General features: G+C 47.2%; 1 protein-coding gene across 3 annotated transcripts; it reads left to right on the top strand.

Moving 5' to 3' along the window:
- The first annotated feature begins 6,817 nt into the window (after positions 1 to 6,817).
- On the top strand, positions 6,818 to 107,857 carry DENND2A (DENN domain containing 2A). Of its 3 annotated transcripts, none has more exons than XM_040260000.1 (19): positions 6,818 to 6,968; positions 41,922 to 43,079; positions 58,544 to 58,671; positions 60,222 to 60,343; positions 67,383 to 67,583; positions 72,442 to 72,535; positions 72,924 to 72,974; positions 74,088 to 74,275; positions 79,241 to 79,350; positions 80,556 to 80,625; positions 81,755 to 81,832; positions 85,188 to 85,328; positions 86,662 to 86,810; positions 99,709 to 99,886; positions 101,619 to 101,660; positions 104,406 to 104,523; positions 104,905 to 105,156; positions 106,540 to 106,626; positions 107,514 to 107,857. In XM_040260000.1, exons 2-19 carry the CDS (start codon positions 42,052 to 42,054, stop codon positions 107,543 to 107,545), a joined length of 3,069 nt encoding a protein of 1,022 aa, XP_040115934.1. In that variant the 5' UTR covers positions 6,818 to 6,968; positions 41,922 to 42,051; the 3' UTR covers positions 107,546 to 107,857. The 3 variants fall into 3 exon arrangements, with proteins under 3 accessions (XP_040115934.1, XP_040115933.1, XP_040115932.1); XM_040259999.1 differs by lacking the exon at positions 6,818 to 6,968 and adding an exon at positions 38,364 to 38,490 and having other exon boundaries at positions 67,386 to 67,583; XM_040259998.1 differs by lacking the exon at positions 6,818 to 6,968 and adding an exon at positions 38,365 to 38,490.
- The last annotated feature ends 14,039 nt before the right edge of the window (positions 107,858 to 121,896 follow it).

Raw genomic sequence — 121,896 nt, 5'->3', positions numbered from 1 at the left:
AAAAGCAGGCAGGGGTTGTCTGGGGTCACACTGCTGGGCTCTGGCGCTCATTCATGGGAGCCCTGGGCAAGGTACCTGGCTCTTCTCGGCAGTGGCTTCATTGGTAAATGAGGCTGCTGTTAGAACCCACCTCCTAGGTGATCTGCGGGAAGCCTCAGCGCTCCCTGGCACCCATCCAGTCACCCAGGACAGAGCCAGATGAGGATGAAAACAGGCAGCTGCTTTGTGCTCTTCCTGCCCACCTGAGGTGGTATGGGCTGGAAGAGACCTGAGGGCCATCTGGCCCCATCTCCCCAGGAACCTGAGACCCACAAACAGAAGTCACCTTGCTCAAGGTCGCACTGCTGTCCGTGGTAGTCAGAAGTCACCGGGCTTGGGGACTTGCCTGGCAGTCCAGTGGTTAACACTTCAACTTCCAATGCATGAAGTGTGGGTTAAATCCCTGGTCAGGGACCTAGGATCCCACATGCCTCATGTCAAAAAAAGAAAAAAGAAACGTAAAACAGAAGTAATATTGTAATAAATTCAATAAAGGCTTTAAAAGATGGTCCATATTAAAAAAATTTTTTTAAGTCTCCTGACTTGCCTTTTATTTTTTAGATTGAAGTATACTTGATTCACAATCTTGTGTCTCTGGCTTTGCTAGTGGTAAAGAACCCACCACCAATGCAGGAGACTTAAGAGACTTGGGTTTGATCCCTGAGTGGGGAAGATCCCCTAGAGTAGAAAATGGCAAACCACTGCAGCATTCTTGCCTGGAGAATCCCGTGGACAGAGGAGCCTGGTGGGCTACAGTTCATGGGGGGGTCTCAAAGAGTTGGACACAGCTGAAGCAACTTAGCACACACGCAAAGAGTTGATTCACAATTTTGTATCTCTGGCTAGTATTTTGATTTTCATCTTATCTGACCTGAGAGATACAGGGAGTGGATCAGATTTTAGGGCCTTCCAGAAATGTGTGCCCCTAAAGTGCGGCCTCCAAGAGGCAGCACAGTGACTTATCACCATTTGGAGGTCTGAAGGCTGAGATCAGTGCCTGGGTGGGTATTAGCAGGGAAGATGAGCTGGCAGGCTTTAATCCCAGAGGTATGCTGCCCAGATCCTAATGTCTTGTGACAAAAGTGTTTGAGGGGGATTCTCGACTCTCCCTCATGTCAGAGGAGATCGTCTAGTTGGCCAGGAAATAGATGCGAAGCCTTGTGTCTTAAGTACGATCCAGAGTCGGTCCGACTACCCTACTGTGATCTGGAATCACAGTGCCCAGGAAGACCAGGACCTGCTTAAACACAGAAATCTGTGCCTCTTTTTAAAAGAGTATCTCAACCGCCATCCTCTTGTTCCTTTCCCGGAAGTCTCCTGGGTCTTTCAAAAGGAACAGAGAAGGGCAGAAGCACAGAGGGTACTGGGCATCACAAGTATGACACTGGAGACTGCCTAACGGTGAGAGATGCAGGCCCTCTGTGGCTTGGTTCTCTGCTTTTTGTCAAAGACACATTCATCCTTGTAAAGTTAGGAATGCTTTAATTCTTTGTGGAAAAAAAAAAATGACGCTTCAAAGTAAGCTAGCGGCATAGGAATAAAACAGATGGTGCTTATGCAGAAATGACAGAGTATCATGATATTTGCCGATTTGGTGATTCTTTGAGATTTCCAGGGGTGTCCTGACAAACGTCCATGGTCCCTGTGTGTGTCGTGTGTGTGAGTTGCTTCTGCCGTGTTTGACTTTGTGCAACCCCATGGACTGTCGCTCGGCAGGCTCCTTTGTCCATGGGACTCTCCAAGCAAGAATACTGGAGTGGGTAGCCATTCCCTTCTCCAGGGGATCTTCCTGACCCAGGGAGGGAACCCAGGTCTCCTGCATTGCAGGCAGATTCTTTACTGTCTGAGCCACCAGGGAGTGATAAACAAATGCCACTTACTCCACCGCGCCCCCTACAGGGTCCCCACAGCTTCCAATCCCCCAGCCCTAGTACAAGAAATAGAGAACGGGAGAGCATGAACCAGGGGGGTGTGTGTGGGGGTGGCGCCAAAGAGACAGGTCCCTCGAAGCCAGGGGGTGATATAGGAGGCCCAGGGTCCTCGGTCCGGGCTCCTCTCACCCCTTGCCCTGGGTGGCCTCCACTTCCCCAGCCCCATACTTCCCCTCCCATCCCATACCTCCTGGACGACATTTGATTCCGGACCGAGAACAAACCAAGCCTGGTTCTGAGGTTTGGGTGGGATGCTTGACTTGGTTTTATTTTCTTAGAGGGAGGCAGCCAGGGGTTGTGGTGGGCTGGGCAGGAGCTCGCATCTAGCCGTCTCCAGGCTCAGGAGAAAGGGCCACAAATGCGATGAGAGCCCAGAACAGTAGGCAGGAGACAGCTTCCTGGGGAGGCAAGGAGTAGGGTGCCTGCAGAAGAGGCAGTCCGGCTGCCAGCCCAGATGGCTCCACAGGCTCAGGTAGAGAGATAAAGAGAATCCTCACCCAGGTCGTGTCAAGGTGAGGCTGTGCACTTTGTCTGCCCCGAAGACAGCCTCCTTCCTTGCTCGACCTCATCCAAATGTCACAATGGCCCGGAACACAGATAAACGATTCCCCTCTCCATGCCAGCTCTCTAGATAAAATAATAGAAATTTTTAAAAAACAACCAAACTTCTCATTTATCATCTACACTGTGTATGACTTTCAAGTACGCCACTGGCAGGCCACTGGGACTGAGAGAGAAGTTCATGTCTGGCAAGAAGTTGGAAAGGAATGGGTCACAGTGACCCACCAGATTTCTCTGGTAGTTCAGATGGTAAAGAATCTGCCTGCAGTGCAGGAGACCCAGGTTTGATCTCTGGGTCAGGAAGATCCCCTGGAGAAGGGAATGGCTACCCATTCCAATAGTCTTGCCAGAGGAGCCTGGTGGGCTACAGTCCATGGGGTCACAAAGAGTCGGACGTGACTCAGCGACTTAAAAAACAACAACAAACCCAAGCAGGGTTATCTCTAGGGAGGGGTGTCAGAGATGCCTGTGGCTTCCAGAGTGGGACGAGGGTTAAATGCTTATCCAGAATCCCCCCTCCAGAGTGACTGACACTGGGGATAGCTTCTGCTCTCAGGCAACCTGGTTTGACAAAAAGGCTGGGACCCGTGTGACCTCGAATAAGTCACATCACCTCTTAGAACTTGGTTTTCCACCCAGAAAATGGTAGGGATGATCTCTAATTACCCAGGAGCGTGGAATGGATCAGGTGCCCTGACAGAGGTGAAGTGGCTGGGACTGAAGAGATGTTGCTCAGGAAGAGTTTAGCATCTCAAGGGAAGGGAAGTGGACATTCAGCAATTTGGGGGAGGAGAGTAGAGGTTCAAAGGCTGCTTCTCAGGTTCTCGCCCTGTCTTATTCAGACTAGCCTCCCTCCCCAGGTCCCACGGTTCTCCTTCACTTGGCTTATACTGAGGGGAGGTCGGCTCTGGGCTAATGGCCATGCCCAGGCTGAAGGCCCTGGACCTATAAGGGGTTGGGGGAGGCAGAAACTCAACTCAGTGGGGAAGAAACATGGCCTGCTGCCCTCCTCCCTCCTTGACCCCTGAGTGCCACTATGCTCCTGAAAAGAAATGAGAGATTAGGAAAAGAATAACAAACAGGCATCCGGTCCCATCACTTCATGGCAAACAGAAGGGGAAAAAGAGGAAGCAGTGGCAGACTTTATTTTCTTGGGCTCCAAAATCACTGCGGATGGTGACCGAAGCCATGAAATCAACAATGCTCCTTGGAAAGAAAGCTATGACAAACCTAGACAGTGTATTAAAAAGCAGAGACATCAGTTTGCTAACAAAGGCCCGAATAGTCAAAACTATGGTTTTACAGATGTGGGTACAGTTGGACCATAAAGAGAGCTGAGCACTAAAGAATTGAACTGTGGTGTTGGAGACAACTCTTGAGAGTCCCTGGGCCTGCAAGGAGATCCAGTCAGTCGATCCTAAAGAAAATCAACCCTGAATATTCATTGGAAGGACTGATGTTGAAGCTCCAATACACTGGCCACTTGATGCAAAGAGCCGACTCACTGGCAAAGACCCTGCTGCTGGGAAAGATTGAGGACAGCAGGAGGCAACAGAGGATGAGATGGTTGGATGGCATCACCGACTCAATGGACGTGAGTCTGAGTAAACTCCAGGAGACAGTGGAGGACAGAGAAGCCTGGCGTGCTGCAGTCCATGAGGTCGCAAAAAATCGGACACCACTTAGCCGCAGAACAACCACCACCAACAAACAGGAGCTGAGGGAGAGTGCCCCCCATGGGCCAGGCCTGGTACTACAACCTTTACTTGAAGATCTGCTTTAATTCCCACAATACCCTGCGGTGGGTACGCATGCTATTTCCAGAGCACAGTTGAAGAGGCTGCCAGTTAGGCGAAGCAACCTGCTCCAGAGCCAAATTTGGCCGTCTGTCCCAGAGCCCGTACTCTTCAACAGGATGTTGAAGGAAGAGGAGGGCAGGGATAAGAGATGGTCTGCTGTAACTTGTGGCTGCTCTAGGTGGAGAAAGCAGGATTCAAGAAAAATGAATGCCATCCCCCTTCCTCCCATCAGCACCTTTCCAGACTGAAGCCAGACACTACCTCCAGCTCCAAGCCTATTTTCCAATGTGGGGAAAATTTGAGGACAGTCAGGGCAACCAGGGAGAAGAGAGGACTGCTGAGAGGGTCTTCCAAGTTCTAAGGCACACCTCCCTGTCAATCCCTTGAAGGGCTACCCTGCCCCCTGGAGCTGGAGAGCCAGGACTGGGGAGGGACCAGGGGGAACATCGAACTGGGGAAAGCTCCAGGGAGCCAGCTGGGACGGGAGCACATAGGAAAGGAGGGCTATGGTGTCAGGGTTAACCATGGGATGGCCGAGGGATGCGAGCAGCCAGCCCTAGGGAGCCGTGGGGTTAGGGGATGTGACAGGCAGGCAGGGATAGAAACTTGCAACACATAGGCCCCAACATAGCCCATAAGAGTCTGACCTGATGAGCTAAGGCAGGGAAATTTTTCTAAAACAAGTTAGTGTCCAGAATTCAATGATGAAGGGGCAGGCCAAGGAGTGGTGGCCTGCCATCAGGGGACACCATAAGGGGCTCCCTGGCCTCCTCTCTGATTGCCCCCTTGAAATGTGACTGGCAGTTTGAAAGCCACAACCCTGAAGGTGACTGACCTGTTCTGTGCAGTGGTTTGGGGGAGCCCCCTGGGGGACCTCTCAGATCAATTATTCTCCATTTGCTCTTTTCTCCACTTTGCCAGTTTGCCTCATGATATCCCAGAACTGGGGAGTCAAGAAGCCAAGTCTCTGATCTTTTTTTGTGAAGTGAAAACTTACTGAATGATGCTTTAGCAAACAAAACAATAAATGCTTACACTTAAAAAAAAAATACTGCTTACACCTTGCAAATTTGTATTCGGAAAGTTAACCATGTTTAGGACTTCCTGGTAGTCCAGTGGTTAAGACTCCACACCTTCCACTGCAAGGGGCCTGGGTTCGATCCCTGGTCAAGGAAGTTCTGCATCAAGGAAGTTCCACATTCCATACAGGCATGTTTAACGTGTTTAGTTGAAATGGGTATGGTATGGTGGAGTTTGGGGAGATTTAAGGAAGTCTACAAAAGCTTCAAAGATCTTGTAGAATGAGCAAACCTCTCAGCAAAGGAGGAGACAACTTTTCCATCTTTGTAACTGTGATATCTGAATAAGCCCCTCAGACCTCAGGTCCTCTGTCTGTAGGAACTACCTGGGAGGTATGTAATGTTCCCCACTTTCTACAATCCTTTATTTTCTCTTCCCCCCTCTCTTGCACACCTCTTTTCTGAATTCATAGACTAAGCCTCTCTTTCCCTTCTCTTGCCTTGCTTAAGCTTTAGTCCCGCCTTTTAGGAACCCGTGGACTGAAGACAAGAATGACTTTCCTGGGAGATAGAGATGGGAGTGGAGCCTTCCCCCACACCCACAAGTCACACTGTCAGCTCCATCTCCCTTTCAGCAGGGAACTCCTGCTCATCAACTTTCCGCTGTCCTGCCACGGCCCGCAGCATCAACTGCCCACAGCATTTTCACGTGGACTTCTTCTTTGGCCGTTCTAAATCAAAATCAAAAGATCAAGCTTTGTCCCTGATCTTTTGTCCTCTGCGAGCGGTGGCAGCAGGCGCCATAAAGTCGCTTTTCCTCTAGGAAGCTTTTCCTGACACCCACCCCACCCCCTACCCGCTACGCGCGCCCGGTTCGGAGTCTCGTGCCCCGCACACAGGGGCCCTGGGCTTTCTCGGTCAGCGTCTCGGTGCAGACGGACTTGGAGCTGCAGAGCCAAGGGTGGCGGCTGACTCTGCCTCGGACGTCCCACCCCGAGTCCTGCGCCCGAACCCCAGTCGGAGCTCCCACCAACGCGTTACAACGACTGGAGTGAACTGAGGGCAGGGAGTGTCGCGGCCACTCCGCAGCATCTGTCTCAAGGGCTCAGGGCCCGGCTGAGCGCTGAGCGCGAATAAACCCCCCGGCCGAGTGGAGACGCAGCCGGCCACTCGGTGGTCTCCAGCAAAGAAAGGGTTAAGCCGCCATCTCCTCCCCCCACCCCACCCCCACCCCCACCTCCAAAAAAAGGGCGAGGGGAAGAGTCCAGCAGAAGGTCCTGTTTACGGGAGCCGCTCTAGGGTCCGCGCTGCCCTGGGAGAGGCGTTGCCGTGGCAACGGGCCGGGCGCCCGCCAGCTGCGGGTGAGCTCACCGAGCGCCGGCGGGCGGGGGGCGGCCGGGCTCAGAGCCGCCGCCGCCAGAGGAAGGGGCCGCCCTCCACTCGCCCACGGCGGCCAGGCGGCGGGCACGCGAGCGCGAGGCGCGGGGAGAGGCCCGGCCGACAAGAGCGCGGGGGACTGCGGGCCATGGCGCCCCGGGCCCCCGCCGCGCGCCGCCCCCGCCCGCCAGAGCGCCCCCGAGCTGCGCCTCGGAGCCCGCGGAGCCGCGGCCAGCCAGGAGGTAGGGCCGGGCCGGGGGACGCTGGAGGGGACGCGGGGGGACCGAGGAGGGGACGCGCGGGGAAGGGGTTTTCGGCGGGGGAGAAAGACTACGGCCGGAGCTGCCTCGACCCGGAGCCGTGAAGTGGCTCTCTGCAGACCAAAGACGGGGTTTCCCGCGTGCGGACGTGGGGACAGAGGCGCTGCAGCCGGATCTGCGGGACTAGAGCAAAGTGTGTCCTTCGTCCTTCCGGGAGCTCCCGAGGCCGTGGTCCCGCGCCCGGGAAACCAGCAGAAACCGGGCAGAGCCCCCGCCCTCCGCCGAGCTGAGTCCCAGGGGCGTTGAGTGTGTGTGTGTGTGTGTGTGTGTGTTTAGCAAGAACCGGGAAAAGCTGAGCAGCCAGACCTCTCCCCGCTCCCTGTGGTCAGACTTTTTGCAGTGTTGAGAAAGCAGAAAGGTGAAGATGATTGCATGATCTTATTTCTCCCGCTTTCCCCCTCAGGATGGGGTTGGCAGCAGATGGAATCCAGGGGGAGTCTCTTAACACAGGATAGAAGGATATTTAGAAGGGTCATAGGGAACTAGATTCAAACCATAGGCGAGAGCCAGACCTCAGCAGAGGAATCCTGTCCTGGAGGGCATCGGGTGGGGAATCTGGACGTTGCCCTCCAGGGGCAGAGATTGGGGCAGGGGTAGGGCACTGTCTTTGTTTTTAACCAGCTGCTTCCCAATGGCTCAGTGGTAAGGAATCCGCCTGCCAATTCAGGAGACTCGGGTTCGATCCCTGGGTGGGGAAGATCCCCTGGAGAAGGAAATGGCAAACTATTGCAGTATTCTTGCCGGGGAAATCCCATGGACAGAGGAGCCTGGCGGGCCACGGTCCATGCGGTCACAGAGTCAGACAGGCCCGAGCGACTAAAACAGCAAGTTGGGGAAGGAGCCTGGGGACTTTTAGCTGGTGTTGAGATACACTTAGGACTATGACTTCTCTAAGGTTCTAGATGTCCCAGTGCAATAATGGCCCCAGAGTTGTAATAGGCACTACAGTAATTTTGTTATTAAACTTACACCTGCAGTGGTTACTACATAAGAGAAAAGAACAATATCCTTTCTGCTTGCCAGTCATCAAGTATCAAACACACCAGGGGAGTGAAGCAGAAGCGTCTTTGGGGTGGGCTGCCTACAATGAGCAGAATTCTACAAGAAGTCAAGGGCAGAGAGTAACTGTTCTTAGGAAAGGCAGTGAAAAGGCTGGCCTTCTTTCAGTCCTTTCATTCTGGAAGATTTGAACCCTGCTTCCCTGGTGGCTCAGATGGTAAAGAATCTACCTGCAATATGGGTGACCCGGATTTATTCCCTGGGTCAGGAAGATCCCTGAGAAAAGGGAATGGCTACCCATTCCAGTATTCTTGCCTGGGGAATCCCGTGGACAGAGAAGCCTGGTGGGCTACAGTCCCTGGGGTCACAAAGAGTCGGACAGGACTGAGCGACTAACACTTTCCCTTCTTTTCCCTTTCCCTGTATTGTGTATTCATTCACTTAGCAACTCTAAGCGCTAGGCTAAGGGCATAAGGTATCTGCCTTCCTTCCAGGCGCTTACCATCCTAGCTGGGTAGTCAGACAAAAAACTAAATCCAGTTGGCATCTGGCCTCGCCATAAGTGCTGTGTTCTCGGGGAACCCAGAGCAGGGATGTCCACAGAGTAGGTGAGGCCAGGCTGAGCCCTGAAAACCTCTTCACCAACAAAGCAAAAGCAGAGAGGGTTTTTTCAGGCTGAGGGAACAGCCTGTGCAGTGTCACCAAGGGGGAGGACGAGGAAGAGGCAAATGTGGGGAGAATTCATGGTTGTAATTCCCAGAGGGAAGAAGGATCTCCCTGAAGCAGGAGCCAGGAGATCACTCTGTATTCTAGAAAGTTCAATCTGCTTACTGGGTGGAGGCTCAGAGAGGAGGAGACGGAGGCCTTGCAGCACCCAAGCTGCAGTTACTGACCCGCAGGGTGACGGCAGTGGTGACGTGGATGGAAAGAGCCAAGAGATAAAGAGGTGGGACCTGGTGGCAGACGTGGGGACACAGTCAGATGACTTAGACGAGAACTAAATGCAGAGACGCTCAGGAGAAAACAGAGCAAAGCAAAAGGAATGGAGATTTTGAATGGCCTGTATTTAGCAGATTACAACACTTGGACAATGAATTTGGCTCGGAATTCTCTGGCAGCTTAGAGACAAACAAAAATACTCTGGATTGCACAGTTTGGGATTTTGGACAAGAGAAAGCATACAAATTCATTTTCAGGACAAATTTTTTCCTGGAATTGAACTCAACTGGGAATTTGTCATGTGGGAGTTTGTGTAAAGACTAAAGAGTAACAGAGGGGAAAAAAAAAAACCTTCACTGTCAGTGTGACAAAAGATGGGAAGATAAATCTCCACATGACCATTTTCCTATACCATCTTCCTGTTATGACTTGAGGACATACTGCATTTCTGTGGTGGGGGGGGTCGAATGCAGCTAGCTCAGGCCTGTGGGCAGTGGTGACATAGGGCAGTGCGGGCCCAGGGAATCCTATGGAGGAGCCGTGGGCTCTCCAATGGAGGAAGAGATGATACCTACTCTGATGAATGTGGCGAGTACAGCATCCCAGTGCCCAGCTATGAAGGGGGAAGCAGGAAAATCCTGGTATAGCCCATAGGCAGGTGGGCTGAGACTGGTCTGGAGAAGGAACCTGGTAAGGCAGAGTGTTGGGAAGATTGGCATCGGAAATCCTAACCAAAGAGAAGCAGTGAAAGGAGCATTGGGGATCCCGTTCAGCTGGGTAAGTCCGGTTCCCCCAGTTATCCAGGCCTTTGTGCCCTCCGACCTAATGTTAAGGCTGCTCCTAGGAGTGGGGGAAAGAGTGGGGCTCAAGACACCAGAGATCCACTCTGCTGAGGTCAGGGAGGGCAGGAAAACTGTTCACTGCAACGTAAGGAATGTTGCAGAGGAACGGGGGTGTGAGCTGGGTAGTTCTGCACTCAGCCGCTCATCTGGCCAGGCCCTTCCTATTGGTTTCTGCAGAAGGGTGAATCTGCAGAATCTATGTCAATGCATTCTTAACGTGCCCGCCAAAGTTTAAAGCACTGCTTGCCCACTGTAGAAGTCTTAAGTTGAGTAGGTAATTTAACAACAGGGTAATGATAATCTACCCCATCTACCCTCCCATCACAATTCTTAGCATTTTAAACTCAGGGTACACATTAGAATACACGTTTAAATGCTGAGGGGAGACGTTTTTTAAACAACTGATGCCCAGGTCCCGCTCCAGACCAAGTCAATAAAAATTTCTAAGAACAGGCCCTGGGTATCAGTATTTTTAAAAGGTCCCAGGTGATTTTAAGGTACTTCCACGGTTGAGCGAGGTTGCTTTTAGCCATCACCCAGAGGGCTCGTCACCAGAGGGGACTGAAATCACAGATTCCAAAAGAAAAGACCTTGTAGAATTTAAAATTTGGAAGCCTGTTGCTTACAATGAAATCAGCTGGCTCGTCAGCCTTCACCATCAAGATCTAAAGCCACCTTGAACAGATACAGGTAAGAAGGCTAGTATGTATATGTGTATAAAGTACTTTTTAACAAAAAGTCTAAAAACATAATCACAGGCCTTCTACAGTTAGGTCTGCTTGGTCTAATACTATTGGATGCAGTGCCTCACCTTAGCCAAAACTGAAAAGCCTTAGTACTTTTCTCTCTCTGCCTGGGACCCATATAGGTCTGTCTGTCTTGATTTCTGAGCCTCTAAGCTGTGGATTCTTTCTACTTCCCTCCTGATATTCAAGTATATGTGTTCTCCGACCTCTGTCTTCTAGACTGGAGAGAAGCTGGGAGAAGTAGCTTGCCATTTAACATGTATAAAGTCTCAGTCAAAAGGAAAGAATCTCTAAGAGCTGAATTTCAGTAACTATCATAGGATAATAGGAGTAGTATTTTGAGGCTCAATGGCTTTCCCCCAAACCCTCAAGTATAGCTTGCAAGCAGTTGCTTCTTTGGCTGAGGGCAAAGTTGACTCAGCCTCCCCGACGCTCCCTGGAACCTGCCCCCTTTATTTTGCTTCTCGGGGGTCCATGGAATGTCTGACAGTTACTCGAGAGTGCCAGAGACTCCTGCTTGGGCCTGTGTCATGCCCAGTATCCTGGGTCCCAGGCGTGGTCCCTTCTTCCTCCGCTGGAACCAGACAGCTGCCACAGGCACCTGGGCTCTCTGAAACCCCTGCACTGGCCTCCCAGCTGAGGGACTCAGACACAACTGCCCCTTTAATGATGAGAGGTGAGTGAGTGACTCCGTTCTTTGACTCAGTTCTCTATATTTGGCCCCCAAAGAAGGGAAGCCAGAGTCAGAGCATCCTTGACCCTTGTGTTAAAATCATTGTCCGATTTGGGCAAAAATTAATCCCAGCTCAGTTTGCCTAGAAGTTAAGCCCTTTGCCAATGGGAGCCCAGAATTGGCTTCCCTTTGACACATTCATCCTTGGCCTGTGGTCAGCTGAAAGAGGGGTGAGTCTGAGACCCCATTTTCCAACTGGCTGAACTACTAACAGTCAGGTTATGGTTCCTTCCCAATGCTCCCCCCTCCCCCAGCCTTAGAGAAGGAAGGGGTGAGTCACCCTTGCAGCAAGCTTAGGGAAGAGGATCTGTATTGTATTGGGGAACCTGAGGATCCATGCTTCGCTTCAGCAGGAGAGGAGGGCAGGACGATGGTAAAAGCTTGCATATCTTATCAGGAGGGCTGTCAGACCAGTTCAAGCAGAGTAGCAAACACATTTCCTTTTTTATTTTCTTTAAAAGTGTACTTTAAAACTTTCAGATTGAGGATTTCCCGGGGGGTCCAGTGGCTGGGACTCTGTGCTTCCAATGCAGGGACATGGGTTGGATCCCTGGTCAGGGAACTGGGATCCCACCTGCCGCAGGGTGTGGCCAAATTTTTTTTTTTTAAAGAAGTAAAACGTTAAGATTACTTTTATATACACATGTATGTGTATATATGTAAACTATAAAAACTATCCTTATTATAAAATATTTAAGTGCTGGTCACTCAGTCGTGTCCGACTCTTTGGGACACCATGGACTAAAGCCTGCGAGGGTCTTCTGTCCGTGGGATTTCCCAGGCAAAAATATTGAAGTGGGTTGCCATTTCCTTCTCCAGGGGATCTTCCCCATCCAGGGATCGAACGCAGGTCTCCTGCATTGCAGGTGGATTGTTTACCAGCTTCCCTGGTGGCTCAGCGGTTAAAGCGTCTGCCTCCAGTACGGGAGACCCAGATTCAGTCCCTGGGTCGGGAAGATCCCCTGGAGAAGGAAATGGCAATCCACTCCAGTATTCTTGCCTGGAGAATCCCATGGATGGAGAAGCCTAGTAGGTTACAGTCCACGGGGTCGCAAAGAGTCGGACACGACTGAGCGACTTCACCTCACCTCACCTCACCTGAGCCATCAGGGAAGCCCCAAGCAATACATAAAAAGGACAGCTGCTGTCCATGGGGTTGCAAAGAGTTGGACATGACTTAGCAACTGAACAACAAAAAGAACACGGTGAAAATTTTCCCCATCCTTACTCCCTTCTCAGAGGTGATCATTGTTTGGTATGTATATTAAATCCTCCTAGACTTCTTTTCTTTACATGTAATGTATTATGTTTGTTTGTTAGAAAAGTGGAATAACTAAACAGTATTATGTGAAAATAATTCCATGTGGGACATAACATAGTCCTTTCCTTTCTAACAGCTACCTAGTCTTCTTTTGTATGAATTGACTTTATTTCTTTAACCCATTGTCTATTGATGAGTAGTTAGTTGCTTCTGATTTTAGCCACTGTAAGTACTTTACAGCACTTGTTCCAACATTTCTGTATATAAATTCCCAGAGGTGGAATTGCTAAATTAAAAGATTTCAAAGCCAAATGTATATTGAATGTATCCATGCCCAGTGATGGATATTTTAATGAAATGAGATTCTTTTTTTTTTATTTTTTTTTATTTTTTAAGTGAAAGTTGTTCAGTTGTGTCCAACTCTTTGCGACCCCATGGACTATTCAGTCCATGGATTTCTCCAGGCCAGAATACAGGAGTGGATAGCCTTTCCCTTCTCCAGAGGGTCTTCCCAACCCAGAGATTGAACCCAGATCTCCTGCATTACAGGCGGATTCTTTACCAGCTGAGCCACCAGGGAAGCCCAATTTATTTTTTAATTGAAGGATAATTGCTTTACAGAATTGTGTTGTTTTCTATCAAACATCCACATGAATCAGCTATAGGTATACATGTATCCCCTCCCTCTTGAACCTCCCTCCCATCTCACCCCTCTAGGTTGATACAGAGCCCCTGTATGAGTTTCCTGAGACATACAACAAATTCCCGTTGGCTATCTATTTAACGTATGATAATGTAAGTTTCCATGTTACTCTCTCCATATGTCTCACCCTCTCCTCCCCTCTCCCTATGTCCATAGGTCTGTTCTCTATGTCTGTTTCTCCATTGCTGCCCTACAGATAAATTCTTTGGTGCCATCTTTCTAGAGTCCATATATGTATGTTCAGTTCAGTTCTTAGCATATAATATTTATTTTTCTCTTTATGACTTACTTCACTCTGTATAATAGGCTCTAGGTTCATCCACCTCATTAGAAATGACTCAAATGCATTCCTTTTTATGGCTGAGTAATATTCCATTGTGTATATGTATACAATGAGATTTTGATACTCAGTTTTTCAAAAATTGTAAAAGAGTATTACCTCTCTCACCGTCATTCCCCACTGAATTTACTATGAATTTCTATTTAAGTTAGAAATTGTGTGGTACATTCATAGAGGCAATCTATTATTTTGAGCTTTGTTAAAATTTTCAAGGCAACATATTGAAACTAGAGTTTCTAAGAATTTTTCCATGGCTTATAGCTCGTTATCCAACAAATTGTCCCAAAATGGTCTCTTGCTGTTGGTTTGTGTTCTGAAAATCTTGATCTCGTATAACCACGAGTTCACATAATTGTGTAGGCTGAAACCTAGAATGGGCAGAGTGGGTTCCACATAAGAGCCAGCCCAGGGAAATAATTCTCTATCATGTTGTCATTGTTCAGTCACTAAGTCATGTCTGATTCTTTGTGACCCCATGGACTGCAGCACACCAGGTTCCCTTGTCCTTCACTGTCTCCTGGAATTTGCTCAAATTCATGTCCACTGACTTAGTGATGCCATCCAACCACCTCATCCTCTGCCAACCCCTTCTCCTCCTGTCCTCAATCTTTCCCAGCATCAGGGTCTTTACCAGTGGGTCGGCTCTTCACATCAGGTGGCCAAAGTATTGGAGCTTCAGCATCAGTCCTTCCAGTGAATATTCAGGGTTGGTTTCCTTTAGGATTGACTGGTTTGATCTCCTGTAGTCCAGGGGACTCTCAAGAGTCTTCTCCAGCACCACAGTTTGAAAGCATCAGTTCTTTGGTGCTTCAGCCTTCTTTATGGCTCAACTTTCACATCCACACATGACTACTGGAAAAAAACATAGCTTTGACTATATGGAACTTTATTGGCCAAGTGATGTCTCTGCTTTTTAATCCTGTCTATCTATGTCATAAGGGTTGGACTTCATTTAGCCCTAAGTTCTTTGCAAATCCACTTTGTACAACAGATAGGGTAACTACATGTACAAGGTGGGACACTTGGAAAGTAAAAAAGGAGCAACTAAAGATAAATTGTTTGTTTGTTTTATTTAAACACACTTCTCTTCATTTTTTCTTAAAGTACTTGTGAAAGTATTTACTTGAAAGGGAAAAGGACAGTATCAAATTTTAAATATAAAAATAATTCTTATAGTAGAATTGGTAATATCTAAGGATATGATCTACCACATTGGCTGGATTGGTATATATTGTTTTCTACTTGTTTCTTGCTATTTTGCCATTAACAAACAAACAAAAAAATAAATTGTTAATTGCTATACAACCAGCCAGTCTGTCCTGGGAACGTCCCTGCAAACTGCCAGCTGGCAAAGGGCTGGACATGCCCATCCATTCTTCCTGCAGGCCTAAGTGTACTGACCCAGGGACATGATTTTGTGTCATCCCTCTGCCCCCCAGCTTTTCTTAACTCCCACCTAGAGTAGAGACCTGAGTGCAGGGAAGGAGGAGGGGTCCAGTGGCTCACCCAGTGCTGCGTGTTAACTCCTTCCCACTAACCGAGTCAGAGAAGATGGGTACCACTGTCCCTACTTCCCACAGCTCACTGTGGAAGAAAATACAGCTGCCTTTTCCCAGCAGATTGGAACCATTAAAGCAGAACATTCTATAATTTTATGTGCGCTTCTCACATCCCTGGGAAATACAGACTCAACCTCCCAGATGACCAAGCAGAGGTATTTGTGGGAAATTGTGCCACAAATCAGGATTAAAACTGGCTTTGCATGGTCAGGAGAGAAGTTAGCTGGGGGAGAAACCACAGAGCACTGATTTGGTCACTGGGCAGGAGCGTTGGGGCAGCCTGAGATGTAGAACCTGCTTCCCTGTAGCTGGAGTGGGACCAGTTCTCAGGCACAGACTTGGTCAGGGCGGCAGCTGGGAAGACACGGACCACCAAAGCAGCATGCCCAGGGCGCTGGGCTTCTCCCAGCGCAATGTCTCTAGCTCGCTGCAGGTCCAGAGGGATTTCTCCACTCGCTGCTCTGAGCTGGAGGTGGGAGTCATTCAGATGTGAAATGAAGTGTGTGGTCAGCCAGCCCCACATACAAATCCCTGGCCGCCTGACATCCCTTTCCATCTGGTCCGTTTCATCGTCTGTGTCTGTGACAATCAATAAACACACACAGCTCCCAGGACATCAAACAGGGACCAGTGCTCTGTTTACCCACCAGCTGAACTGATGCATCTAACAGGATAGAAAAACATCAGAGAGGAGGGCCTCCTTGATGGTTCCCCAAGTGATGAGACTTGGCGATTCCAGCACTGCAGAGGCAGAGTCAAGAGAGGTTCCTGTTCCAGGCTCTCGTTTCACCTGCAGTCAGGGAATCCAAGATCCTTGACCTGGGACAGAGGGAAGAGTGACAGGGAAAAGAGTCAGAGAGTGCTTCTAAACACATGCATAGTCTGGGTTCAGGCTGCCTGCTGACTGGAGAACAAGAGAGGAAGAAGGCTGCTTTCAGGATGGGGAGACACAGCACCTGCCTGAGCCTCCAGGGCAGGACCGCAAGCTCCTCCTCACGTCCCTGAGATCTGGCCTCCATCCCCAACTGTCTGTGGAGACTTCATCCCGGTACTGATTGTGCAGCCACTGTACAGCTGGTTCATTGTTCTCGGTTTCTGAGCTTCCTAACATGACTTCCTAACGTGACTTGCCTGACCCAGGTCACGGTCGATATAACATTGCTATGGTGACATGTCTGCACCGCTTGTCAAAAGGCTGAAATGCTTCTCTGAATAGTCACTCCTGGTGTCCCACCGTTTTGGGACCCCCACGACCAGATCCAGCCATGAAAGGGTCAACATAAGGCCCTGGTGACTGGCCAGGGCCCAAGCCCCTTTTGTGAAGCATTTTGAATAATGCCTCCTCCCCTGAGACACCACACCATCTGGGTTATGCTAATTGTCTCTGGAGATGATCTGATCTCCTTCACTGATTCCTTTTCTTCTCATTCAACAAGCATTCACGCCGCACCCACAGAACACCAAGATCTGGTCCAAATAGACATTGTGGAGGAATAAAAAGAAGCCCAAGGCAGGTGTTGCGCCATCAGACCTCTCTGTCCAGTCGGAAGACCCAGATGAAGAAACATGGTAAAGAGCTCAGTCAAGAGAGAGTCACCCCCACACCTCCGTTCCTCACTCTCTTCTTTGGCCTCACTTTCCCCCCGGGGAGAGCTTGTCCACGCTCACTGGTTCTTCGGCTGCATCCCCAGTTCTTCTCCACCCCCGGCCCCCAGGGTTGTTCTCTCACCAGACTCTTAGATCTCTACCTCTGGCTGCTTGATCTGTATGTTCCTCCTGAATATATCCGTTCATATCTCCCATCATCTGCCTGCCTGCTCACTCAGTTGTGTCTGACTCTGTGTGACCCTGTGGACTGCAGTCTTCTAGGCTGCCCTGTCCGTGGGATTCTCCAGGCAAGAATACTGGAGTGGATTGCCATTGCCTTCTCCAGGGGATCTTCCCCACCCAGGGATTGAACCCGCATCTCCTGCACTGGCAGGCAGATTCTTGATCACTGAGCCACCTGGGAAACCCCTTCTATCATGTATCCTGTTTATATTCTGTGGAAAGCAAACCGTACCTCTGCTTTCTGATTCCAGAATGTCTCCAAGTCTGTCTGCCAGTCCTTCCATCCTCCTCTCTGTGTTTCCACATGTCCGAGAGCGGCCGTCCCACGTACTGTCCCCTTTCTTCATGCTCTTGCCTCGCCTGAAAGACTCTCCCAGCTAGGCCAAATGGCCACCAGATTCTACGTCTTCTCTGAAGCAGTCCGTGACCCCTCTGACTCTCATTGCCTGCCCACTTCTAAATTCCTCCAGTTATATTTCTTTCATAACATTTACCACGGTGGTTTGAATTTAGTCCCTAAACCCCTCTCACATTGTGGCTTTTGTTAAACATGTTGTCAGGCATCCCCTAGACTTTTAAACTAATCTTTTGGTGTTGAAAGGTTGTAATCTTTCATTGCCACTGGTTGATTGGGTTTACATCTTTTATCCTTAGCTCTAGGGCAGGGACCATTCCTACCAATACCTGCTGTATTTCCCAGCAGCACCTCATTGCTCAGCTCCTTGATTGATCTTGTGGATTAATTTCAAACCCATCCATGCTGGCTCAGATTAGTTAAATAAAAATTGCCCATATCTCAAAACTTAGCTAAATAAAACAGAGCACATTCCCCGGCATTACACAACTTCTGAGTACAAAACACCACACATAGATAGTAAACAAACAGAACTGGAGCCTTAGGTTACAGGGAGCCAGAAAACGGAGGGACCGGAGCGGAGTCCAGGCGAGCAGGCCATGCTAACGGAGTGGGTTCCTCCTAACTTTCACTTCTGGCTTCGAGGCTGAGCCTTGGCTTTAATGAATAGGGAAGGGGGTCAGCTCCTTTTCCAATTTCAAAACCAGTTTTTGCAGATTACACTGTAACGGTAAGGTATGTTTGAGAGGTTTTACAGCTTTACCACATTTGCAAACAATTGAGGCTGGTCTGCAGGCAACTCAGATGGTATAGAAACTGCCTGCAATGCAGGAGACCCGGGTTCAATTCCTAGGTTGTGGAACATCCCCTGGAGAAGGGAATGGCTCCCCACTCCAGTATTCTTGCCTGGAGAATTCCATGGACAGAGGAGCCTGATGAACTACAGTCCATGGGGTCTCGGAGAGTCAGACACAACTGAGTGACTAACACTTTCTGCAGCCCTGCAGATAAGTTGAGGAGGTTGTATTAGTATTGTCATTATTAATATCAATATCATAACAAAGTCCTATATTTTTACTTGTATTATTTGGCAGGATTAAGTTCCGTTCATAACAACAGAAGCTGTGTTGAGCTTCTTACAGGACACGCGCTGTGCCCACTGTTTTCCAGGTGCCATCTTGGGTAAGCCTTTCAAAGCAGGAGCTGTTCCTGTCACTTTATAGCAGAGAGAACCAAGGCTGAGCAAAATAACTGGCCCGAGTCCCATGACTCTCAAGCAGCAGAGCTGGAGTTTGAATCTGGGGCTGTGTGCTTCCAAACCCTTTGCTTTTAACCCCCACAATACACCATCTTTCAAGCTCCTTCCCAGAACCGGGAGTGGGATGGGAGCGGTCCCAGCCCCCAGCTCCCTGGGCTCGAGGAGCCACGGTGCCGGCCCCAGCAAAGGGGATGGGAGATGACGTCTCCCTCCAAGATTGCTGCCTTTTGTCCAAATGTGCTGGCCAGGAGCCAGGCTGGAAACTCTCTGCTCATGGAAAGAAAGAGAACAGAAGCCAGCAAAAAGAGGGTGGGAAAGGGTCTGAGGGGGGAGGAAGGGAAGAGGAGGGCCGGAAGGCCAGAGGGAGAGGAGGTGGGGAGTGAGGCGTTTGGGGCAGCACAGCTGGAGCTGGGGAGGGCTGCCAGAAGGAAATAAAGCATGGCCTTCTGTGCATCCCCTCCAAGTGGCTACTTCTGGTGTGGTGTGAGCGGCCAGGTACTCAGGGGCCACGACAAAGGACAGGTCCCACCAAGGGCCCTCCTCCCCACCTCAGTACCACTATTGATCAATGCATGAGTGATAGTCGCTCAGTCATGTCCAACTCTTTGCGACCCCATGGACTGCATCCCGCCCAGGCAAGAATACTGGAGTGGGTTGCCACGCCCTCCAGGAGATCTTCCCCACCCAGGGATCAAACCCAGGTCTCCCACATTGCAGGTGATTTCTGTACTGTCTGAGCCACCGGGGAGGACGCCCCAGTATCAGTGAGGCCAGATTAAAATGAACATGAGGAAACCCTTCAGAGGGAAAAATAAATCCCAAAATGGCAGCCCAAGGGCTGCCTCTGGAAATGGACAGGATGGCCAGGCGGTGCCCTGGGGCCAGGGTGTGCTGGGAGAGGAGGAGGGGTTGAATAAAACCCAATCAAAACAATTCCCTGAGTAGCTAGTCTGTATCCAGGAAGGGAAGGCCTGTAACCTGCCCCCAAAGCTCTTGACTTGGTATTAGGCACCGGACTTGAATCTTTCAACCTGGATTCACTTGGTATCCATGTGGCCTTGGGGAAAGTTCATCTCTCCAGGCCTTGCTGACCACATCTGTGAAGGCGAGGCAACTGTAGGTGTGAGTAGCCGGTGAAACAATCTGTGTGGACTCTTGCCTAGAAAATAGTCAGTGTTCAATAAGTGGTGTTGTTCATTCATTGTTGCAGTTTAATCTGAGGTGTCAAACATAAGTACTTGAAATCCTAAATCAAACATATAAATAACAATTGGAGGCAACCATGAAAGAGATACCACATGGTTATGCACATTTATTAGGGTTACCAAGTGTAGATAAATTAAAAAAATATCCAGAGAAATTCAGAGGACAGGGGGAAGAACTTCAGTTTGGGGTTTGGCCAGGGCTAACCCCAGAAAGAAGAAAAGAAGGGTATGTAATTAGTAGACCCTGATTCCCCTGGAATAACTTCTCTATAGAAATGTGTGTGAGCTAAAATCGCTTAGTCATGTCCAATTCTTTGTGACCCCATGGACTGTAGTCCACCAGGCTCTTCAACCATGGGATTCTCCAGGCAAGAATACTAGAATGGGTTGCCATGCCCTCCTCCAGGGGATCTTCCTGACCCAGGGACGGAACCCATGTCTCTTAAGTCTCCTGCATTGGCAGGCTGGTTCTTTACCAGTAGCACCACCTGGGATTTGGGGCTTCCCTTATAGCTCAGTCGGTAAAGAATCTGCCTGCAGTGCAGGATTCGGTTCCTGGGTTAGGAATATCCCCTGGAGAAGGAAATGGCACCCCACTCCAGGTTCGATTCCTGGGTTGGGAAGATCCCTTAGAGAAGGAACCCACTGTAGTATATTTGCCTGGAGAATCCCATGGATAGGAGCCTGGCAGACTACAGTCCATGGAGTCACAAGAGTTGGATACAACTTAGCGACTAAACCACCACCACCACCTGGGAAGCCCCCTTATAGAAACATGAGTCTATACATTTTTCTGGGGGAGAGAAAGGAGCATGGAGGAGGTGAATGAGTCCCACATGGGAAGACAGGAGCCTTGAGTCCTGTTCTTGCCTCTGCCATCCCCCAGACAGGTGACTGAGGCTAGATGAGCCACAAAATCCTGGCCCACGTTGTGGTCATTTCTAGCCCTTCTTACCTGCTACCATCCTCTGTTCACATTAAGGAGCTTCTCCATCCAGGGGCTTTTCTAGCCACATTATGTATCTTTATCCCTCCTTTCCTCTTTGAATTTCCACACTAGACTGAGGACTGTAAGAAGCACTGTCATTTGCAGGCTGGGTTCCCAGTGACTGATGGGGGTCACGAGGGGAGAGCTGCTGAGGCCAGGAGGAGGATGTGGAAGGCTGGGTCAACCAGTGCAGGCGTCATTCCCAACAGGGTCCTGGGAGAGGGGCTCAGCATTTCCTGAAGGGAAATGACTCCCATAAATAGACAGAGGGATGGGAAAAGGACTCGTCCATCCCTTTCCTACTGTCAACTCAGCTCTTCTTCTGGTGTGCAGACAATGCAACCTCTCTAAATGTTTTTCATTCAGATGTGTCCCTGCCAGTGTGTGGGAGCGATGTAGATCCAAAATAAGAACTGAAGAAGGCACACATTCCTTTATTTGTTCATTTACCCACAGTGACCTCTCATTGGTCCACTCCAATGTAAGGCCAGAGTTTTTTCAGTGAGGTTTTATTAGGAAGAAGGAAACTGTAGGCCTTCTGATACCATGTCCAATTTAAAACTTCATCCTAGAGTCCAGCAGATGCTCTTGTATCAATGCTTATAATATGTTGTTCAGGTCCTTAGAAAGATTAGTTCTCATGACATGGCCTTACTAAGGCTTTGATTCCATTATATTAATTATATCGTTACTGTTTTTAATTTGTTTAAAAGTTATTTTACCCATCTGATTTTAAAAAGATGAACGAAGGCTTCGGATGTTCCCAGTACCTTCAGTGACGCATGCCTCCAGGAAGAGGAAGGAACTTCTTGACTCTCCATAGTGTAACAGGAATGATAAGATCGCCGGCAACTTCTGTGCCAGGCTGGAGGCAAACCTAATGGGGGTTTGGTTTCCTTGGTAGCTGCAGTTGGCTCAGCTTCAGCCATATGGGTGCAGATTCATGTTTAAAACTCACATGCACACTAGCTTTCTTTTTTCGTTTTGGGAAAGTACTTGAACACAGTTTGAACATGACACTCTCAGGGGGATTCTTTTGGTTGCTTGAGCAAACAAGGGTATAAAGATATCTTGTGGAACCTGTGGGCAGGAATGCAGCTTGACCCCAAGAGCGTATTGGACTGAGGGAGCGCAGAGCCCTCTTTCTGCGGGTATCATGCTTCTCCTCAACAGCCCAGCTCCCTCTGCTCCTTGGTCTGCAGGGTGAAGATGGCTGCCTCACAGCGCCATGTTTCCGTCTTCTGGCCACACATATTGACGTAACTCCCCGGCAGCGGAACCTGATTGGCCCGACTTTCAGTGAGGCCTCCTCTAGAGCCAATCAGCTGTGGCTGGGGGGTGGGATCATCATTCAAACATGGCTGCCCGGGTCCCTGTGGCCTCCGTGGAGGAGGAAAGGGGCGGTTTGCAGGAGAGGGGCTGCTTTGTGAGGTAGGCAAGCACCAATGAGTGCTTGTGAGATCTACTATCCAGTTATATTTCTGTAACCCTAATGTGTTCATTTGTCTTAACCATTGTACTCATAAGAATCCTGGTTCCTCAGATTCACATGCTACTTTGCTAGAGCTAGGGCTTGTGAAGGAGGTAATGGTGTACTAGAGTGAGGGTTTGGGGGCCACACACCTCTCTTAAAATCCCGGGGATACTACTGCAGCTTCCTAGTATGTACCTGGTACACGCTTGCCAGATGCTTAGTGTCTCTCTCCACCCCCTACCCACTCCTCTACCCTTCCCCACTCCTCTTCCCTCCCTCCCTCCCTTCCTTCCTCCTGTCTCTTTTTATAATAACAGTCTTATTGAAGAATAATTCACATACCATAAAATTAATCCATTTATAGTATATAATTTAATGATTTTTTAGCATATTCACAGGTTGTGCAACCATCACCAATCAGTCTTAGAACATTTTTGTCACTTGGACAAAGAAACCCAATACCCCTTAGCCACCACTCCCCACCCTAGCTCCATCTGCCTCAGCCCTAAGCAACCACTAATTTGCTTTCTGTTTCTGTAGATACCTCTGTTCTGCTGCTGCTAAGTCACTTCAGTCGTGTCTGACTCTGTGCCACCCCATAGATGGCAGCCCATCAGGCTCCCCCCTCTCTGGGATTCTCCAGGCAAGAACACTGGAGTGGGTTGCCATTGCCTTCTCTGACTTCTGTTCTAGATATCTTATATAAATGGACTTATACAATATGTGGCCGTTTGTGATTGGCTTCTATTCCTTTAGCTTAGTGTCTCCTTATCCATGTTGTTGCATATGTCAGTACTTCATTCCTTTGATTGATGGATATTATTTCATTGTATGGGTGTACCACATTTTGTTTATTCATCAGTTGATGGCACTTGGACTGTATCCAAGTGCATAGACTTTATGGCTATCAAAAATAATGTGCTCCGAATATTAATATACAAGGACATATGTGGATGTGTTTTTTCATTTATGTGTGTGTGTGTTTGTGTATGTGCGCATGCACGCACTCAGACAAAGTCCAACTCTTTGCGACCCCACTGGCTGTAGCCTGCTGTGCTCCTCCGTCCATGGAATTCTCCAGGCAGGAATGCTGGAATGAGTTGCTATTTCCTTCTCCAGGGGATCTTCCCAATCCAGGGATCAAACCTGCGTCTCCAGCATTGGCAAGATAATTCTTTACCACTAGTGCCACCTCAGTTCATGGGAAATAGATGGGGAAACAGTGGAAAGTGTCAGACTTTATTTTGGGGAGCTCCAAAATCACTGCAGATGGTGATCACAGCCATGAAATTAAAAGACACTTATTCCTTGGAAGAAAAGTTATGACCAACCTAGATAACATATTCAAAAGCAGAGATATTACTTTGCTGACTAAGGTCCGTCTAGTCAAGGCTATGGTTTTTCCAGTAGTCATGTATGGCTGTGAGAGTTGGACTGTGAAGAAAACTGAGCGCTGAAGAATTGATGCTTTTGAACTGTGGTGTTGGAGAAGACTCTTGAGAGTCCCTTGGACTGCAAGGAGATCCAAGCAGTCCATTCTGAAGATCAACCCTGGGATTTCTTTGGAAGGAATGATGCTAAAGCTGAAGCTCCAGTACTTTGGCCACCTCGTGCGAAGAGTTGACTCATTGGAAAAAACTCTGATGCTGGGAGGGATTGGGGGCAGGAGGAGAAGGGGATGACAGAGGATGAGATGGCTGGGTGGCATCACTGACTCGATGGACGTGAGTCTGAGTGAACTCCGGGATTTGGTGATGGAGTCCCAGCCTGGCATGCTGCGGTTCATGGGGTCGCCAAGAGTTGGACATGACTGAGCGACTGAACTGAGTGCCACCTGGGAAGCCCTCATTTCTCTTGGGAGATGCGTTATTTCTATGATTATGTTGGTTATGTACTTAATGCAGTGCCTGACAGATCACAGGACAAAACAGCATTCATCTCCTGAACCCTGACCTTCCCAAAGGTTATGAATGAAAGCTATTTCCTGCTTGCCGCCCTTGAAAGAAGAGGGGTCAGTCCTTCAGGTTACTGTCCCCAAGGGTACTGGCACCACTGAGTAGCAGATTCTTGGATCAGACTTGTGAGAGATGTTGATGGGTAGTTCCGGTTGAAGGTACTAAGAGAGCAGATAACAAGGTTTGCAGGAGAAATATAAAATTTGGAGTAGAAAGATACAAATCATAAGATTCTCTGTTCTGCTACTTAAACACTGTGATCCTAGGCCAGTCACTGAAGCTTAGTCTTCTCTTCAAAATAAGCCTAACAAGAATTATACCTGAAAATTGGGAGGAGAGCAGGGGCTTATATATGTTATAATGTGCATATGATGTGAAAATCAGGTGCTGTATGAATGTATGATAAACTCTAGGGGGGGGGAGTAAGAATTTTGAAACTGCATTCAAATCATAGCAGGTTCAGAGGGCATTTGGAGATTTTGAGGGATTAAGGCAGGCAGTGGTCAGATCCTTCAGGGACTGCTGTCAACCCCTCAGGGCTGCAGCCCCTCTGTGGAACTAGCTCTTGCCTGCAGCTGGATTTCTGGCTCTGAGAAAGACCCGGGTCATCCTCAGTTTACCAGGACCACAGGCACATCAGATCTGCATTGTGATCTTACTTGAACACTTTGGGCTGGTCAGTTATTCCCCCATTTATGAGAAAGTCCATCTTTGCTCTAGTGATTTAAAATATCCCCTTGATCATATATTAAGTACTATGAGTACTTGGAGGACTTCCCTGTAGCTCAAACGGTAAAGAATCTGCTTGTGTTGCAGGAGACCAGGGTTCTATCCCTGGGTTGGGAAGATCCTCTGGAGAAGAGAATGGCAATCCACTCCAGTATTCTTGCCTGGACAATTCCATGGACAGAGAAGCCTGGCGGGCTATGGTTCGTGGGGTCGCAAAGAGTCGGACACGACTGAGTGACTAACACGCACACACAAGTACTTAGGTCTATGTCTAGACTGTCTATTATGTCAGTCGATTTATCTATTCTTCTGGCAGTACCATCCTGTTTTAATTGTAGAGGCTTTATAGTATGTGTGAATATCTGGTAGGGCCAGTCACCTCTGCTCCTCAGTTTTTTTATTTTCCTATGTTTTCCTAGCTCTTCTTGCATATTTGGTAATCTGGTTTTGAAGAGTTCAGTGTCCTCCTGAGAGGTCCTGTTGGAGGGTCAGGAGTGAGTTGTGGTTGAGCTGTCTTTTGGACCTGGGTGTGCTGACTTACTTCAGTAAACTGGTTTTGTAAGATTCTGTTTTCTTTTATTCATAAGCACTGAAGGCTTCTAGTGGCTGGATAGCACTCATATTCCCTGAAGATCCAAAAGAGCAATTCAGAACACTTTAATTGAAGGAGAATATTAAATTTTGGTGAATTTAGATAAAAGAGTACGTGAGTTTTCTGTGCTGTTCTTGCAGCTGTTCTGTAAACTTGAAATGCTTTTGAAAAAAAAAATTTAATGTCGTCCTGCTTCTGGTAACATTTGGTAAACATTTTCAGAAACCTGTACAAGTTGTGTTCAGGTTCTGCCTTAGTTCCCATCTCAACTGACTCCTGCGAGGAAATCTAGCAAATGAGTTAGGTGTCATTCCTTAAAGAATCAGTGCTGCTTTTCATTTAGTGGCTTGTCCTTCCTTAAACATTTAGCCATTTGAAGATTATGCAAACATCTGTGCTTTTCATCCATACACCCCAAAGGAAATTCAGCCCACCCTCTAAGCCCAGATACACAAAGGAACCTGCTGTCACCTGTTTTGTTTATCATATCATGTTTTGTATTAGAGACATTTGTTTTCATCTTTTTTCTATCAGCTTTTTTTGAGATTTAATTGACATTTAACATTGTGTACTAGGGGCTTTCCTAGTAGCTCAGATGGTAAAGCATCCGCCTGCAATGCAGGAGACCTGGGTTCAATCCCTGGGTCAGGAAAATCCCCTGGAGAAGGAAATGGCAACCTGCTCCAGTATGCTTGCCTGGAGAATTCCATGGATAGAAGAGCCTGGTGGGCTGCCGTCCATGAGGTTGCAAAGAGTTGGACACAGCTGAGCAGCTAACACACACATTGTTTAAAGTATATACTCGATGATTCGATATATGTGTATGTTGTGAAATGATTGCCATATTTGATTAGTTAACACATCCATGACCTCACATGGGTAACTTTTTTTGTTTGTGTTGCGAAAACATTTAAGATCTACTCCTCTCTTGGTATCTTCCAAATATATAATACAGTATTGTCATGTGAATGATATGACATTCACAGGATGAGGATGAAAGCTCTCAGAGGGCAAGAAAAATGATTTATTTCACATTTCCCCTAGTTTCACTTAGTTCCCTGTGGGAAGTAAACACTAATAATTGGAAGAATGAATTACATGAGTAATTTCCCTAGTAGCCATAGGTCCCCATATAATCTCTTTGAACCCACTGAAAGAATGGGAATAACTAGGAATAACTAGGAAGTGGTTATTGGAGACCAGGATCCAAGTCTTGGTGGTCACTAAGGGAAAGGAGGTAATGAGAATAAAGTACCACTTATCCTTCTGTTCAGAAGATATTGTGGCAAAGCCAAACAAGTAATGAAGTGATGGGCTCAGCTGAGACCCATGCCCTGCAGTTGCGGTTGTGGCTGAAAAGCAACTGTGTGGCCTATTGGGAGCACCAGGGCAGACCAGACACCCGCAGATAACAGCAAAGTTTACATTTTTCCCCTGTTATTTACAGTAGTGATAATGTTGTTTAGTCACTAATTCGAGTCTGATTTTTGCGACCCCATTGACTGTAGCCCACCAGGCTCCTCTGTCCATGGGATTTCCCAGGCAAGAATACTGGCGTGGGTTGCCATTGAATTCTCCAGGGCATCTTCCCAACCCAGGGATTGAACCCACATCTCCTGCATTGGCAGGCAGTTTCTTTACCACTGAGCTACCAGGGAAGCCAATAGTGACGATAACGCGTGTGTGAGCTCAGTTACTCTGTCTTATCCAGCTCTGTGCGACCCCATGGACTGTAGTCTGCCAGGCTCCTCTATCCGTGGAATTTTCCAGGCAAGAATGCTGGAGTGGGTTGCCATTTCTTCCTCCAGGGGATCTTCCTGACCCAGGGATCAAACCTGCAGCTCCTGAGATTCCTGCATTGCAGGTGGATTCATTACTTCTTGAGCCATCTGGGAACCCCCATGATAATATATGTTTATTACCAAAACACTGGAAATATGTATATATTTTGAAAATATAGATAAGTGAACAGAAAAAAAAATTATTCAAAGTTCCTTCACTGATGACAGCTACTGTTAATCCTTTGTTATATTTCCTTCCAGTCATATTCTTATGTGTGAGATTTTAAATAGGAATTGATTTCTTTTCCCCTCACCACCCCCTTTAAAAACATGTTTTATTCATATTGTATGCAAACTTTTGGATCTTGTTCCTTTTGGCTAACATCACAACATGAACATTTTTTCCATTTAGTAATAGTCTTTTTTTTCTTTAGCTTCTTAATTTTCTTTTTAAAAATAACAGCTTTATTGAGATATAATCCACATATAGTTCAATTTACCCATTTAAAGTGTACACTTTAATGGTTTTTAGTGTGTTCACAGAGTTATGCAACCATTATCACAGTCGATTTTAGAATATTTTCATCAGTCCAGAAAGAAACTCCAAAGTCGTTAGCAGTCACTCCCCTTTTTTCTCACCCACCCACTTTGGGCCTAGGCAACCACTAATCTACTTTCTATTTCTATAGAATTATAGTAGTCTTAAGCACAATTTAATTTGCTTCATAATATTTCATTGAATATATTATAGTTTATCATTACATTGCTTGACACTTGAGTTATTTGTAGTTTTCAGTATTTTAAATAAGATACTCATGAACATTTCTGTGTATATTTTTCCATATACAGGATTATTCTTTAGGTAGACTCCCAAAGTACAGAAATGTAGAATCACAGAACCGTGAAAACAGAGGCCCACAGAAAAACCTTCAGTCTCCCTCCCAGCTCACTCAGAAAGTATTTACTAAATTCAGCATGATGTAAAACGATAAAGCAATTGCTGATCTCGAAAAGCTTAACAGCACCCAGAATAATGAGCTAGAGTCTAACTCGCATCTGGTTTAGATAATGTAATTTGAGGCCACAGAGATACTGTCTAAGGAGCACCAGACTTGGGCTCAAAACATAGACTCATTCCTGGTTCTGTCACCTAAGAGCTGTTGTAGGAACTTAAACAAATGACAGCTTCCCTCAGCTTGATTTCCTCCTCAGAAAAATGGTAGGAGCAGTGACCTTGACTTCTGTAGAGGTTAGAAATAAGAAGTGGCTTCTGGCCTAGCCAAACACAGAAGGAAAAACAAGTTTAATTGTTTGGGAGCTGAAAGAAGTTAGAACCTGACTCTTCCCAGTTTGGTGACCTGTAATACCTAAAAGCAAAAAGAAGTGTACTTTTTTATTTAAAAAAAAAAACTACATACCTGAATCCAGATTTTAAACTGTATTTTGGCAGTATTAACATATTTTATAACCCTCATAATTCCTACTGTTATGGTTTATGGCAAACTCACACTTTTTCTAGACAGGTGACATGAGTAGTAATGAAGCCTTGATTCGGGAGGACTGATGCTACTAAAATCTTATACGACAGTAGTTTAGTGTTCATAGGCAAAATGGCCACCTAATTGTACTTTTTTGCTTTTTATCCCCCACAAAATGGTGAAGCCAAAGGCAACATATGGAAGTATTTCCACATTGTAAGTGAGTGAGGGGAAATGCATGATTTGCAAATATTGTCAAGTGAAAAATGTGTTTCCATCCTACTAAGGTGGCCAAATACATCTCTCTATGTAAGAATGTTCTGCAGATGTGAAAAACTCCTTCCCAGGTTTACTAAAAATGAGAACAGTAAACATCTTTTGCTATCTCTGGTCTCAAGAGCATCACAAAGTGTGGTCCAGTCTACAGGCTCAAGCCCATAAATCCCCATTGGTTTCATTTGTCACAAAACGGACAGGTGTGGGTCAAGAAAATACTGATCAAGTTGTTCAAAATAAACATTATTGTCAGTAACTGGGTATTCATACCCATAGAAAGTCTTAAATTACTCAGATCTTGCTCTTGGTCTTGAGGCCACCCCTTAGAGTGAAAACAAACCTTGTTGTTGATGCCTGCCTGTATAGGGAGGATCTATGAAAGAGCATCTTGGAGCATTTACACCTGGGCTCGAGGGACAGGAGCAACTTTCTGTATGCTGATAATGCCTCCATCAGATTTCAGAGATGCTCTGAAAAACAAGGGCAAACAGGCACAGTGGAGTAAAATGCTGCCTTACAAAGGAGAGGGCAAAGGAGAGTAGATCTGTTGCTGACTGACAGTGCCAGTGACCGGAAAATAAACTCCAGGGTTCAACTCTAAGCCTGTGAATTCCCCGGGAACCTTACAAATGCAGACTCCTAGGCCCTGTTCTAGCAGTCTGATTCAATCAGTCTGGGTGGGGCCAGGACTCCTCACTTCTAGCAGCTGTCTCTGCTGATTAAAAAAATAATAATAACAGCCTCATTGAGATATAATTCACTTACCATAAAATTCACCCCTTTAAAATACACAGTTGTGTTTTTAGCATATTAACTATTGCAACCATCACTGTCTAATTTTAGAACATTTTCATCACTCTCCTCCCCCTGAAAATCCATACCTATTAGCAGTCATTACCCACTCCCCCCTCACACAGCCCCTGGCAACACTAATCTGCTTTCCATCTCGATGGATTTATCTGTTCTGCACACTTCATGTAGATGCAATCATACATTTCTTTTGTGGCTGGCTTTTTCCCACTTAGTATGCTTTTAAGGTTCATCCATGTTGTAGCATGTAATAGTCCTTCATTTTTTTAATGGCTGAATAATACTCCATTGGAGGAGGAAATGGCAACCCACTTCAGTATTTTTGCCTGGAAAATCCCATGGAGCCTAGTGGGCTACGGTCCATAGGGTCACAAAGAGTCAGACAGGACTGAAGCAACTGAGCAATACTCCATTGTATGGCTTGACCACATTTTGTTTATCCAGTCTTCTGTTAAGTATAAGAAGATATGGTATATGTGTTCGCTCATTCAACAAACATTCCTTGAATACTCTTACTTGATTTGGGGGAATCTTCGGGGCTCAAAGCAGAACTCCTAGAAACAGGAAGCCTTTGGTTCATAGGAAAGCCATTACCTTGGCTTTACCTGGTGTGTGTGCTGAGGACCTGGTGTCTGGTCATGGTGTGAGGCACAGTTTAAGCATTTGGTCCAAGAATGCAGACTGTGATTTTCCCAGATAATGGTCCCTGGGTGTGGTTTTGAGGCAGCATGTAGGCTTTGGTTTCGGCTATTCCTCATCTATTTCAGAATCCCCCATCTTCTTCCAAATGTGAAAAAAAAAAAATTTGCTTTTTTGTGTGTGTGAAAATACTCCCCCCAAAAGCTGTCATGTAAAGAACCAGAGCAGCCTGTTTTAATTTTAAAAATTATTTTTGTTTGTTTGAAGATAATGAAAATGCAGCATCAAGAGGCTCAGGAATGAGCTTCACTAAGCAGTTAGATGCAGCAAGAGTTGTATTGTGTGATTGTGTGTGTGTGTTTTCCCTTCTCAACATATTTTCTGAAAGCAGACACCTTCTGGGTATGTTGGCTAATAAGAAAAATGCTCAGGGAGTTCCCTGGTGGCCCAGTGGTTAGGATTCTGGGCTTTCTGCTGTGGTCTGGGATCAATCTCTGGTCAGGGAATTGAAATTCCACAAACTGCTTGGTTTAAAAAAAAAAAAAACACTCAGTTGAGAAAATAACTATTTTTGTTCTGCTGTAATTGTTATAGTTTCTTCTCAGTTCTGTTGCCTGCTTTTTATAAGCTGATAAAACTAAGTTATTAGGATCATTAAAGCTGAAGAGCTTGTTTTATTTGCAACAGAAATAAAAACCACTGAAAATTTAGTTTTATTAGCATGATATCATTTATGATATAAACTGTATTTTTCACTCAGTATCTCAAGTCTATTTTATGAATCAAGTTATATATCTATATGTTTACCTATATTTTGGAATCGACATACTAGCCTTACAACGTTGAAGGCACGGGAACATTATGGTTATATATATTTTATTCCTCACTTCACCTCTTCCGCTGCCCAAATTTATTTTTTTCCTTTGAATATCCCTATACTGTGTCTTCAGTTGAGATATAATTCACATAAAGTTCACCATTTAAAAGTGCACAATTTAGGGACTTCTCTGGCGGTACAGTGATTAGGACTCCACACTTCCGCTAGTGTGGGGGAAGGTTTGATCCCTGATTAGGGAACTAAGGTCTTATATGCTGCCTGGCGTAGCCAAAAAATTTAAAAGGTAAAAGTGCACAGTTTAGTGATTTGTGATGTATTCATAGTGTTCTGCAGCTATCATTACTATCTCTTTGCAGATCACTTCCATCAGCCCCAGAAGAAACCTTTACCTATTAGCAATCATCCCAATTCCCCCTTCCCTTCATGGATTTACCTATTCTGGTCTTTCATATAAATAAAGTCATGCAATATTCCTTTTGTATCTGGCTTTTTTCACTTAGTGTGTTTTCAAGGTTCAGCCATGCTGTAGCATGTAGCATGTAATGACCCTTTATTCCTTTTAACACTGAACTGAATACACGGAAGAACTATACAAAAAAGATCTTCATGACCCAGATAGTCATGATGATGTGATCACTAATCTAGAACCAGACATCTTGGAATGTGAAGTCAAGTGGGCCTTAGAAAGCATCACTACGAACAAAGCTAGTGGAGGTGATGGAATTCCAGTTGAGCTCTTTCAAATCCTGAAAGATGATGCTGTGAAAGTGCTGCACTCAATATGCCAGCAAATTTGGAAAACTCAGCAGTGGCCACAGGACTGGAAAAGGTCAGTTTTCATTCCAATCCCAAAGAAAGGCAATGCCAAAGAATGCTCAAACTACCACACAATTGCACTCATCTCACATGCTAGTAAAGTAATGCTCAAAATTCTCCAAGCCAGGCTTCAGCAATACGTGAACTGTGAACTCCCTGACGTTCAAGCTGGTTTTAGAAAAGGCAGAGGAAGCAGAGATCAAATTGCCAACATCCACTGGATCATGGAAAAAGCAAGAGAGTTCCAGAAAAACATCTCTTTCTGCTTTATTGACTATGCCAAAGCCTTTGACTGTGTGGATCCCAATAAACTGTGGAAAATTCTGAAAGAGATGGGAATACCAGACCACCTGACCTGCTTCTTGAGAAATCTGTATGCAGGTCAGGAAGCAACAGTTAGAACTGGACATGGAACAACAGGCTGGTTCCAAATAGGAAAAGGAGTACGTCAAGGCTGTACATTGTCACCCTGCTTATTTAACTTCTATGCAGAGTACATTATGAGAAACGCTGGACTGGAAGAAACACAAGCTGGAATCAAGATTGCCGGGAGAAATTATTAATAACCTCAGATATGCAGATGACACTGCCCTTATGGCAGAAAGTGAAGAGGAGCTAAAAAGCCTCTTGATGAAAGTGAAAGAGGAGAGCGAAAAAGTTGGCTTAAAGCTCAACATTCAGAAAACGAGGATCATGGCATCTCGTCCTATCACTTCATGGGAAATAGATGGGGAAACAGTGGAAACAGTGTCAGACTTTATTTTGGGGGGCTCCAGAATCACTGCAGATAGTGATCACAGCCATGAAATTAAAAGACGCTTATTCCTTGGAAGAAAAGTTATGACCAACCTAGATAGCATATTCAAAAGCAGAAGCATTAATTTGCCGACTAAGGTCCGTCTAGTCAAGGCTATGGTTTTTCCAGTGGTCATGTATGGATGTGAGAGTTGGACTGTGAAGAAAGCTGAGCGCCAAAGAATTGATGCTTTTGAACTGTGGTGTTGGAGAAGACTCTTGAGAGTCCCTTGGACTGCAAGGAGATCCAACCAGTCCATTCTGAAGCAGATCAGCCCTGGGATTTCTTTGGAAGGAATGATGCTAAAGCTGAAACTCCAGTACTTTGGCCACCTCATGAGAAGAGTTGACTCACTGGAAAAGACTCTGATGCTGGGAGGGATTGGGGGCAGGAGGAGAAGGGGACGACCGAGGATGAGATGGCTGGATGGCATCACGGACTCAATGGATGTGAGTCTGAGTGAACTCCGGGAGTTGGTGATGAACAGGGAGGCCTGGCGTGCTGCGATTCATGGGGTCGCAAAGAGTCGAACACGACTGAGCCACTGAACTGAACTGAACTGAATAACATACTGTGTGGCTAGACCACATTCTGTTTGTTTATCCATTCATCGGTTGATTGACATTTCCAGATTTCAATATGTATTTAAATCACTGTTTCTGTAAGATTTGGGGAGGGGACTTCCCTGGTGGTCCAGGGGCTAAGAGTCTGAGCTCCCACTTCAAGAGGTCTGGATTTGATCCCTGGTCAGGGAACTAGATCTCTCATGCCACAACTAAAGACCAAAGATCCCACACAACTAAGACCCAGTGCAGCCAAAGAAATTAAATATTTTTTAAAAAGAAAGATTTAGAGAGAATCAGTTTTTCCTCCCTTCATCCCCACCCCATCTCCCTGTGACTTAAACATGTCCAGATTTTTTTTCATTGCAGTCACTGAACCAGTACTATCCAAACTTCTTTTCTTAAGTGACTTTGATAGCAAAATTTCTATTGGCCATATATTACTATCATCTCCCTGTTCCCAACATCAAAACCCCACCAGAGCTAAAAGGAAGAAGGTTATTACTGTTGGGTGATATCAACAATCAGTAGCATCCTATTTAATTTTAAAATATCACAAATGGATAATTAATTAATGCCCAGAACAAAATACGAGCAGTGCTTCATTGGAAGAGGCCAGGCCTCAGACCATGAGCAGCGGTCTTCCTGGGCTCCTGGTACTGAAGACAGTGCTGGCTCCAGCAGGTGGATTTGCCACCTGTCTTTGCTGCTCCTTCAGTGGCAGTGAACCAGGGAGAGCAGCAGGTGCGGGCCGGGCTCTAAAGGAGTTATCGTCTGCCAGCTGGGGACTCCTTACTTCTTTTCATACAGAGCTGCTCCTCTCCTTCCTCAGGCACCCTCCGGTTCTCCCGTAAGAACTGCTCTCAGGGAAAGATCTGATAAGTCGACTGCCTCCCTCCTGTTTGTGGAAAAACACTTTACATCTCTTTGAAAATCTTGATCCTTTTTGAGGGAAATACTTGTTTTTAAATTAATGATCTCACAGTTAGTACTCCAAACCCCCTTCAAAAAAGTGTTTTCAGGGATCAGGCTGAAATTTTAAGCCTTAGTGGGTAAACTTAAAGGGGTCACAAAATAATATCTACTTTGTGATCTACTAACGTCAGTCTGGAGCAGCTAACATTTTCTGTGGGCTTTTGAGAAATGGCACCCCACTCCAGTACTCTTGCCTGGAAAATCCCATGGACGGAGGAGCCTGGTAGGCTACAGTCCCTAGAGTTGCAAAGAGTTGGACATGACTGAGCGACTTCACATCACAGAAACATCTCACTATAATCTCTTTCTCTTGAAAAAGTGAAGGTAATTCAGAGAAGTAATTAGGAGTAACAGGCTGAGACATTTGAAGGGAGTCCCTAACAGATTAAAAGCTTAGAAGACTCTCCCACCGCCTTTTAACTTCACCTGAGCCCTCCAATCAACTTGACATTGAGCCCAAAGAGAAACAGGAGTCAAGAACAGATTTAATAGTATTCACTTTAACAAGGAGAAAAACAGGATTCAGTAATTGACTAGATTGATAAATGTAATTAGGTATAGATATTGGCATTTTAAAAAATATCCTCTTCGATTTGTAAAACAATTTAAAAACTTGGGGAAATGTTCTTATGTACAAAACACATGAACCTTCATGTGCCCACCACCTAGCTTTAAAATTTTGTGTGACATTTTATTCTAATTAAGTTTATTGGTACTAATTAAGCTCATCTAGTGAATGAGAAGTTCTATATTTTTGTGGCAGTTGAATGAGAAAATGTATTACTAGCCATGCATTCATAATACCTCCTGCAAACCAGCCTGTTTAGATCACAAGGCCAAATTACCTAGCAAGAAATAAAAGAAACTTTGGATTGTGTAAAAATCACCCGAGGCCTTTGATTTGCCATATTTATGGTTTTGTTGTTCGTTTGTTTTGGCTGTGCTGGGAGGCTTGTGGGATCTTACTAATAGTTCCTCCAACCGGGGATCAAACTCGGGCCTCAGCAGTGAAAGCTCCAAGTCCTAACCACTGGACCACCAGGGAATTCCTTGATTTACCATATTTAAATACAGGTTCCAGGCCAGCCCCAGACAGTTGATTTTGGTACACTGGGTTGGTGCCCAGGAATCTACATGTCTGACAAGTTTCCCAGTTTGACTAGATCAGATCCTCAGTGGACCACACTTTGGAAAACAGCACCATCTTGCAATCCCAGACCTATAAAGTGATAGAAAAGTTTGTCTTGGTAACGTTAAGTCACAGAGTACTCCCACCTAGCAAATTAGGCTAGGCTTGTCACCTAATTAATGACCTTGAAACATCAGAAACAAAAGGCACGTGTCAAAGTTTTGCTCAAGCAGTGTTTTCCGTTCTCCTATGAATTCAGAAATGTTGGTGAGCTGATAGCTGAGTGTGCTCCGGGGTCCGTGCCCTGCTCAGTTCCAGCCCCTTAAGCCCACTTGAACTTGCTTTTCAGATGAGGGTATCAGCTGTGTCTCTAGAGACTGCGGTTTTCGGACTGGAAGTTATTATTGCCTGATGGGAATCAAGTTCACTTAAGTCCCGTGTTTCTTAAGTGTGTCTCTGGATCTTTAACCTCAAAGTTCACCCATGGTTCTCTGTGCATTAGACACAGTGGGCTTTGTGCTTTTTGAAAAAGCTGTGGCTTCCTGGGAACTTCACAGAAACCGTTCCCTTTGGGGAGAAGGGGGGTTGTAGGGCTGATGGTGACCTGGCACAGTCCTGGTGCTCTCTCCCCGCGGGCAGATGCCATGCCTTACTCATCTGTGAATCCCCACGGCTTCTGGCACAGGGCCTGGCATCTATTCCTAGTGCCACTGAGAGGGTGCCAGCCTGAAAGAAGAGGGTGGGCGGCAAGAGTTGTTAGCTCACGGGAACAAGGCTCCGTCGCTGGGGGCTTGGTCTGTGCGGAGGCAGAGTGCTGACACGTGGAGGGCGGTGGGGAGTGGCTGTTATCCTGAGTCCAATGGGGCCTCTGCCAGGATCAGGACAGGAGAGCAGTGTCTGTCTGCCCAGCAGAGTGGAGAGGCTCCAGAAGCTTCTCAGAGCATCATGAGGGGGTACTGAGTTCCTTTCTGTCCCCCAAAGGCCTCTCAGGACTCTCCTTTATAACGGGAGGGGAGCCCTGGGGCCCAGCTTCTTTCAAGAACCAAGCTTGCTTTCAGCACTGACAGATCCCAAAATGCATGGTGCCACTCTCTGGGAAAGGGGGCAGCTGGGTTCCCTGCGCACCCAGGCCCCAGCTCCGTCCTCCTCCCCAAACACATGGTTTCTCTTGCTGTTTTCTCAGCTCACCATTTCATAACCTCCCTCTTTTTAATTTGTTGCCCATGTGCATTCTTCTTTTTCTCTTTCTCCTTCTAGACTTCCTCTCCTCATTCCTAAGAGTTATATGCATGTCTTAAAGCCTGCCCCTTTGGTTTCTTGGGGGAAGGGGATGCCTAGGCTGGGCCCTGGGGAGCCATGCTGTCACCTGGCAGGTAAACCATCCTGGGAGAGGGGATAGGAGTCTTGGAAATGTGAGAAGGAGCTGGGAGCAGGATTCCTGGGAGGTTCAGTTAGGTTCCTGATAGCTCAGTTGGTAAGGAATCCTCCTGCAATGCAGGAGACCCTGGGTCGGGAAGATCCCTTGGAGAAGGGCTAGGCTACCCACTCCAGTATTCTTGGGCTTCCCTTGTGGCTCAGCTGGTAAAGAATGCGCCGTACTGCAGGAGACCTGGGTCCGATCCCTGGGTTGGGAAGATCCCCTGGAGAAGAGAAAGCCTACCCACTCCAGTATTCTGGAGAATACCATGGACTGTGTAGTCCATGAGGTCGCAAAGAGTTGGACATGACTGAGCAACTTTCACTTTCAGTGGAGAAGACGTGTAAATCTCCAGAGTCTGAGTATTCTCCAAACCTCTAGTCAAGGAGTCACGCTCTCTCCATCAAGTGGGGCCTCAGTCCCTCGTGTTCATGCTTTACAGAATTGCAGGGCGGATCCTGTTGGCATTTGCCGATGGGTCTCATCTTCCTAGACACGTCCACCTAAGCCATGCTCGTTTGTCCAGAGTTCTGTAGGGACTTGCTATTGAAGTAGTACATTTAATCAGTTACTTCAGTTCATTTGGATGTCAGTCCCTGAAGTTTTATAAAACTGCTGCTTCTCAAAAACAAACAAACCCTGCTGCTTCTTCACTGAGATGGCTCCTTTGGTACCCACGTGGTCCTTAGCATCTTGCAGGTTCGAGATGTTCTGTGGGAAGCCTGGGTCTGCTAGGACCATCTCCTAGTTTTCATAGACCAGACAGATGACCTAGTGGCTGAGCATTTGTTGCTCCTGGATTCTGAGCCTCTGAAAGTGTGTCTCCACGCAGGGCTCTAAAGCCAAAGACAGTATAGGCTTATACCCAGCGTCAGGGCAGGGGAAGAGTAGAATAGCTCTGTGTAGGCATTGCCACTTGAGCAGGTTGTTTATTTTTTGTTTCAAATTAAGTAACAACTCTTCTCTTCTTTGGGGTCTGTTAGCACATCACTAGTTCTTACAGAGCCTTGAAAGAGTGTCAAGTTGTGCTGGTATTTGTTTTACTTTCTTAGGTTACATGTTTTCTAAAAATTTTTGGTTCCTTTTATCTAAAAGACACACACACATGCTTGCACATATGAGAAGCATTGGCATGGGGGCTGAATCTGGGTGGACCTCGGATTCTGTGCCTCTGACCCCACCGGTCTCTGCATCGGGAATTCTATACGGTGCAACCCTGTCACCCCCTATTCTGAGGTGGAAGCCTCCAGGGATAGGTTGGGGTGTGGGCCCTGGATTTGCTGCCATGCTCACTGAGTGTGCCCCCCTGTTCCCCCAGGCAACTTGGAGCTCCTCTTGGTGTTGGCATGATGACTGTGCAGGCCAGCCAAGGGCAGCCACAGCTGGACTGAAAACCTGGGCTACGAATTGGCTGACAAGTGAGAACTTTTCTCCCCCATGACTGCAGAAGTTGGCCCAGATTCTCAGTCTCCTTCCTTTTTCCACTGCCTTTCCCTCCTCACGAACCCCACCTCCCTGAACTAAGGAAGCTTTCTGGTCTAAGTAGTTGTGATGAGGCCCCTCCCCTGTAAACCATCTCCATGCCCTGTGCTCAGTCAACAGCACAGGACCACAGTGGTCAAGGGAAGGTCTGGCTGACGCCCAGTCCACTTTGGGCCTTATCCCCATGTATGCCTTCCAGTCCAGGGTTTATTTTTCTTTTTTAAAAACTTCATTTTCTTTATTTATTTTTAGCTTTTTATTTTGTATTGGGGTATAACCAGTGAATAATGTTGTGATAATTTCAGGTGAACAGCAAAGGAACTCAGCCATACATACACATGTATCCATTCTCCTCCAAACTCCCCCCACCCATCCAGGCTGCCACATAACACTGAGCAGAGTTCCCTGTGCTTGTACAGTAGGTCGTTGTTGGTTATCTGTTTTGTACAGGTGTTTTAATTATTGTTGAGCCCTAAAGCTTTGCAGCTGCACCTGTCCACATAGCCTTTTTACGCATCTTATATTAGCAGGGTTGTTTTCTCCCCAGATGGAGCCCTTTCCTCCGGTACCCTGTCTCACATTCTGCAGTAGACTTGGCAGTCACTGAGCTGCTCACAGACCACTGAGCTGCTCACAGCTGTGCACCCCAGTCCAGAGCCCCTTCAAGGGCCACAGAATCCGGGAAACAGGAACCAGAGCAGTTCTTGGGTCCAGCAAACATGTGCAGAAGGCGCTCTACCCCTGGTTTCATCATCCTTCCTGTTGCTGCTTGAGCTTTGTAATTCCAGGGTAGTTTTCTAACAGACTAGCCTTTTTTCGTCTTCAGTTTTTAGATGGACCTTCAGTGATTGTAAAGTCACTCCAGATGCTTGGGATCTTAGACAATAACTATAACTATTACAATAACACTAGGTACCATTTATTGCTATCAAGACTTACAATGTATGCTGTGTTGTGGGTACTTCACATATATTAATGCATCCTTTCACTCATTTAACTTACTGACTACCTGCTATGTATTGAGCATACCAAACAAAATAAATTTGGCCTCTGCACCAATAAAATTTCAGTATTCTCATTGTAAGGTGAAAAAAATGAAACCAAGGTCCAAACCCAGGTCCCTTTAACTCCAAAGTCATATATTCATCTACTGTCAATATTATTTAATAGTACCTATGATGTGAATGATCATATATTATATCATCAGTTCTCACTAATCGTGAACTAACTTGAATTGTGTTTTTATGTGTCCTATCTCTTTATCTTGCCTCTAGACAGTAAGAGCAAGAAGTTAAATTTCTGGCTTTTGAATTCTCAGTAGAATAACTAACTGATTCTAACTCTGATTCTGACTAAAATTTGAATTCATGCTAATGTCCTCAGTGGTGACAGAACTGTTAAAAAAGTGTTTGTTTTTTGTAAGCACTCTGTTATGAATGGTAATTGATTATTTAAATAAGGAAATCTGCTTTGATACCCATATTTAACATATGAAAATTTGTTTGCAATTTCACAAGTTTCTGATTTATGCTAAGCAACCAAGAACAACAACATAATTTACATGTTAATATCTCAAGCCAGGAAGAAGTCTTTATATAAACAACCATTAGTCTCTGGACTAGAAAGCTAGATAGTAACAGGATGCGTGAAATTGCTAGTTACTCATCCCTCATGTGAACCTTAGCTGGAGTTTCCAAGAGCCTGTGTATTTTGAAAACATGCGCCATGAAGCCGGTCCATGCACGTTTGCTCTTCATGGCACATTTAAGGTCACTGTGCTCAGTCATGACCTTTGCTGGTGGAAGAAATGCTTTGCATTTCAAAACACCGATACTCTCACGCTCATTGTTGTTGTTCAGTCACTAAATCGTGTCTGACTCTTTGCAGTGCCGTAGACTGCAACACACCAGGTTTCTCTCTCCTTCACTATCTCCCAGAGCTTGCTCAAACTCATGCTCATTGAGTCGGTGATGCCATCCAGCCATCTCATCCTCTGTCACCCGCTTCTCCTCCTGCCTTCAATCGTTCCTAGCATCAGGGTCTTTTCCAATGAGTCGCCTCTTCACATCAGATGGCCAAAGTTTTGGAGCTTCTATTTTTCTTTCTAAATAATTTTTAACATCTTCATGGCACTAACTCATCTTCTAAAATCACATTTGGAGGCCTGTATCCCCATACATTTGTGTTGAGTGAGACCTTTTTGCAGTGATGGAAATTGTTTTCTATTCCATCCAGTATAGTAACTGTTAACCACACGTGGCTACTGAGTTCTTGACATGTGGCTGCTGCAACTGAGGAACCAAAGCTTTGATTTTAGTTTAAATAGCCACATGTGGCTAGTGACTGCCATACCAGACAGTGCAGTTCTAGGCCATGCAGGAAATCAGAATCTGTTCGTTTACTCGCCTATTCATGCAACAAGTATTATTGACCACCTACTCTGCCGGGTGTTGTTAGGGGTGCTAGGGTTGAAGCGATAGACAAAACAAAACGATCCCTGTCCTCCCAGAGAAACCAGTCTAGTGGGGTTCACATTCTAGAGGAGGTTCCAGTCAAATGCAGCCAATCATGGTGGCTTTACCCACTCAAATCAGGACAATTTATCAAGCCCAGAATTAGGGAAAACTTCATGACTTATGACATTTGTTTTAATTTTTAAATAGTCATTCCAAAGGATCTTCTGTTGGTATAATCTTCTATCTCATGAAACTTCTATTTTCATTGGGAAAAAGCCAACAATAATGATAACTGCCATTATTGTACACTCGCACCATTCTAGATACTTAATATGAGCTAGCTTACTAAGTGTTTATAGCCACCTTGGTAGGTATGTTTATTGTTATTCCCATTTCACAGATGAGGAAACTGAGATTTAGAGAAGTTAAACAGCTCAGCCAAGGTCACACAACTGTTCAGTGGTTGAATTAGGATTGACACCCACATCTATTGAATGCCACAGTCCAATAGCTCCTTTCATTCCGTTTTGCTGTCCCCCCCCAGGAGAAAAGCATAAAGTGATTTTTTAAATGGTGGTTTCAATGTTTGTGGCTTACAACTAGTATCTAACATTTATATCTGAAAGTGAAAGTGAAAGTCACTCAGTCATATCCGACTCTTTTCAACCCCATGGACTGACTATACAGACCATGGAATTCTTCAAGCCAGAATACTGGAGTGGGTAGCCTTTCCCTTCTCTAGGGGATCTTCCCAACCCAGGGATCAAACCCAGGTCTCCCACCCTGCAGGTGGATTCTTTACCAGCTGAGCCACAAGGGAAGCCCAACAATTTACATCTAAGTTTTAGCAAATTGCTATGATGTGTCAGACAATAACCAAGAACGCCTCACTCTGTGTTTTTCCTGTTTAGGGTCAAAGTGGATGGTCCAAAGACTGGGGAAGACCCTCAAAGGCAGCCATTTAGTTCCTCCATACCTTTCCTAGAGACTGATCAGGATCCAGCCTTCCAAAGAAGCCCCCTGGAGAGCCTCCATAACCTGATGCTGGAGCCAAGAGTGGACTGTTCTCAACAGAACATGTTCAGCTCAGATATGATCATCAGTGACTCAGCTTCAGATCTCAGCGCTAAAGGAACCAGCAGGGCCAGCAAGAGGCAGCTGGGCAGTGTTCAGGACCCGTGCCCTCCCGCCCAAGGCAGGGCCCGGCACACGTCCCTCAGCATAAAGGACAAGATATCAGAATGGGAAGGGAAAAGGGAGTTGCCCACTCCTGCCCCTGGCAGGAAGGCAGATGGCCAGGAGGGTTACCTGATGTCCTGTGTGACAGAGAGGAGAAGCAGTGATGGTTCGAGGGCTCGGGTCACCGAGGCTCAGAATGGAACGAGGCTGGACATGGAAAGTAGAGAGGATGAGCGGAATAAAGTGAAGGTCAGAGCACAGGATGCCGAGCAGAGGCCGGACCTGAGCCAGCCAGCCCGGGATCCGGCTCCCAGCTTGGGCAGAGGCCGGGAGCCCAGGCTTGGCAAACAGCGCTTTCAGAATGATAGCCTTTCTGTGCTGAAGCAGGTCAAGAAACTCGAGCAGGCTCTGAAGGATGGGTCTGCCGGGTTGGATCCCCAGTTACCAGGCACGTGTTATTCCCCACACTGCCTGCCAGACAAGGCCGAGGAGGCGCCCACCTTTCCTGAGCACCGCGGGGGTGGGGGCAGCTCAGAGTTCAGAGCCCACCGCTTGGACCTGGAAACCAGGGAACCTGCCCTTGAGGCTGCCGAGGAAAGGAAAGGCTTGTGCAGGAGGCCGTGTGACCAGAGCCTGGAGAGTGTGTACAGAGGCTTGGAGGACCCCCCGACAAAACCCTTCATCAACCCCTTGCCCAAACCCCGGAGAACTTTCAAACACGATGGAGAAGAGGACAAGGATGGGAACCCAGGCACGAGCTTCCGGAAAGACAGAAGGAACCTGCCTCCTCTGCCCTCTCTACCTCCCCCACCCCTGCCCTCCTCTCCCCCGCCCCCCTCGGTGAACAGAAGGCTGTGGAGTGGGAGACCAAAAGCCAGTGCTGACCACAGGTAGGTGACCCGTGACTTTATGCCCCACAGCAACTGTCTGTTCTCAGCCTGTTTACTAAACCATCAGATCTCATAGTTAGTCGAGACCATCTGTAGCAAGATGGTTCACTGATTAAACCTGAAGACGTGGTAACTGATGTAGAAGTGTCTTGAGCTTGTTCCTTGTCCTGAAAAAAAGAGTATTCGCTTCGAAATATCACCCTGTATATGTGCCTGAGTGCTTGTAATTCAGACAGTAACCAGGGGTTAAATGAAAACGAGTGTTAACGCTGGCAGTCTACTAACTGACGCTCATTCTGTCTCTACCACCCCCACCTTGCACGTGGTGCTCCAAGTCTCTCCTCCCTCTTGCTTTCGTGATTTTTCTTGGTTTGGACTCTAGAAACACACTGCCTGGCCTATCCTGGCCCTCTCACGGTCTGTCTAACTTGGAACAAGTTACTTAACATCTCAAGGCCTCAATTTTCTCATTTACATGTGTAGATGCTCACATGGTAAATATTTGGTAATATTAAAATACCTTTACATAATAAAAACTGTGAATGCTTAAAGGTAAAATCTGTGCTTTGGAGACAATTTTTTTCCATTCCGAAACCTGATCTCTAATCTGTTTCTGTAATGTGCTAATTGGTTTGATACCTCCTAATCTGGAAACCCTCTACTGAGGAAAAACTCCTCCAAATAGCTGTCTGTCCCTGCTGTCACCACTGCTTCCCGCCTGGGTTTAGCCTGACTCCCTACAGTACGGCTTTTGCTACTAATCCTAGAAATTCTGTTGGCCAAGTCCACCTACGACCTCCGTCTTTGCTAAATCCAATTTGTCAGTTCTCTGTGCTTTTCTTGATTGACCTCACTTAGCCTCTGTGGACGGAGAAGGCAATGGCAGCCCACTCCAATACTCTTGCCTGGAAAATCCCATGGATGGAGGAGCCTGGTAGGTTGCAGTCCACGGGGTCGCTAAGAGTTGGACACAACTGAGCGACTTCACTTTCACTTTTCACTTTCATGCATTGGAGAAGGAAATGGCAACCCACTCCAGTGTTCTTGCCTGGAGAATCCCAGGGACGGGGGAGCCTGGTGGGCTGCCGTCTATGGGGTCGCACAGAGTCAGACACGACTGAAGCGACTTAGCAGCAGCCTTTGTGGACCAGCTTGACTCACACCCCCTTGAAATCCTATGTTCACTGTAGGCTTCTAGACCTCCTGCTTCCCTGATAGTCACACTTCACTGGCTGCTCCTCCTCTCCTTCTGCCTGTTGAGTAACATCCCCCCTCAACCCATCTACACCCCATCCCAGGATCAGGTCTCCCCTCCTCCATCTACATGCACTCCCTTAAACTGGTTGCCCCCACTCTCATGGTTTTAAATGTCAGTTACATGCTTATGATTCCCAAACGTATGTCTCCGGCCCTGATCCTCTGCTAGCTTTTGGTTTGTACAGTCATCTCCTGCTTGGGTCCCCATTTGGTTATCTAATAGCTTGGACTTAATATGTCTAAACCTAAATTCTCAAACCGGGCCACTACTAAAATGATCTCCCCAGACAGATGCTCTCTGATTGAATGGTATCACCCTTCATTTTGCTTCTGCCCTAAACCCTAGGAGTCATGTATGATTTCTCCTCTTTTCGCACAGCGCCAATCAGGTTCATCAGCAAGTCCTTTGGATCTAGTGTTAAAGCATTTTCTTCAGCCTGACCGCATCTCCTCCACCGCCGCCACCCTAGTCACGTTGTATCTGCCTGCCCCTCACCCCAGTATTTTCCTTCCCAGCAGCCAGAGGAGGCTTTTGGAAACACAGATTCAATCATATCAGTTTCCTACTCAACATGGTCTGTCAGGAAGGATTCTTCAGGTGCCAAAAGTGTAATTTCTTATGTTCTCTTTTAGGGGGAGAAAAGGTTGGCTATTCTAGAATTTCTAGAAATACACACATATGTATTATATCCTTTCAAAAATGAAATCATGCTGTATACCAGCCATATTTTACTGAAGATATCATTGAGATATTTCCATGTTGCCACCTTTTTCTTTTCAACTTCCTTTTTTAACTGCCATTTTTATTTACATCATGTGGCTAAACCGTATTTTAGTTAACCATTTCCCTGCTGATTTACACTTTGGTTGTCTCCAGTTTACAAATAATGCTGTGATGAGCAGAATATAGCATTAGAGAAGACTCTAGAGCCGGAGAACTTACTAACTCTGCTACATGCTAGCTGTATGACTTTGGACAAGCTACTGAATTTGTCTGAGCCTCATTTTACTTATCTGTAAAATGGAGATAATTACAGTAACTACTTCATAGCTTTGTTGTGAAGATTGGACCAATAGATATTTGTAAACATAAGTTAAAACCAAGTCTGGCATATAGTGAATGATTAATAAATATTAGCTGTTATTTTTTTCTGGCTGTATTCTGTTTAATTAATCAGGGTATGTATTTCTTTTCTAGGACCAAACAGTTGTAAATATTTTAACCTCATAATCTGTTTTACTACCTAGTAGAGCTTAACAAAAATTTCTTATTGTTGCTAATAATTAATCAGTGGATCCTTTTGGACATTCTACATATTCTATCATGTAAGATACACACAAGTGATCATTTGGTCTCCTTTTTAATAATTATAAAGCTCTTATTTCCTGATTATTCTCCTTATTCAAAAATGTCTTGAATATTCTTAGATGTATTTTTCTAAGTATTCTATATATCACTGTGAAATTTCACACATAGTAATATGTCAGCTTTTAATTGGGATTCCATCCATTTGCTAAGTATATGGCATTTTATCTTTTTGTTGCCATTGTTAATGGAATCTTTTTTTTTCTCATTATATGATCTTTGTATTTAAGAAAACTATTTTTATATATTACTCAGGACTTCCCTGGTGGCTCAGACGGTAAAGCATCTGTCTACAATGCAGGAGACCCGGGTTCGATCCCTGGGTTGGGAAGATCCCCTGGAGAAGGAAATGGCAATCCACTCCAGTACTATTGCCTGGAAAATCCCAAGGACAGAGGAGCCTGGTGGGCTGTAGTCCATGGGGTTGCAAAGAGTTGGACACGACTGAGTGACTTCACTTTCATTTAAAAGAGAGCTTAAAGAATTTTTTAATGTTTCTAATTATCAGTTGTTTCTCGTGGACTTTCCATGTATATAATAATATTGTTTGCAAAGAATTATCATTTTAAGTTTTTTCTTTTTGATTCATATCTCCAAATTTTCTCTTATACTCAATTGCACTAGTACATTCCTAACAGTGTGAAATAACGGTGCTGATAGCGCTGGGCGGCCTTGCTGCGCCCTGGCTTTAAAGGTAATTCTTCTGGTGTTCTGCTTTCAAGCACTCCTGCTGGATTTACATTTTCATCCTATCAAGGTAGTGTCCACTGGTAATCCTTTTTTTTTTTAAACTAAGAGTTTTAAAAATTAGGATTGGGATTTGTCAAATTACTTTTCAGAAACTTTATATGATCATATGGTTCTCCTTCTTTGACCTATTAATGCTAATATTCTATTTAAGATTTTTGTATAAGTATTCTGTAAATGGGACTAGTCTATACTTGGATTTTATTGTACTAACTTTACCAGCTTTGGTATTAGTGTCTTGTGATGTCTATAAAAGAATTTGATGGCTTCCCAGGTGGCTCAGGGGTAAAGAATCCGCCTGCCAGTGCAGGAGGCATAAGAGACATGGACTTGGTGCCTGGGTCAGGAAGACCCCCTGGAGGAGGGCATGGCAGCCCACTCCAGTATTCTTGCCTGGAGCATCCCATGGACAGGGGAGCCTGGCGGGCTACAGTCCATGGGGTCACAAAAAGTCGGACATGACTGAGCATCCAGGAGGAGAAGAATAAAAGAATTCATAGGCTTCCTTCTTTATGTGCTGAGAAAGTCTGACTCCATCTCTAATTCTAAATTCTTTCCCAAACCAGCGCCAACCTGAGAGCCCTGGGTGCTCTCGTGACTTTTCTGCCTCTGTCCCCCATGCTTCTCCAGAGAAGCCCTTCTGTGCCCTTTCTGGGCTATTCCTCCAAAGACGGCCTCTTTCCCAGGGGCAGGTTCGTTCTGGGAAATTGAAGTCTTTGAACTGTGTCCTCTGTGGGTAGACAGATCAACCTGGTGAACAGTTATTCCCATTATCTTTTCTCTCTTAGCTACCATCTGCTCTTTTCAGTCCTCTAGCATTTTCTCTAAAACCAGCTAAAGTTACTTCGTTTCAGTCCAAAGATGAAATTTTTTTTTGGCCAATTTGGATATGGTTGCATCAGCTGTGTTTAAAGAACTTTTGGCTTTGGAGTTCTCGTTTTGTTTGAAATTGTACAATGGAGGTGATGAGGGCAAGATGTTCGCTTTCTACTCTTAAAAAACAAAATATGCTCTTTATTGTGGTCCTGTCGCTTAAAAAAAAAGAAAAGAAAAGGCTTAACTCTGAATTTGGCAGACTTACTGTCCTCTCTGAGGCAGGAAAGCCAAGCCAAGTTGAAGAAAGAAATGATTAAGGATTTTGAGGTTATGAGGGTTTAGAATTACACGGCCAGGCTGTGCACTGCCGAGAATGTATCCAGCTTATTTTCATACGCCGATTAGTCCACCTCAGCAAGAGCCAAACCAATGGATTCCGATTCTGGGTTTGAGAAAATGTCTTTTTCTTTTTCTTCTCTTTCTCTCTTCCTATTTTTCCTTCTCTTTTTTTTCCCCTCTTTTCTCTCCTTTCCCTCCTTCCCCTTCTCTCTTCTTTCTTCATTTCTCCAAAGCCCCAGGAAATTAAATGCAAGGACTTACGCCTTCAATCCTAAAATGGAACACGAGAAACCCTCACATGTCAGGAAATTCCAAAGATAAGGTTCCTACAGCAGCATTAACTTGGTTATGTATGTTTTATGGCATACGTTTAATAACATTGGCAGGAATGCCTTGAGGCTGACGTTTAACAAGAAAAGTTATTATTTTTTAAGTGTAAGCAGCATCCCGAATTCACATGTGTCTGTATCCCCAAAATGTTTTAATTTGAATTCAGATTTTTAAATTTTATTTTAATTTGATCACATGACAGAGTTTTTGGATCTTTTTGAAACCGAATAGCCATGATGACCAAAATTTCAACTTTTCAACCGATTATCTTGGCATCACATAGATTCAGCCTTTCCTTGGGGCTTTAGTGTAAGACTTTGAGAACTTTTTGAGGACATGAAACCTCGGTCATTAAATGGCTGCCAAATCATATGGTACTGTTATCGATTCTATAATTTCCATCTCCTCTAGGACTGATGGGGACCCCCTCAGCAGTCCAGCTGGGCAGCCACCCTCAGCTATCATGTGTTTAGTCTCTCATGTACCAGCCACGCTGTGGTCTGTTCCTGTCATTATGAGTCTGTCATGAGGCAACCTCCCATGCCTAAAAACAATATTTTAAAATCTTCAAAGGGGCAAATTGTTTGATGCATTTGAGATCTAGAGCAAAAGTTACTCTGAAAACATCTGAGAAGCTTGACTTTGCAAATTCATTTAAAAATTTCAATAGCAGTTGCATTGGAAGACAAAAAGATGAGAGTAGAGAGAGTGGTCATTATTCTTCATTAGAACAGTTATTGTCATGTTTTACTTCTCATGAGAAGGTGGAAATGATGGATATTAGACACAATAGTGGCTAAGGATAGTTTTTCTTTTTTTTTATGATTCAAGATAGTTTTATTACATCAAGCTACAGATTTCCAATCAAGCAAATATTGGAATATGTCATTTAGTGTTTCTCATCTGACTAGTCCCATCTCTTTAGCTATATCTTTTTAAAAGTGTCATATTTTTTTTCTGTAAGCTTAAAATACTTTTAACATATTTTTGCAGAAAATAGCATACAATTTGTGTTAATCTTTCAAAGGTAGACTTTTGCATTTATATAAAAAGCAAGAGACATAGAAGGTCTGTAATTTGAGCAAAGTTATATATAAAATTGATAACAAAGCTAAAATGAAAAGTAGTTCTCTTTGAAACTCTAGCATTTGTTAATTATCAAAGTGAGGGCAATGAATCAACCTTTTCACTTCAGGAAGAAAGCTACAGTCCTGCATCCTCCACAGTCTGCAAGACAGTTTTTACTTCTTTTTGAAGAGTTTAGACATTCCATGATGACTGACAACATTCTAGGAAAACATTCTCCTATGAAATAGTTACATTTTTCTGTTTGACCCAGCTTCAATGTTACTTTGACATTAATAACCATCTCTTTCAGAGAAAGGATCTCTGAAGAGCTTTTCTAAGTAATTTTGAGGACCATCATAAACTGAACTAGCTGTATTTTTCCCCTTCCTTTTTTAGGGGGATATACTGAACATGCATCAAAATGTGCAGGGTAATTCAGTTCGTACTCTCTTTTACAGTGCTTCCTTCTAGGCTTCATTATCTTTAGTATGTCATATATTAGCTTTGAATTTGATAAGGATGGTCAAAATAGATCATCTTTGTTCATAAACTTTTTATTTTCCAAAATCCTCCCCATCCTAAAAGTATTAGGAAAATCTTCTAATATGGTGTACCCCATTGAGGATGTCTGTATCTGAATATCATTTTTTTTGGTCAATGTCCTTAAAGCAATATGAATTTGTACTGAACAATTCAATACCTAATAAGGCCCTGGTGGAGTAAAAGATGATTTTTTTTAACTCCAAAGAGGAGTAAAATTAGCTTAATGTTGTTTTATTTATTGGTTTGAAAATCCTTTGAAGAGGTAATAAGGAGACAGAAGGAGTGGTGCCCAGACTAACTTTGACGGTGTCATTCAGCTTGTTCATTTTAGATCAACTACCAATATCCAAGTCTTGTTTGTACAACGCTATTAAAATCCTCTCCAGACTCTAGCTGTTTGTGACACCAATGATTGCTTCCAATTTTTTTTTAGGTGAACAGTTTTACTGGTTGCATATCAAAGGCAGATTGTTTCTCCTATAGCCACAGTAGGGTTGCGTGTCTGTGTGTGTGCTCAGTTGTGCCTGACCCTTTGTGACTCCACGAACTGCAGCCCGTGAGGCTCCTCCGCCCATGGTATTTCCCAGGCAAGAATACTAGAGCGGGTTGCCTTTTTCTTCTCCATGGATAGTTTTTCTTCTTACATTTCTAGTTTGGATCCAGGATAAAGATAAGCGGAAACCCAACATGTGTAGTCATAGCGCGGGATGGAGGAGCTACCCAGTAATAGAGTGAGAGCTTAGAGCTGAAATCAGCGTACTCTTGCTTAGCCCCCTACTCAGATCACCGGGTGACAGGCTGGCACCTGGGACCCTTTGCTACAATGCTTGCTGCAACGCTTGCACAGCTCAACCCAGTGCTGCAATGCTTGCTCCTCAACAACAAAATACTGCACTGTTGGGGCAAATTCTAAACAAAAGGTCCAAAGAGACCAAAAAATGCAACTACCACTTCTGAAGAACGGGGAGCAAAAGTAGGGGACTGTGCATGTCTTCGGCACACAATATCACCTAAGGGATGGGCAAAACACCTAAGTCACCCCTCTGGCCCAACCCCTAGACACCACCCTCCCCTCACATCGTATAAGGAACCGGCTCACCTCCCCCAGTGAGCAAGCAAGGGGACCTGCTGTTTGTTCTCGCTCCGGCTGCTGCAGAGTTGCCTGAACAAAGTGTTGCCTGAATTGCTTGTTTGGTCCCTGATCAGTTTCTGTTGGTGAAGGAGGCCAGGAACCCTGGTTGGTAGCAGTGGTATGAATGCCCTCCCCAAGAAGAAGAGCTGTACCTGGTCACCGGGCATGGAGGGAAAGTGAAGTCGCTCAGTCGTGTCCGACTCTTTGCGACCCCATGGACTGGGGCCTGCCAGGCTCCTCTGTCTATGGAATTTTCCAGGCTAGAGTACTGGAGTGGGTTACCATCTCCTTCTCCAGGGGATCTTCCCGACCCAAGGATTGAACGCAGGTCTCCCATATTGCAGGCAGACGCTTTACCATCTGAGCCACCGGGGATGCCCACTGGCATGGAGGGAAGCAGGGTCTGTGGCAGCTGGGGGCGGGGGGTGAGGGGTTCAGAGCACGGCATTCCTGGTTTCAAGCTCGTGTTTTAGGTAGGTGCTGGGTCTCAGGCCATCCAAGCAGATTTAAATACAACCAAAAATAATTCTGGGTGCAAAAGGTGTTCAAAAAATCAGCTCTCAGAATACAGATAAAAATTTTTTTACCCTTAAATAGGGGTGAATTGTAAGCAGTAAAGGTGGCCATTAAAACCAACTTTTAAAATATTCACTCACTTATTGAGCCAACGAATATCTGCTATATACCTATGCAGCGCTGGGTCTTCCCTGGTGGTTCAGACGGTAAAGCATCTGCTTGCAATGCAGGAGACCCGGGTTCGATCCCTGAGTCGGGAAGATCCCCTGGAGAAGGAAATGGCAACCCACTGCAGTACTCTTGCCTGGAAAATTCCATGGACGGAGGAGCCTGGCAGGCCCCAGTCCATGGGGTCGCAAAGAGTCGGACACGACTGAGCGACTTCACTTTCTTTCTTTCTTCTTTCTGTGCAGTGTTAGGTTATAGCAAGGAACACGGTAGGCTGAGACCCCGCCCTCATGAAACTTACAAGCTGGTGATGGAGCTACACGCCTAGTTTGTTATTCACCACCCTCGGCGCTGTGAGGAAGCCGATGGTGCTGTGGGAATGTTCAGCGGGGCAACTAGCCTGTCGTGGAAACAGGGCCGGCTTGGGTACAAGGGCCTCAGGTCCCCAGGCACAGGGGTGGGCTGCGGGATTAGGGATGCCTTTTGAGTGAACAAACAAGCAAAGACCCTGGCACAAGAAGGGCTTGAGCCCACTGGAGGACGTGAAAGGCAAGGGTTGGGCCAGAGGGATAGGAAGGGTGTGAGCTGAGACCCTGGGGCCTCGAGAGTCAGCTCTGAAAAAGCACTGTAGCCCAGGCAAGGGTTGGGCCTGTTACTGAAGAGGAACGGGAAGCATTTGAAGGTTTTTAAGAAGGGGGGAGACACAGTCCGATTTGTGTTTTTTAAGAGCTTGCCCCTCCACTCCACAGCAGCGTGGAGACTGGCAGGGGCACCAGGGGACAGGGTGGGAGGAAGATCACACACCTGGGGTCACCCTGCAGTGTAACTGCAGAGGGGACTGAAAGAAGCCGGTGGGTCCCAGGGATACTGTGTAGGTAGAAGTCTGGTTAATTGGCTCCATGTGGGCAGTAATGGAGAAGAACCTGCACAGGACGTCCAGGTTTAAGGCATAAACACTTGGATGGATGGTGACAGCCTTTGCAGTTCCTTTTGAGCTTCCCCTGCGTCATCTGCCTGTTTATTTTACTTTTGGCTGCACTGGGTTCTCACTGTTGTGTGGGCTTTCTTCTGGTTGCAGTACATGGGCTCCCCATTGCAGTGGTTTCTCTTGTCGCAGAGCACTGGCTCCAGAGCACAGGCTCAATAGTTGTGGCTCCTGGGCTCTAGAGCATGGGCTTAACTGCCCTGAGGCATGCGGAATCTTCCTGAACCAGGGAGCAGAGCCATGTTCCCTGCCTTGGCAGGCAGATTCTTAACACTGAACTGTCAGGGAAGTACCCACATGTCATATAAATGGAGACATGGGATGAGCTCTCACATTAGTATTTCATTTACAAAAATACGAAAAAATCACAAATGACGTCCAAAATACTACTTGAAATTGCAGGGATTTGGGGTTTGGTAGTTTGGTTTTGGCCACACGACATTGCATGTAGGATCTTAGTTCCCCAACCAGGTATCGAACCCAGGTCCCCCACAGTGTGTGGAGTCCTAACCATTGGACCACCAGGGAAGTCCCAGGGACTTCTTACCTTTGTGTCACCAGCTGTGAGTTCAATTCCAGTCTTTAGGAAGGTGCTTATGAAACATTCCCTGGTGGCTCAGACAGTAAAGCACCTGCCAGAAATGCGGGAGACCTGGGTTTGATCCCTGGGTCGGGAAGATCCCCTGGAGAAGGAAATGGCAACCCACTCCAGTACTCTTGCCTGGAAAATTCCATGGATGGAGGAACCTGGTGGGCATCACAAAGAGTCGGACACGACTGAGCAACTTCACTTTCTTTTCTTTCTTATGAAACGTGCAGCTGGATGTGGAACAAACACGGAAGTGTGTAAATGAGAAAGAAGCCAATCCAGGTGTGGTCACCATTAGCCTTTCAAAATCTCCTTTCAAAGTTAATACGTAAATCAAGGTATGAAAACCTTTTGCTGAGTTAAAAAATATTTTCATAGAAAAGACTCAGCTAAGTGATAGGATGATTAATCAGTGAGCCTCAGAACAACCGGGGTGCAGTCCCAAGGAGCATTTCTGCAGATGCTAGAAATAGTGCTGAGGCGGAACCAGCCACCTAATAAAGCTATGATGTTGGTGAAAATATGTCACCAACACAGGACAACGAGATTGGAATTTTCTTTTCCCACTGCCTCTGGAAGCTGGGCATGTAAAGATTTCTGGTTTCTTCTTGATCATGTATGGACAGTAGTTTCATGTTGCTTTAAAGTTTGTCTTTCAGGCTTCCTGTATAAGAATTAGCCACCTGAAAAGCAACATTTTAATACAGAAATGGAACTTCTTTTGAAGAAATCCTGTGATGAATTCTTTTGCATAGTAGAGTTTTGCACTGTGATTAATCGTCCTCTAGTCAGCTTTTTTTTTTTTTAATGGGAAGTTTGTAACATTTTAAAAGTGGGCTTTTCAATACTATTTAGACTGGTGTTACCTTTTATGTGTTGGTAATCAAATGCAAAATACAGCTGATACCTTGTATTATCATCTTATTCTTGAAAATATGGAAAGATCATAAATAACATTCAAATTATAGCTTGAAATCCCAGAGTGTCTGACAGCAGCTACTTGGATTACAGGCTAATCCCATCCTAACAAACCCCAACAGATGATCCCGATTCTTGTGTCACATATGCTTGAAGTAAGGGAGCCGTCCACTGGGACTTGGAGAGCCTTTAGCATACAGACATCTTTATTGTTAGGGCATTTATTATTAAAACATTTAAACTACTCAGATATCATTTCATAAATGTGTACATGCTCAGTCACTCATTTGTGTCCAATTCTTTGCAACTCCATGGGCTGTAGCCCGCCAGGCTCTTCTGTCCATGGGGTTCTCTAGGCAAGAATACTGGAGTGGGTTGCCATGGCCTCCTCCAGGGAATCTTCCCAACCCAGGAATCAAACCAGCATCTCCTGTGTCTCCTGCATTGGCAGGCGGATTCTTGACCACTATGTCACCTGGGAAGCCCCCTATTTCATAAATATTTTATAATAATTTTCTTATTTTAAGATTTGACCTATACAAATATTGCTTCATCGATACCTCAAATGAGGTGTGAGGTGTTTAACAGCAGGCAATGATAGAGCTCTCTACAGGGCAAAGCAAGGCCCAGCTGCAGCCCCTTTCTGCAATCAAAGAAAAGACCTAGCTTAGGCAGGGTCATGCTGGAATCCCAGGCAGTCAAGGCTTTACCTGTGGCAGTGACCACCACCCTGTCCCTCTGCTGCTGGGAGTAGAGCTTCCTGCCGCTGTGGCAGAAACCGCTCAGCTCCCAGGGAAGTGCCCCTGACCTGTGTGCCCTGTGAGGGTTCCTAGCATCTCTTCATCATATAGTTTAGTTGCGTTATGGAAAATAGAGGGAGATAGAGGGCTTACCTGGGCAGGGCTCAGTAATGCATAATAGCATTTTATGTAGGAATTAATTTGAAAATTCCCTGGTGGTCCAGTGGTTAGGACTCCGAGCTCTCCCTGCCTAGGGCCCAGGTTTAGTCCCTGGTTGGGGAACTGTGATCCCACAAGTTGTGAGGCCAATAAATAAACAAATTTTTTTAAATTAGTTCAGATTCCACACAAAAACCTTTGGAAACTCCACCTGTTTTAATTTGGGGCCTGTGACTGCAGCTCTCCTCCTGCCTTGCCTTACTCCAACCGGATTTCCCGGGCTTTCCTGCTATAACTGGGAACAGTTTACCTTAGGTCTCTGGACCTGTTTTTCATGCATAACGTGTGTAATAACAGTAATCCATCACAGGGTTATTATAAAGTTTGAATGTGCTGATCCAAGATAGGCACTCGGTCAGCTCTCAGTAAGTATTGAATGAATGATTCTGAACAGCGTGCCTTTTCCCTACCATGTAGTGTACGTGCTGAGGACTCTAGCTGATGTAAAATTTGGTTGGCCCAGCAGGGGAAACCCAGGAGTTCTGGCCCCTCTTAGCCAGTTACTTGACCGTGCTCTGGGCCACACCTCCAGCCCCAGTCCACCTGCTGACTACTGCCAGCCTGGGCTAACAGCACCTGGACTAGGAAGTGTTCAGGGTGGGTTCACAGCACAGCCCATTCCCATCTTAGAGAAACAGCTCAGACCTGCTTCCCCTCCCCCAGCCCCTTCTAGCAGAGCTCTGAAGCTCAGTCCTTCCTCTCCTCGTTGGACACCTCAAGGGGAAAAAGAAGGGGCTCGTGGGTCAGTATCCCCTCCTCTGGGGCATGACCTTCTGTTCCTAAGCCCCAGAACCCCAGATGACAGTTTGAGCCTCCCGGCCTGACTTAAGGCCATAGAAATCCAGCCTAGAAGCCTGTCTTTGTGTTCCTAAGTGCCGAGTTCAAGTATTAAGGAATGAAGGTGGGGTGGAGATAAGGGGCGATGAATTCAGATGTGCAGATATTAAAAGTATAGGGCCTAGGCAACTCCCTGGTTATCCAGTGGTTAGGAGTGCACTTTCACTGCTGGGGCCTGAGTTCAATCCCTGGTCAGGGAGCTCAGATCCTGCAAGCTGCACAGCCAACCAATCAATCAATAGTATAGACCCTAAAGAGGAGAAGCCTTGGGAAATTCTTACACCCAGAAAGAGGAAGAGGCAGAGAGCTGCCAGTGCAGGCCAGGAAGAGTGGTCTGACAGGACGTGTGGAATTAGGGCCGCCTTGCATCCGCCTTGCATAGGTCCTCCAGAGGTGTGCCCCATCCTTTGCTGAACAATGCGAACAACACTTTTGTAAAATATAGTAAGAAAGGATTATAAGAGGTATGAAATGAAAAAATCTCATCAGTATACAAACCTCAGTTTGTTTGTTTGTTTGTTTGTAAGTCCATTCTTCAGATTGCTTGAAAAGTTTATAAACACTTACTGTCAATTTCTGTACTTAGCTTAGCAAAGACTGGTAAGAGCTGGCACCGCAGCCCTGACCCATGGGTCGCACTTCGAGCACTGCTGCCTTTCACTGTAGAGACCAAGTGGTGTCATGCAATGAAAGAAGCAGAGTGGTTAGGTTTTACCAGAAACTCACTCGTGACCTTTAGGAGGGATTTCAGAAAAAGGATGCATACAGACAGGTTGAGAGAGTAAAGGAAAGAAAAACCAGTGAACCATGGTAAACTAAGAAAATAACCTCTGCTTCTCCTCTCCCCCCAGTTAAAAGTATTGGCAAGGAAGGAAGGTGAGAAATAGCAGAACTGCAAGGGCCATTGCGTCAAAGGAAGGCTTTTTAAGACAGAGGAACCCCATGCATGTTTGGGCTTCCCAGGTGGCACAGTGGTAAAGAATCCACAGACTCAGGTTCAATCCCTGGGTCGGGAAGATCCCCTGGAAAAGGAAATAGCAACCCACTCCAGTATTCTTGCCTGGAAAGTTCCAATGACAGAAGAGCCTGGCAGGCTGCAGTCCACGGGATTGCAAAGAGTCAGACACAACAGAGCGACTGAGCGTCACAAGCGTGCTTAAAGAAAGAGAAAGAAGCTAGTGGAAAAGGAAACATTTTAAATGCAAGAAATCCCCAAAGCTTGGCAAGTAGGCAGATAGCCTCTGCCTGCTTCTGCCCTTCTGTTGCATGGCACTCTCCACCCTGCTCCTGCAGTCCAGCAAGCTGACTGTCTGTCTGCCATTCCCTGAAATGCACCGAGGTCTCTGTAACCTCAGGACTTTCTCACACGCCCATCCCTCTTTTGGGGACACTCTTTCCCCGACTAAGTTCTTTTTATTCTTTAAATCTCAGCTTCAGTGAGTGACTTTCTCATTGAGACCTCCCCTAATGCATCCCCCAACCTGAACTGAACCTTCCTCCATATCCTCCCAACCTGTACTTTTCTGTCATTGAACTTGTGTGTGAGCTGGTTGAACATCTGTGTTCCTCCTTAGAATGTAAGCTCTTCGAGGCAAGTACTCTGACTGTTTTAGTCCTTCTTTATCAAACCCTGAGCACAGTGCCTCCCTCAGTACATACAGCACTGGCTACATAAATAATTAGTAGCACCATAACAATAATAAAAATAGCTGGTGTGCTCAGTCACTCAGTTGGGTTCAACTCTTTGCAACCCCGAGGACTGCAGCCCGCCAGGCTCTTCTGACACTGGAACTTTCCAGGCAAGAATACTGGAGTGGGTTGCTAATTCCTACTGCAGGTATAATAATAGGTAACATTTTAGGTCTTAATCTTTTTGTTGGACTGTAGTTGATTTACAATGTTGTATTAGTTTCTGCTGTATAGCAAAGTGAATCAGCCATGCATATGACTATATCCACTTTCTTCTAGACTCCACTCCCATATGGATCATTACACTGCACTGAGTAGAGTTTCCTGAACAGTATGTTCTTAATTGGTTACCTTGTTTGTATATAGTAGTGTGGATATGTCAATCCCAGTCTCCCCAATTTATCCCCCCTCCCATGATAACTAACATTTGTTGCATGCTTATTAGGTGCCAAGGATTTTATAAACATTCTCTTTTCTATTTTTTGGACAGTCCTATCTACTGTCCTAATTACTATCTACAAATCAGAACACTAAGTTTCAGCTCAGGTAGTTTATCCAAGAAGGAAAAACTTGTGAATGAAGGATTCAGGATCTGTGTCTAGATTTATTCAATCCTAGTGAATGTAGGATGAGGGGAGGGTGGTAATAAGCCAGGCCCCAGACAGAGAGCCAGCCATGTTTATACAGATCTCAGAGTTCGGTGGGGTGCCTCAGCTGACCTTTGGGTGTCTGATTATAACCACTTAGGTGAAAGAAAGAGGAGGTGGGACCCAGGCTTCTCCTCTGCTCTGAACTGGCCCTCACTGCTCCTTTCTGGTTATTAATGTGTGTTCTGTAGAACATTTGAAAAATCCAGAAAAGCAAAATGAAGAGAGGCCATCCCTCAGTCCTGAGATAGCAGCTCTATGTTTCACTTCCTTTCTTTTTTATCTCCTCCTTACATATGTTTACTTACAAAGTGGGGTTTGTATTTAAATGTATACTCTACAATCTTTAGTTGGCATAATAGCATAAACATTCTCACAAGTAAAAGCCACATCTCATATTTGAAGATTTTCACACTGTCTTACAAGAAACAGAGTTGATTTTGGCATTCAAAATTTTTACAAGAAAAAAAAAAAAACTTTTATGGCATATATTCTCTGAACCAGCCTAATCTGATTTAAGTTCTTGGGTTTTTTTTCTTCCCACCTTGTACAACCCAGGAAGTCCTATGAGTTTGAAGACTTACTGCAGTCTTCCTCTGAGAACAGCAGGGTAGACTGGTACGCACAGACTAAGCTGGGGCTCACACGCACTTTATCGGAGGAGAACGTCTATGAAGACATTCTAGGTAAGAGGCCGAAATGTCTGCGTGAGTCTGCCTGTGAGAAGGAGGGGGAGGGAGGTGGTGCTGGCTGCTTGAAATACACACGCTGGAAGACAAACATGTACTCAAATGAGAGAGCCAGGTAGGCGGGTGGACGAGTGACCCAGGGTGAAATATGTGAGAGAAAATGAGAGGAAGCGCTGGCAATGAATGGCCAGGGAGGCAGCGTGGCAACAGTGGGAAACACATGGGACCTGGAGCCTCAATATCTATGCCTGAATCTTGACTCTGCTACTTGTTAGCTGTGTGACATTAAGCCGGTGACTTAGCGTCTCTGAACTTCGTTTCTCTCATCTCTGTACTAAGGAGGATGATAGATACTTAACAGGGTTGTTAGAGGACTGGAGAAGATGGTAGGTAAAATATCTGGCTTGTGACAGACTCTTGGTGAATTGTAGTGATTACTGAGTGAAGGAAAACTGAAGACTACTGTACTCTTTCCAAAACTGTAGGAATGTGGCAGTAACGCCATCAAACTTCAAACTTGAAATGTGTTTGAAAAGTAACTTTGGCCTTGCTCCCAAGAATTCTCTGATTCAAAAACGGGACTCAGATTCACAGGGCTTGTGTGCGTTTAGATTTGGTGAGTTAAAATCTTCAGGGAGGATCACAGTTTCAGTGAGATGTGCACTCAGACTATGTCTGCATATGTTGGGGTGGGGGGTGGCGGGGAAGAAATGAGCTGGTGAGAGGGAAAAACCCATCTGTGTGCCTATGCAAGGGGCAGATCGGGCAGATACACGCGTTCCTGCATACACACAGTAATCAGCACTGGAATAAACTCCTAGGTGGGAGGAAACTTGAGACTTGAAGAAGTGGGATACTAAGCCGAGCTATTTGAATTACTGAGTCCAAGCAGCCAGAGACAGGTTCCTGCCAATGCAGTAGATGTCCCAGGTCCAAAATGGGTACGAGATCTGGACTCCTCTTAGTGTGTGCCTGGCAGGGTAGCTTTCAGTTACAAGGAGCAGAAAACCCAGCTGAAACAACAAAGGGAGTTCGTTGCATCACGAGACCAGAACTGGCTTCTCTTCCTTCTTATCTCTCAGGTTACCTCCCTTCTCAGCAGGTGTCCCACGATCTCCATGATGGCTGCCATCTGTTCCCCAGGGTCCCTGCCTGCAGCAAAAAAGGAAAGCCTGTCTCCTGCAAGCCCCAGCAAACACCCTGAGGTTCACTCTCACTAGACTGGGTTAGGTCCCTGTTCACCTTCAGAGTCCAGGAATGCCATGCCACAGTGGGCTTAGGCCTGGAATATGAGCCCTTCCAGGAGTGGTCCCTGAGGCCAGACTGGCTTAAGCTCTGAGACTGGGAGTGAAGCTCACACATCTGAGAAAGGGGAGACAGAGACTTACCCCAGTGAAAACCGAGATCCATTACCAAGAGGAAGGCTGAATGCATAGCAAGACAACACACATCCCCACAATGAGAGACCAAGGTGTGGCTAGAGATCTGATAAGGAGAGCTTCCTTGGTGTTCCCAGTTTCTGATCTGTTCATTGCCTTTGACTGCAGATCCGCCCATGAAGGAAAACCCTTATGAGGACGTTGAGTTACATGGTCGCTGCCTCGGGAAGAAGTGTGTCTTGAACTTTCCAGGTTCTCCCACCTCTTCCATCCCTGACACACCTGCCAAGGTATGAGTCCCCAGAGAAACGGTGCAGGGAGGGGGTCCCCAGCACCGTGGCCTTGAGCAGGCTGGGGTTCTGGGTTACACGGGAACGCCAGGCATCCTCACTGCAGGCTCCTGGATTTGTTCGTCAGCGGCCTGCCTCTGCTTCCTGCGTCTAGTTCTCCTGGAACCCTCTGCTCAGCAAGGCTTCCTAAAGTAGCGTTGTAGCATCTGGCTCAGAATTCTCCCCAGCTGTAAATAAGATAGTACATCCACGTTACACAGCTGTGAAGAAGAATGTCATGACATAAACTCATATGTGTTTGTGAATGCACAAGAATGTCTCTGTAACAGTCCCTAAGAATGAGTTAGCAGGCACCTCTGCAGAGTTGTCTGGGTATCTAGAGGTCAGGAAAGAACACTGACATTTTCTCAGAATATCTTTTTGAACCTTTTGCAGTTTTGTAGTATGTACATATAGATAATATTACTGTATTCTCATACATGATAATTTCAACACATTGCCTAGGAACTGAATTCATATTCTTCTTTTTTAACACATGTAGTCTTATTCATAATGATCCAAACTGGAAACAACTCCAATTTCCTTCAGTAGGTGAATGGTTATATATAGTACAGCACATTTATATGAGAGAATATTATTCAGCATTAAAAAGGAATAAGCTATTGATGTATACTAACCTGGATAAATCTCCAGAGAATTATGGCAAGTGAACAAAGCCACTCTCATAGGTTTACATACTACATGATTTCATTTATATACTTTTGAAATGACAAAATTAAAGAAACAGAGAACACATTAGTATGAATTCATATTCTTTAACATAACATTACACATTCTTCATAATGGATCCCTGGGCACCCATTTCCCACAGTCCCTACATATAAAATCTTCTCTCCGGCCAAAGCCTACTAACTACCTCTGATGTCATAGCCCCAGGAGCAGCAGATGTTTTCTCTGAAGAGCAGGGAATGAATATATGGTCTCTGTTTTGACTGCTCAGTGCTGCCGTTGTGGTGTGGAGCAGCCACAGACTATATGTAAACAGTCAGTGAGGCTGTGTTTCAATAAAACTTTATTTACAGACACTGAAATTTGATTTTATATAATTTTCACATGTCACATAAATATATATATATTTAGTCATTTAAAAGTGAAACTGCTTGGGAACGCATGTACACCTGTGGTGGATTCATGTCAATCTATGCCAAAACCAATACAGAATTGTAAAGTAAAAATTAAAAATAAATAAATAAATTAAAAAAAAAAATAAAGTCTATAAAGAAAGTAAAATTAAAAAAAATAAAAATAATAAAAATAAAAAAATAAAAGTGAAACTGCTCTTGGCTCGGGGCCTGTGCAGAAACAGGTGGTGGTCCAGATGCAGTCCACATGCTGTGCTCTGCCCAGCCCTGCGCTGGGTCAGTTCTACCTCTGCCCTTGGCTCTTGCCTGGACCTCTCCGGTAAGGCCCAGCTCAATCATGCCTCCTTCAGAAAACCTCCAGGCCATCTTAGTCCCTGGGACTTGTTCCCCTCTGCTCTCCGGTAACACTCAACGGGCTAAGCATTCATTTTACATGAATTTGTATATTCCGTCTTATGACATCTCTTTATTTTGATGGTTTGAAGTCTGACTTAAGTCATGTTGCTATTTAGTCACTAAGTCGTGTCGACTCTTTACCACCCCATAGACAACAGCGCACCAGGCTTCCCTGTCCTTCACTATCTCCTGGCTGCTGCTAAGTCACTTCAGTCGTGTCCGACTCTGTGTGACCCTATAGACGGCAGCCCACCAGGCTCCCCCGTCCCTGGGATTCTCCAGGCAAGAACACTGGAGTGGGTTGCCATTTCCTTCTCCAATGCATGAAAGTGAAAAGTGAAAGTGAAGTCGCTCAGTCGTGCCCGACTCTTAGCAACCCCATGGACTGCAGCCTACCAGGCTTCTCCGTCCATGGGATTTTCCAGGCTAGAGTACTGGAGTGGGGTGCCATTGCCTTCTCCACTATCTCCTGGGGTTTGCTCAAATTCATGTCCATTGAGTCAGTGATGCTATCTAACCATCTATTGAGTCATGTAATATGTCTTAAAAATATCTCCTCAACTAGACTGTAGGCTCCTCGAGGTCAGAAAGTATGTATTTGGTTTCTTTGTGTTTCCCGTAAGTAGTTGTTATACAGTGGTTTAGTTGTTGAAGAAATTAAATGGAGACCAAATCCAGGCTACAAGTGTCAGTTTAAATCCCATCAAAAGGATCTGTTTCCAACCTAAGAAAAGAAGCCAACTTCCTCTCTAGGCTCTGCTTGAGGTCAGCATTGGCTGGAGGGCGGGGGGTATACACATAAGGCCTGATAGTCACAAAGGGAATCTTCCTCAAGAGAGTGGAAGGTTGAACCTTTCACGAAGGCTGGATCTTACTGGCCCAAATCAATTGCTACAGTACTTGCCAAAACCGATTAACTGCTGTCTTCTCCTCCTATGGAAAAGAGCGTGATCATGAATAATCCATGACAGCCAATAATTGACAAATAGTTTCTACTTGCCTTTGAAACGTGTTGTTTGTGTTTTCACTGGAAGTTGGATGTGCTCAGCATTTAGGGAATCCTTCATTTCCCTCAGTGAGTGAGTCTGGCTTAGAAGAAGGCTGTCTGTAGACTTTTTGATGATGGCCATTCTGACCGATGTGAGGTCAGACCGGTGTGAGGCCTCATTGTGGTTTTGGTTTCCGTTTCTCTAATGATTAGGGATGTCGAACATCTTTTCATGTGCCTCTTGGCTATCTGTCTTTCTTCTTTGGAGAAAGAAAGCACTTATAAACAATAAGTGCTGGAGAGGGTGTGGAGAAAAGTGAACCCTCTTACACTGTTGATAGGAATGTAGATTGATACAACCACTATGGAAAACAGTATGAAGTTTCTGTAGAAAGCTAAAAATAGAGCTACCATATGGTTCAGCAATCCCACTCCTGGGAATATATCCAGAGAAAACCATAATTGGAAAAGATACATGCCCCAGTAGTCATTGTGGCACTATTTACAATAGCTAGGTCATGAAGTCCATCAACAGAGGAATAGAAAAGGAAGATGTGGTACGTGTATACAGTGGAATGTTACTCAGTCATAAAAAGGACAAAATAATACCATTTGCAGTAAACATAGATGGACCTAGAGATGGTAGTGCTGAGTGAAGTGAATCAGACAGAGAAAGACAAATGTCATATAATAGTGCTTATAACTGAAATCCAAAAAAAAAGGTACAAATGAACTTATTTATAAAACAGAGATAGAGCCATAGATGCAGAAAATGAACCTGTGGTTACCAGTGGGGAAAGGTGGGGGGTAGATTGGGAGGTTGAGTTTGACATATACACACTACTGCGTATAAAACGGTTAACTAATAAAGACCTATGTAGAGCACAGGGAACTCTGCTTAATAGTCTGCAATGACCTAGATGGGGAAAGAATCTAAAAAAGAGTGGATATGTGTATATGTATAACTGAATCATCTTGCTGCACAGCAGAAACTAATACAACAGTGTAAACCCACTGTACTCCAATAAAAATCTTTTTAAAAGGAAAAAGAAGGCTGTCACACCCAGTCTGACCCGTTTGTATCTTACTCAGTTCTACTTCAGAACAATGGAAAACATCTACCCAAAGCAAATCTGCCTGCAGAACTGGGTGATCCTCCCTAGTATCAGAAAATGAAGGCTTAGTAGCCCTTTTCTCTTTTTTTCCCCAGATGTTTATTTATTTTGGCTGTGCTGCATCTTAGTTGCAGCTCTCAGGATGTTTGTTGCAGCAATGTGGGCTTGTTAGTTGCAGCATGCATACAGGATCGAATTCCCCAATCAGGGATCGAACCCAGGCCCCCTGCATTGGGAGGGTGAAGTCTTATCCACTGGACCACCAGGGAAGTCCCTTAGCAGCTCTTTTCTTCCCCTTCCTGCCAAGCTAGAGAAAACGTTGGTCAAGCTAGAGAAAACGTTGGTCCTCTGTCCCTAAAATAGTGCAACAGAGGACTTCCCTGGTGGTACAATAGATTGGAATCTGCCTGACAGTGCAGGGGACACAAATTCAATCCCTGGTCTGGAAAGAATCTACGTACCAGGGATAAACTAAGCCTGTGCACCCCAGCTACCGAGCCTGCACTCTAGACCCAGAGAGTTGCAACTACTGAGCCACAACTAGAGAAAGCCTGCATGCAGTAACCCAGACCCAGTGCAACCAAAAATAAAATAATTAAATTTTAATAATTTTTAATAATTAATTTTTTTAAAGCAGTGAAACACAGTAGGTAACCCTGTCAATGAGAACTTGAAGTCCAGAGGCACTATCCTGCAGAAAGATAACCCAGTTGCCCAATGCACATCTGATTGCCACTCATATTTGCAGGCCGTTGCGGCCTTTGCGAGTCATCAGGAAGACCGTGCGTCATGCGCAGTCCTCTGCTTTCCCACATCTGGGTGTCTGGTTTGTGTCCCCGTCCTCGGGCACAGCCGCAGGCCTCTCCACCACCTCCATTAGCGTACCAGTATTCATGGAGCGTCTGCCACATCTGGGCTGCATCTGGGACTTAGAACTTACTGAAGCAATCTTTCCATGACAACCTCGTCTACCAGCCACAGAAGGGTCCTAAGATATTTAACTAGATTGTGCCTCTTTCTAGTAGAAAGGTGAGGGGTGACTGGACAGGTTTTGCTCAGATACTAGAGACATGCAGCTGGGGGCCGATGCTGACGCTTACAAACACACAAGGCAAGCTCCTGAGAAGGGGCTGTTTTCTTTTCTTGTTATTCCCACATGTAGAACAGCACAGCGAATATGATAGAAACTATTTTTTGTAATAAAGGAAACCTAATGTTCTTTCTTATATATTGACACTTAAGGGGGAAAAAAATCACTGGTTGACCTGGGTAGCTCACCCACATCATCTTCCACCAACAAACCATCTGTCACCTCGTGTGGCTATGTAGGGGCAACATCTGGTCAAATGTGCAGGTCTTGGAGCCTGACTGCCTCTGTTCAAACTCACATAGACCCCTGCTAGTTGTGTGACTGTGAGCAAATGATCTTATCGCTGTTTATCCGTATGTCACTGGTAAAAGTCAGGAATGATAATACACTCCTCCTCTGAGATGGTGAAGGACGGGGAAGCCTGGCGTGCTACACTCCATGGGGTCACAAAGAGTCGGACATGACTGAGCGACTGAACAACTGAGGGGTCTTGTGAAGGTTAATCAAATTAATTCTTGTATACCACTTAGACTAGTGCCTGCAGCATAACTATTATTTATGTATGTTTGCTTAAGCTATAGCATTAGGCTTTCAATATGTGTCCTTTTAAAAAATTACCTCGTTTTCTAAAAGCAGAACATTCTCATTGTAAAATTCTTTTTAGATACCAAGAAGTGTAAATAAAAAAATCATCTGTAATTGGGAATTTGTATTTTTTCTTTATACTCACCTGTATTTTTTTTCCTAAAACAGATGGTTATTATGTATATATGTGTGTGTATGTGTGTGTGTTTTAAAAGCCTTTTAACAATTGCATGTAATCCCAACACCCAGAGAAAACCACTGTTGACACTTTGGTTTACTTCTTTCCAGACCGTGTCACACTGTGTGTGTGTGTGCATGTGTGTGTACATAAAAAAAGATTTGGGATGATATCATACATACATTTCTTTCGTATATGCTTTTTTGCTGCTCTGTTACATTTATCATGAATATTTCCCCCTGCCATTTATTTCTTTTAAAAATGATTTGTATTGCCTGCAAGGTATGCCATTGTTTTAATGTAATGCCACGGTGGTACGTTAGTGTAACGTCCCCAGTTGTCAGAACATGCATGCCTGCCGATGTATAGTCGGTGTATAGTCTGAGTGTTATGTGAATGTGTGTACCTGTGGGCACAGGAGAACAACTGTATGTGTGTGTGAATGGCATCCCAGTGCTTCCTGGGGGAGTCCTCTGTAAGCAAGCGGAGGAGTGAGGTTGAGACAGGTAAAGACGAGGTGGGATATTTTATATCAAGGACCCTCTAAGTTCCCTGCTGTTGGCCTCCTGGGGCAGTAAGACAGGGACATGCGAGGACTGGAAGGGGTTAAGCCACCAGCCACATTCAGACAGGAAGGGTGAATGAACCCTGGCTGAGTCTAGGTCAGCTCCAGCTTCGAGGCTCAAGGCACGTAGCTTCCTCGCCACCCCCTCTTCCCTAAGAGGGATCAGGGGGGAAGGGATAAATTAGGAGACTGAAATTACACATTACTGAAATACATACACATTACTATATATAAAATAGATAACTAATTAATAAGGATTCACTTTGCTGTACAGCAGAAACTTAACACAGTGGTATAAATCAACTGTACTCCAATAAACATTTCAAGAAAAAAAAAATTTCTTCAATGGCGTTTTCATTTTTTTTTTCCTGATGAGTGAAGCTAAGAATCTTTTATATGTATCTGAAAATTATTATATTTCCTTTTCTGTAAACCTCCAGTCCTTATCTTTTGCCTGTTTTTCTTTTGAACTGTTAGTCTTCTCATTAACTTGTAGCATGTATTAGAAAAAAATGAGTTCTATAAATCGCAGATTTTTTAATTGTTTTTTTCTTGGCCTTTTGACCTTAGAACAGCTCATTTTTAAAAATCAGATATTGAGGCTCAGAGAAGTGAAATTCCTTATATTAGAAGGAATTTCCCTTGCCAGTGACAGGAATAAAGCTAAACATAAGTCTTGTAGCTCCCAGTACATGGTGTCAGAAAGACTCATTTGTAAAGGTATGGCATAGAGCCAGGTGAGTTTCCACTTGTCTAAAAAGAGAGAGTGGATTAGACTTGCATCCTTTATCATCCTCATTTTCCATAATTGGATGATAAGTGTTTAGGCCCTTAACAGCATAGACGACCTCAGTGTGCCCTTGGGGACTTAGACAAGCTTCTGCTCTTGACCTTCTTGGTCTCCATCACTGGCAGCACCGCTTATCTCTCAGGGGTCTCTTTGGATTTATTTGCTCTTCTTTCTTCCTCTCCCCTCACAGCAGTCCTTGTCCAAACCTGCCTTTTTTCGACAAAATTCAGAAAGGAGGAACTTCAAACTGCTGGACACAAGGAAGTTGAGTCGGGATGGAACTGGGTCTCCTTCCAAAATCAGCCCTCCCTCCACCCCCAGCAGCCCTGATGACACTTTCTTTAACCTCGGGGACCTGCAGAATGGCAGGAAGAAGAGAAAGATACCCAAGGTAAGGCTTGCAGCAAGCTTCGTGTTCAGGAGTGCACCCCACATACACACTTCCCTGCAAAGGAAGGCCACAGAGGAGTCTGGGCAGAGATCAAATCACTGGGCTCTCCCACCTGCTTCACCACAGGCCAGGTAGACATGGGGAAACCAGCAGCTGAGCTAGCTGGGCCTTGGTCACAGTAATTGGGGTCCTGTAGGGCTTACCAGGTGGCGCTAATGGTAAAGAGCCTGCCTGCAATGCAGGAGACACAGCAGGAGATATGGGTTCAATCCCTGGGTGAGGAAGATCCCCTGGAGAAGGAAATGGCTACCCACTCTCGTATTCTTGCCTGGAAAATTCCATGGACAGAGGAGCCCGTCAGGCTACAATCCATGGGAATCTTGAAGAGGCGGGCATGACTGAGCGTGCACACACAGCCTTCCTCTTAGCCATGCCTTTCCCTGCTTAACGACTCTCGTGATCCCAAACTGTGTTTCCATTGCCCAGCCTCAAAAAGGCCACATCTCCCTCCTTCGTGGCCTCAAAAAGCAGAGCCCCATCCGTGGTACTCTGACTCAGACTCCATCACCTCCCACTGCAGAGGGGCACCACACAGAGCCTGTGCTCTGAGGGAGCTCTTGTCAGAAATGCATCTTTACTGGGACTTCCCTCATGGTCCAGTGGTTAAGGCTCTGTGTTCCCCCTGCACGGGGCACAGGTTCAATCCCTGGTTGGGGAACTAAGATCCCACGTGCCCTGTGGCGTGGCCAAAAAAAAAAATTAAACAATGGAGGGCTTATGTGAACAAGGTTCTCCTCTCTAAAACATACATATATTAATATATATATATATATCTTTTCTGGCTCTTTTCAGCTCTGAAGGCAAAACAGGCCCAATGGCTTGGTTGTGCATGAACTGTGGCTGCTCTTTCTTAATTGGTGTTATATTTCCTTTTGCTCAGTGCAGCCCCTGCAATGCCTGTCATTCTATGCTGGACACTTCGGTACCAACTTCCTACAGGAGCTTTTTTAAATATATTTTTAAAATTTTTGTTTGTTGGCTGTGGTGGGTCTTTGTTGCTGCACGTGGGCTTTCTCTGGTGGTGAGTGGGGGCCACTCTTCACTGCAGTGTGCTGGCTTCTCATTGCAGTGACCTCCCCCGTTGCGGAGCATGGACTCCAGGCACACGGGCTGCAGTGGTTGCAGCTCTTGTGCTCAGTAGTTATGGTGCCTGGGCTTAGTTGCTCCAAAGCATGCGAGATCTTCCCAGACGAGGGGGATCGAACCAGTGTCCCCTGCATTGCAAGGCAGAGTCCCAACCACTGGACCACCAGTGAAGCCCCCACTACAGGAACTTTTAGAGAAGGAATTCTTCATTTCAGAGTCTGCAGATGGACTTCAGGGGATCATGAAATGCATTAAATCATGTAAAGCTACATGGATGAGTTTGAGGGGATACAAGGAAGGGAGGTGGGTTGTCTATAGGTTTCATCCGATTTTTCAAAGTGACCCACTGACCTAAAAATCAAAGGACATTTTCACCAGCTGGTCCCTCCTGACTCAGTTTGGTTCATCAGTATTTTGAGCCATAATACCACCTCCATCCCTTTCATTCTTTTTCAAGTGAAATTAAGTCACCTTGATAATCAAGAGTGCATCCTGAAGGGTAAGGGCAGTCAGAGTCAGGTGACCTAACACCTGCAGCCTGGCGGTTAGGAGAGGGCATTGAGGGCCCGGGGCAGGACTCAGGGCTCTCTCCCCTCCTGTCTCCTGGCTCTGCCTTGCCCCACCCAGGGCGCAGTGCACATTGCGCACTGATCATCGGTGTCTGCTGGATGAGTTCCCACTAGCATGTGGGTCCCAGTCTCCTTCTCCCCTGGCAGAGTCGCTCTTTGTCTCCTTTTGACTGTCTTTGAGTCCCTGCCCTGAGCTGTCATTGTGGCTGCTCCTGGGGACCCCGAAGTGTGGGGTCTTGAATCACCCTTACTGCGCCTCTTCGCGTTCTAGCAAGGCTCACACATCTCTGTAATGTCAAAACCCTGCTATTGTGGAATAATTGCACAAATGGCCAGTAACATCTATACAACCTCACCATTATTTTGGCAAATTAAATAGGAACAATCAAATGAATCAGCTTTAGGTTAAAAGAGCTTTGATACAACTCTAAGTTTGACTGTGGGATCTCTTAATAAGTACTTAACCTCTGTCTTCTACCACCTTCATATTATTTTATTATTTAGAAAAGATTTTTTGATTAAGGAGAGGAAAATATGTGTGCATATATTATATGCAAGTAGAGAGGTAGAAAGAAAAGTAGAATTATTTCTGCCACTTTCTATGTGTTTAATTTACAAGCAGCAGTTTGTTACCTCTTAGTATATTGCCTGAAATTAAAGTGAGTTGCCACCCACTTAAATAGTGCCCAGGCACTTATTCCAATAAGCTTTGACAGATATAATCAAATCTGGAAAAAAATCAGCTTTGACAGATACAATCAAATCCAGAGGAAAAATCACCGTGTTTTAGCTGTCACTTTCACAACAACAGCAAAATCCTATTAAAACTTTAATCATAAAGGTAAAATACCCAGTTCTTCAAAGGAATGCTTATTTTTTTTTAAATTTTTTGGCTGCACCACAAGGCATGTGGGATCTTAGTTCCCTAACAAGGGATCGAACCCACACCCTTTGCATTGGAAGCATAGAATCTTAACCACTGGACCACCAGGGAAGTCTGTAGGAATGTCTAAAAAGAAAACAAATGACTAATTATGGTTTATTCTAAGTTTCATGAATCCTCAGTTCTGTCACTTGCTACTTAATCTTAACCTAGACTTACCCCCCACTCTTGAGTATGAAGCTTCTTTCTAGATGCTCTGAATCCTTTTCTTGGAAGTCAGAGTTTCTTTTCCAGGCACATTCATGACTTCCAGATTTTGACCCTTAAAGCATTTGCTGTCCAAAACCCTGGCTGTTGTGTTTTGATCTAGCAAGAAGGACTTCATGGTCTACTCACAACTGATGAGACAGTGGGTTGGTTGGCACTCCTTCAGCTGCCTTTCTGAACCGTGTAACATAGAGTCCCTTCTGGAAGCGTGGATGCTCCCCTTGGTTTCTCCCACCTTGGCCATAAGAGGAATGAAGGTCCCAGTGGAGGAGGGGAGAGAAAGAGACACTCCTTCCCTGTATTCTCCTAGCAACCCTGTACCTTCATTAACACAGCAGCTGAAACCGAGCAGTTGTTTACTCAGCGGTGTGATGTCCTCAGGATTCATGAATCACAACGCTGTCCTTTCTGATGAAAAGCTGAGCTCCCCGCTCAGCGCACATGGCAGGTTTGTGTGGAGCCCTGTTTCTTTGGCAGCCACCATAGCAGAATTAAGTACCATATGACTCTCTGAAACACACCATCTTCCAAATGAGCTTATAGTTAAAAATATTTTTTTCAACTTAAAAATGGCTTCTAAAGAGGCCAGTACTTCTAGTAAAGAACACTTTATGTTTTTTCAGAACACTCAAAAAAAAAAAATTATCTCCTGTTAAAGTTCAATTATGTGACAGCCAGAGAAATGGGGTTAGTGTCGTATCCTACCAGTCAGATCATGCTTGAAAAGAAGAGATGGCCACTTCAGGGGGTGTGCTCTCAAGGAGATGGCGGGCTAGTGAGAGCAAACAGAAAGAGCCACCACATGGCAGGGGTATGGGGGTGAAGGCAGACGCCTCATTCAGGTGGGATTCCTGGTTAGGGAGAGTGGGCACTGCTGGGGCTGGGCTCCCCGTCAGGAGCCAGAGGGCACAGGTGTCCAGAGATGCAGCAGGGCTGTGTCAGGAGCGCTCTGCAGAGCTGGGGTTGTGGACCCCAGACCCACCACGAGGAGACCTTGAGGAGAAGCCCCCCACGCCCTGCCAGGCCCATGCTTGTAGAGAGGAGCCAGCGAGCTCCTTTAGGGAATAGATCAGAAGAGCGGAGGCTAGAGATGGGCATTGGCAACTGTGCCCACCTGGGTCCCATCACCCAGTTTACCATAGCACATCCCTCCCGTTCTTCCCAACGTACAAAAGAATTTCAAGCTTTGCAAGGTAGCTTACAGCCAGCTCGCCTTTAACATCAGTAGTTGGCTCGCCTTGATTATGCATGAGTAGACCTCCCTTTTTCCTAACCAGGTAAAACCCAGAAAGCTTCTGCTCTTGGAAGTTACAGGTGATGCTGTAAAGCCGGACAGGAAGTGACGCGGGGGCCTCCATCACCTGGCTCCGCTATCGTCAGCCTGGAGGTTGTGCCACTTAGGAAGGCATCTGCTGAGCAGCTCAGCTCCTGAGCACCAGGGTGGTCCTGAGAGGCCTCCGCCAGTCTGCAAGAAGGGCAATGTGCTGGGGGCCAGCCTGACTCCCTGCTGACCCGAGCTTGGACTCAAGAGCCACAACAACCCTGCTCCCTTCCTGCTTGCTGCTCAGACACACTTTGGCATGGTTCCCATGAAAGGGGCCCTGCCTGGGAACAGCTTTTTTTCCTGTCTCTTCCTTTTCTTATTTTGTTTTGGGGGCAGAGGCTCCTTCCCAAACCACACTGAGATGGCACTGTCAGAAGGGGCACACACCAGTGAAATGGCTCCCTCTGTGTGTCTGCGGGATGCATTAGATTCAGACAACACCACCCCACCACCAGAGAGGCTGGCTGTGCTCCTGACGGGTCGGGCTTCTATCTGGCTGAGAAGAATGACTAAAAGACACCAGCGGGCCAGTAGGATGTGTCTCCCCCACCTCCTGCCCCCAGCCCTGGCCCGCCAGGGTCCTCAAAGAGAATGGGCAGCGAGGGCATCCCAGCCCCTCTCAGGGAGGAGACTGCTCACACAGGCTTCCCTTCCCCCCATGTGTGGCAGCTGGTATTGCGAATCAATGCCATCTATGAAGCCCGGAGAGGAAAGAAACGCGTGAAGAGGCTGTCCCAGTCCACAGAGAGCAACTCAGGAAAAGGTAGGGGCCCCGTCACTGTCCCTCCTCCCCCAAGAATCTGAAAACAGAATCTCCCCCTCTCCTTGTCCATCCATCATGTCAGCCCAGGGCTGCATGCTTTGACCTCAGCAGGGGAGCCACCTTCTTTGCTTAATTTGCACGGAAGGGACCAATATTTTTGACTGGATTTGCTAGAGGCACCATCTGAAGTACAGCCAGGTTAATCTGGAAACGCATGCAGTTGGACAAAGACATAGTTTGTTCATGACCTTTAAACAGAAAAAAAAAAAAAAAAAAAACAGCCCCTCTGAACTAGAACTCTTGGATTTGTGCTACCACATGAAAAAGTTTCCTGCATTAGAAAGACCCACGTTTGCAATTTTTTTTTTTTTTTTTTTTTTTGGTCTAGTGACAGATGAGAACAGCGAGTCGGACAGTGACACCGAGGAGAAGCTGAAAGGTGAGAAGAGCCGTTGTTGTGCAGGGTGCGTGTTGGTGATGGGGAAGGTGCGAAAGTGGAGCTTCCTGCTGAGTGTGAGGGGACACAGCGTCCTTGCAGGAGCTTGCTGGGCAAGGCGTGGATGTCTGAACCCGGCCCGGGGTGGGCCTGTCTGGCCCCTGAGCCTCTGGCTACACTCTAGAGACTCAGGGTAGCTACTGCTGTGGTGACTCCCTGTCCCCGCATCCATGTGTTATGGGTGTTCTTCACACCTGTGAAAGGTACAGCGTGCTGGCCTGCGACTCCAGAGACCTGGGGCCCTTGCCCTACTCCTGTAAAATGGCTCTGTGATCTGGAGGAAATGATCGCGATCCAGGGCCTCTACTTCCTCATCAGATGAAGTCGCTGAAATTACTGGTCCCTGTGGACCTAAACCTGGTGATCTTAGTCTAGGTCTCAGTGAGGTTTGCACTTTTCAGAACCCCAGGGGCAAGCCAGGGAACGCTGTAGTCCAGGGCTGCTCAGCGAGGTGATGGCGACCCACCCGTCTGCTCAGTGGCCCTGCCTCTTCGGCCTCTGACACCCACCTGGCTCCCTGACCCATCTCGGGAGTGAGGCCGACTGTCTGCAGCACACAGAGCGGTCGCAGGAGAGAAGGCAGATGGGAGTTCTAGACCAGGCAGGTCTCTGCCACTTGAGCCACACGGGATGTTTACAAAGCTCCCAGCTCCAAAAGCTCTGGGGTCTGGATTTTGTCACAGCCCTCAAGAGGAAAGGTAAAGGAAGTGACTGAAGGGAGGAGTCCCCACCCCATCTGACACAGGAACCCAAGGGTCACTCAAGCCGCTGCCCCAAGTCCAGGCAGCAAATCCATGGTGGAATGGAGGCTCTGCATTCCAGGCCTCTGCACCCAGTTAGCCTGGCGGCGGGTTGCTACTCCTAGAACTTTGGCAAGAATCCCCAGCAAAGAGCTTTGTACTAATTTGTTAAATGTGGAGACGCTTTTGTAGGATTAGGAAAAGTACTTTGAGCTGGGAATTCCATAACGTGTCACAGCTCTGTGCAGTTCGACATTGGGAGTGAGTCATTTTCAGGCGGTCCTCCGCTCTCTGTCTCTCTCTGCTCCCTCTCCAGCCCACAGCCAGCGCCTGGTCAACGTGAAGTCACGGCTGAAGCAGGCTCCGAGATACCCATCCCTGGACCGGGAGCTGGTCGAGTACCAGGAGAGGCAACTTTTTGAGTACTTCGTGGTCGTGTCCCTGCACAAGAAGCAGGCTGGGGCTGCGTACGTGCCCGAACTCACCCAGCAGTTCCCACTGAAGGTACAGAATGGGCCAGGCCTGCCATGGACTGCAGCATTCTTGGGAAGATCTTACTGGGACTCATGGTTCAGGGAGGTGCAGGAACCGAAGGAACATTCAGTGTCCAGAATTTCAAAAATGGGTCCTAATTAAAGTATATTGATTTTTTAAAAAATGCTGCTGGAGGATTTGGGAGGTTCGAGAGGTGTGAGATGCATGACTCAGTTCAGTTCGGTTCAGTTGCTCAGTCGTGTCCAACTCTTTTCGACCCCATGGACTGCAGCACACCAGGCCTCCCTGTCCATCGCCAACTCCCAGAGTTCACTCAAACTCATGTCCATTGAGTCAGTGATGCCATCCAACCATCTCATCCTCTGTTGTCCCCTTCTCTTCCTGCCTTCAATGCGTGACTCAAGCAGGGACAGACTTGCTTCCTGTGGTCACTATGCTGACGGTACCATTCTATCCACTCTCCCCAGCTCCTTATCCGGCCACATCTCTCCCCAGCCCACCCTAGAAGCCTCTTCCCCATCAACTGCACAAGGAGTGTCACATTTGTGCCCATGCTGCACACGCCCGTGTGCCCTGTGTGCCTCTGTTTGTGTGTGCATGTGCAAGAATTCTGTTCTGTTCTCCCATGGGTCAGTCCTGTGTGGATTTGGCTTTACCATATATTAAAGTGAAAGTCGCTCAGTTGTGTCCAACTCTTTGCGACCCCATGAACTGTAGCCCGCCAGGCTCCTCTGTCCATGGGATTCTCCAGGCAAGAATACTGGAGTGGATAGCCACTCTCTTTTCCAAGGGACCTTCCCAACCCAGGGATTGAACCTGGGTCTCTTGCATTGCAGGCAGATTCTTTACTGTCTGAGCCACCAGGGAGGCCATCCTGTATTATTGATCATGGCTCCTAAAATGAAACAGCACTCAATAAAGCCTAAAGTGGCACGGCCTATCATAGAGAAATGACCCACAGACTTTGGCATCAGTGATAGAGAGCTTTCCTCACTTTCTAATGCAGCTCAGCAAGGATTTACTGAGACCCTATTACATTCCAGCTGGTTTCTGCTTGGCCCCAGGGGATTACAAAGATGAGCAGAAGTGTTTCCTGTCCTCAGGGAGCTTACCCTCTGACAGGAGGGCATGAGAGACTCCAGAGACTCACGAGCTAAAGTGTGCCAGTCTCTGTCCTGTGCACACAGTGGTGCTCAGAGACGGGAAGAGGGGAGGACGCTCATGTCCTGGTCCCCTCGGAGCCTCCCTTCGCTGCCACCACCCAAGCAGAACCCCGGCGTCTGCCAAGACCTGGGGTCCAGCTGTCCCTCTCCTCCTCCTGAGCCACCCTTCCTTCCGCCCTGCCCACTGGAGACCAGCAGAGCAGTCGCATCCTCGGCTTGGAGTTTAGGACGGAAATGTGTGTAAGGGAGATAAGCCATAGGCACCAGCCTTCCACACGGGCACTGACTCACTTCCTCCATCTCCTCCAGGGGTGATCCCTGAAAACCTCAGTGCCACATATGCCCACGTTTAGTTGGGGACCTCACAGAGCAAGCACCAAGGCACGAAGGACGGGCCTGTTATTTTATTTACTTCCCTCAGGGCCTAGCACAGTGTTATACATACGGTGATGCTTAGTGTTCCAGGAATGAAGTCAGTGTCCCATGAAGTAATTAATGAACCACCCTAACGATCAAATGCCTGAGATTCCAACATGGACTCTCCAGCCTCCTGCTGCTGCTGCTGCTGCTAAGTCACCTCAGTCGTGTCTGACTCTGTGTGACCCCATAGACGGCAGCCTACCAAGCTCCCCCGTCCCTGGGATTCTCCAGGCAAGAACACTGGAATGGGCTGCCATTTCCTTCTCCAATGCATGAAAGTGAAAAGTGAAAGTGAAGTTGTTTAGTCGTATCCAACTCTTAGTGACCCCATGGACTGCAGCCCACCAGGCTTCTCCGTCCGTGGGATTTTCCAGCCTCCTAGACATCACATTAAAACTTTTGAGTGGAAAGTTGCCTAGTCACTGTGGAAAGGGAGGCTAACACAGAAATGTTTAGAGAAAAAATCATCTCCAGTCCCGCAGAGGTCCTTGTTGTTGGCATTTCATTGTCTTTCCTCAGTCTTTTCTCAGAGCAGAATTTTCTTACAAAACTGAGGTCAGACATTGTGTAATTTCCGTATCATGTTTTGTAAACCTGTCATTATTTACAAACATATTTCATACAAATTCTAAAACATCATTTTTGAAATTCCATAATACCACATTATGTGGGTATACCCTGATCTATTTAGCAGCTCTCTTTCGGTTGGAAATGCATCTTGCTGCCAGCTTTTCTTTAGGTGTTTATCTTTAATGTTCTGGTGATCATTCTCTGTAGGCATTTTTGCATGCCAGGCTACTATGTATATCTCCTTGCCTTCACCTGCTCCCTCTGTCAGAAGCCCCTTTTTCTTCTTCTTTCTCCTCATTTTTAACTCTTTTTCTTGAGCTTCATCCCCTGCTCCTATAGACACATTGATCAAGGTTTAAAATCCATATTTGTACACTAGCAATCCTGCCTGCCATATTCCATTAAAATGCTTGACACCTCACAGTTATCTTTCATGACGCCTCACAGAGATCAGGCTGTTTCCCAGCCATCTGCGATTGATCATATTTGTAAGAGAGCTCTCTGTGTGTCTCTTCCTGTATATGTGCTCCTGTGTGTGTCCAAGCACGTATGTGCACATGAGTTGATAACTTGACAGTGTGTATATGCATACATGTGTATGTATATATTTGTGGGTGTTGTGCATGTGGTCTGAGGGCAGGTGTGTTCAGATGGTGACTGGGCCATATTGAAAGCACTGGAACTCACTCTCCTACAAGGCTTGCTCTTCAGTTCTCTAATTAATGCTGTATATGCTATGGAAAAATGTCATTGTTCCTTCCTTTTGTATTGTTTGTTGTTTGGGGTCCATCACTCTATGGTGATTAATGATCATCCCCCAACAACTACACCCAGCTGGTATTCTTTGCAAGACTGTCCAAGGGTAATCAAAACCTATTGCTTTGGCAACAGTCTGAGCTAGTAAATTGTCAACTCAAAGACTGTTGCAGTCAGTACCAGTTGGAATCTTCTGAGTCATGGATGAAAGAGAGAACCATTATACAGTAAAGAAAGAGTGACTATTTATTCTGAAGAAGAAAGACCGAAGAACAATTAATGACTGGCTCCAAGTCTACGTATGGTGACTGTGTTTCGTTCATCAATAGTTGTCTCAAGTATTAATATTATATTAGTAGCAGCTTTAGTTAAATTTGATCTGGCCGAATAAGGATCATGCTAGAAGTGGGTTTTCAAGTTGAAAGCCATCAGCCCAATGTCCTATTCCTCTGGATGCTGTCTTCAGAGACCTCTTCTCTCTGATGTTTCATGGCCTTGGGAAGGCTTGCAGATCCTCTGTGAAGGAGTACCATTGGCCAACAGACCTCAGAAACTGCAAGACTGGTTTAAGGTGGTGCTGTGCTAAGTCACTTCATTTGTGTCCGATTCTTTGCAACCCTATGGACTGTAGCGTGTCAAGCTCCTCTGTCCATGGGATTCTCTAGGCAAGAATACTGGATTGGGTTGCCATTTCCTTCTCCAGGGGATCTTCCTTACCCAGTTGTCTTACCTGAGTCTCTTAAAAAGTTTCCTGCGTTAGCAAGTGGGTTCTTTACCACTAGGGCCACCTGGGAAGCCCTGATTTAAGGTGAAGGCTAATGGAAAGGTATGAGAAAAAATAAGAAATTATGGACAACAGTATAATATACTGTTGTATACTTAAGACTTTAAGTTAGATGTTACAGTTTCCTGATTTTAGAAATTCATACTCCACTCAGTTCAAGTAGCTGATATTTTAGATGACTGAAGGCAATTTTATCATGGTTTATTTTTTCTTTAACTGTTTATAAGGGAAATGTAACAAGTGTAAACCTATCAACAACAACACAACAAAAAGCCAACAATTCCTCCCAGCACTTTAGAAGTACCAATTTATAAGCAAACTATGCTAATTATAAACTTTTTTTTTTTTTGGTATCCCAAACTTTATACCTAGAGTGCCTTTTTTTTCAGTTGAGGCAAAAAGAAAACACGTGGCATAAAACTCAGCATCCCAGCATCTCCAGGTGTACAGTACAGTGTGGTTAACTACAGGTGCATTGCTGCCCAGCAGACTCCCCAGAATGGAGTGCTTTTTGAAGCAGGTACCCATTCAGACACAGAACAAGCAGAGTCACAGTTTAAATATGATCTCTAAAGTCAGACTTCATCCATTCGCTCCATTTTGAAGTGAGATGGTATTCCTCCAGTCTGTGATGTGTCAGATAAATCAGAGAGCAAGAAGACAGAAATTAAGATCATTTTGATTCTTTCCTGGATTCCATTCTAGCTGTGTGATCATGGACAAATCACTTAACTTCTCCAGGCTTATTTTCTTCTCGCTAAGAATGTCAGCCTCGTGTCTAGTTTTCCTTTAATTCTGATATTCAAAGACTTCCTGAAATGAATTAAATTTCACTGTATAACGTAATTTACCTGGATGGATTCACTCAGAAGGGCTGTAAAACATCTCTGCCGAAATTGAAGAGGGCCAGCTTTGCCTAGGTCCAGACGTCAGACGACTAGATTTGTGGCTCTGCCTTGCAGATTTGTGAGTCTCGGATTCGGAAGCCGTTGCTATGACAGCTCTTCTTATTGATTAAAATGCTTATATTCCAGAATGTTAGGCATAGAGAACATTTCTCTAAAGCACACTATTTTTTTCTCCTTGCTCCCCACATAAGACTATAGTTGAAACTGCCCTGAGGGAAAAAATAACCTAAGCCTGAGCTGCAAGCCCTCCTCAGCATGGAGGTTAAGGCGACAGTTATGACTTCAGGGCCGTGGGGGCTGTGCGCCTGTCGAGCGTCTGTCTTGCTCACACCGGGGCTTATTCTCCAACCTCCTCTCGCCCTCCTCCCTGCAGTTGGAAAGGTCGTTCAAGTTCATGAGAGAAGCTGAGGACCAGCTGAAGGCTATCCCTCAGTTCTGTTTCCCCGACGCCAAGGACTGGACTCCAGTCCAGCAGTTTACCAGGTATGTGCTGGCGTCTCCCCGCCCTCCCCCGGCCCTGCCAAGACTGAAGTGAGAGCTAGAGAGAGGTCGTCCATGGCAGACCCCGTACATAAGTCAGTCCTGCTGGTAAGTGAGCCTGACAGACTCAAGTGTATAAATTTCCCCCACGGGTGTTTGTAAAGCATGCCTGAAGACAAGACTCATTTTGCCAAACGTGCAGCTTCCCAGACCTCCCACTCCATCTTGGAATGTGTTTCATAAGCTGACATGATGGGCAATAAGGTAATTCGTAGTCTACGAAAACCTTGTCCAGTGCTGTGAAAATACTTCTTCAGCAACACATCTAGCCGTTACTCAGATTGTGATCAAGTTTACATTTCTGCTTTAACCCATATTGTTGGGTGGAAGTATTTTTTAATCAGACATCTCAACAACTAACCAAACTCAGGAGGCTACAAATCCTAAGTGTTCGAGGGACACTGAGTACCTCGAAGTTGGCCCAGCAGTCTTTAAGGACAGTCACAGCCTCGGTGCCCAGGAGAGCTGCAAGAAGGACACCACCATTGCCTGCTGCTACCCAGCTCCCCCCCAACACCCCCCAGTCTTGAGTCACTCCCGGGCTCACCCCAGGAAAGGACCAATGACCACTGTGTCTGTTCGATGGGATGGCCCAGGTGATAGGATTATATGAGGGCTGAGGGTGGAAAGAAGAGTCCTCACTTCCTCTCAGGACACAGCGACACTTGAGATCCCTGTGTCCCTGACAGAGACTCTGGAGCCACAGCCCAGAGATGGACAGGCAGGACAGGGAGCCGCGCTTTCTGACAGCCTCCTCCCGAACGGCCCCTGGTGGCTCAGCACAGTGCTTCTGTTCTGGTTTGTAACACACTTCCTCTTCTTTTTCCAGTTGCTTTAGATGTGAGGTTAGGTTGTCTATTCTATGTTTTTCTTGTTTCTTGAGGTAGGATCGTATTGCTATAAACTTCCCTCTTAGAACTGCTTTTTCTGCGTCCCATAGGTGTTGAGTTGTAGTGTTTTCATTGTCATTTGTTTCTAGAAATTTTTTGACTTCCCTTTTGATTTCTTCAGTAACCTGTTGGTTATTTAGAAACGTGTTGTGTAATCTCCATGTGTTTGTGTTTCCTACAGTTTTTTTTCTTGTAACTGATACCTAGTCTCATAGTGGTCGGAGAGTAACACACTTCCTTTCATTTTCCCAACCACAGTGAAACATTCTCGTTTGTCTTAACTGGAGAAGATGGGAGCAGAAGGTTTGGTTACTGCCGAAGACTGCTGGTCAGTATCCCCTGCTCTCCGGCAGCGAGAGCTCCGTGTGGAGCCCCCACTGGCTTCCTAGGACCTCATTCGCCACAGGCCACAGACAAGAGGTGTAGCGAGTTCTTCAGGGCCGTTACACGCAGGGAGGAGTGTTTGGGAGTCCACATGAGCCTCAGTGTGGATGGAAACACTGTCTGCCTCCCTTGGAAAGAAAATACTTTCGCCACTGTTTTCCCTGCCAAATAAATGACCATCCCCCCTTAAGGCGGGTGTCCTTTCTAATAAAGTGTGCTCAACAGACTCTGAGAGCTTAAAGAGAGCTTTCATAATAGTGGTAAGGGCCCAAGAAGGATGGATTTTTGGTTCATGACACAAATAATTTAAGTGTCTCCTTCAGAACATTAACCTTTAAAGGTCAGAAACTTACTTCAGTGAGATGATCATGCCGAAACATTTTAGAACTGGTCTTTTTGAGGCCCATTTTTGGGGGTACCTTCAGTAGTGGTAAATCATTTTCCACTGAGAGCATATTTTAGTGTTATTGTACATAGGCTAATATAGTCAAGAATAATGTGTGGCACATAGTGGCTGCTCAGTAAATATCTGTTGAATTAGTGAATAAAAAAAGTATGGATAATAATCGAAAAAGTTAAATGGGATAATAAATTCTGTTACTATAATTACTTTGGAGTTTAAGTATTGAGATTGCTTTCCTTTTTTGTTTTGAAAATTAATAGTTTCCAAAAAGGATTTTTAGAAAAGATTTCTCATTTGGAGTTATAATAATTATAAGGAATAAATAAGTTATTTGAGAAAAACCACAGTGATATGAGTAATGTGAGTAAACAAGTTAAGTGATATGAGTAAACAAGTTAAGATTCCTCAATTTATGGTTCTGTGGGCCACACTGAGCTCCTACTGTGTGCACAAAACTCTTGATTTGGTCCCTTTGGGAGAATTTTAACACATGTCTATGCAACCAGAAGTGGTTCCACCTGTAAGACGGGGTATTGGTAACTGCTTACCTTATTGATTTTCAAAAACCCTGGCGTGTGGAAGCAGTCGGCACCATGTTGAAAACATCTGGGGTCTTTCCTCCCCTGAGACTGGTCACGCTCACAGTCTCCTTGTGTCTCACTCTCAAAAGCCTGGCGGCAAAGGGAAGCGCCTCCCTGAAGTCTACTGCATCGTGAGCCGTCTGGGATGCTTCAGCCTCTTTTCAAAGGTGAGGACTCAGCCCCAGAGAAGGCAGGGAGCGCGTGGGAGTTGCAGGGCCCAGGAGGACTCAGGAGACGCCCCACCTCCCAGGACTTTTTATCTTCTTATTCCCCAACCTGTTTTCCTTGCCACTTCTTCCTCCTCCCTTCCCTGAGCCTCACCGAGACTATCACTGGGACAGGAAATGAATGGATGAAGGTTGTGGCCCAGAAAGTGAGGGAGGGGAAAAGGACAAATTAATTGCAGTTGAGGATGGAGGGGCAAAGGCTTTCCCCAGAATGTTCCCTGCATTTTACTTTCCCTCTCAGAAGCATGGTCTTTTGCCACGTGTTGTGTATGTGAGTTACGTGTATCTGTTGTGTGTATGTGAGATTTGTTATTGTAAGACTACTCTTGAGTCTGTCAAAGTGAAAGTGAAGGTCGCTCAGTCGTGTCCGACTCTTTGTGACCCCATGGACTATACAGTCCATGGAATTTTCCAGGCCAGAATACTAGAGTGGGCAGCCTTTCCCTTCTCCAGGGTATCTTCCCAATCCAGGGATCAACCCCAGGTCTCCCACATTGCAGACAGATTCTTTACCAGCTGAGCCATAAGGAAAGCCCAGGAATACTAGAGTGGGTAGCCTATCCACTTCTCCAGTGGACCCAGGAATCGACCTGGGGTCTCCTGCATTGCAGGCGGATTCTTTACCAACTGAGCTATCAGGGAAGCCCTCTATCAAAATCAGTATAACTTGGTCCTTCTTTTTGGAAAATGAAGCAATATATCAGGACGTAGGAATTGCCATGGTGAATTGGCTCAGCCACCCCAGTATTCTGGATTGGCATAATTACTATGCTGTCTGATGCCAATCTCAAAAATTAGGTATAACTCAACATTTGTTTCTTCTGTTAACGAGACATAAATATTTAATCTCTACATGTATTTTGAGTCCTTAAGCGTGTATTTCAGTCCAGGTTTTCTTTTGGAGAATTGAAGTCCTGCATCTACTGTCTGTGGATGAAAGCCCCACTCCCGCAGCATTCTGAAACAAAATTCCTGCTCCTGCCCACCCCATCCTGAGCTCAGAGGAAGCCTGAATTAGACGGATGCAGTGTGAGCTCTGCCTGTGGTAGAGCTTGCACTTGTACACAAGTCTGAAGTAATTAATGGTACCAGCGTCACCCGAGTCATGGCCTTCACTCCACGTGAGGAGGAAGTCATTGTACATTACAGTCAGGCACTCCCAAGCTCTGGCTCAGATTTGCACTGCTGCTCTTGCCAGTCTTCATCATGGATTTGCTTCAACCCGGAGAGGAGGCTGTAGGTCAGAGACCCTATTGGGAGAACACTCATGAATCTAGGAGTAAACAGCTCCTAGAGGTAGGCCAGCCTCCAGCAGCAGCTCTGAAGTTCACATAAGCTGCATTGCTACGTCATGGGCAGGAGATGCAGAGCAAGCGAACATCCTAACATACTCGTGTGATGCACAGTCCTGCATTTTCATGTCAGTTTTGTGACTGTGAATTTTTTAAGAATTTAGTATGAAGACTTGCCGAAGACCACACAGCAAATATTCAGCATAGAACCATAGACAGAGCTTTGGCTAACTAATTCTAAGACCTCAGCTATTGCTAGGTGAGTGGCAAGGACCATTTGGCAAATTGTCCTTCAGTACAGACAGAAGGATAATGGATCAGAACAGCTTTCAAAATCTCCGAAGAAAGCATAAGTATCGGTACAATGATGCTGTGTTAACAAACCACAGTGGCTTAAAGCAGCTACCATTGACTCCCACAGAGGGGCAGGGCTCTGGGGTTCTGCTCTGCTGGACGCCGTGGCTCACTCACTCTTGTGCTTCCAGTAGGCTGGGGGTTGGCTGATCCAGGTTGGCTGGGCTGTGCTTCAGGCTGCCAGTCTGGATGCGGGTCTGTCACCCCCTGAGACAGGAAGCTGTCCCATGCATTCACAGGGAGGCAAGCAGAAACTTGCCTAACAAGGGCTTGCCCAAGCCCTGGGCTTAGCACTGGCACATGATCACTCTGCCTCATCCTGCCTGCCCAGTGGTCCTCAACTTCTTTTCGTTATTGTTCTAGTGAGCAGCCTTTTTAGAGATGGTTTTTCCTCAATTGCCTCTCCTCCCCATGAAATTTTTGACTTTTTGTCATATTATTTTCTTTTTACTGTGCTAAAACATACATAACATTAACCTTACCATTTGGTCATTTTTAAGTGTACAGTTGATTGGCATTGTGTTTATCCACTTTGCTGTGCCACCATCTCCACCATCCATCTCCAGAACTCTTTCATCTCCCCAGACTAAAATTCGGTGCCCATTAAACGCTAACCCTCTGTCCTCTCCTCCCCCAGCCCCTGGCAACCACCACTCTACTCTACTTTCTGCCTCTTTTTATGAGTTTGACTTGAGGATCTCATGTTAGTGGAATCATATAATATTTGTCCATTTTGTGTCTGGCTTATTTCACTTAGCAGCGTTTTCAAAATTCATCCATGTTGTAGCATGTATCAGTATTTTATTCCATCATATTGAATAATATTCCATTATATAGGTAACACATTTTGCTTATTATTCATAAGTTAATGGATGTTTAGATTATTTCCTTTTTCGGCTACTATGAATAATGCTGCTTTGAACATTCATGTTTTCGTGTGAACATGTTTTCATTTCTGTTGGTTAAATACCTAGGAGTGGATTTGCTGGGTCATATATGTTTAATTTCTTGAGAAGCCGCCAGACTATTTTTAAAAGAAAAACTTCACTAGTGTACATTTCCACCTGCAGTGTATGAGGGTTCCAATTTTTCCACTTCCTCACCAACACCTGTTACCTGTTTTTTTTATTACAGACATCCTAATGGCTGTCAAGTGGCATCTCATTGGTTTTGGTTTGTGTTGTCCTAATGGCTTCCCACCAGAGAAAATTCAGTTCTACAGATATGTTACATATCTGTTTGTGTACTTTGGGCCCTTAGAAGGGCACAAACCCTCACAATACCTAAGTTTTTTCACCAACCCCCAACCAATTTTTACCCCCTTGGGGGGCAGCTATTCTTCCCATTGAGAACATATATCATAGTCAATGTCACAGGGGAATGCAAACTGACGAACAGGGCAGTTTTTGAAGTCAAGGGGGCCAGGAACTATACTTCACTCTTTAAGTGGGAGAAATTGTAGAGCCACATGGAAAAAGAGTGGCTGCAGAGAGGGTGAATCCGGGTGTTAACGCACAAGGTGAAAGAGACTGTAGGTTTGGCCTGATGAGGACCCCCTGGCTTCCCCACGGTTCCTCAGCCTCGGTGGCAGGCCCCCTTCATCTGGAAGAGAGCTCCACCTCGCAGCCTGACTTTTCTGTCCCTTGCAGATCTTGGATGAGGTGGAAAAACGACGCGGCATCTCTCCTGCCCTGGTCCAGCCTCTCATGAGGAGCGTTATGGAAGCCCCCTTTCCAGCCCTGGGCAAAACCATTGTGGTCAAGAACTTCTTGCCCGGATCAGGAACTGAGGTATGCCGTCAGAGTCCTCTCCTGTCCCGGAGGGCATAGCCCTGAGAGTGATCAGGTCCTGGTGATCCCACGGGCTGGCTTTCAGGGGGCTGTCACATTCAGTGGTGGCCTCTTGCTCCGCAAGCTGGCCCAGATCATCCGTCTGTGAGAGAGTCATAAATTCCAGCCTAAGTCCAATCCATCCGTTGGTTGCTGGATGAGAAAACTGTGCCAGGGCAGTAAACATCTTTAGCTTCTCTTAATAGTCCACCACCTTCATAAATCGTATTTGAACCTTTTTAGGGTTTTGATCTATATCACCGCTACCACTTAATATGCGAAGCAGATTCTTTTGGGGAAAACAAGCTCAGGTGCTACTTTTTACTCATCCCAGACTTTGAAACATGTCCCTTTCCTTGGCTGGGTGAGATTTGATTCCAGAGCTTGTTTTCATCCTCCCTTCCTTGTATGTGACCTGTTCAGCCTTGAGTCTCCAGTTCTAAAGGCCCTTGGAAAAGCGGGTCACCTCTGGGGACAGGGGCAGGATGAGGATGTCTGTGATATTCTGGAACCGCTCAACTTCCCAGCACAGAGATCAGTGGCCTCCCTGCTGCTGGAGAATCCTAAACCACCCCATACGGATGCAGGTAACTTGGCCATGGGGATGTTAACCTTAGCAAGCCCCGCCGTCTGAGCAGCACCAGGCCAGTGCCATGCTAAGAGCAGAAGCCAGGTTCTGCTCACCGTGAAGAGCATGCACACGAGTAGTGACTTGAGATGAACTCAGGAACCTGTCAACAAGTACAGAGTGAGGAGATATGTGCACACTATGCATACAAGCTGAAAGAGCCATCCCTGGGCACGGGTTGGAGTGGGGTTGAGTTCATTAAGAATCGCCTTGTAGAGGAGGGGAGCCTTGAAAGAAGTGCTTGGAACTGCTGGTCCTTCTTTGTGAGCCTGGGAGTCCCTTGTGAGATCAGACGTTGTGCTGTGGGACTCCAAGGGACCGGCCCTCAAAACTCCCTGTGGGGGCTCACACATGTCATCGATGGGGTGGGAGGGGCGGGCTCCAGCCATCATGGCCCGAGGGGCTCTGGTTCCGTGTCCTGTCTGCCCACCTCCACGCAAACTACCCTCACACGCACCGGTGAGACCGAGTCCCTACCAAACGCACCTCCTTTCCCAATCTCCTGCCGTCTTTCTTTCCCCAGTCCCTTTGGTTTTCCTGTTTTTCTCTCCCTCCTCCCCTGGCAGTGGGCCTCCCTGCTGAGGACCACAGGGCCCCAGGCCTGCCCGGTGCATGAGAGGCCTGGCTGACCAGGCGGCCCCCTCATGCCGTTCCTGTTCCCGGCAGGTGATTGAACTGTGCCGTCCGCTGGACTCCCGGCTTGAACACGTGGACTTTGAGTCTCTCTTTTCGTCTCTCAGCGTCCGACACCTGCTCTGCGTTTTTGCCTCCCTGCTCCTGGAAAGGAGGGTCATCTTCATCGCAGACAAGCTCAGGTATCAAACCTTGGCAACTTCCGCTGAAGTGTTTGCACAACGGTCAGTCTTGCACCGCCTCTAAAGTGTTTGCGTGACGGTCAGTCTCGCTCGGGGTGGAACCTGTAGCAGGGCATCGCCTGGAGTTCAGAGGCAGCTCCTCTGCAGAAGGAGTGGGAATCAGCGGGCAGCTGAGGCTGGAGGCTTGTGAGGCCCCTGAGTTGCATAAAGTGAGCTGAGCCTGCACTTCTGCACTCTGCTCATCTGGTACTCGGCCTGCTGTTCACTCATTCTGCTAGGCGCTGGGCAGCCTACCATGTGCTGGGGAAACGGAAAAGACAGACCTGTGCTTCAAGAGGCCTCGGTCCGGGGTGGGGATGGAGAAGTAAAGAGACCACGCAGTACCGTGCTGTAAAGGCCGACTAGAGGCAGAGCGTTCTCATTCATAGACAAGACGAGTTCCCTGCATCTTAAGGCCAAGAGCAAGAAGAAAGCATGTTCCAGGCCAAAGGAGCTGTTGGTACAACAGCAAGGAGAGGGGAGGCCAAGAGTTCCTTCAGGAACTGCAGGGCAGCTCAGTGTAGTGGAACAGAGTTGAGCCAGGAACCAGCAGAGGCGGGCAGGGCCCCGCTCCGGGAGGGCTGCAGGACCAGGCAGGAGGCACAGACAGAGCCAGACAGAATCCACACACACAGACCCGCTGCCCAGCAGGGTGCACCCACATCCTAGGGTGATTGGCAAAGCCCAGGTCAGAGATCAAAGAAGATCCTGAAGAAGATGCAGATAGAGCTTGGGGTTAATTCTGAACTTTAAAAAAGAAAAAAAAAAAGAATTCTTGGCATTTTCATCATTTCAAAATACTTAATCAGAGCCTTCCTCACTTTGGAGCTGAGGACGCAGAGGTGCAAGTGGTGGCTGCTGTTCCAGGGAGGGCTGAGACGTGGGTCCTGGCTCGAGATGAGCCGGCCAAGCGGGAGAGGCCAGCCGAGAGTCCATCTGGAGAGAAGCCGTGCCAAAAACATGTAAAGATGGGTTTGGAGAGGAAATAATGACTCTCGACTCTAGAAAACAAAAGGGAAGAAGAAGAAAAGGGAAAGAAGAGTGCAAAGGACAAAGCGTGTGAACGTGGGGTCCGTCCGGAGGCGGGGTGGGAGATGGAATCCAGCCCTGTCTCCACCACAGCCCATCTGGTCACCTTGCTCACGTTCGGTCATTGGACTGCAGCCACCGGGCTCCTCCCAGGCTGCTCCCAGCCTGCCTGAGAGTTAGCTATTCACACTGAATGTCACAGTTATTGTACTCTCTGTGCACTCTTGTCAGCAGGCCCTGCCTCTAGCCTGCAGCTGGTGCTGTGGGCAGCTCTCCAAGATCCCTGGGCAACGGGGGATTCGGACCAGAGAGTTCTCAAGGTGGGGGCCTGCAAGCTGAGGATGAGGAGTAACCCTTCCGTGACCAGGATCAGATTTCACCAGTGCTGTCGCGACTGTAATCTCTGGAAGCCCCACCATCCCCCACTCTCCACCGTTTTTTTTAGTTGTAGGATTCTCAGGCTTTCCTGGGGAGGAGGGGAAAGTGATGGAGCTCCGAAAGACCCAGGTCAGGAGTGGAAGGCCCTCCAGGGAGCGGAGATGGGGCAAATAGTCCCGAGGGGCCCTGGCTTCTGGTTTAGAGATGTCAGGCTCAGGGAGGGTCCAGCCTGCCCAAATATCTGAGAAGATGGACGTGACTCAAGAGGAGCAGGGGACCAGGGCCCGTGGCCCCCGGCTCTAACCCAGGCTTTCTTCAGGGGGAAAGAAGAAGGGATAATATCAACTGTTTTTTTCACAAAGGGACAAAGAAAGGAGAAGGTGGGAACAGAAAGGGAGGGAGCCGCGTCAAAGACAGAGGCATCCCTGCAGGGCAGAAGCGGGCATATGTCAGAGGCTTTGGGCGCCGAGCCTCCCGGAAGGGCTTAGGACAGAGACCTCTGGGGAAGGACGTGACCACTCCACCTTGTCCCTGGAGAGACTTCTGGGTTGACAGGTGGGACTCACACAGAGCTGTTGTCATGAGAGACAATGAAAGGAACCCCTGAGGGGCCTGCCCACTGCAGGGTACTGCTCAGTCCTCCCAGCCCCCTCCCCTCCTGCCCTGGCAGGAGACAAGTCACTGCAGTGGTCTGATTGGAGGGACTTTGGGGTTTCTGTCATCACCCTGCCTGCCAGGGTGCCTGGCACTCTGCCCTGAGAGCTTTAGTCTCTTGGAGCAGCAAACACCCACAAGAGGGTAAAAAATGCCAGCCGTGGCTGCAGGATGCTGTTCTTGCCGTAAGGCTCTTACTGCCCACTGGCTGTTTTCTTTTGCAGCAGCTGCCAGCCATGGGACACTGAGGAGGTAGGATTTTTGTCGGGTAGGGGGACAGGGACGTGGATAACTTAGGTGCCCTCTTTGGGTCCAGAGCCAATGTGTACGTGTGCTTGCATGTGTGTATGAAATACTGAAATTACACTGCAGACAGACATTCAGGCTGACACGTCCAGCTCTCATCCCATGGGAGGGGCCTTCCCAGACAGCGGGGAGGCCTGAACGTCCTCAGCTGCTGGCCCTGGGTCTCCTCATTGAGGAAACAAGGGCTCCTCGGTGCCCAGCCACTCAGAGCTCTGAATTGCTAGGGCTCCGGTTGTCTCATTGTCTCCAGAAGTAGCCCGTGATTGTCTCGTCACAAATGGCTTCAAGTGTTCTCTCTCTTGCTCAATAAATTTGCCTTTCAGCTAACACTAGTTAAGTGCAGATCTGAAGAAGGGGGAAAAGAGAGAAAGAAAGGCCCTGAGAGCGCTGAGGCAGAAAGCACAGTGTGTGTAAGCCCGATGAGGACAGCAACAGCTGAGCCCCGAGGTGGGGAACCGGCAGGCTGCCCTGGGCTGGCTCCTCCATTCTCTCAGCCTCTCGAGAACTCCATCAGTTCAGTCCTGTTAGTGGGAGACTAAGAAGCACACTGGTGTTCACTGGAAGGACTGATGCTGAGGCTGAAGCTCCAGGACTTTGGCCACCTCACGCGAAGAGCTGACTCATTGGAAAAGACCCTGATGCTGGGAGGGGTTGGGGGCAGGAGGAGAAGGGGACGACAGAGGATGAGATGGCCGGATGGCATCACTGACTCGATGGACGTGAGTTTGAGTGAACTCCGGGAGTTGGTGATGGACAGGGAGGCCTGGCGTGCTGTGATTCATAGGGTTGCAAAGAGTCGGACACGACTGAGCGACTGAACTGAACTGAACTGGACTGAAGAAGCACACAGAAGTGAAGTCTCTTTGCTCAAGGAAGGGGTCAGTGGGAGAGCTGGGATCAGACAGGGCTAGCTGGCTCCAGAGAAGATGAGAAGGCGGGCAGGCCGCCATGGTCCGGGTGGAATAGAGGAGTATCTGTGAGGCTGTCTGTCTACACAGATACCTAGGGACAGTCTTTAAAAACGTGCCATCACAACGTGCTTGGCAGTCCAGCCAGAACTGTCTCCGGAGGAAGCTCAGACATCTGTGCTTTCCTCTCCTGGGCCCATCCACCCCACCCACCCTTCCAGCCAGGACCCCCGTGAGGCAGGTGGCTGAGCAAACCTCCAGAGTCTCTCCCAGCTCTGACCTTCTCTGAGTGCATGGGCTGGGGTGCCCCAGGTGTCTGCCACACCCCACCCAGCAATCTTGGTCCCAGACCTGCTGAAGTACCCTTCCCCCATTCCTGACCCAGGACTCATCCGTCTCAGGCATCCTGTGCTTTCCAGTGTCCCAGGGGACAACCACCTCCTCTGCCCAGCTGTGTGATTCCCATGGAACCCCTTCCAGCTCAGATGCTCTGGGATCCCACCCTCACATGGCCCACTCCTCTCCCAGGGGGTCTGGTTCAGTAGGAACCATCTGGATAGCATTTTCCTGAGACTGATACTAAACGTAGGCGCTTCAGGATGGTGAGGTGCTGAGGTAACTAACTGTGAGTGCCCTTCTAACACCCCTCTTAACCTTACTGGGTTGAAGATAAATAAATATATCCCAATCCACTCTCTCAGGACTCCCAGGCCTCCGCTCTAGCCTGTGCCCAGAAGTCAGGGCAGCATCTGTACCTCCTCTTGCAGCTTTCTTCTGAGGGGGACTCAGTGCAGCCCCCTCTTTGGAGGTCTCTCTGACCCTCAGACTTGCCCCCCCCTAACAGAGAGCCCACACAGGAAGTCTGGCTCACCTGTGAAATAGGGACCTAGCTAATGATCAGAGCACAGAAACGCCTCCAGAGAACACGGTGCGTGTGAAGTTACTGAGTGAGAAAGCTGGAACCCATCTTCTCTTCTCCAGCCTGCTCCACCTAAGGGGTTCCTCTGGGAGGAATCAGCCACCACCTACTTCTGATTTATGGGAAAATAGCTCTAGGGAATTGAAGCATTCTTCAGCTGCTGCTGCTGCTGCTAAGCCACTTCAGTCGTGTCCAACTCTGTGTGACCCCATAGACAGCAGCCCACCAGGCTCCGCTGTCCCTGGGATTCCCCAGGCAAGAACGCTGGAGTGGGTTGCCATTTCCTTCTCCAAGGCATGAAAGTGAAAAGTGAAAGTGAAGTCGCTCAGTCGTGTCAGACTCTTCAGCTAGGCCATGACAAACCAGTGGCTGGCTGCAAGTCGTCTGACCTGGAAAAGCCTCTGAAGAAAGCCCTCAGCCTAAGTTCAGCCCGTGCTTTCATCCTCATCAGCGGGCACCACTCGCTCTCTATGGGCTGTGCATGCCCTGATTTCTAGCCCTGCTCAGCTGGAAGTAGAAGTAGGCTGCCCCAGGGTCCCATCTGTAGCCCCCCACCTCCTCAAGGGCACGGAGCAGGGCATGAGAACAGGGCACGCCACAGACCCAGTGAGTGGCCCCCTGACATCCCGGGGTGAACGTTAGCCTGCCGGAGGCCTGTGACCACTGCCACCAGCACCCTCCCCTACCACACAGTTCACTTCCTCATCGTTGCAAGTGCGTCTGCCCACTGCAAGAGGAAATAGCTGGGAGTTGTGGCAAATATTGTATGAGTTATAAAAGGGTTTTAAGTGGAGCCAAAAATCTATCAAATTTAGAACAACATTCTTGCTCCGTTTCATCTTTACGGTGGACGTTGAGTGTTTCTTAAGGCTCTGTCAAGCCAAAGTTTAGCAGATGGGAAAGAAAGAATGTTGTTGTGATCGCTTGTTCTGTTGTCATAACAACCTAAATAAATATTTCCCTATACCCCTTTCTTCATTTCCCTGATGATAAACATTTTGTTTTTTCGTTTATTAATTTCAGTTCCCAAGGTTTTGGCCAAATCTACACACTAGGCTGAATAAGAGAGTCAGAGCTGCACATAAACAATTTGTGTAAAAGTTTTAGGCAGGATGACGGTTTTTCAATATTCGAGAAACCTACTTATCTTTCCGAGGTGCATTCACACCAGAAGCTAAACGACAAACTTCTAGCTAATGACAAGGGGGATTCGGTGGGCAAATCTGGACAAATAGTAGAGCTTGAATCTTGGCCTTGACGTGGGGTGACTACACAAAGAAGTCCATGTGTGGCTGTGCACCTTCATCTTGCTGTGTGTTCCTTTAATTCATTTTTACTCCGTTTCTGTAGGTTTAAATGGGGCCCCGTATCCTGTCTCAATCAGTTGCACCATAGTGTTTCAGAAAAAGGTTGGGTTTGTGGCACACCCTCTCCAGGCAAGTGAGCTTGCCAAGGGCTCCTTGAGAGTATGAGTAGCTGCCATCTTGGTGGTCCGACATCTAGAGTACTACTTCAGAGGTCCTCAAGAAGCTAACAGGGAGATACCTATGTTTAGTTCAGCAGAGTGCTATGAAAATGCCATCAGACTGATTACACATTAAGTATTAACTACCTTTTTTCTCTTTTTGCCCATGAACACCAAGATAACTTTGAAGTGAGGTTTAGACAATAGCATAGCCACAAATTGTCTTTGACTCCAAACCCTTCACCAGCAGAATCTCGGATATAGCATACTCCAGCCCTCTTCTGGAGTCAAGTCCCTCCAGGCTGTGCTGGCTCTAAGTGTAGTCCTTTTGGGGGCTTACTGTGGCAACTTAAAAACTCTCCAATACTGTATCCCCTAATTCCTTGGAATGAGATGTCACCATTGCTTTTCTGTCCTGTCTCCGTCAGTGAGCTCTAGAATTACCCTCCAGGCCTGGGTTTTTTTCACTGTCAGTTATTTTCAGCTCCTGGCTCCTACTTCCAGTTCTGGCTTTCTCTGTCTCTCATAGTTTGTAGTTGGCAGACTTTAAAGCTGGAATGCCCACTTTCCTTATGTTACAGATGAGGAAGCTGAGGCCTGGAGAAGAGCTTTACCTGAGATCACACAGAGCGTAGCAAACCCAGTTTTGTTGAGGTCCAGCCTGGGTTCTTTTTTAACTCAGTGACACATTTCTACAGGGTCTGAAAGTACAGTAACGGAAGCATGGCAGCCACCTCCCACTAGGTCTCAGCAGGCACCAGACCACATCAGAGTCACCGCTGGCTCTGGTTCCTGGGAATCACGCACAAAGGGAGAGACGCTTTGCCTGGAATCCTAAGGGATGCTGATGGATTCATCCTGCAAACTCCTGGGGTCTCTCCAACTCTGGAAACTCATCCTTCACTTTTCTGGTAGCATCTTAAAGAAAGCTTTATGCTTGACTCTTTCTGGTTGCTAGGTGAATTGGGAGGCTGCTGAGCATAGTAATAACTAACAGCAAATTGGGCTAGGACCCTGGTGCTGGGAAAGATTGAGGGCATGAGGAGAAGGGGACCACAGAGGATGAGATGGTTGGATGGCATCACTGACTCAATGGATGTGAGCTTGAGCAAACTCCGGAGATGGTGAAGGACAGGAAACCCTCGCCTGCTGCAGTCCGTGGAATCAGAAAGAGACACTACTGAGCGATTAAACAACACATAGGGCACACGGGCTTTGTAGCAGCCAGAACTGAAGCATCTTCTCCAGGAGAATCTGAGTGCTCACAAGTGTATCCTGGTATCTCTGGACTAATGCTTCAACCCTCAGGAACCACCACCAAGTTGCAAAGCATTCTGGGACCTGACCCTTCTCCCCTGTGCCCATCTTTTAACCTTGTGGCCCAGCCAACCTCCCACTGGGGCATCTCCTCCCTCCCTCGCTTTTCTGCAAATTGATCACAGCTGTGGGGGGCCAGCATTCCTTTCCTCCACCCCCACTGTAATGCGAGCCAGCTGCCAGGGCTCCCTCCTAGAACTTCCTTCAAAAACACTGCCTCTCCTCCAACCAGCAGATGCTCAGTAAGCCTCCACATTAAGTGGCAAGCGAGCCTGAACAGTCATCCTTAACATCCCTAGAACTGTAGACTGTACTTTGCATGTTCCTAAGAAACCACCAGTCCTAGCAGTGCCAACCCCCATGGAAGCTCCTCTAGCCTTTATGGGTCGGGGAATAAAATCTCAACAAACTACACTCAGAATAATCCCTTCTCCTCTCTTCTACCATTTTAATTTTTTTTTAAGATTCGGTTATTTTTGGGGTGTGGTGGGTCTTCGTTGTTATCGGAGGTTTTCTCCAGTTGCGGCAAGCGGAGGCTACTCTCTCGTTGTGGTGTGCCGGCCTCTCATTGCGGTGGCTTCTCTTGTTGCGGAGCCCGGGCTCTAAGGCACACGCTCAGTAGTCGCGGCTCTCAGCTCTAGAGCACAGGCTCGGTAGTTGTGGGTGGTACACAGGCTTAGTTGCTCTGCGGCATGAAGGATCTTCCCAGACCGGGGATCAAACTGGTGTCCTTTGCATTGCAAGGCGGATTCTTAACCACTGGACCACCAGGGAAGCCCCTCTTCTACCATTTATTTGGAAGGAACAGCTGCCACTTGATGTATTATTTGCAGAATCTGACCTTTCCTTCTAGTGTTTCAAGAGGCAGAATTTTGTTTTAGAATATTGGAGGGAGCTGGAGAACCAGAGGGAGGCAACACTGCCAGCACCGCCCGCCTCTCGGGTGGCTCCTGACCCCCTGTGCTCCACAGGTGCCAGCTAGCAAGGTGGCATTGGTAACCAGGTGGGAAACATTGGGACCCAGCTGCAACAGCGATCAGACTGTTTAAAAAGCAAACAAACAAAAACACTTGTTAGCAGAATCAACAACGGTAGTACCAGCCTACATGGCCAACAGGTGACACAGTTGAGTTGTCATTTGTCCCCACTGAGTACGCGACTTCGCGACTAAGCAACAGCAGCGGACTGAGTACCAGTGTCCCTCAGCTCCCTGCATTCCAGTTAAATGAGTGCGTTTCTCCTTTCCACGACATCTCTTTACCTGCCCTGTGCATTGCTTATCATTGTATTCTCTGCTTGTTCCAACTACCTTCCCCACCCAGCTGGTTCACACTCACTGCAGCTGAGCCACACACCCTCCCCCGCCCCGCTCCACACTGAGACCCCTGGGCTTCAGCCAGAGACACAAAGTACAGCAGCAGTGGAGAGAAGGAGAGACTCCCTGCAGACCTGCTCCCTCCAGGGCTGAGGCCAAAAGAAGGCAAAAGGGCAGGAGGCCATTTCTCTGACTTGATGAAAAAAGAAAGAAAGTTACACAGATTTCTTTTTCTTTTTTAAAAATTTTTAATTGGACTTTGAAAAAAACTTTTTATTTGGGGTTTTTTGGTTGTGCCACATGGCATGCGGAATGTTAGTTCCCCAATCAGGGATCAAACACATACCCCCTGCATTGGAAGCTCAAAGCCTTAACCACTGGACCTTTGGGGAAGTCTCCAGACTTGTTTTTCTATTGCAGTAATCAAGAAAAACCCAAAGGCTCCTGGCTATGCCTCTTCGTGCCTCCATTCATCAGTCTGTATCTCTCTACCTTCTCCCATCTGCAGGACTCCTCCCTCCCCACCCTGCCCTCACCCTGAATGCAGAAGTTACCCTCTTTTAGCCTGGGGTTCATTGTTGTTCAGTTGCTCAGGAGCACCCGACTCTTTGTGACCCTGTGGACTGCAGCACGCCAGGCTTCCCTGTCCATCACCATCTCCCGGCGTTTTAAAATCGCTTCCAGGTCTAAAATTCTGTGCTTCTGTAACTTCCCCAGAGTCAGAAATGCTTAAACCACACCTCTGAAATGTAAATGCACTCTTAAACAGGAGTGCTGCATTTTTATTCTCCTTCAGTGACTTGACTAAAGTGCTAACTTGCTTCAGTCATGTCCTGTTCTTTGTGATGCTGTGGACTGTGGCCGGTCAGGCTCCTCTGTCCATGAGATTGTTCAGGCAAGAATAATGGATGGGTTGCCAGGCTCTCCTCCAGGGGATCTTCCCACCTCAGGGAATGAACCCAAGTTTCTTACATCTCTTGCATTGGTAGGCAGGTTCTTCACCACTCGTGCCACTTGGGGAGCCCATGACTAAAAAAGTGAGAATTTCAGAAACTTGCTGAAGGGACCATGGATGACAGAGTCCACGACCTACAGCATTGCATGATCCATTCTTTCTCCAAGTGATATTTAGGAGCTTAATAACAAATGTGCTATAAAAAGAGGTGGATTTCATACACAAGGCTTCCTTCAGGAAATTCCTTCTTAGGGTCTCTTTTAAAGAACTCCCACTAGCCACTTGGAAGTGAAAGCCAACATCCCAGTAAAAGGTGTAACATATCAAAATTCCAGCTCAACCATCACTTTCTACCCACTCCCCACCGCACCACACCCCCAGCTCTCTAGTCAAAATCATTGGCTTCCAAGCCTTCTTACTACAGTCCACAATTAGAAATACATTTTATATTCAGACCTAATATACACCCCACATAATACATACATATAGTTATTTACAATTGGGGAAAAATGCATCATACTCTCTTATTTTCTATTACATTCTTTTTGTTGTTGTTTTTGATGCTGATCACAACCCACTGAAATTATTTCAGGACCCCCAATAGGGTGCAAATTACAGTCTGCAAAAACTTTCTCTACACACGACTATTCTTGTTTATATTATGATGTCCTTCTAGTTTTCTAAGTCATGACCCATACTCCTTGAGCAGATCAGCTTTGTAGACTGGCCACACACAAATACAGCTTCAGTCCAGTTCAGTTCAGTTCAGTCGCTCAGTCGTGTCCGACTCTTTGCAACCCCATGAATCGCAGCATGCCAGGCCTCCCTGTCCATCACCATCTCCCAGAGTTCACTCAGACTCAAGTCCATTGAGTCAGTGATGCCATCCAGCCATCTCATCCTCAGTCGTCCCCTTCTCCTCCTGCCCCCAATCCCTCCCAGCATCAGAGTCTTTTCCAATGAGTCAACTCTTTGCATGAGGTGGCCAAAGTACTGGAGCTTCAGCTTTAGCATCATTCCTTCCAAAGAAATCCCAGGGTTGATCTCCTTCAGAATGGACTGGTTGGATCTCCTTACAGTCCAAGGGACTCTCAAGAGTCTTCTCCAACACCACAGTTCAAAAGCATCAATTCTTAGTCCTCAAAATTCAAAGTTTTAGAACAAAGTAAATTCAGCACATTCAGTGATCTATAGATCAAGGAAATTAAATATAAATGATCAGCAATTCACTAAAAGTATCAACATTCTTTCTACCACTTATCTGGTAGAAAGTGATGCCTTAAGAAATAAAGCTCCTATGCTTTTCAAGACAGTTTTTTAAGTCTTTACATTTATTGAATCCAGAGAGAAAACAATGATTTACAGAATGGGAAAAAAAAAAAAGTGTGTGTCATGTCTGAATGCCTTAGGATTTAATTTAGCATAATGGATAGGGTTTACTTACAGGTTTAAAAACTACATTTGCTAATATTTTTATAGTGTAACCTAATATTTCAGTTGTGGAAAGAGGCCGTTAGTAGTTATTAAAGAGTAAATAGTGACAATAATAGTTACAACCTCAGAGTGCTATTGAGAGGTGTCTGTTGTTGTTCAGCTGCTAAATGGCATTCAAGAAGATCTTTTAAAAGGCAGAAGTCACTTAACTGCCCACTACTGGCTGAATTATTGATGTTGCTCTCTTGGTATAAGTCTGAACTTTAGTCTGTCTCACCCTTACTCAGCTAAGAAAGAAGGCATTATAGTGATAACAAACAAAATGTTGGGGTAGCATCTTTCTCATTTTGAGGGTGATCATTTGAAAGAAAACATAAGACCAAGTATCGGTGAAATACATGGCTGCTCCACTACTGAGAGGTATCTCAGGACTCCAGTGAGTATCAGGAGATTGATTATTTGCTAAGAGAGAGAACAGGACGATCAGGAGACATGCTGGTGAATGGACAGGATTCAACACGGCTCTTACTAGGTTGGGCTTCCTTAGTGGCTCAACTGATAAAGAATCCGCCTGTAATGCGGGAGACCTGGGTTCGATCCCTGGGTTGGGTAGATCCCCTGGAGAAGGGAACGGCTACCTGCTCCAGTATTCTGGCCTGGAGAATTCCATGGACTATACAGTCCATGGGTTCCCCAAGAGTCGGATGCGGCTGAGCGACTTTCACTTTCACTTATTAGGTTAGGAGCCCCCAGATGGAAGCAGGATCAAAAGGAGGGCTAGTGCCTATGTTAAAGATGTCTCAGGGGGAGCCAGATTCAGAGGAATCTAAATGATTTGGGGAGGGTTGCTTTTTTATTGCAGTAAAATATACATAACCATAAATTTTACCATTTTAATAATCTTTAAGTGTTTAATTCAGGGACATTTAGCACATTCACAATGCTTGAGGCCATCACTACTCTCCATTTCCAGAGCCTTTTCATCATCTCAACTGTAATTCTGTCCTCTTTAAGCAACAGTGTGCCCTTCTCCCTTCCTCCAGCCCCTGCTAACTTCCCTTCTACTCTGTCTTGGCGCATTTGCTGATTCTAACTCCCTCGTGTAACTGGAATCATACAGTACGTGTCTCGTTCTACCTGGCTGAGTTCACTTGCTAGCCAGTATCTTTTAGTCCACTTCTTTTCTTCTTAAGTAAACCAGAGCTAAGTAATTTTGTTGATGGGCTCAAGAAAGTTTTATGGCAACGAGATTATGGGTGTGCGGCATCATGGGAACGCAGTAAAGGCGCCTTCATGCATCCAGAACTCAGCTTCCTTGCAGCTTGACGTGAAGAGAGCACAGCTGAGAAGCAGGGCGAACATTCAGAAGGTGTCCTAACAGATGCGGTGCTGGTTACCGGGAACCGAAGATGACCCGGTATACTCTTGGGCGAAACCACTGGGCCCTCACTTTGGTTTACTCTTGCATTAGACACTTCTAACAAGCTTCTAGAGTTTCCAACCCCATAGCATTTTAGAAACAGCATATCAGGATGAGAGGAGAGGGGGACCGCTGGGAGGAGGCTCACTTAGTCATAAGGAGCGATTTCGAGGAAGAAGAGAAAGTCTGCTCTCAGCATCTCGGAAGCCGCCAGTCGTCACTGTGCTGCAGCTCCGCAGAAATGGTGTAAAAGCGATGCTCCCGGATAATCCACCCGTTCATTCCACAAACCGAGCACACACGCAGGCACGGAGCAAAGCCTTGTGGATCACACACAGTTGTCAGGCCCGGCGTTCGCCAGTGCAAGGCTACACTGTGATCATCCTGCTTTAAGAGGGACCGAGTCTGTCTCACAACGTTGCTATTTTTCTGTGTTTTGAATTCTGGGCAAGCAGTATATGAATTTCGCTTTTACACAACCGAGCCATTTGGAGTGGACGGCTGCGCCTGAACACTGAAGGACGTACCCTGTCTCCCCCGACCACACCTAGGTGTTCACACTTGGTGGAGAGAACGTGGGTTCCAATCCAAAGCCTCTTCACTAAGGAGCGCCCACGGGAAAGGAGGCTTTCGTTGTCTGGGGTTTTTCTGCGGCTGGGGGAGGGGAGGGGACTGGCGTGTGAGCCCTTCTCTCGGGCGTCTCCGTGGAGGCGGCCCACCCTCCTGAGGCGGCCCTTCCTCCTCTCTCTCCCGCCGCAGCACCCTGTCCACGTGCTGCCACGCGATGGTGGCGGCCATCTACCCCTTCGCCTGGCAGCACACCTACATCCCCGTGCTGCCGCCCGCCATGATCGACATCGTGTGCTCGCCAACGCCCTTCCTCATTGGGCTGCTCACCAGCTCGCTGCCGCTGCTCAGGGAGCTGCCGCTGGAGGAGGTGAGCTGCCTGTCGGGGCACGGGTAGGGGGAAGGGGCTGCCTGCGGCTCTGCCAGCAGGCAGGGTCAGGGGAGCAGCGGGACCCCACTGCTTTGTGAGGCAGCACCCTCCTGCCAAGTCACCTTCAGCAGAACCTCTTGACTGCAGACTCAGTTTCCCCTCTAAATGAACCTACAGCCGTGGACACCCATTGAGAAGGGCTGCAGTCAACTGTTTGTTGCTGTTGAGTCGTGTCCCACTCTTTGCGACCCCATGGACCACTGTCCTTGGGATTTCCCAGGCAAGAATACTGGAGTGGGCTGCCATTTCCTTCTCCAGGGGATCTTCCCAATCCATGGATGGAAAGCTGTGTCTCCTGCATAGGCAGGTGGATTCTTTACCTCTGAGCCACCAGGGAAGCCCAACAAATGATTTACTCGATTTTAATACACCTAGTCAGTAAAGAGCCATCTGCCCTATCCTTTCCCGGTTCACCCCTCTGTCATGGGAAGAAAGCACACGAAGAGCTCATGGTAACTGGCAATCATCTTTGGGCCAATAATAGTCTTGAGAAGGACTGCGTTCCTATAAGTAGGTCGTTTTTTCGTATCAGTTAAAAAGGCAATAAGCTAAATGTGTTCAGTGATTGAGTTCTGGATCCAAATGAGAAAAGCCGGGCTTAGCGTCTCTGTGATTATTGAGTCCCTTTCCTCTAAATGGTTTCTGTCTCCAGTACTGAGAGCTTCCAGCAGTCAGAGCAGAACCGTGGGGACTAAGTGATGCTGCTCAGAACAGCCAGGCCTGAACCCTCCCGGTGTCCCGAAATGCAGCTCCTCTAATTGCCCAGGTGGTCCTGCAGTCCTGTTAAAGATTAACCAGCAGACTCAGGTCTTTGAGTGTGTGTTTGTGAACTGCAGAGGGTTTTCCTGGGTGCCCTGTGAGCCTGCAGGTGGCTCAGTTCCACCCCCCAGGAGAGGGTGTGAGAAGGAAGGACAGCCCCTCTCAGCTCCCAGCCCCTGGGTTAGAGCCCATGGTTCCTGCTGTTGTGGAAACACGGCGGGCACGCAGGCCCCCTGCTCGTCCTCCATCATAGCCAGCGGTCCACACTGTGTGATCCCGTGAGTGGCCGCCTCCCCAAGTTTTGTGCCCTAGGCCCTTCACTTACCTCTCCCTAGTTGTGGCCCCGGGCTCAGCCTCACTCTGAGGAAGGAGGACGAAAGTGCTTTACCTGAGAGCCTTGACTCATGGAAGCCCAGCACCTACAGCTTGGCTTACTGTCCCGTTGGGTCGTCCTCTGGGTCTCTCCCCTTTTATCCCATTAAGAGAAATGACAAGACTAAGTGGGTAACTGGGAGGTAGGGGGAGGCCTGGCGGAGGTGGCCCAATCCAGTGGAATGGGAACAAGCTGGGGCTCTAGCCGCTCTCTGTCGCAGTGACCCACACACTAAAAAACAGTCAGAGCCGCTCTGCCTTAGCCAGTCCAGAAACAGGGCAGGAAGTCCAGCCTTTGGCCCACATGTATCCTAGCCTGCGGTTACAGTGTTGAAAGCATGCATGTCTGGAAAGCTTTTTCCCCGCCTACCCCTTCATCATCTGTGGCTTCAGTGGCAGTGTCAGGAAACCACAATTGGCCCACTCCACCCCCACCCAGCTGCCTCTCTGGGTGCCAAGAAGGAAGAAGGCTAACAGTCCGTCTCTATATTCTGGAAGCCCTCCCTACTAACAGTAACAGTCCCTTTTCCTCACCTCATAGGTCCTAGTGGTCGACCTCGTCAACAATCGGTTCCTCAGACAGGTGAGTAAGAAGCAACCCAGCTTCCACCCACTGCTTGCTCTGTTTGCACCTCTTTGATGTTTAGAGCTCACCTTTCCAGCTCTGTGGTGGGCCTGGAATTGCAAAGCAGGCCAGCAGGCTGGGGCAGTCCCCGGCCAGGGCTTGACTGAGGACAGGACAGAAGGCAGGGGCCAAAGAAGAGGAGTTTGGACAAGGGATTGATTCCCATGGGCTTTGTCACAAAATGGTTTGCTGACAGAATCTTTGTATAGGTTATAACTGTAGACACTTAACCTTTTTCAACATGCCTTTAAATATTTGACAACAAACTTCATGATATAATATGAAGTGGAAAAATCAGGGTAAAAATTATTTGTTGCATTTAATCTTTGCTGATCTTTTTTTTTTTTTTAAAGGATAGAAATGAGGGGGGAAAATACATATATATAGAAAGAGAGAAAGGAAAACTCACCAAAACATCAATTCTGGTTGTCTTAGAGTGGGAGACTGAAAAGGAGACAGATTATGAGCAATTTTAGATTGTTTTAATATTTTCATACATTTTCTATAATGGTCATAAACTACTTTCATTATCAGAGAATGAGGGTTGGGTGCAGTTCAGTCCCTAGTGGGGGAACCCACGTGCTCCGTGGCACGGCCAAATAAATAAAATAAACTTGGAGTGGCCACTGAAAAGATATGCATGATCATGCTGTTCTTTATCATTGGTTCCATCTGCTTTCACTTCCCAAGGGCCCTCTGGGTAGGCCCATCCCCATGGCCCTCCTGCTCTGAGACCCAGATCATAAAGCCAGATTTCAGTCATACTGGTCATCTGCCCTGACCAGAGCCCCCTGATAAGAATTAGCCACCTTGTGGGGTGGAGCACTGGGAAACATTTATTGAGTAGCCACTTAGGTGCAGGGAACTTTCACAAGTTAATAGTCCCAGCCTTACTGAGCTTTTATTGACATATAACATATTTAAATTTAAGATGTACACCATGATGATTTGACATACGTATACATTGAGAAATTAGAACCACCAGACAATTAGTTAACCCCTCCATCCCCTCACATAATTACCTGTGTATGGAGAGATAACACTTAAGATTTACTCTCTTAACAACTTTTAAGTATACTTTACCTATAGTCACCAAACTAGACATTGGATTCCTCAGAATTTACTCGTTTTATAGCTGGAAATTTATGCCCTTTGAGCAACATTTGCCCTTTTCCTCACCCCTCGCCCCTGGTAACCACCTCTCTACTCTCTTTTTATGAGTTCAGTTTTTTATTTAATTTTTTGAGTTCAGTATTTTAGATTCCACATATAAGTGAGAACATACAGTATTTATTTTTTGCTGTCTGCTCTACCTCACTTAGCATTATGTCTTCAAGGTCTATCAGAGTAGTCACAAAAGCAGTGTGTCTTTTTTATGGCTGAATAATATTCCATTGTGCATGTATAGGTATGTGTATGTGTACATACATTCTCCCATTTTGGAGGCTGCCTGTTTGTTTTGGTGATTGATCGTTTTACTGTGCAGAAGCTTTTCAGTGTGGACTCTGACTTGTTAATTCTTGCTTTTGTGGCTTGTGCTTTTGGTGTCGTATCCCCAAAAATCATTGCCAAGATGAGTGTCAAATAGCTTTTCACCTGTATTTTCTTCCAGCAATTTTACAGTTTCTGGTCTTACATTTAAGTCTGTAATCCATTTTTTTTTAATCCACATAATCTGGGGGAGAGGTACAAGATAGGGGTTCAATTTCATTCCTTCGTATATGTATGTCTAGTTTTTCCAGTACCATTTAGGTAAGCAACCACCCTTTTCCCACTGAATATTCAGCTCCCTTGTCAAATATTAGTTGAGTGTATATGAATGGGTTTATTTCTGGCCTCTCGATTCTGTTCTGTTTATCTTGTTGTTCAGCCGCTGAGTCATGTCCAGCTCTTTGCAACCCCATGGCCTATAGCACGCCAGGCTTCCCTGTACTCCCCTGTTTGTCTGTGTTTCTGTTTTTATACCAGTTGATGCTGGGAAAGATTGAAGGCAGAAGGAGGAAAGGACAACAGAGGATAAAATGGTTAGATAGCATTACCAATTCAATGGACGTGAGTTTGAGCAAGCTCCAGGAGAGGGCAGGGGAGGACAGGGAAGCCTGGCGTGATGCAGTCCATGGGGTTGCAAAGCATTGGACAGGACTGAGCAACTGAACAGCAATAACACCCATATTGTCTTGATTACTGTAGCTCCATGATGAAGTTTGAAATCAGGAATTAGGATGCCTCCAGCTTTCCTAAGATTGTTTTGGCTATTCAGTCTTTTATGGTTCCATACACATTTTAGGATTTTTTTTTCTATTTCTATGAAAAACATCATTAGAATTTTCATAGGAATTTGCATGCAATCTATAGATGGCTTTGAGTAGCACAGACATTTTAACTATTCTTTCAATCCATGAACATAGAATATCTTTCCATTTATTTTATATCTTCTTCAGTGTCATTCATTGCCATCTTATTTGTTGCATTTAATCTTCACAGTGAGGTAGCCCGTTTTACCAAGCAGGGAAGCTGAGGCTCCTGTAGCTTGTTAAGAGTGGAATCAAGACTCAAGCCTCTGGTTCGAAGTTGTGTTCTTTCCACTAAACCAGGAACCGTGCCGGGCCTGCCCTGCAGAATCCACTGTGTCCTTTTGGCCGGGGTGCAGCCACCGTCCCGGGAAATGCTGGGACAATGACTCCCATTTTTTCTGCTTTACAGATGGACGATGAGGACTCCATTCTGCCCCGGAAGCTTCAGGTAGCCCTGGAACACATTCTGGAGCAGAGGAATGACCTGGCTAGTGAGCAGGATGATGGGCCCCCAGACGGCAAGCGAGGTAAATGCTCAACCACCTCCCAGACTGCACCCCCGCCTCCATCCTTGGAGTCAGGGAGCAATGAACTATGGGCATGTCCGTTTGACATGGGGTTAAGTCGGAAAATGGGCAGCGAGGTGTACAAGGAGAGAGGCTGGCACTCATCCCCTTCAGCAGCGAGTTATAGGAAAAACCTTTCCCACCCCACCCCCAGTTTAGCTCTAAAAAATCTGTTTAAAGGTAGGGAAGAAATGACAGGCTCACTGTGGGGAACGTCTTTCATGGATCATCACAGTCGGCCTTCCAGGGACCTGGAATAGCATCCTTGTCTTTTCTGACTGGTTCGTCCCAGAGGCTCTGCCTCCACCCTCAGCGGTCCTGGTCCTCCCTTGCTCTGCTCAGGCCCTGAGTCCAGCCCCTTGAACGAGGTGGTGTCTGAAGCCTTTGTCCGCTTCTTCGTGGAGATCGTGGGCCACTACTCACTGTTCCTGACAGCGGGCGAGCGCGAGGAGAGGACCCTGCAGCTGCAGCGAGAGGCCTTCCGCAAAGCCGTCTCCTCCAAGAGCCTCCGCCGGTTCCTGGAAGTCTTCATGGAGACCCAGACATTCCGCGGCTTCATCCAGGAGCGGGAGCTGCGCCGGCAGGATGCCAAAGGTCGGGGGTGTCGCTTTCCCTCTGCTCCCCACGCCCAGAACCCCGCTCCCGGTTCCCGGTGCGAGTTCTCCTCTGTCCTCATCTCCCCAGCTTGACCAGACTCTCAGGGACACCCTTTCCCTCCTCTCTAGGTGGCGTCTCTCCTCCGTCTCCTCTTGTCCCTTCTGCCCTCCTTCCTCACCCTCTCCCCTCGGCCCTGGGGCTGGACAGAGGAGGAGAAGCTGGCCCGCGCGCCCTCCGCTCCATGTGCCGCCACCAACGCCCAGCGGGCTGGCCACGGGGAAGGAGGACAGCAGAGACCCCGCTCCCCGGCCTGGGGAGCCCGAGGGCCCTCTGTCCACACACCCTCCCCACCCCCGTCCCCCGCTCCTCAGGTTCTCCTGTCTCCCTCAGTGTCCCTGTCCCTGTTGCTGGGTTCCATCACGCCTCCAGAGATCAGGAGCGGGAAGTGTGCGGAAGAGGATGAAACCGTTCCTGTCTCTTTCTTCCATGCTCTTTAAGTCCTTTGGGGAATCTGAAAGCTAGAAATATCAGGAAAGGCTGCCCCAGGCGGGACCTAGGCCAGAGGACCGGAGAGATAGATAGATGATTAACCCTGAGGAGAGGCCACCCAGTGACGAGGGTCGGGGGTGCGGGAGCAGCTGGCCCAGGCCTGGGTGTCCTCTGGGGCCACGATCGCAGACCCTGAGCTAAGGCAGCAAAGCTCCACATCCCCAGAGCTCTGTGCAATGCAGAAAGGGGGGCTGTCGTACTTCAGATGATTCTGATGAGGGCATCTGGAGAGACAAGAGAAGGTGGGTTAGAGCCTAGGAGGAGGCATACAACTCCTGATGAAAGAATTCACTAGAAACCTCCCGGGTACACCCACGGATCACTGTTTGATAGAAGATCAGGGGGAGATGAAGACAGTAGCCTGAAGCTCCAGCCCTGAGTGAGAACTGAAGGTCCCTGCCCGCTGAGGTGACCCGCCCGCCCCGCCCTCCTGAGTCCCTAGACGGGAGCCACACTCCCAGGAGGCAGGCCACTTGGCCAGGGGTCCTCTTATGGGAGATCTCAAGGAGAAGGGAAGGGCCGGGACCGTCTGATTCTTCTCTAAAACCACGGGCCTGACAAAGTGCAGGTGCTTGGAAGGTGTTCGTCGAGGAAAAACAGGACTTCACGTACGAGCTAGCTTTACAGCTTTCCAAAGACAGTTACTGCACGAGGCTGGGCAATTATAAGGTCAGGAAAAAGACCCTTCTAAATCTTACGATTCAGGGCATGTTTATAGAGCAGCTCCGTCTCAGCGGCAAGGTTTCTCTTGTTTGCGGCAGTAAGGAAACCAACACGTGTAGAAGCACCGAGAGAAGGAGCTAAACTGGTTAGGATTTCTCTTGTCAACAGGTCTATTTGAGGTCCGAGCCCAGGAGTACCTGGAAACACTCCCCAGCGGAGAACACAGTGGTGTCAACAAGTTCCTAAAGGGACTAGGTGAGGCCCAGGGGTCTGGGTTCCCGGCAGCAGCCCCCGGGGCCACGGGGTCTTGGCCAGTTCCTGCCACTGGGGCCGGGGCTCATGACACTAACCTCTGAGGCCTGCGCCCACTGGGCCCAGTTGGCATCTTACCACCCTCCTGTCCTGCCCTGTCCCCGGAGCGGAAGCTAAGGACACACAGCCCTCTCCCTGCCCTCCTGGGCCCTGGCTGCATTGCTCTTCTTTCACTCTTACTTCCCACATCTTCAGTCTTTTGGGGAGTGGGGCTTAGAAATATGATGAATGGAACCAGAGAAGGGGGCCTGGCGGCAGAGACCTGAGCCAGTCTCCAGATGACCCTGAATAGTGAAAATGTAAAAATTTCAGTAAGAACTGCAGTTTAACCAGCCAAAACAGGCCCTTGCTAGGAAATAGAGGAGGAGAAGAAAGGAAAAAGCATGAGAGAGGGAGGGAGCAGGCCCCAGTGAGGAAGAGCTGCGGTGAGGCCAGCCCCTCGGAGGGCCTGCAGGGGTCCTGCTTGGAGCCTCACCTAGGGGGGCCGGTGCCTGGGAAGGGGCCACCACCTCCTGCAAGGCCGGGCCTGCGTTTGTCCCCCTCAGGGCTCCCAGGGAGGCGTGACAGTCCATGCTTCCTGTACCACCTTCTCAGAAGCCACTGACAGTCTGCAGCTCTGACAGTCTTCCCTTCAAAAGACCCCTGTTCACAGGGGAGGCGCATGAGGAGTGCAGGGGTGCGCAGGCAGGGGAATCCCCCCAACACTTCTCCTGGGCCCTGGGGTGAAGCTCGGGGGGGCGGTGTGGGAGCCCCAGCTGGTGTGAAAAGGGCAGGATTTTCACTTGGCTCCTCTGTCTGCCTGGTGCAATGTTCTCGTTTTCTTTTTTTAGGCAATAAAATGAAGTTTCTCCACAAGAAATAGCCCTCAACCCAGACTCCAGGGAAAACTTCCTCCCAGGGCAACCACATGTCTTACAAGTCCTGGCGGTCTTCCTGAGAAGTCGGTCCTTGGTTGTCCCAGGTGCTGGGATAAAGGCCTGGATGGTTTCCGCCCACCCCTGGGGTGTCCTCAGGGACAGGACCCCAGAGCTGCCGGCAGGCAGCTTCTTCAGAACAGCACTGGAAATGGGACCTGGGACCAGGCACGTTCAAAGGGATTGTTTTGGGTTGTTGGATTTGGGGCGTTTGTTTATTTTTTTTTAATCTTAGATATTAAAAAAGAAGAAGAAAAGTGTTTGGGTTTTTTTATTACGCCAAGGCTGAGACAGCTGTCGTGTCCTGTGTCATGAACCTTTCCCGGGTTCATCCTGCCTGGCCGCTCACACTGGGGCCAAGGGGAGGAGACTGGGGAGGAGCGGCCCCAGGGACTTGGAACCGAGATGCTCCGCGGGGAAGAACTGGGGACAGGCACCGTGGTGACACCCGCAGGCAATGCAGACCCCACGCCGCGGGTGTCAGGGCGGGAGTCCTCTCAGGGAAAGGATCGCAGGGAGTGGAGTGCGCTCTGTGCTGGAAAGGAGGACAGGGGACAGCAGCAGGATTTGGTTTCCTGGGATGAGCAGCTCTTTCAGCCCAGGCGGTGACGCCACCTGCTGGCCGAGCCCGCTTGTCGTCATGTCGCCGACGCCTCTGGTACCAAATGGTCCTGATTCTCCTGGGCGGCCTCTTTTCCCCTCAGAGGCCACAGAGCCCGCCCCTGCCCGGGAGTCCACGACTTTTACAGGTATACACAAAAAGAGGCTCTCTCTTCGTAAGATGTTAACAAAATATTCTTAGGGCCCTAAAGTTTACGATGCTGCTCACCTTAAAGTCCGCAACCCAAGGCCATTCCTATTTCACTGCAGGAGATTTTCCCATCTCCGTGTAGGGCCCAGAACAGCACATGTAAAGTCATACACGCTACACATGTAGGATGAATGGAGGGACTTCTGTTGTCATTAAGAAGAAGCATCAACGTTGGGAACATACATGATTCGAATGAACTTACAAAAGGGAAAGAGACTCACAGACTTAGAGACCGAACCTATGGTTGCTGGGAGAGGTGGGGGAGAGGTTGGGGGGAAGGGACCGTTAGGGAGCTGGAGACAGACGTGTACACACTGCTATATTTAAAGTGGATAACCAAGAAGGCCCTACTGCACGGCACAGAGCACGCTGCTCCGTGTTCTGTGGCAGCCTGGATGGGAGGGGAGTCTGGGGGAGAATGGCTGTGTGTTTATGCATGGCTGAGTCCCCTCACTGTTCACCGGAAGCTATCGCGTCTTTGTTAATCGGCTATACCCCAATACAGAATAAAAAGTTAGAAAGAAAGGAGCATCAAACCTTTGGGGACGGCTTCCTCAGACGCGTACAGCGAGGGGAGGAGGCAGGAGACACGGGAGAAGGCTGCACTCTGGGGCGCCCCGTCCTGCCCTGGGGGGAAGAGAGCCTTGGACGACACAGGCACGCTCTCAAAGCAGGCCTTGGGGGTCCCCGCGGCCAACCCGCTGCCTGGTATCCCACCAGGTGGGTTCCCTCTGGGTGGCACCAGGAACCCTACAAAAACACACAAAAGGAATGTGCTCTGACCCTGGCAATGACCCTGGGGCTGCCCGGCAGAGGTTCTTGACCTTTAAGGAGATGGGAGCAAAGAGTCTTCCAAGAAAAGGACGAGAGGAAAATGAGGAGAGGTCGACCTTTCACCCCATACTAGGGGTTCTTAACTAAAGTCATGGTCCACCAAATTGAATCCAAGATTTGGTGTGTCCATTCATTTTGGGGGCAAGAATCCATAGTTTACATCAGATTCTGAAAGGGGTCCAAGGCCCCCCAAAAGGATAGGAACATAACAATTACCTAGGTGTATAGATATGTATGGTTGGGGGTTGGGGAAGACTGAAAGAGAATCTCTGGGTGTGGGGACTCAGGAATTTGTAACAAGCGCCTCAGATTAGTTTATTAACACCAATATTCTGCCCAAAGATGATCACTTCCTTAATACTTTGGAATATACTCTCTTTTCTAACTTATTTCATATTCTATTGTTTACTCAACACCTCTCAGTGAATAAATATACACTTCTGTCAACATTTCCAATGGCTATGTAATATTCTGTTTTGCAGATATGATAAACGTTATGTTACCAACCCTCTCATGCATGCAAGATATTTCCAATTTTTAATATCATAAAGAGCATAGAGAAAAGCACCTTTGTAAAAGTTTCTTAGTACATATGCCATGCTTTCAATTTTAAAGATTATTTCTTTACTTATTTTTGGCTGTGCTGGGTCTTCGTTGTTGCGCGGACTTTTCTCTAGTTGCGGCAAGCAGGGACTACTCTCTAGTTGCGGCGTGCAGGCTTCTTGTTGCGGCGGTTTCTCTTGTCGCAGAGCATGGGCTCTGGGGCACAGGCTCAGTAGCTGTGGTACACAGGTTTAGTTGCTCCATGGCCTGTGGGATCTTCCCGGACCAGGGATCAAACCCGTCTGCGTCTCCTGCATTGGTAGGTGGATTCTTTACCACTGAGCCACCAGGGAAGCCCCATTTTCATTTTTGCTTAAAGTAAATATATCTACAGAAAAGGGCTCAGATCATAAGTACACAGCCTGACAAACTTTCACAAAGGACCACATCCATGTACCGAGTCCAGGAGCAGAACATTATTGGATGCAGCTCACCTTACCAACATCCCTCCCACCCTACTCTGTATAAGTTTAAACTAAATCAGCTAAGGAAGTGCCTTCATTTTGCAAAGTGGTAATTGAGGATGGGGAGCATCAGAAACCAGAGAAAAAAATAGGGTTGTGATTCTCTGCTCACAGTCTAGGGCAGACCTTGGATGGAAAATGCTATTTGGGTTTAGAAACCAAGTGTGACCAAGAAGCATGGGTGTGTTAGAACATGGCCACTCAACCTTTTCGTCTTACCTCACACCAACAGTCTGTCCAAGAACCAAGTCCTCTGATTCCATTTAAAAAATTAAGAAAAAAACTTCATACATTTTCCAAGCAGAATGTGTATTTAGAAGCATTCTATTATCGTGTTTCAATTCAGGGTCAATCACATGGTCATGAAAACCAGCTGGAGCAGGACTTCTGGGTGGGTTTCATTGCCGTAGACTCTCCAGGAAACTGGTGGGCAAGGGAACGGATGAGTGGGAGCAGGTATGGCTGGCATGTCTTGGTAACTGGCCAGAGATAGGGAATCTGAAAGAGAAGGGAGCTGTCACCACTGCTGAGACAAGGGAGAGTGAGTTCTTAGAAATTTTCACACAAACCTTTTCTCACACAGACCAAGAGCAATGAGAAGATCTGCTATTTGTTATTTCTTTTTGCCCATTACTACGTTCAGTTCAGGCTTCCCAGGTACCACTAGTGGTAAAGAACCCACCTGCCAGTGCAGGAGATGCGGGTCGATCCCAGGGTTGGGAAAATCCCCTGGAGGAGGGCATGGTAACCCACTCCAGTGTTCTTGTCTGGAGAATCCCATGGACAGAGGAGCCTGATGAGCTGCAGTCCATGGGGTCACACAGAGTTGGACATGACTGACGAGACTTTGCATGCATGCACACATGTTCAGTTCATCATGTGTGTTATTTGATCACTTGAATGTAAGCATCATGAGGGAAGGGACTGTGTCCATCACGTTCAATGCTAAATTCCCAGAGCCTAAAATCAGTGCCTGGCACAGAGTCGTCTCTCAGTAAATGTTCGCTCACCAAAGCAGCAATTTGCACAGTAGTACTAAGGTGGGACAGTACTGACTCTGTCGCAGGCAGCAAGCTCAGCAGAGATGCATGCGTACCCCTCCAAGTCAAAGGAGTACTTCATCAGGAGACATCAGCCAGCTCCTGACTGTAACAGCCACTTCCGGTAGCTCAGATATCTTGTTTTCAGCACAAGCACCAAGCTCCTAGGGGACCATATTAATAATCAGAAGGTTGCTTGGTGAGTAGGAAAGCAGAGCAAAGGTGTTGGAAAGTCTTCAGGGATATCTCCCGTGGAGGGGAGGAGAGCCCAACAGACTTCCCTGTCTCACAGAGGGTCTGTTCCCCTGGACATTTCCCCTGCCCCCACCCTTGCCCTCCATTTTTTTTCTTTGTTTTATTTTACTGGGGGGAAATTCACGTAACACAGAAGTCCATTCATCATTCAATGGATACTTGGGTTTTTTCCACCTTTTGGCTATTGTGAATAGTTCTGCAACAAACATGTGTTCATGTATTTGTTTGGGTTTCCCAGGTGGTGCTAGTGGTAAAGAACCTGCCTGCCAGTGCAGGAGACGTAACAGACACAGTTTTAATCCTCGGGTCAGGAAACCCCCTGGAGGAGGGCTTGGCAACCCACTCCAGTATTTGGGCCTGGAGAATTCCATAGAGGAGCCTGGCAGGCTACAGTCCACAGGGTCGCAGAGTCGACACGACTGAGACAACTTAAAGTACGCGCACGTGTGTATTTGTTTGAATAGTGGACTGAGTTGTTCGTGCTCAATTGTGTCTGACTGTGTAACCCCATGGGCTGCAGCCCTCCAGGCTGCCCTGTCCATGGGATTCTCCAGGCAAGAATACTGGAGTGGATTGTCGTTTCCTCTTCTAGGGGATCTTCCTGACCCAGGATGGAATTCACATCTACTGTGTCTTCTGCCCTGGCAGGCAGATTCTTCACCACAGAGCCACCTGGGAAACCCATTGGTTTGAGTACCTGTTTTCAATTTCTTTAAGTATATACCTACGAATGGAATTACCAAGTCATAGGTTAATATCTACATTTAAATTTTTGAAGCACCATCAAAGCGTTTTCCACAGAGGTTACAGGATTTTATACTCCTGCCCACAAGGTATGAGGGGTGCCCACTTTTCCCTCCCTTTCTTCAGACAGATTCCAGCTTTCTTAACTATATCCATCACCTTCTAGCCATACCTCTCAGAGGGGACCCCATGTTTCTCAGGGGTGATTGGCATCACCTGCATCAAATCCACCTGGGATATTAAGTACAGATTCCTGGAATCCACCTTGACTTATCTGGGACTAAAGCCCTAGAGCCCTTGATTGGCTGCAAGTTTCCCAAATATCTTCAAGTACTTACAGGTCTCTTAGATGATTCGCTTCTTTAGGTGACCCAATCTCCTCCATTATATGTAAAATCCTGTAAGTTTCACTGACAGAGAGTAATCTTAGGGCCAAGTTTTGAAATTAAGACTTTTGCACGCATGGCCCAAGTTCAGTATTACATAAGAGCTGACATGCTTTAAAGAACAAAAATATTGATGAAAGCTTACAAGAGTCCACAAACCTGGTAAATTCAGGTTGTGTTTTTTTTGGGGGATGGGGGTGCAGTGGTAAAGAATCCACTTGTCAATGCAGGAGACCCAGGTTCAGTCTCTGGGTCGTGAAGATCCCCTGGAGAAGGAAATGGCAACCCACTCCAGTACTCTTGCCTGGAGAACCCCAAGGACAGAGGAGCCTGGTGGGCTACAGTCCATGGGGTCGCGAAGAGTCGGACACAACAGCATGCACATTAATCACCTTGCCTAGGCTTAAAAGCAAACCCACTGCAGTACAGGTTAGACCCCCGAAAAAATCCTGAGGCGAGGTGGCTGCGGGAGTGAACTCAGAGGAGGGCAAGGCAGGCGGAAGCTGGAGCCTCAGCTCAGAGTTCAGGGGGGTTGACATGAACTGAGAGTTCAGACTTGGCTGCTTGGGACGGGCTGGAATGGGCAGAGGAGGAAAGGGGAGATTCCTGGCCGAGCAAAGGTTAGTAAGGAGAGCAATAGGCAGGTGAGAAGGGCCGTTTAACTGCTGGCGCCTGTCAAGGCCAATTAACTTCCCTCCCTGGCTTGTCCAGCAGCCACGCCTCACCCCCACCCAGCTGTTGCACGGGGTTGCGCTGCCAGCCTGTAACTTCTTCCAGGCTACAGTGAGCAGAGGCCTGCTGCCAACCTCCCTGACACCGGGCCAGGGAGCCGTCTCACCTTTGATCAATGCTGGGCTCCCTACCTGCCCCTCTGACTCTCCTTGCCCTCAGCCTTCACCCCTCCATGCCTGACCATAATTCTGAGAGCCCACAGCTCAGTAGTCCTGCAACCAAACCTCACCACAGGTTGTCCTTCCCGCCACGGAGCTGATTCCCTGAGCTGCACGGGCGGAATGTGGGCCGAGTTGTTTTTCTGGCAGATTCAGGCGGACCCACCCTTTGCTCTCGTGGCCCCTGGACAGGTGTGAAAGGGCTTCTTATCCGAAAGGGCTCTGGGTGGCAGCAGAACTGACAAGCCAGGGGGCAGCTGACGTGGGTCCTGAGAAGGGCAGGGCCTGGCCAGCTGACAGCTGCCCTGGGCGACCGGAGCCCCAGTGGTTCCCAGGCTGAGGACGCTTTTCTCCCCTCTCTGCCCTGGTTTATCCAGCCTGGGGAAGCTCTGGGTGGGAGCTGAGGTGGCACGCAGCCCTGCCAAGGCCAAGCCAGGGTCAGCCAAGCTAGGGTGACTCACAGGGTCAGGGTAGGGTGACTCACAGGGTCAGGGGTCGGTGCCTTCCCAGCAGCGTGGGGGCCGTGGGCTCTGCATCCTTGGTTCTGTCCATCAAATGGCCCCGCAAGGCTGGTCAAGCCTCACTTTGTGTGGAGGTGGAGCTGTGGAAGCAGAGGGCTGTCGAAAGCCCCCTCTCTCGAGATGGGAACATTTGCCTTCTGGGGGTATGGGGAGAGTAAGGGCCCTGCCATACTGAGGGGGACGGACTCTGTCGTGCACGTCAAAATATTGCTCTTTAAAAACAGAAAGCAGGTGATTGCACAATGATGTGAATGCACTTAACGCTGCTGAACTGTAAAGTTAAAAATGATTAAAAACGATCAGATTTTATGTCATGTGCCTGCTGTCTTAGAAAAACAATAAAAAAGCCCATAGCAACAACTTTGCCATGCATTTATATTCAGTGCAATTAAATAACCTCAATGGTAAAGAATCCGCCTGCTAATGCAGAAGACCTGGGTTCAATCCCTGAGTTGGGAAGATCTCCTGGAGAAGGACATGGCAACCCACTCCAGTATTCTTGCCTGGGAAATCCCATGGACAGAGGAGCCTGGTGGGCTACAGTCCATGGAGTCGCAAACAGTCAAACATGACTGAGCCGCTAAACAACAACAAATATATTATCCAAGGGCTTCCCAGGCGTTGCCGTGGTAAAGAATCCACCTGCAATGCAGGAGACGCAAGAGACGCAGGTTTGATCCCTGGGTCGGGAAGATCCCCTGGAGAAGGAAATAGCAACCCACTCCAGGACTCTTGCCTGGGAAATCCCATGGACAAAAGAGCCTGGCCAGCTCAGTCCATAGAACTGCAAAGAGTCAGACATGACCGAGCACACACATGTATCATCCACACAGTATTTCCACAGGATAAGCACTGACTTCTTCCTCTATGCAGCTGTTTCCTTTCACCCTCCAGAGACTGATCCTGGGAACACTTTCTAAGTCTACGTGGGAAAGAAATACTGTTGTTAATGTTTAGTCGCTAAGCTGTGTCTGACTGTTTTGCGACCCCATGAACTGTAGCCCACCGGGCTCCTCTGTCCGTGGGATTCTCCAGGCAAGAATACTGGACTGGGTTGCCATTTCCTTCTCCAGGGGATCTTCCTGACCCAGGGATGGAACCTGTGTCTCCTGCCTGGCAGGCAGATAGATTCTTTACCACTGAGCTACCTGGGAAGCCCAGGAAGGTAATATATGTTCTTCTTAAAACTTTGAGTTCCTACCATTGCCGGACTGATCCAGGAGATGGTGGAGGAGCCCTTTAATTCCTTCCTCAGAGGTGTGGGGATGGCAAATGAAGGCTGAGGACACCATGTGGTCTGCATGGCCCAGCAGAATTTTGCTAACCCTTGATCTTCCCTCCTGCTTTCTAGAAGGCAGTCCCTCCTCCTTCCTTTCTCAGCCTTAGAGCTCCACCTTCCCTCGGCCCAGAGATAAGCTCTCAGAGAATCAGGCTGTGGTGATAACTGTTTAGGGAGTCACCCCCACAAGGCATGTTCAACTGCTGACTCTTGAGCTATAACCCCACAAGTGTGGATTCCAGAGCTGAGACCAGTGCTGGGGGAGGGGGGAAGATGTCATTGGTGCGGGGGGGAGGGGTCTGTCCTGAATGTCACCTCCCCCCCGGGGACATTGCCATCACCCCGTGGTCTCCATCATGCCTGCCTCGCCAAGCAGCTTCCCAGCACCCACACCTGCCAAAGTCTGAGGCCACACAGTTTGCCTTGGTGCCTCATACAGACGCCGATGACCTTCAGGGCAGCCCTGAAACCTCCTCACTTGAGGTCGAGTGTGGGAGAGGGTCTGAGCCCTCCCGAAGCCCTGCTCCTCTGCTGCAGCATCACCCAAGCTGCTGCCCACAGCAGGTGAAGAGAGGGGCGAGCTCTTGAAGTGATGAGAGAATGTTCTGGAATTAGACAGTGGTGATGGTTACACAACTGATAGAGTCGCAGCAACTTTGCGACTATATTACAAACCACCAGATTGTACGCTTACTTTTATTTTTTGTTTATTGTTAGGTTGCAGCTTGCAGCTTGAAGGGTCTTTGTTCCCCAAGCAAGGATGGAACGTGTGCCCCTGCATTCGAAGTGCGAAGTCTTAACCACTGGACCACCAGGGAAGTCCCCGGAGGGTACACTTTAATCATTAAAAAGATTCATCTTTGTTTCATTTAAAATAAATAAGACCAAAAAAAAAAAAAGCGAACTTTGTAGTATGTGAACTATATTTCAATTAAAGTAAAAGATGACACCAGCCATTGGGGGACAAAGGAGAGTAAGCTTGGTGTATGGGTAAGCTAAGCCTGCAGCTACCCCAGGTTACGGGACCCAAGGGGCTGCAGAAATTAGAAACAGCACCGCTCACACCCCACCATCAGGAGAGAGAACCCCTCCTCCACCGTCTTGGTGTTCGGCTCTGGTAGTGGGGTGGTTTCTGTCACGGCAACTCCTGTGACCAGGAACATAATTACCACAAAGTCTTACTAACATCTCCCTCATACGCTGCTCATTAGGCTTGTTTTCAGGATTCCCTGGCGGGCCAATGGTTAGGACTCGGCACTTCCACTGCAGAGAACCTAGGTTCAACCCCTGGTAGGTGAACTAAGAACACACAAGCCACAAGCTGGGCAGAGCGGCCGAAAAAATATTTACAAAGAGAAAGAGAAGCGTATTTTCACTACAGCAGCTAATAGCATCATCTCCTCTGACCCTTCGCTCCCTGCTTTACTTCGTGTTCTGCACACCAAACTCCCAGCAGTATCTCCCGGAGGGATCCTCTTCCCAGAGGCTCATCAACTGGCTGGATCCAGACTTCAAAGAGTTCACTGAATTGTGGCCCTGAAATAAAACCTGAACCAGCTCGAACATTCTGTCCCAGACCACACCCCACACTTCCACAGGCCCTCACTGTTTTATATTTTTTATTGGAGCATAATTGCTTTACAGCACTGTGTTAGTTTCTGCTGCGCAGTGGAAATCAGCCATAAGTGTATCTGTATCGCCTCCCTCCCACACCCCTATCCCACCCCTTCAGGTTGTCACAGAACACTAGGCTGGGCTCCCTGGGCTACACAGCGGCTTCCCACTAGCTACCTATTTTACACATGATAATGTATATGTGAACCCACTCCAGTATTCTTGCCTGGAGAATCCCCGTGGACAGAGGTGTCTGGCGGTCTACAGTCCACGGGGTTGCAAAGAATCTGCTAAGCACAGGAAAAACACAGTGTATACACGTGGATCCTCATCTCCCAGTTCGTCCCATCCTCCCCTTCCCCACCTGTGTCCACAGCCCCGTCCTCTGCGTGTGTCTCTATTCCTGCCGTGCAAATATGTTTATCTGTACCATTTTCCTAGATGCCACATATATGCATTAACATATGATATGGCATTTGTCTTTCTCTGTCTGGCTTACTTCATTTATGATCATCTTTAAATCCATGTATGTTGCTGCATGGAATTTCGGTCCTCTGAGCAGATCTGGAGGTCTCCCACTGAAGAAGCTAACCCATTCCTTCCAAACACAGGCTTCCAAACACAGGCTGTTTGGCTGCTTCTGCTTCCCCGAAGATTACATTCTTCTGTGGCTGAGGGGATTTCCCAGGTGGTGCTAGTGGTAAAGAACCTGCCTGCCAAAGAAAGAGATGTAAGAGACTTTATAATAGTTTGATCCCTGGGTTGGGAAGATCCCCTGAGGAGCGCATGGCAACCCACTTCAGTATTCTTGTCTGAGAAATCCTATGGACAGAGGAGCCTGGCAGGCCACAAACCATGGGGTCACAAAGGGTCAGACACAACTGAGCAACTGAGTGCACGTCCACGTAATCAGTAAAGGATTCAGTTCAGTTCATTTCAGTCGCTCAGTCATGTCCGACTCTTTGCGACCCCATGAATCACAGCACGCCAGGCCTCCCTGTCCATCACCATCTCCCGGAGTTCACTCAGACTCACGTCCATTGAGTCAGTGATGCCATTCAGCCATCTCATCCTCGGTCATCCCCTTCTCCTCCTGCCCCCAATCCCTCCCAGCATCAGAGTCTTTTCCAATGAGTCAACTCTTCGCAAGAGGTGGCCAAAGTACTGGAGTTTCAGTTTCAGCATCATTCCCTCCAAAGAAATCCCAGGGCTAATCTCCTTCAGAATGGACTGGTTGGATCTCCTTGCAGTCCAAGGGACTCTCAAGAGTCTTCTCCAACACCACAGTTCAAAAGCATCAATTCTTCTAGGACCTAAAATATATAAATAGCCCCTAGGAATCAATAAGAAAAGGCAAACAATCTAGCAGAAAAACAGGCAAAAGAAAAGCATAAATAGGCAAAAGAAGCGGAAACACAAATGTTCTATAAACAGATGAAAGTGTTTTCAAATACAATATTAATCAGAAAAATACACATTCAGACCACTACATATTACCATTGCCAACCTCACAGATGATCAAAAGTTCAAGTCAGACAATTTTTTTAATTGAAATGTAACTCACTTCACATACTGTACCATTTGCCCTTTTCAAGTACAGACTTTGGTGGTTTTTAGCACAGTTGTACAACTATCAGGACTGTTTAACTCCAGAACACTTTGATCACTGGAGAAAGATTACATCTTTTTTAAACTGCTGAGGGCAGCAGCTTGGGCCATAGCCTGGAGTAAGAACAGGGACTTGGGAGCATTCAGTTTCTCTGGGATATACAATTTAAAATGTAAGAATGTGGAGCAGCAGGATATGACAGGACTAAATAGCATCGAGACACTGAAAACTAACATTACCAAGTAATGGATTACCAGTGACCCAGTAATTCCACTCCTGAGCACTATTGATGTTTTGTCACTAAGTCGTGTCTGACTCTTTGCGACCCCAAGGACTGTAGCCCACCAGGTTCCTCTTGTCCGTGGGATTTCCAGACAAGAATACTGGAATGGGTTGCCATTTCCTTCTCCAGGGGATCTTGCAGACCCAGGACTGAACCCGCGACTCCTGCATTGGCAGCAGATTCTTTACCACTGAGCCAGCCGGGAAGCCCACCCCTAAGCATACACCCAACAAAACACACGCACGTGTGCATCAGAAGACACGCACAGGAACATTCAGAGCAGCATCAGTTGTAATAGCCAAAAACTGGAGGCAATGCCAGCTGTGAAATGGGCTGGCCCTGCAATGGGACACTATGCTACAGAGACAGTGAAAGTCACTCAGAGTGTCCAGCTCTTTGCAACCCCATGGACTATACGGTCCACTGGATTCTGCAGGCCGGAAAACTGGAGCGGGCAGCCTTTCTCTTCTCCAGATCTTCCCAATCCAGGGATCGAACCCAGGTCTCCCACATTGCAGGCAGACACTTTATCATCTGAGCTACCAGGGAAGCCCTCAAATGCAACAGTGAAAAACCCATAAACTATGTCACGTGCATCAGTATAGAGTAATCTCACAAGTACAAGATAAAGCAGCAAGAAACAGAGGATATGAGTTAGATTCCACTTAAATAGAATTTTAAAACAGGCAAACCTAGTAATGTGCTATTTAGGAATCCATGTATAGGTAAAAAAAATGTAAAGAAAACCAAAGGAAAGATTAATACAAGATTCAGGAGAATGAGTTGTTTAGGATCAGGATGTGTTACAGAAGAGGCACACAGGATGGAGAGGGGATAAACTGGAGCTTGAAATTGACACATACATGCTACTAAATGTAAAATAGGTAGCTAGGAGCTTCCCTGGTGGTCCAGTGGCTACGATTCAATGCTCCCAATGTAGGTGATGTCCAGTTCAATCCCTGGTAAGAGAACTAGATCCTGCATGCCATGGCTAAGATCCAGCACAGCCGGGCTTCCTTGGGGGCTCAGTGGTAAAGAATCCACTTGCCAGTGCAGGAGACGTGGGTTCGATCCCCAGTCCAGGAAGATCCCACATCCATGTGGCAACTAAGCCTGTGCACCGCAACTGCTGATGCCCAAACGCTCTAGAGCCTGCACTCCAAAACAAGAGATGCCATGGCAATGAGAAGCTCATGAGCTGCAATTAGAGAGCAACCCTACTTTCTGCAACTAGAGAAAAGGCCACAGAGCAACTAACACCCAGCACAACCAAATAAATAAATGTTATTTTTAAAAAGAGAGAGAGATCCAGCACTAAATAAATATTTTTTAAAAGATAGCTTCAAAAAAATAGGCAGTCTACTCAATACTCTGTAATGGCCTATATGGGAAAAGAACGTTTAAAAGAAGGAATAGATGTCTATGTATAACTCATTCACTTTGCTGTAGATCTGAATTTAATACAACATTATAAACTAACTATTAATACACTCCAATATAAATTAATTTAAAAAATAACAGGCTTCCCTGGTGGTTCAGTGGTAAAGAATCCGCCTGCCAATGCAGGAGACATGGGTTCGGGCCCTGGCCCGGGAAGATCCCGAATGCCTCAGAGCAGTTGAGAGAAAAGGAAAAACCCGAGGCACACGGGACTGGACTTTTCAAACCTGATAATATTCTACTTCTTGATATGGGTGTCTGGGTGTGTGTTTTGTTGGAGGAAAAACTTTCTCTACACTCTTATGGCCTGTGAATTAAACTTGCAAAAGGCAGATTGACAGGATAAAAGGCACTCAAGTTTTGTTGATATTTATGTGCATGGAAGTTCACCAAAAGTAAGTGAAAATCAGAGAAATGGTGAGAGTCAGGGGTTCATATGCCATTGTAACAAAGGAAACAAGGCTTGGGCTTCAAGGGACGATAAACTGTAGAGAAATGACTAGGAAATGCGTGCGGGAAACTGATGACAGATGGGGTTCTGTTATAAGATCTGGTTGTGCGCACTCATGTCCACGCTGACCTTCCATCTCCGGAATGAGAGTTGCACCCTCTTCCTAGAAAGTTCACAAAGGAAATGTATGCCCTGCTTTTAGGAGGAGAGGGGGCAGAAGGGCAGAGAACCCAGCCCACATCTATTCATTCTCAACTGCCTTCAGTTCACAATGGACAGGTGGCACTAGCAGTAAAGAACCCACCTGCCAGTGCAGGAGAGTCAGGAGATGCAGGTTCGACCCAGGAGTCAGGAAGGCCCCCTGGAGGAGGAAATGGCAACCCCCTCCAGTATTCTTGGAAGGGAAAATCCCATGGGCAGAGGAGCCTGGCGGGCTACAGTCCATGGGGCCGCAAAAAGTCGGACATGATTGAGCACACAGCACGCACAGACACTTGTGCGCTAGTTTGGGGCAGGGGGCAGGGGAATAGATGGACTTCTCACTGGCAAACTGAGTGTCCTAGCCTCACCTGGGGAAGGAAAGAGATTACTTTCAGCCACCGTTCCAGATCCTGGCCTATCCCCTGGGGAGGCCCTGGAACCCAAGGGACAGTGAGGTTTGGAAGAAGGGAGGCAGAGAGCATCTTCCCACAGCTCTGCCTCCAGGTGACTGTGGAACTGGGGGGACAGCTCCTCACCTCCTGCCCCTCCATCTCACCACCTGTAAAGTAGGTGAAGAGGTCCCTTCTGACCCCAGACTTGACTGTCTGCTGCAACGCCTGCAGCCGCAACCCAGAAAAGTAGCCTGGAAGCCCGGTCAAGGCAGGACCCCGGGGATTTCAGTTAATGGGGCCAATGGGAAGATGCAAGAGGGAGGAGGCCTGGGCACCGTGGCAGGACAGGTGGGGGCGTGAGGAGGAGGAAACACGAGTGTCTCCCAGTCAGCAAACAGCTGAGCTGATCTGGAAGTCAGGGCATGCCTCAGCCATTCTTAGCAGCTATTTATAGCTCCTGCACCTCCGTGTTTCGTAGCTGC

This window comes from Oryx dammah, unplaced genomic scaffold (genome assembly GCF_014754425.2).
Source record: "Oryx dammah isolate SB20612 unplaced genomic scaffold, SCBI_Odam_1.1 HiC_scaffold_18, whole genome shotgun sequence".
NCBI classification, from domain to species: Eukaryota; Metazoa; Chordata; class Mammalia; order Artiodactyla; family Bovidae; genus Oryx; species Oryx dammah.
Note: the sequence above shows the minus strand (reverse complement) of the source record. Positions and strands in the feature narration are given on the sequence as shown.

Excerpts from the sequence above, each read along its gene's own strand:
- DENND2A (XM_040260000.1), top strand. The coding sequence starts at position 42,052 with ATGCTGGAGCCAAGAGTGGACTGTTCTCAACAGAACATGTTCAGCTCA. Across the intron at positions 72,536-72,923 it reads AGAGAGCAACTCAGGAAAAG|TGACAGATGAGAACAGCGAG; the intron begins GTAGGGGCCCCG and ends TTTTTGGTCTAG. Across the intron at positions 85,329-86,661 it reads TGCCCGGATCAGGAACTGAG|GTGATTGAACTGTGCCGTCC; the intron begins GTATGCCGTCAG and ends TGTTCCCGGCAG.